This window comes from Astatotilapia calliptera, chromosome 14, assembly GCF_900246225.1.
Source record: "Astatotilapia calliptera chromosome 14, fAstCal1.2, whole genome shotgun sequence".
Classification (NCBI taxonomy): Eukaryota; Metazoa; Chordata; class Actinopteri; order Cichliformes; family Cichlidae; genus Astatotilapia; species Astatotilapia calliptera.
The window spans coordinates 19,810,185-19,954,363 of record NC_039315.1 but is presented as its reverse complement, the minus strand read 5'-3'; the positions used below and the strand labels follow the sequence as shown (position 1 = coordinate 19,954,363).

The following is a 144,179-nucleotide window of genomic DNA, read 5'->3' as shown; positions in this document are numbered from 1 at the left end:
GAAAACATAAAGAAACTACTGAAAAGTCTATCGCTCTCCCTCTCACTGTCACACACAATAACTTAGTTTTTTACATTTTTTGTGACTTTCTCCAGTCCAATCTGTTGCATAAGATATAAAACTACAGTATCATGACATTTTGAAATGTACCACACTGTATATCCATGAATTTACTCCTTCTTTCATTCATTGCAAAGCTAATCCAAATAACTTTCTACAGCATGAATTATGTGTCTTATGAGTTACAACATAAGGCCTTTAAACACCAGACATATTGTATAAAATCCATGTGAATATTTAGCGTGTTAAAAATATTTTCCAGACTCACCAACTAATTTTAATTTTGCCAGACAAATTTCAATAGTTTTTTTTTTCAAACCAAATTCAATTTTTCGCATAGAAATAAATGGATCTGACCAAACAAACCTCTGCATTTGGCAACAAGCATGCTTATAACTCTACATGCGGACTAGTTCTGGCTATATAATGATATGGAAAGGAAAAAAAAAAGTTTTACTTCAGACACACAGCTAGACACTGCTCGGGGTCAATCGGCTCTCTGAAATTGTTTCTCTGCCTCCTCAGAAATGGTTCCAACTCTGGCAAAAAGAGCTCAAACTACCCCACTGACATCCTGAAATATGTACGAAAGCAGTCATCATACATCTTCAACTCTTGGCTTAAGCTATGAAATTCTCCCTGCTTCTGCCTTCTTGCAATAACTGAACGAACCCAGAATCTCCATTTCTTCCTTTTCTTGTTTAAAAACATCAGGACCAGCTCACCATCGCTTAATGTTGACATCATTCATTTTTGAGGATGGATGATTCGTACACATTCACAGCATGTTCAGATCAGAAAAAATTGGAATTTTCACAACAAACTATCTATGTAGAAAGATCAAGGAAACTTACCTCTCACACAGATGTACTGTCAATACTAAAAAACAAACATTTTAACCCACTATATATTCATGGTAGAGCTGAAAAGGTCTGAGTTAATGTGCGCTACAACCTATTGTGGGTACAAAATGTGCCGTAACATAACGTATTTTTCAGTAATAGTTATATTTCATATATACAACATGTCACTAAATTCAGTACTCAAAATGTAGTTACAATTATGTTGTTTCTTGTGTTACAAATGTTTTTCAGCTGTCAGCATAATAGATAATGACAGGTAGATTACTATAACCAGCTAAAATTAGGTTGCAGGCAGGAAGGAGGAAAATCGTGGAGGGATCTTCAATCCATCTACTAAATTATGGAAAAATGGACATTATATTTATTTGTATTGCATAAAAAGACAAGAGCATGATGGTTAAGTGCAAACTGCACTCAGGACAGAAACAATTTTATTATACCGCTAACGCAACATCAGTTCTTTGCAAGCATCTGCACAGACAGCATGCTGACACAAATCTAGCAAAGAACCCAGTATGATGTTAAAGGTGAGTGTATGCTCACCCTAACCCAGCAGCTGGAGCCTGATCTTAAACAGATAACAAAAGCAGTGATGATCAGTCATGCTTGCAGCATTGAAGCATTTACATTAGACATGTAGTGTTGATCACTATGAAATCTCTTTCATAGGTTTACAAGGTCTTTTTTGCATCGTCAACTTTATTTTCAAACTTAAACACTAAATCAAAAATCTTATGGCTCATTAGATTTTCTGAGTAACAACCCCAACACTGGCAACAAATCATTATTAACAGGTTCACTAAAACCTGGGATTAAACAAGGTGGTTGTTAAATATAGACTTCAATATCATCACATCTTTACAGCCACTCTTATGAAATAACGTTTACAGCATCATGTTGTATGTTTGGCACCCCTGCATTATGACATGATTTTGTTTTCAAATTACCTTTTTATTTATTTTACTCAGCTCATCTTCACGCTCTAAAGATTTGCGCTCCTCTTCAGTGTAGAAGCTTTTGTCATGCAAGCTGTTTCACCAGTATACATCACCTCAACCTTTCAGCAGACACACGATCAATCTATCAAATATGGAGTACTGCCATGGGTTCAGGAATAGAGCTAGCATCATATCATTTAATTGTTCCCTCGAAGAGCCTATCCGGCCATGAAATACCTTCTACTTTTTTTTTACATATCTGATTAAGGCTCAGATTATTTTTTCCACCTTTCCAACAACCACTTTCTCTCACTTCTAATCGTCCCAGCTACCAGAGCTCTACACTATGCACTGACAGGGGCAGATGTCATGGTTCAATAACTGGGATGTGCCAAGCAAGAAAGCAAGTCTCAAAAAAGCAATGCTATTATGGAGTGGCTGCTTTGGTGCATGTCAGAGGGCACCAGTGTATTTTGGGTGAATACTGGTGGTTTTTAAATTTTATACATTTTGTGTGTTTTAGTTTTTTATTTAATCTTATACATGCATAGTTAACTAAACTCATAAATGTAGATAACATAACAGAAAAATGACAACAACATGCTTCCCTCCACCTTCTATTGAATCCTAAGCCTTATTATAGAGCTGCTCTTCAGTCCTGTTGGGCAGCATCCATTTTCTCTTGTGTTCCAGGTGTAACTAATTTCCTTACTTGATTATTTGACTGAAAAAAAGTGCTTAGTCTCCTTCAGAACCAGAGTTCAGAACCCCTGAAAGAGACCTTCACAGAGTATGCTACAAACTCACCAGAGGTACACAGCAGCCCTCTTAGCTGTGATATGGTGTCTTAAAATTGGTTTATTGCCTTGTGACAAAATGCTGAAAATACTCGATTTTTATAGGACCTACTCCTGAGACCTTTCCAAGAATAACACAACTAGTTGTTTGTTTGAACTGCAGGCTGGATATCTGATTTTTCTTGCAAAAATAAAAGAAATGCAGAGAAAGGCTGCAGGTCTATAATGCCTGGTCCTTCGCTTTCAAGCTTTTAGTGACCTGGACCCTACCAGTAGATGCTACAGTCTAGGGCAGTGTAATTTTTTTTCAATCTCCTCTTAAGATAGAGTTTGACATTAATACTGTTAGCTTTTTATTTAAAGTTAACTGAAATATGAGATAAAGGCAAAATAAATATGTAGTTTTTCCACCTTTTTCAGTTGCACTATTACCATGCACCCAGTAATATATAGTAGATTTTACTGAAACACTACAGAAGAGGACAGTAACAACTAGGCTAAGGCTAGCATGCTGACATTTAATAATGATCAGTTAATCAACTGATTTGATTAGCAGCACCTGGATGCTACTGGATCCAGGTCCTTAATTCCTATGGAAGCAATTATGGTGTACTTAGTTTTTCACGAGGCTATGAAAGCTTCTGTTTTCATAATTGTAAGCCTTGTGGACATTGCTGGATTTGTCAGCAACACAAAATGTTAAAGTTCTCAATATGAGCATTACCACAGCACAAACACAATATATTCATCCCAAACTGTACATTGAGAAACAAGGATAAGTAAGAACAAAGCCCAACACTTAAAATCCAGGAGTGCAGAGAGTTTTAAACCTCCCACTGGTAATATCCAGCTTCACAGTGTTTTGCCCTTTCCAGGATTAGGCTTTTTTGCTGGAGGTTCTTTGTTGAACATACTGTCCATACACTTGTTAATATTCTCTGCACCATAGAGATTAAATGACCCTTCACTAATGGTTGCCTATTTCATATTTAACACGTCCTCTTTCTCCTCTCTATGCTCCTGGTAATGTGATATGTAAATATAGCATGGATACTGCAATTTGAAAGGCTTTGGGGTCTTTTTCACATGCTTCATCTACTTGTAAATGCAAGACTGTAGTAATGGAAAGTTGCATGCACTCTGACTCAGAAAGGTGGATTTTTGATTTTCTTAGCAACTATTCAAATGACAGGGAAGTCCTAGCATCATTAATGTCATACCTGATGGAACAAACTGTTGTAAATATTGTTTTTTGTTTTATTATTATTATTATTATTATTATTGGTAGTATTGTCTGTAAAAGATTAATCACTGTAGCTGTTTCTTAGCTTAGCACAGATAAGGTATAAAGCATTGGCTACACTGAACTTATTTTGCACTCATCATTTCTAGCTTTGATACCTGCCCCCACCAGTAGAAGCAGTTTAACATTTGAGCCAATTAAATTACATTCGTTATCTCACACCTGTCTTTATCTTACATGATTTGGAGGGACAAGTCAAGACCTTGTGAGAAACCGGTCCATCGTTGTGTTTTAATGTTGTCTTATGAGAACATTTTGCCAAATTCAACACATCCACTTTAAATTTATACCAAGGAAAAAAAGCGCTTCCCTCCAAGGCAATGCTCTCCTATTGACATTAAAGAGAGCTATTAGTAGGGATTTGGTTGAGGGGATCATTTTAGCACAGTAACCTGGGTATGTGCAGATAAACGGTTTAGCAGTGACTGTCATTAATGAAGACAAGCTCATTTCATCTCCAATTATCAACGCTTCTCAAACCATGAAAGCGGCGTTCTTTCTGTGTGTTTGAGTGTTCTAATGCCATATGTTCCTAACAAGGATGGATTGAAGAGGAAATTCCTCAAATGTCAGGAAATGTTGGTATTAAGTATGTTTAGCAAGGGTTAAGGCATACATTGAGAGATCAGAGGTATGCGTTTCAAAGCAAGAGTTGTCAAGGGTAACTTCAGGGGTAACGCTGAGTTTGTAGTATTACAAAGGTGATTCACTCCATTGCTATGGCAGGTCTACTGTAACCTGCTCTAGAGCAGTTTCTGTTTTGATAAGTAATCAGCACGTACAAAACTACCATCTACTGACCAATCAGTTCTCTGGAAATAGTGTTATATTTCCTGGAAGAACCCTTGGATATATAGGCAAAAATAGTTCAAGAGCATGAAGGTTTAACTTTTTTTTCACAGATAATCATCAGTAAAGGTTTAGAGATTTTTATCTGCAACTTTAATCCTTGACTCTTTTCCTGCTGACTGCAAACCATTTTAAAGCAATTGTATTGTTCTATAAGAATTCATACATTTTTCTGTAGCAGGGAAACAGTGCTGTGAAAACTTTTTTTTCTTGCATATTTGTCGCACTTAAATGTTTCACATAATCAGACAGATTTTAATAACAGACAAAGAGAAATTGAGTAAATACAAATTGTAGTTTTTAAATGATGATTTTATTCATTATGGAAGGGGAAAGGGCCAGACAAACCTTATGTGAAAGAGTAATAACAAACCAGAACTGGCCAAATACCTTCTTACACCAATGAACATTTACTTACTTTAAGTATATCAGATTTGCAAAAAAGACAGCATGTTTGAATTGTGTTTTTATATTTATTTAATAATTTTTTTCTTTTATATTTTCTTTTTTCTGACCAGTTAAAACCACTGAGACTGCAGCTGTAGGAATAAAAACTGATACTGGTTCACATCTATCTAAATATGAATTAAACTAACAGTTTAGAATAACAGTTGTAATCTGTCAGATCCTCCTGACTTGTAATGATAGTATTGTGATACCAACACATACACAGTGCTTGAAGTCCAAAAACATTACTGCACCCCTTTTTTTCTCACACACCTTCACAGTCTGATGCTTTGTCTGCAGTAGCTGTATTTCTTTTAGTCTCTATTGTGTTTCCTTCTCCATATCTTTCTATTAATACATCTTTACATTTCTTTTAAAATCAGTCTTTCTGCTGCCAGTAGACCTGTCCATTTTTCTGATTGGTCATATATCGCCAGTCCAACCCCATTAAAGCAAAACTGCTAACAGTTCGGTTAGGAAACCATAGGTTGTCAAGTTGATGACCACCCTTGTGTGGCACCTTAGCTTGACTGGGGGAATGATTATTCTCAAACACTATTTTGTGTTTGAGAAATCCCTACACCATAGGGATTTATTTGACCATATATAAAGACTAGCAGTTTAATACATATAGAATCTATATAATAAAAATAGTGTTAATTTAAGGGGAAAAAGAGCTGTTTACATTATAACAAACTAATTACTTTACAGCCTTTAATTGTGAAAACAAACCTTTAATTTAACACGATTTATAATTTGGGCCTCTGGTGACTGATAGGTCTCAGTCTTCCATCAGCCGGATAAGAAGGATCAGAAAAATAAAAGTTTCTTCTTTGAAAATTGCAATCAGGGCTCCACAATGTGACCGTTTTTACATCACTGTCCTAAACAAAAGTCCCCCAGTACTCTCTGACTTTTAGGGATTTATCTAAACTTTCACCAGGGCTGCAGTCGTTTTGCTTTGTAAGGGTTCTTGCTGTACATCCATCATATTCACTACTCAATTCTGATGCATGATAGGCACTTCCTTGAGGTTGGCAGCATAAGTAATTCACAATGCATTTAAATGGACTCTCCTGCAGGCACAAATCCGTGAAAAAGTATGAATATAAAATCAAACCTGAAGGAAGCTGCTGACAATTGCTGAACAGAAGACAATAAATATATTGATTTCGATCTGTAATTTGCTTGGGTTTAGACGGCCAAAGTCGTACAGTACAGCACACTGTGCAGGTTCGGTAAATCCAGCTTCGTCTGCTACAGCACCTGACGAGGGTCACATGACTGTATGAAGATTGTTGGTGTATTCACACTCCACAGAGTGAATAGGGTTTTTTAATTTAACTCTATTTTATTGTACACTGAAATGCACTACATATATATATATATATATATATATATATATATAAAAACACCCAGCACGCCCCTGCGGGCGGTTTATCCTTCAAGCTCGGGTCCTCTACCAGAGGCCTGGGAGCTTGAGGGTCCTGCGCAGTATCTTAGCTGTTCCCAGGACTGCGCTCTTCTGGACAGAGATCTCCGATGTTGTTCCCGGGATCTGCTGGAGCCACTCGTCTAACTTGGGAGTCACCGCACCTAGTGCTCCGATTACCACGGGGACCACCGTTACCTTCACCCTCCACATCCTCTCGAGCTCTTCTCTGAGCCCTTGGTATTTCTCCAGCTTCTCGTGTTCCTTCTTCCTGATATTGCTGTCATTCGGAACCGCTACATCGATCACTACGGCCGTCTTCTTCTGTTTGTCTACCAACATATAGACAATATATAGACAAACATATATATATATATATATATATATATATATATATAGTGAGATTATAATATTATTTTATGCCATCTTATACCCCTAATTAAAGATTGTGAATTATTATGTAGTTTTAGTTTGCATTATTCTCCTGAATTAGAAGAAGGTGATATCTATTGCATTTGTTAAACTGATTTGCATTACATTAGACTGCTGATTTATTGTGAATGAATGATATTGTTTTATGATGCATTATACTGCTGAGTTATAAGAAATACTGTTCGCAGAAAGTCATCGCCTTAATTGTCTGATTAAAAGAGAACAGAATATACTGGAGTTTTCTGCCCCATCTCAGCAGGAGCAGATAAACAGGGAGCCAAGGTCATAGCTTAGGCGCTGGGTGAGAGAAAGCATGTGAATGTTTAGGCTTTTATGATTAGAGGCTATAAGAGTTTGATCAATGCTCCACCATTTTGAGAGCTGATGCTGTCTGCGTACGGTGTCCATCTCCCATGCGTGTGATCATTAAAATCATCGTTTGACTCAACCCGGCCAGACCAGTGTTGCTATTGTGGTTTTTCCTCTTGTATCCATCCCCAATATTTGAATCCGTAACAATATATATATATATATATATATATATATATATATATATATATATATATATATATATCTTTACTTAAACTTCATATGCACTTCATACTCCAGACTGGGATTTAACCTCAACCCATAGTTCTAAATAGGTAATGTTGCCACTACACTATCCACCTGCTATAGGAACAGTAGGGGGAGCTATCATGGAAGACAAAGCCCCTCCAATGGAATGATTCATCAACAGACACAGGAAGAGTCTGAAAAGAAATGCCAAAAGTGGCTACAACAAGACAGTTTAAAGAACAGCACAGAGACTGTGATTATGGCAGCACAAGGACCAGCTCTAAGCACGAGATTCATAGTGCATGAATCTACCACAGTTGAGAGCACACTAAGGCTACGTTCACACTGCAGGCAAAAGCACATCAAATCCAACTTTTTTAACCCTGTGCGACCCATATCCGATCATGGTATGACAGTGTGAACAGCACAAATCCGATATTTTCAAATCCGATCTGGGTCACTTTCGTATGTGGTGCTGAATCCGATACATATCTGATGTTTTAGAAAGTGTCCCGATTTGTGATTGGGGTGTGAGACAAACGACTACTGGTCCAAGTGCGTCAAAACAATGATTTTATTAAACACGTGTGTGGAAAGATACAGCTCTATATTGTCAATACCAATCTCCCGTCAAAACATACTTTTAGCATGGTTTTATTATGTCAGGGTTAATGCCCCTTCTCGCGTCAGACAAAACATCACATGCATAGGTTATAATTAATGACAGTTCAACAAGTTTCTGTGTTCAACAGCATTTTTCACTATACGGTTGTCTGGCCCCTCCAGATGTTTCCTGTAGACCCCGGATCACTAGTTGCCAAGCAGAGATAAAGCAAGATGTCTTTCACCTTTACCCTAGAAATTATACTTCATGTCTATGTATATGTAAGCATGTTAGGCATTCATTCACAGCATACAAGTCATTTCATCAATATATCAGTTCAGACATAACGCTGAAAAATGCTTTTAACCTTCATTAGACTGTATGCGACTGCTGTTTGGATGTACACGTCGCATTAAATCCGTCTTCTACATCACTGACACAAGACAGACGCCAATTATCAGCACTGGAGAAGTGCCCAAGAAGACATCGTGAACGCTTCCTGGCTGTCCAGTGTAGATATTAGTGAAACTGTTGGGAAGACAACGTTGGAGAAACGTTATGTTTGTACTGTATAATCTGCAGATTCTGACATAAATCTGCAACGATCCTTTGAAGCACCGCTCAACTCTAAAACAGCAATAAGGATAATTATTAGGCCATATGTAAATAACAAAATAACTTTATAACTTATAGCAAAATTGGGAAACGTCCGAAACAAGTCTTTATATTAAGGGCCATCAGTCAAACAATACTGTTTGGTCTGGGTCTAAGCAGAGTGCTTTCTGTGTGATGTCTTCTTTTGTGCATGCGGGCCACTTTGAGGGTTCACACTAGAGCTCGTTTGCCGTCACATTTTATCTGTAGTGTGAACAAGTAGACAAAAAAATTGGATTTGATCAAAAAATCAGAATTGAGCATTAAGACCTGCAGTGTGAACGTAGCCATAGTTGCAGACTATGTGAAGGTGCCCCAAAGACTATCCAGCATATACCAGCAAGACATACATAAGAAAAGCTGCCAACTTGAACAGTGTACACTGAGGGGCAAAACCGAGTCACTGGGATAGTATACTGGAACATCTGTGCTGCATATGGATTAGAAGCCCCCAAGTCCCAATGGGAGACACCACCAAAGGTTGTTGAGAATGACAGGGCTAAGGTCCTGTGGGACTGAGTTCCAGACAGACAAGCAGCTGCTGGCCAACCAACCAGACATAGTGGTGGTTGACAAGAAACAGAAGGCCGCAGTTGTGGTAGATGTGCCCATCCCAGCGGACAGCGGCATCAGAAAGAAGGAACACAAGAAAATAGAAAAGTACCAGGGTCTGAGGGAACAAATGGTGCATGTGTGGAAGGTAAAGTCCAAAGTGGCCCCAGTGGTAATAGGAACATTAAGAACTATAACCCCAAAACTAGAATAGTGGGTCCAGAAGGTGCCAGGCAACATCAGAGGTCTCCATCCAGAAGAGTGCCTAAGATACAAAACTCTCAAACCGCAAGTCACCCCCCGGGGGGTGTGGAGGGTTGTTCCTGTGCATAAATTTTATTCTGTACACTGATGTTTTTAGACAGAAATCAGTGAAAGGATACAGTAACGTTCAACCACTAAAACAATTTTTTTTCTTTTTAGCAATTCAAGTAAATAATCACTAATTGTCATTGATTTAGAGAGAGAGAGATGGGGGCACAAAACAAGTCTAAGCATATTCCAACAACCTGGTGTATAGTAGACTATTAAACATGCCATTACTGTGTGCTTAAAGCTTTGACAAGCCTAAAGCAGTTAACTGGCTGTCCAAGCACATTTTTAAGATAAGAAAAAGCATATTGAGGGTTCTTTCAGATGATTTTCAACCTAATTTTTTGGCTAATTTAAGTCAAATTCATTGCAGCTAAATAAGGTCAAATCTTTTCATATGCTTCTAATACCGAAGGGAACTTGGAAGAGCTGGAATGGTAGCAACAGGAATCTTAAACTGTAATGTATTTCTGTGTCTGTCTTTTCAGCAGCAAGGCTTCCTGAAATATTGAAACATACAGCTGTATCAGTATAATAATTTAGAAACACATCTGTGGCACAGTCCTTATGCATCATTCAAGAAAAAAAAAGTACTTTTCTGAGGAGGAATGGCTGACAGTGGCTAAATATTTCCTTGGGATTATATGGAAATGCCGGTGCATTATGGATGTGCCACACAGTAGGTTTTCCCTATGGGAATGAATGCTGTTTGCATGCACATCTATTTCAAGCTTACATCGGGGGGGCTCATCTATTTTGGCCCTTTTGTCACTGCTAAGGCCTGATGCTATGGGAGTGGGTCTTTTTGGCAATTCTTCTACTGTACTGTGCACATCACAAGACTACTGGCAGATTTAAAACCTGGAAGTAACAAGGACATCTAATCTCTTAATCTGTCTACCAACTGCTTGGCTCCAGTGGATAACAACAGGCTATCCAAGCAGCTGTCTGCAAAAACTCCCCTCAACGACAACTTAAAAGTCAAATCATGCTTCCTGGTCCACGATGTGATGCTGAAGGGCACTGATAGCAAACCAAGGGCTGCAATTTGTGGCAACGGGTAGCATTTGCTGATGCTGGCTGCTGATTTTCAACTTGGGTTGAAATCCATACGTTTTATGGATGTAATGAAGCAGGATGTGCAGGGGGTTGATGTGACAGAAGATGAAGCAGCTGAAAGGAGAAGAAGTTGCTAGTTGGACTGGTCACTGCAATGGCATGCTGATGTAAATCAAACCTGGGCACCAATTGTATCTGTGAACATTATTTGATAATGATGATGGAAAACTGTAACCTGTAGATCCCAAAAAGTGGATTCTGTTCATCTGGATGTGGCGTCACTCATCCAAGTGTCTTCTTCAGTCTCAGCTCATCAGTGGTCATTGATCAGTGGTTGATCAGTGGTCATGACAATTTGCATATAATGAACAAGAAACTGACCTCACAGCCCATTGTTCATCGGTAGTGCTAATTACAGTCTTTGTGCTAATGTGCTGTTAATAAGCTTGGGCAAACCTGCAGTCAGCTGAGAGTGAAGAAGTCACTTGGGTGAGTAACGAAATGTTTCTCCCACTGAAAACGCTACATCCACATGAACAGAATCAACTTTTGGGGATTTCCTTAATTGGATAACTGAACATGCATCAACACATTATAACCTGCACAAAACAAATTAGAAAAAGTTTCTCTCCTGTATTTTCTTCTGCTTCTTCTGCAATCTACTGTGCCCAACTCTGATGCTCAACCTTCACATTTACAGTATGCTTAAACAGATTCACCAGCACAGAAATGATTGCTTTCTCTGCTGTTTAAGATTTAAATTTCATGGCTGTTTTCTCATGAGTATGTTATTGGCAGTGCAAGGCTACAGGTATGTACATCTAGATAATAGCCTCTGAATTTAATTAAAACAGGCAGGACAACTATTACTGTCTTCTGCATTGTGTAACACAGTTACACATTATTGCAACATAAACCATACATTTCGTGGAGCAGCATTGTTTATTAAAATGCCAGAAAAGTCAGCAGAGAGCAAGGAATTTACATTTACCCTACCATCAGCCTGAAGGCTTTTTATGAGTGCAGGTATAGGCAGCTGTGGGTGTCTTCTCTCAGTGTATCCATGTATTAGTACAAGCACAATATTGCAGAAGGGAAGAGTGCTAAAATGTTGAATAACAGCTCCTAAGTTCCCTCTCTTCATTGATCTGGGAAACCTGACTAAATAGTTAAAGAGTTGAGAGACTGTGTTGGTGGAGCAGAGTGCACTGCCTGGAGACATGTTAAAATGAGGAGATAACACAGATATAAATGAAACACATTATTAAGACAATTACAGGGAAATAAAGCGGAAAGGAGAGAAGATAAAAACATGCAAGAAGAGTGCCTTGGTTTTCCTCGGTGGGCTGCTGCCGATAGGCTCCTTTTTAAAAAGCGAATAATTTCAAATGTGCTGGGCTTGGGAGCTGAATCTGTGGCTCTGGATGACTACGCGGAGAGTGCTATCAGTATCTCTGCCAGAGAAATGAGTCTTTTGAGGAGAATTGATCATCCGGACCACTGCTTCGTTAACCAGCATTTATTAACAGCTGCTTTGTACCATATGGTAACACTGTCACCTTCCTAATTGAGAAATATCATAATAGAGGTTTAATAACAAGGTGCTTTTTTTTTCTTTATTTCTTCATTTATTTTTTAATGCTGAATCAGAATGGGACTGGAACTTGAGTGATTTGAGATTTGCCATATCACACTGACCATATTGCCATATTAGCTTATCATATATACATAATGTGCACACACACTTCATTAGGCACACCTGTGCATCTCCTTCTTAATCCAAATATCTAATAAGCCAGTGGCAGTTCTGTCAGAGGTCAGAGGGGAATGGCTAGACTTCTTTGAAAGCAATAGTTATTCAAAGAATAACTTGTTACAGCAAAGGTATGTGGGGTCAGCGTCTGGTGCAGGATAGTGTCCATATGACTGACAAACATGTAAAAATGATAAAGGCTATAAGATCAAGATTTGAATAATGGAAGAGCAGAACAACTTGACATTTGTCACTGCTTTATGTTCTGAATGCAATTTCAAGGAAGGCTGTGGTAGGATCAGAGGGTACCAGTGATCTGATTGAAAATATGATGCCTCCGTGTCTGATGACACCCACCTGTTGTGACAAGGGGATATTGCTGAATAATGCTCAGTGCCTGCGCTGATCCTAGGATGTCAAATGATGAAGGAGAAAAACCAAGAAAGGTACCATTGGGGACGCACAATATGCAAAATATTGATTTGTACAAGTTCACCTGGTACAAATCAAAGAATATTTCAAGGAACTGACTCAAAAGTCACTCTCACAGGCATAGTGCTACAATGGTAACCTTTATGAGATTCTCTTTTTTTTTCTTGTTTTTTTCTTGTTTTTAGTGTTGTCACTGACGAGAATATATATATATATATATATATATATATATATATATATATATATATATATATATATACATATATATATATACAAACACAACACCCAGCACGCCCCTGCGGGCGGTTTATCCTTCAAGCTCGGGTCCTCTACCAGAGGCCTGGGAGCTTGAGGGTCCTGCGCAGTATCTTAGCTGTTCCCAGGACTGCGCTCTTCTGGACAGAGATCTCCGATGTTGTTCCCGGGATCTGCTGGAGCCACTCACCTAACTTGGGAGTCACCGCACCTAGTGCTCCGATTACCACGGGGACCACTGTTACCTTCATCCTCCACATCCTCTCGAGCTCTTCTCTGAGCCCTTTGTATTTCTCCAGCTTCTCGTGTTCCTTCTTCCTGATATTGCTGTCATTCGGAACCGCTACATCGATCACTACAGCCGTCTTCTTCTGTTTGTCTACCAACATATAGACAATATATAGACAAACATATATATATATATATATATATATATATATATATATATATATATATATATATATATATATATATATATATATATATATATATAGTGAGATTATAATATTATTTTATGCCATCTTATACCCCTAATTCCTTCTTCCTGATATTGCTGTCATTCGGAACCGCTACATCGATCACTACGGCCGTCTTCTTCTGTTTGTCTACCACCACTATGTCCGGTTGGTTAGCCACCACCATTTTGTCCGTCTCTATCTGGAAGTCCCACACGATCTTTGCTCGGTCATTCTCCACCACCCTTGGGGGCATCTCCGATTTTGACCTCGGGACTTCCAGGTTATACTCCGCACAGATGTTCCTGTACACTATGCCGGCCACTTGGTTATGGCGTTCCATGTATGCCTTGCCTGCTAGCATCTTGCACCCTGCTGTTATGTGCTGGATTGTCTCTGGGGCATCTTTACACAGCCTGCACCTGGGGTCTTGCCTGGTGTGATAGACCCCAGCCTCTATGGATCTTGTACTCAGAGCTTGTTCTTGTGCTGCCATGATTAGTGCCTCTGTGCTGTCTTTCAGTCCAGCTTTGTCCAGCCACTGGTAGGATTTCTGGATATCAGCCACCTCCTCTATCTGCCGGTGGTACATACCGTGCAGGGGCCTGTCCTTCCATGATGGTTCCTCGTCTCCCTCCTCTTTCTTGGGTTTCTGCTGCCTGAGGTATTCACTGAGCACTCGGTCAGTTGGGCCCATCTTCCCAATGTATTCTTGGATGTTCGTTGTCTCATCCTGGACTGTGATGCTGACACTCACCAGTCCCCGGCCCCCTTCCTTCCGCTTAGCGTACAGCCTCAGGGTGCTGGACTTGGGGTGAAACCCTCCATGCATGGTAGGGAGCTTTCTTGTCTTTATGTCAGTGGCTTCTATCTCCTCCTTTGGCCAGCCTATTACCCCAGCAGGGTACCTGATCACGGGCAGGGCGTAGGTGTTGATGGCCCGGATCTTGTTCTTACCGTTCAGCTGACTCCTCAGGACTTGCCTGACCCTCTGCAGGTACTTGGTGGTTGCAGCCTTTCTAGCGGCCTCTTCATGGTTCCCATTCACCTGCGGGATCCCCAAGTACTTGTAACTGTCCTCTATGTCTGCAATGTTGCCTTCTGGTAGTTCAATCCCCTCAGTTCTGACTACCTTCCCTCTCTTTGTTACCATTCGACTACACTTCTCCAGTCCGAACGACATTCCAATGTCATTGCTGTATAGCCTGGTGGTGTGGATCAGTGAATCGATGTCTCGTTCACTCTTGGCATACAGCTTGATGTCATCCATGTACAGGAGGTGGCTGACAACTGCTCCGTTCCGTAGTCGGTATCCGTAGCCAGTCTTGTTAATGATCTCACTGAGGGGGTTCAGGCCTATGCAGAACAGCAGTGGGGACAGAGCATCTCCTTGGTAGATCCCGCACTTGATGGTGACTTGTGCTATGGGCTTGGAGTTGGCCTCTAGTGTTGTACGCCACATCCCCATTGACAGGAGCTTCCATGTAGTACTGAGGCAGGTTATTGGTTGGTAGTTGGATGGGACCGGTCCCTTCTTGGGGTCCTTGGGGATCAGGACCGTTCGACCTTCGGTTAGCCATTCCGGGTGTCTCTCGTTAACTAGCAGCTGGTTCATTTTATATATATATATATATATATATATATATATATATATATATATATATATGATAGATAATATACAAGATGCTGTCAGTCATAAAATCTAAACTGTCGTGATGACAAAAGTGTTCAAACAGGCGACTGTTGTTGTGATTTGGCGCTATATAAATAAAATTTAATTTAATTTACAGTATGTTGAGCCATTCATCCCATTTCTTAACAGCTGATGCAATTCAGGGTTGCAGCTGCCATTAGACAGTGTGTCGCACGGCAAATACAGTCAGACAAACAATCATTCACACTTATGGTTAATTTAGAATCACCAATTAACTAAACGTGCACATGTCTTGGGACTGTGGGAGGATGTACCTGAATACCTGAGTATAAACATGCTAACTCAGTGTAAAAGTGGCTCAAGCCAACTCAAGAAACCTCCTTGTAAACCACTGAACCACCGTCTCAGAAAGTTCTGTTGAGTTTGCCTGTGATAAAATCATGAAATAGTGTAACTGTTTCCATGCAGGCGGTTAGATTTTAAAGAATAGATTTATTTTTTAGTTGTTGTTTTTTTGTTTGTTTTTTGCCTTAACCACTGATTAACTGTTGATTTGACTGTCCATGCTTTCAGCTACTTCCTCTGTTGAGAACCATCTGAGGTTTGCAAAGCTGATTGTCACCTTGAGAAGTAGAAAAGCACTAAAAAGGCACATCCTCCATAAGGGCAGTGCTTTGAAATCTGGAACGTGTCTTGTAGTTAGTAATAAATTAGACACTTTTAGTGCTTGGGTTCCACCTTACAGACATAATTTGTTCCTCACTGGTTGCTCTCACAGGGTTCCACATGTGCAGAACATATGCAAAGCTAAGTAGCACTGCTAAATTTGTTATCATCTGTTCATGTTCAAATGACTCTGCTCTCTATTATGAAACACTTAAAATGCCTCTCCAAACGTGATTCCTGCAGGATTTGTCCTTGTTAACAAAAGAAATTTGCAACCATGCATGAGAGTTGGGATTAACTATCTGAGTCACAATGTTCGGGTTACTTCTCATCACAAAACACTTACTTTTATTTCTATTTTGTTTGACATTACTTCAGGGCATGCCCTCATCCGCATTAAATCAAGACTGCCTCCAAGAAGATGATGTCTAGTTGCCATAGAAAAAAAGACTTTCTGTCACAAACAGAAAATATGTTATATGTCACTGGCAACCAGCTAACTTGATGTTTAGCTATGGTGATATGGTGCTACTTTGTTTGCCTCAGAATTATTTAAACACCCAAATCTTTTTTAATCTTTTTCAAAGGTCAGTATATTGTTGTTTGCTTTTTCATTTTTATATCATTTTCAATGCCTGCTCTGGGATTAGAAAGGGGATATTCACATTAAAAGCTATTAAATACTGAGCCAGTCAACATGAGAAAAAGAAATAAGACATCTATGTGTCAGACACAGTAGAAGGCATCCTCAAATCAGAAAAAGAAACATTAAAAAAACCTGGATTATGCTGTTAAAAGTCTTCAAGCCAAAAGATTTCCTCTTGTGCTCTTGCCAAATTATCCCACTCACTACCAAATCACACACAATCTATATCAATTTGTGTGTTGTATGCAATGAACACTTTTACCCTGCAGCTACAGAATCAGTGAAGGCTGTAATATTTCATGCAAAAGTCAATGATTGCTGCAGTTAGTCCAAGAAATAAAAACAGCATTGTCCTTGGATTGTTATGCAAGGCATTGAGTTCAGGTTATGTATCAAATATAATTCTCCCACAAAACACTACGTCCAGATGAACAGAATCAACTTTTGGAGATATCAAGTATAATAAATTAAATGGTAAATGGCCTGTATTTATATAGCACTTTACTAGTCCCTAAGGACCCCAAAGCGCTTTACATATCAGTCATCCACCCATTCACACACACATTCACACACTGGTGATGGCAAGCTACATTGTAGCCACAGCCACCCTGGGGCACACTGACAGAGGCGAGGCTGCCGGACACTGGCGCCACCGGCCCCTCTGACCACCACCAGTAGGCAACGGGTGAAGTGTCTTGCCCAAGGACACAACGACCAAGACTGTCCAAGCCGGGGCTCGAACCGGCAACCTTCCGATTACAAGGCGAACTCCCAACTCTTGAGCCACGATCGCCACGAAATTAAGATTAGACTGGGGTTTTTTTTTATCTTAAGATAACCTTGTTAAGTTGTGAAACATACAAAATGGGTCAAGCAAAAGGTCATTGGGATCATTTATGCTTAATTTTCAAAATCATGTTTAAATTATATATCCTAAATTAATTGCAAGAGCAAAGACTTTAAAAACACACAACATTAGTTGTGTTTCACTTAGGCTTAGTAAGTTTATGCCATAATTCTGTCCTCTCCTCTGATTTAAAGACCTTTAATAGATGGGTCTGAACAGCAACATGGGAGAAAAGCTTGAAGTTTACTACACAACATAAACATTCAGTTGATTTAATTGAATGTGAATACATCTTTTGCTGCAGTGTTGAAATATTACTCACTGTGAGTACTGTGGACCTGTACTGTATACAATAGTAGTAGTTCTCATAGTAGGCTCTGTACCTTCCAATATAAATCAGCTTAGGGCAACTGTAGTTGTGATTTGCTATATATAAACTGAACTGAATTAAAAAGTTGTAGCAAAAACTGCAGTCTGTGCAACAGCTTTTATCACATAAAATACAACCAGCCATCTATCTATTTATCCATTTTCTCAACTCCTTATGGATTTCAGGGTCATGGGCAGTTGGAGTTTTCTGACACGTCAAGTTTTGTGCTTGACATCTGTAAACACTGTTGGGTTTATGGTGTCAGTCTCTTATTGTTGATGCTGAATAAGAAATTAAATTTTAGCCATAACATTGTATAAAAGTTTTTAGAAAATATAAAATTTGATCAAATTAGTGTATTGTCTGCTGTATAAAACTGCATGCTCAGTGGCTAATGAGTTATCAGACACAAGTCATTTGCTAATGAGCATGTGCTTTTATCACTTCCTTGTCACATACAGTTTTGCGGAAGCAAGATGGCAACAGTGCTACAAAGCCACCAAACAAACAAAATATCATGTAAGAGCCCACTGATGCTAGTGATGCAGCATGCATAGTTTGCGTAACATCACAATGCCTCGTGATGAATTTTAACTATGATTTCTTGTCTAGTTGGCTTCTGAAGATGCGTTTGCAAGACAGCATGCCAAATTGTCAGCTTTAGAGAAATGTGTTAAATAATATTGCTCGGACAGTGAAAGAAGCCTTTTGTATATGCCACAGTGGACTATGGGAGTCCAGTCTTTAGCGATGACTAGTAGAAGGTATTTAAAGATACACACATGCATCCAAGGTACCAAACTGTGCACAAAGTTTCTTTAAATCAAATTAATAATGAAATTCAAACACATTCTCATTTAAAGGATCCAAGTGAATGCAGGACTTCATGGGAATGGATTTGATGATAGACCACAGAGACTGATGGTAGGTTCAGGTCTCCTGGTAGGGCTGTCTGACAGCTAACTTAAGCTTGCTGTCAGCTTTATGATAAGTAATAGTCCTTTTTTAGCTTCCTTCTGTGTCTCTTTTTCTCTTCCCGCTTCTATGCCAGACACAATTTTCCCTCAACAGCTTTGATGTTTCTCTCTTCCACCCTTCCCTTCTGTCCTTTATTCTAATCCATTTAGTCTCCCCTTTCTGTGTCTCCCTTTTCTCCCTGGCCACCATGTCTCTCTCCAATCCTTTCCTGCCTGTAAAAATTCAGGTGAAACTTCCCAAGTTAAGAAGCCACTCATCTCTGCTCCTGTCTCCCTATCATCCTTCCCTCCCATTCTTGCTGATTAGCAGCTGCTCCTCTCCACCTTCGTCCCTCCCCACACCCCCACCCTCTTGCTGCAATCCTGTGAAAACTATCCTGACTGAGAAGGAAGCATAATATTTAAAAACAAAAAAAACAAAAGAAAAAAAAACAGTTGAGCTGAAAGAATAAGTGGGAAAGACAGAGGAAAGATTGGAGGCAAGAGTGCAGAGGAAGAAGAAGAAACTTACTGATGTATGAAGAAAACGAAAACAGTAGAGGAGACAGAAAAATCAAACTGTCAAGACAATGAGACTGAGAAAATAACCAGAATTAGCTAGGTTAATTGCAGACAAACAGGCAGATTGACAGAAAGATGGAGAGGAAGACAGCTACAGGCAGCTATAAGAACACAATAGAAATGGACAAAAAGTGAAAGGGCACAGAAACATGGACGTGGCAAAGATTCTTTTTTTTTTTTTACTTCATAAATCTGCATTTTAGACATAGCTGAGAGATACAAAATGACTGCACAATACTTTTTTCAGAGTCAAAGACAGCAGGAGAGCATGCAAATAGACAGAGAGATGAAAAGGTCAAAGAAAAGTAGGCAAACAGACAAGCAAGGTACCATACTGTATACAAATAAGCAGATTTTCAAGACAGGATATTGTGCAATGTGTGAGAAGAGAGACAAGAATGCAGAAAGGGCTTAGAAAGGTTTGGCAGACGAACACGGAGGTGTGCAAATATGCAGACTTCTGGGCGAGCAAACACGCAAGCAAACAGGCAAGCAAGCTTTAAAAGGAAAAGCCACGGCATGCAGACAAGACACATTTAGGTAGGAAGAGGAATGTAGACTGGGGGAAACAATCACTCAGCATCTCATGCTCTACTTTATGTTTCTTACTGTCATCAGACATAGTGTTATGCACACACTTGTGCTTACAGACACAGACATGCAGCCAAGCAATCCAGTGATTACCTAGGCATGCTACGTTGAGTGCCATCAGAAGCCTGGGAGAAGTATCATGTAGCTTTTGAGTGCTTACACTCACACACACACAGAAAAAGAATAAGTGAGTGAGAGCCTTCACATCTGTTACTGGCTCTACTTCAGGGAAATCCACTTGTGCTACAACAGAGTTCACATATGTTATTCCTATGTCAAATTGTTCTTCGCTATTTCTTAACAACAGCAAATACTTAAGACTTGAATAAAAAGCAATGTGAATATAATCATAGCAATTTGCTATTTTAAAAATTTGAACATGTTTGTTACTTGCTGGTCTCTGGCTATGCAAAGCAACAGAGAGTGGTCAAGTTAGGCGAGTGAGAGAGTGCAGGCAGGGTGGAGCCGAGTGTCGGGGTGATTTGTGAGAGAAGGATAAAAGCGAGAGCGAAAGGGAAGGTTTACAAGATGGTAATGAGACCTGCTGTGATGTATGATTTGGAAATGATGGCATGGAGGGGGAGCTGGAGGTTGCAGAATTGAAGATGCTAAGATTTTTATTGGCAGTGCCCAGGATGTCAAGATTAGAAGTGCATATATCAGAGGAACAGCTCAGGTTGGGCAGTTTGGAGACAAAGTTAGAGAGGCAAGGCTAAGATGGTTTGGATATGTGCAGAGGAGGGATGGTGCCTATATTGGACAAATGATGCTGAAGATTGAGCTGCCAAGAGGAGGAAAAGAGGAAGATCACAGAGGAGTTTCAGAAAGGAGAACATGCCAGAAGGTTGGTATACCAGGATACTAGGGTTAGGGTGCGATGGAGGCATATGATCCACTCTGGTGATAAAGGGAGAGACTGAAAGAAGAAGAAGAGGCTCTTTGGTCTTCGTACCTTGAAGAATGCACAAAATTCTGTGTAATAATACCTGCTGGCTGTCCATGTCAGTATGCCAATAGCACATAAATCTTGACCCAAACGGTCAAGATTGCAGAAGATAGAAATTCTGTCACAAGATAGATCAAAATGGGTTGACCGTTGCTGCTGGATCAGGCGGCACATTTAAACTTTGGACCTCTAAAGGCCTTCAGAGCTAAAATAATGTGCAGCCTGGTAATCAGTAAATTCAGGATTAATGCACAGATAAGCTGTCGTTTGACTATTAATAAATATAATTAAACACTGAACTGTCTCTTTGACTGATGATCTTAATGTATTAGAGCATAAATTAATCTAAAGAGAGGACATGAATTTCTCCTCTCTTTTTCCCATGAAAGATTTCTTATTGCATCCAGCCCTGCATTTATTTTGAGCTTTATCCTCAACATGATCCAAGTAGATGTTGTATTTCTAGTACTTCCACAGAAAGTGGTGTGTATGCTATTTTTCTGCTGCTGCAATGACCCAATTTCAATACACAGATCATTAAAGTTTCATCTTAGAATGTCGAGTTAAATTTAGGGATACTGAAATACTTTAAAAATCAGAAAGAAAGAAAAAACACCTGCTTAAGCTGCAATTGTCAGTGTGCTCCTTATGGATATTTTTTATATTATAAAAGTTGTCAAACTTACTTACTAATTTCCTGGACTATGTATTTATGTGCTTAAACCACCATTCTACTTTGCAGTGTTTTTCAGGTTCGGCTCCAGCATTGTCTGAGAAGAGATAAGGGAGGACTGCAAGATTTCCGACTTGAGTCATGCCTTCTTCTCTAATATTGCTCACTTACAGAATAAAATCTCTCCCTCTCTGGTTTCTCCTCTCCTCCTTCCCCTGTAATTTAGGTGTGAACTCCTACATTTAAAGCTGCTATGTTCTGCCTCGCCTTTTTCCTTTATGCCCGTCTCCTTCTTCTTCCTCTCCTCCTTCTTCCCCTCTGGCAGAAAAAATGATCCAACTTAAAATGAAAGTGTGACATTTAAATAAGCACAAGCAAGAGCAAACAGAAGAAGCAGGAGAGGGAGAGGGTGACGGGGGCAGGAAAAAATGGGAAAGTGACTGATTAGAGAGGGAAAGAATGTGAAGAAAGTGAAGAAAGACTAAGTGAATACTTTCATAATATGGGTTAAAAATAGGCACATAAGAAGGGGGAATATGTAAATTGCACACTTTTAGGGCAAAAAAATCCTGAACCTCTATGTGCAAGAGGTAAATTAAAGGTTACATAAAGAGGAAGTGAAGAAAAAGTATATTCTCTCTGTAGGTATGATTAACCTTCACAAAGAAATAAAAGACTCCACATTTAGATAAACTGAAAAATAGATATTTAAATCATTCTTTATGGGGCGAAACTGCCTTGGTAAGTAAATGAATGCAAAACTACACTCATCAGCCAGGCAGGTAAGTGTACATTATTACCTGTTCAACTGCTCATTAAAACAAATATCTAATCAGCCAATCACATGGCGGCAAGTTAATGCATTAATAGATCATGAAGATGGCCTGGTATCAGAATGGGAAAGAAAGGTTAAGTGACTTCGAACTTTGAGTATATTAAAAATCACTGATAAGCTGGGGCTTTCCACAGAACGATGTCAATGATTTTAAAAAATGGTCTGAAAAACAGAAAATATCCAATGAGCGATGGTTTTCTGGTTAAACATGCTTTGTTGATGCCAGAGGTCAGAAGGGAATTGCCAGACTGCTTTAAGCTGATAGGAAGGCAACAGTAAGTTAATGAACCACTGAATTAAATGGTTAATTGATTAAGAAACGTGTAGTTATTTTTAATAAACAGTTTTAAGCCAAACATGTGCAAATGATCTAATGCAATGCAGATCTAATGCAGAGTTTTGTGCTCTGCAGAGCTTCTGTGAGCGACATCATTTGAACATTTGGTTACCCTCATACAACGTCTTCTCTGCCTTTATAATGTATATTGGACCCAGTCACACAGGCATAGTGACCAGATGGTGAGTGCCTAGTAACCACTGGACGTCAAGGAAAAATATGTATTCCCCAAATAGATGCTGGAGATCACTAGGTGAAAAGTGATTGCAGAGATAAATATGGTGCTGCACCAAAAACAACCTTGCGATTGCTTTGGTTGCTAATACACTGCCGTGGTTGCCTATAGTTTGTGAGACTTGTCTGCAAATGCTTATGACCTTCTCTCCGTGGGAGTAAAACTGTGAACCATGCAATGCAAAGTACAAATGGAGACTATTCGCCTTCCAAGTAAAAACGGAGCATTTTTAAATTTTAAATATGCTGGTTTCAAGGAGATGGATGGATGGATGGATGGATGGATGGATGGATGGATGGATGGATGGATGGATGGATGGATATTCATTCTCATAAGTCCAAATGCAGGATTTTGTCAAGTCTGTAAAGACACAAAATAAAGACAAACTGCATTTTATTTAATCTACTTGAAGCACTTCTTCCAGACCAGTCCATTAAATGTCATTACAATAGAGAAGGTTATATTCACATCGGTACCAGAAGCCGCAGTTTGCAGAAACCTTAATTTTGTTATTTTTGTCTACTGTGATAGAAAAAAAGATTCTAAGCAAAAAAAAAGCCTTTGTGGTCTCTGGTCTCTGTTAAGCAAAGAGATATTGTGCGCATATTTCAGATTCAGGTTCACTGGTGTTGCACTGTTAAAATAAATGCTGTCAAACTTCAGTTTTAATCTTTTTTCACTTTCATATAAATGCTCAATTTCTCTGTATTTCATGTAGATTACCTACAGCTATGTATTCTTTAAAAAGCAACACATGCTGCTGCATAAATGCATCTCAATTTACTTATTATGAAATGAAGGATTTTTTTCTAATTCTATTGGCATATGTATTCTTTAAACCATTTTTCAGTGGCTACTATCCATTTTTGAGCTACTCAAAAACAGGAGCTTCGAAAAATTGTGTGCTTACCTAAGGCACTAAATACCACTGAATGCATTGGCTTGTTTTTTAAACAACGACACAAACACAAAAAGTATGGATCTGTGTATCCTTCTTACCTTTTTTTTATCCAGTTTTCAGGATTTAATAATAAATAAATGGATAATAAATAAATCATGGCTCTTTAGACATTCAACCTCAAAACAGGGACTGCATGACGCCTTTGATGGTTGATGTTTACTTCGAGCCCCACAGGGAATGTATCTTAGTCATTCAAGCTCTGTATGGAGAGATGTTTATAGACTTCTAAATATACAAGTGGAGCTCAGAGTGAAACTGAGAAATATAAAGCTGTCATCTAAAACCTTCTGTGAAGGGATACTTCTTGAAAGAACATGAGTCGTATTCAATTCATATGTATTCATATGGGTATGAGCTGAATAGAAACTGGCTCAGCAGAGAATTTAATAGCTGCGATCAGAATCTTCACCGACGACAAAACAAACTAAAATGTTTCATTTTCAACACAAATGCAAATAGTGGCATGTTGAGCACCCAGTTGTGTTACACAGTGACATGTCCACAATGCTCTTTTGGCATTGCTGTTGATTGGGATTACTGTTGACTGGGTGTCACCTATAGCACACCGACCAAATGAGAGAGTGATTTGGGAAAAAACATAATGTTTAGCACCATAACTGTGTCACAACGATGGATGGAAAGCAGGATTTGATGGTCCCAAGTGGAAGGAGAATGAATCAAGACCAAATTAATCACTGGATTTAGGGAAGACAGAAAACCAAAACTGTGGCACATAATCCTCCTTTAGCTTCTTTCTTGCCCTGCTACATGACCTTGGGCAGTCTTCCAAATCAATCCTGAATAGAAGTTATATAGGGACTGTGGGTGGCCTGCCAATGTAAGCCTGGAGAATAGCCAGTGGCTTCATTAGCTGTGCAATTATGGTCACCAATGGCCTTAAATGGGCGGGGTGAATTTTCAAATGTCACTTGTGATCATACATATTCCTATTACTAACAGAGCAAGTCCATTAAACCTTGTCACATTAAGAATGATACGAGTGATTGCGATTAACAGATATTGGGGTGACTGGAAATTTTTAAATTCTTACCACAGGTGCCTTTCAGCTAACCCTCTGTTCATTGCTTTTGTGACTAAATGGTTTATGTGGGGGGTTTTTCTTTAATTCTGGGCCAAAAGCAACAGTGCCTAATCAACTTTAATAGCCTTTCTGTGCTCAAGTGACCCATTTCTTTCATGTATCTCATTTAGAATGAGAGAGCAGTACATTTCTGTATGCACAGGCTGTCATTTTGTTTGCTTCCTCCTGTGCACGTCTCATCTGTGCTAATCACGCTGTACTACCCCACTGTCCTAACCGCATTCTCAAACGTGCAACTCCTATCTTTTGCTACATGTGCAGCAAGTCTTTAAAGCAGGTTTTTTATACTGTTGTGCTCCCTGCATCACATGTTTGGAAGATGGTTGAACTGTGGTGAGAAGATGTTCTATGTGTTCCTGAGGAGTCATTTTTCCTATCAGATGGCCTGTTGCGCTGGCAGGTAACTCTATGTACATTTTCCTCAAACAGTCATCAACTAAGTGGCAGTGAAACTGTGAGTGCAACCCAAAGTAGAAATGGGTAATGTTTGCCTTCAAAGTAAAAGTTGTGCCTTTGTAAATATGTTGGTATCAATGAAATGATAGTGAGCAGTCCATTAAATGTCATCACGTTAGAACAGGTAATATTCAGTGAGTATTGTGTTGTACTAAATTACCAGACAACTGTGCCAACAGTCATGAAAGATCAAGAACACACTCAGAATCAAAATTTGCAACAAAGAAGAGGACATATCCATCCATATGCTCAATGGTTTCAGGTGTAAGGCACAACTTTCTCTCAGAAGGTGAACGTTCTTTTTTTTTTTTTTAATTCAAGTTTCACTATTGTTTGGCATGTAGTTAGAGAGTGTTTGCAGGTAAGTGGGTGTTTTCCATTCTGCTAGCAACCACAAGGAGGTTGTTATTGCAGCACCCGCTCTGCAACTGATTGAACCCGGTGACTACCAGTGACCACTGAGGCTTTAGTTGACTTTGTATCATTATCTTTTGTTTTCTGTCTGTGTTTGGATTTCTTGAGACTCTGGTTATGATCATAATATAGCTGGATCAGGGTGGGTGTTACTAACCATTCAGAACATGATTCTGAATTTAGAAGAAATGTATTGCTACCTTATTCTTTCATTGGTCTTCCACAGATTATCAGAAAAGGACAGAAGCATTCTGGTTTGAGTTAAAGAAATGACTTTATTGCTCTGCATCTAGTAAAAGCATTAGATTTCTCAATGTACATTTACTACAAGTCTACAAAGCCAAGACAGATTTAATTTAATACCAACGTTTTCAACTGTGCTCTCAGTGGTTATATCTTCGGTACAGTGGCTCAGCATCTGAATTATTATGGCTGTGAAGACTAAAAGAAAAGAGAGTAGTCAGCTTTCACTACTTACATTCTCTCACCCAAATCATTGACGCAGATGAAGCGAAAGTCAAGATGTTAAAGTTGCCGTAACCCTACTGTGGACTGCTCTGTGTTTTTTATTCACTCTCTATCCCCTAATTTAGTTACTACTATTCTTCTTATATAATAAAGTCAGTGAGTTCCACACAGCAGTCTCCAGTCAGCAATTAGCAATAGGAGTAAATAAGCTGAGCAAAAGGGGATGACCAGGGCCCTATTTCAGAAAGCCGGTTTAGTTCAAACTCTGAGTAAGTATACCCTGAGTTAACGAAAACTCTGGGTTTTCGGTTTCACAAAGCGAGTTTAGATTAATTCTGAGTGAGTTACTATGACGACACACTCCGTGAAGCTAACCTGCCCCCTAGCAGGTTTACTTCAACTAACCCTGACGTTCTCCGCCTCTTTGTCGGAAACCTGACTGTAGGAAGTGTCAGACATGGCGTGCCCCTTCCTTGAAGAGCCAGTAGATGTTGAAGCCCAAATTCTCCGCAGAGCTCTTCGCCGGGAGAGAGTGATTAGAGCGCGTTTGGACATTTTATCATTTCCTGATGGTTTTCTGTGTGAACGTTACCGTTTTTCAGCACAATCTATAAGTTATTTGGATAACATCCTCAGGCCTAATATTGCTCATGTGACACATCGCGGACATTCTCTCAGTTCTGTACATATTATTTGTATTGCACTTCGGTTTTTTGCAAACGGGAGCTTTCTGTATAATATTGGTGACGCTGAGCACGTTTCCAAGGCTACCGTCTGTCGGGCAGTCAGGAATGTTACAGTTGCACTGAAACGTCTCCTGTACTCGTTTGTGGTGTTCCCCGGTCATAGACCCACAAGATTTATCAAAGAGGGATGCCACAAAATTGCAGGTATCAGGATGAACAAAACTTAATTCATGATGTGGTGATACTTGAACTACTACTTAAATTTTACATTTATTCTCACGGTTCCCAGGCGTGATTGGCTGTATAGATGGCACTCACATTCCAATCATTGCTCCTTCAGTAAATGAAGGAGACTATGTGAACAGGAAGTCTTTCCACAGCATTAATGTACAGGTACATAGTTCCCTGTAGCATTTCAAACTAACAAATTATTTCATTATAGTAATGGATGCTAATTTGTGTTCTCTGCACTGTGAAGATCATATGTGATGCTGCCAACATTATCACAAATGTGGAAGCCAACTGCTCAGCCTTTGTGAGTGGTGGTGGTGGAGGACCTCCACCTGTTTTTCGGGCCTCCCCTTTTTTTCTGTTGGCTATAACGGGTCACATTTGATCATACAGAGTAAGCAAATATGTACTTGTAATGTGCTCAGATAATTTCAATAAGTGCTTACAGAGGGGAAATTAATGTAGCCTCTAACTACAATTGATTGACATAGGACAAACAGACCAAGCACTATGGCTCATAATACAATTACACCTCACCTGTTTGGACTATATTTTTATATTTCATTTTTACTTGCTGCCAGGAACGTTTGGGGCCTGTTGGGTTGCACCTGCGCTCACATCACAAAATAAAATGTATAAAATAAAAAATAAAATAAAATATAATAAAATAACGTGTTAAATGGGTGGAAATCCCTAGATCAATGTTTAAATGAACACTCACGCATTGACTCTGTCGGCTATGTTTTGCCATGCATGTTCCCTTTCTTTTGCAGCTGAGGCTGTGTTACTTTTTTTCTGCAAAATTTGCACGTTATCGGCATATGCTGCCATCAGAATTTCGGCCTCAAGCGCTGTAAAATACATTGACCGCGCCTTCTTTCCCTCCGTCTCCATGGTGACTCGCTTAATCTGTGGTCCACTAATCAGGGCTTTATGTATCCTCGTGCTCGCGCTTAACTTGGGGTTAAAGCAACTCCGCGTTGATTGAACTAATTGTTATCAGCCTTTCTGAAACCGAATATTCCGAGTTGGACAGTTCGGGGTTACTCAACCCTGAATATCGTTTTTCACTCTGAGTTTTCTAAACCGGCTTCCTGAAATAGGGCCCAGGTCCAAAGAGATTTTGCTGTAGCACTGTTTGAGCTTTGTGCTTCTGGTTTTCTGGGTGGTTTTGATTGTTTTGCTAGCTTATACCCTCTCCTTTATCAGCTTATACGTTTTTCTGTAGTTTTGTTTTATTTTATTTTATGGTTAGGACATCTTTTAACAAAGAAAAACAATGAATAATAGGTATATAAGTAAAGAAATTGAGATTGACCAAAGACCAAAAATGTTCTTAATAAATGAATTCTAAAAAGATTTAAAATGCTTGTACATTCACGACTGCAGTTTCACATTACATTTTCATGTACAGTTGCACAGTGATGTGTGCCAACATCATCTATACCTCTGGCTGATTCCATCACAGCACTGCAACAGTTCTAATTCATCTTATGTTTACAGTAAGCCTTAATGAGCAGATGTGATCACCAAAAAAAAACAGCTGAAACTGTTGCGAACCTCAAAGCTGCAAGTGTGGCCAGCAGCTGCCATGTCTGGAGTTCCAGACTTCTCTAGCAGATTTTTCTTTTTTGCATGTTTTTCCCTATAATGTCTCTGATAACCCACATCAAAGTCATCTCCACTATTACTTAACGGTTTCCACAGAAACACTAAAAAACAGTCTTATTCAAAGCAGTGATCTCCTGTTGATTATTGACAAAAGGGAAAAATAAAGTTGCTTCAATATTCTAAGTTCAGACCACTGTTGATCTAAATATCAAAAGATAAATTTACACATTTTTTGTTAGATTGTATTTACTTTCATTGTAATCTCTATGGTAATATATACAGATATTTCCATATACTTGTCATGGGCAGGAACATCATGGTAATTTTGGGCTTTTAATTACTTTTTGAACTATTCAAGGATGGAATGATTGTACTGCATACATTTTTTTCTTTAATCGACACAGAGTCAAACAAATACAAATACATATTGTGACAAAATGGATGAGCAGTTGTAACACTGTCCATTTGTCCCAGATGTGTTGACCTTTTTTTTTGCACATTATTCCGTCTCTGTATTTATTTGCTGTGATTTGCTATTTGACAAAGTAACATTGCTGCACTAACTATCCCGGGTTTGTTTGTGTAAGCATTCTGTTGCCGGCAAATCAAACATTCTGCAAATTAAGGCAAATACTCAGTTACATGTTACTTTATATTTTATTATGTTACAGATTAAGTCATTTGTTCATACTTACTTTGTTCTTTCATTCAGTCTTCATGTAGTTCAGGCCCACCTATCATTTCCTCATTTTAAAGTGCTGATGATGTCACACATGACATCGGCAGGCTGAACCACGAGAAGGGGTTTCTTTTACCATAGAAATGCTTCCTTTTGTTTGTTTCCAGGTCAGAAGGGATTTGTTGAATCTTTTTTTTTTTGTTAATACAGCCATTTAGTTGTGTAAATGTGCTAATCAGAAGTGTATGGAGGTTTTTGTCATTTTTAGTCAACTATGTAGAGTTTTAGATCACTACTGGCTGGACTAATTGAAGGGAGATTGAAGGGAGATTGACCTATATATGGTCAGTCTCTGCCAGACTCAGATGAAAGGGAACCTGTTTGGAAGGATTTGAGGAATTTTTATTTATTTATTTATTTATTTATTTATTCATTCATTCATTCATTCATTCATTCATTCATTCATTCATTCATTCATTCATTTATTTTTTGTTTTTGTTTTTAGCGTTGTTCCAGACCATACTCCCTACCAGTTGGTGGCGGTAATGCACCTTTCAGTTGTTTGCCAACTGCCAATACAAATGTAAGAAAGAAGAAAGAAGAAGACTCAGATGAGAGAGGAGAGGTGAGCTGTGTTACCAAATCCATGTACTTTGGAGTTTTGTTAATTAAGTCAGCAGTCCCCAACCTTTTTTGCGCCACGGACCGGTTTATGCCCGACAATATTTTCACGGACTGGCCTTTAAGGTGTCGCGGATAAATACAAAAAAAAAAAACTAGTACCGGTACCGAAAAAAAATAAGATTTATTCATAACACACGTGAAAAGACCCAGGAAAACCGAGTTAACGATAAAAACGATAACAAAATAACACTGAAAACCAATAAAAACCCTGAAAACCATACATTTCACACCTGAGCCTCAACTCTCGCGGCCTGGTACCAAACGACTCACGGACCGGTACCGGTCCGAGGCCCGGGGGTTGGGGACCGCTGAATTAAGTTACTTTGGGGGTAAGTTTTATTAAGTTTCACTGTAATTTCTCTGGAAACCGGAATGTCTAATGAGTCTGCTTCCCTACTAGGGCTGCACGATATTAGGAAAACCTGCGATGTGCGATAACTGTGATCAATACTGCGATAACGATATGACTTGCGATAAAATAAATAGCAAAAAAAAAAAAACGAATATATAATTTCCGTTTTACTGCAACTGTTTTATTTATTGAAAGCTGCTATATTAGCAGTGCAACAACAAAGTGCACTTTAACATTGAAACATTACCCCCATAAAAAAATTTCTGAGGCTTGAATCCTGAAAGACATCCTTCCCGGTCTCTAGAATTAGTTTTAAATAAACATAACTTAAATTATACTGCAAATTATCTCAATGCAGTTGTTCATCGTTTTACCACTCACCAAGTAGTTATGATGTAAGTCAAAACTGTTGAGGAAACTTTACTGTAGTGCTTGCGTAGTTTTCAGCTTAGCTCAGTTCAAACATGACGGTCTTGCGGCATGTTTTGAACATTTGTGGAATGGCGACATGGGAAATGTAGTTTCGTGAGGGGATGCGGTATCTCCGGTCCACTTTATGTATCAGACTGGTGAAGCCCTCTCTGCTAAGTGTATTTATAGGCATCATGTCTTTGTCAAAAATGTGTAATGGCCTCTGTTATTTCTTTATACTGACGTTTTCTCATAAGGAGTTCCACTTGAAAACTCTGATACAGAGATGGCTGTTGGACTGCTGTGCTCTTTGTCTTAACATTAGCAACCTTTGTTTGTCTAGCCCTGTCATTCTGGAACTCTTCAAACAGTTCTCTGTGGTTGTATTGAAGATGTGTGTGTGTGAATGGGTGGATGATTGGATATGTAAAGCGCTTTGGGGTCCTTAGGGACTAGTAAAGCTCTATATAAATACAGGCCTTTTACCATGATGGTGGAGATTAGTCGAGTTTCCTCTGGTGATTGCCACACGTGTTTGGCAAGTTTTGCAGAGTACCTGTGTTTGGAGAATGTCGTCTTTATCAAATCCAAAATACCTCCAAATAAGCGAGGTACTATTTTTGTTTTTTTAGCCACGAGTTCATAGTCAGTAGCATTCTCGTCACGCGTCTCCCTCTCAGCCTTTACAACTCTGACTCGTTGCTGCAGCGTTGTTCGCTCCCCACCTGCGTAGGAGGCGGGCCTCTAATCCATTTGATTGGTTAATGCCGTGAAGGGCTCTATTCGACTGGTCAAATGTGTAAAGGGGTTTCTTTGATTGGTAAATTCTTTAAAGCACGTGTGTAAACATTTTAAGGTACCCAATTATCGCAGTTTATGTCGTCTTTTGCGATGGGCTCATCGCGCAGGATGACATTGACAATAAATTTTCGATTTATTGTGCAGGCCTATTCCCTACCACCTTCCTTGACATTCGAATCTGACTACTTCACACATATATACAAATATATACATATATACACATAGACATAAATATATGCATACACCTCCAATAATATTTGGTTAAATGTCCCTCGGCAACATGCACACACAAACACACGCACACAAAATCAATCTAGTTCAACTCGAAGGGCGCAAAAATTGCATCAGTTTAATGCTGTGTTTAAATTTGTATGACCTCGTTTTCAACACCCACTTCAAAACTATATCTGCTTTATTAATGGACTGATTCCAATTAACAAATAAGTGTAAACACTTATTCATATGAGGAAACTGGCACGGAGACTGACAAAAACTGCAAGAAATCGTCCTAACCAGAAACTGGAAACTAGGATGGAGGGAAGAAAAAGATGGAGGGGAAGGGCAACCGGTGGGGGCGATAAAGGAGAGCAGTTCAGATAGTCATGTGTTTGACATTTCAGTTTCTGGTGAATGAGAGAATATGGGAGAAAAGAAGATGAATTGACAGGGGATTAGGAGTCTGAAAAGGAAGATGGCTTCTCTTAAGATGCTTTCTTTCTTAAATACAAGTGGGAGGAAATGAGAGGAGGGCCTGTGGTCAGAAAAAAGACAGAGGAAGTAAGAAAGAAAATTATGTGTGAGGGGAGAAGAAAGTAAAAGCAAGATAACCCTCCTACACCCTAACACTATTTCCTCCAGGCTCTCAGTATTGAGTGACGCATGACTGGCTACCCAGGATTTACTTGCTGTCTCACACACATGGAAACACACACAAACAAGTTTTGTCGTCCCAGAAAACTGACTCTAGATTCAGAATTAAATACGAGATTTTAATGTTTCGTGTTCTGTTGCTTTAAATTATCATATCTGAATTTCATTACAAAATAGGATGTTTCTGTTCCTGTTTCCCAAAACAACACAGAACAGGAAATAAGCATGACATATCCACTTATCAGATCTGTGAGAAATGTTGTTTAATCTTTTCCATAATCTGGTTGTTGGAACGTGGCCATGAAGGGTTGTGTGAAAGCCAAGATATGGCACAATGAGACTGAATGAAAAGACAGGAGAATCCAGATCGTCGTGTTCCCAGAAACGGTGGCCTCCTTTGCATTCAGTGAACTAGATTTAGAATTATAAAGTGAGTGATTTTTTCTTTCCCTTAACAAGATTATCTTTCAGACATGACAAGTAAAGTAAAGTTCAAAGAGTTTTTTGTTTCCTCAAAGGGAACTTAGAACAAGCCAAACCCACATCTAAGTAAATAAGCAGAGCACATAGAGCTGTGTCTATTGCTGGAGGCTGAAAAATATTTATTATTACAATACAGTGTTTCATAATTACTATAATTACCCTTTTTAAGGGTGAGAAGCCAGTATGGGCTTCTGTTTGTATCACTGCTTTTTTTTATGCGGCTTCCTAAGAAGGGCAGTGAGATCTAGGCCACTGTATTAAATTCACATGTATTACACCCTATAAAAAGGGCAGCTCATGACTCTAATTTTCACTGATGTCAGCTTGCCATGTCCCCTTGCTTCCATGCTGAGAGCTATTTCAGTTCTCTGAAATGGGCCTGTCATGGACGGAGTAAGCTCATGGAATAAGTGAACGGTGACGTACAGTCAAGAGACATCACATCCAGTATACTGTATGCTGCTATCATTTACTCTGGACTATTCATCAGAGGGGCTCAAGTAATATATAGCGTAAGCAGGGGATATTTTTCTAATTAGCATCATGACAATATTGGATATTCTCCATGCAGTCATACTCACGCAAACAGTACCGTTTTCAGTGAAGTAGTATCACTTTTGAAACAAGTCAAGAAGTAGAATTGCGTTACATCTGTAGAAGTACATCTTTGCTTCTTTTTCGTGTCCTTGAAGTGTAACCTCAGTACCCACGTGTGGAGTGAATGTTTGTTAAAACAACCCCCTCCTGAACATTCTGACATGAGCGATGTTTCTTTCTAGCTCGGCCAACAATCTGTCAATTACAAGTGTGAATACCAATGAGAAAAAGTTCAGCTGAACCAGACGTTTCGCACTCTAAATCCAGACAGCCACTTTCTGTTAGGTCCCTCACTGCGTTTCTGCTCTACAGAATTCACAAACTTACTGCTGTCAGCTTGACAGTTTTAGGCAGGTGCAAGGAATATATCTCAAAGACCCGACACATTTTCTCTGTGCGAACGGACAACATCTACAGGATTGCACAGGTCAAAGTCAGCTGCTTGATGTGAAGTACATCCTCAGATTTGGTACAGTTTACCAAAAGTTAATGGAAAAAAATCTTACTTTTTGTCACAGTCCCTAATCAATGGAGATGCTGAATCTTAAACATGCAAAAAGGCAGATTTCGTTTTTTTACTTTTTTTAATGTTTCCTAAGAGTTGAAAAATTCTACATTAACGTGCAGAATCTCTACCTATTTTCCATGAACTTGTAGCTTAAAGATGTGAAAATGTTCCTTGAATTACTGTGGTTTAGTAACAACACAAACAGATAAATGCTCACTACACATTTGTAAGTGATTAACCTTCTTCTAAAAAGTCCACCAGGTTCACAAGAAACTGTCAGTAGATCACAATCCTCTCAACGTTATCGCCAAAGGCTAAAGAAGGAAAAGTCACCAGCATCTCCCTGGGGACAAATTTCACTGGCTGACTGGCGAGGTTGCACCTCTTAGCATGTGTGGCAATGCTGAGCAGGGGGGGGCGGGTTGTCCTCGTAGCTGAAAAAATACTGCACTGTTTATTTGCAGTTTAAGCATCAAAATTGTTCAATAAACTTCACTATAGACAACATAGTTTTGAGAGATATTTGCCAACAGTGAAGATAAGATAACAAACATTGGAAATATTGGAAAGTCTGCTTGTTCTCAGTCTGCATCTTTTGCTTTTCCCGTGCTACGTCATAAATAGTATCTTTATTTCTAGCACCTCTGCACCAGTGGATGTAAGCGTCAGCAACAATTGAGGCTATTTTATTTTATACATTTTTTTAGAGAGGAACTGTAACTGATATAATGTTTATGGGACTTCTAGCTACAGCTAGAATTTGTAAACCTTTTTCCCAGTTGCTAAAGTAAGATTTATAAAGCGGCAGGGAGAGGAAATCAGAGGAGGAGCAATCATGTCACTACAGTAGCTGTAATAAGTCTGCAGAGTCTGCAAGTGTGTGCTGTATCTGTGTATGTGCTGTGTGGGTACGCTTTCTACAGTAATAAGCTTGTTGGTGTCTCCAGTTCATTTATCTGGTTCTATTCACAGTGACCTTCAGCTGCACAGCTTGCACTCACATATTTTCCGCAGGGCACACACAGTTTCTATTTCACACGCACACAACCAACCTGGACACACACAGAGACAAGAACTCACAATCCTTAAACTGTCAGGTGTTAATCATGCCTGCCACAATTAGGGTGTTTAACAACATTTTATTTTGTTAATATTTAATCAGCACTGTCTGCTGGAAAATACAGATGATGGATGATTATTTGTCATCCTGCTTCCTTTCTTGCCTTTTCTTTCTCTTTCCTTTGCTCTTTGTAATCATGGTAATAATACATGTTATGTAAGTCTTGCAGCTTTTCCACAGATAAATGGCCTGTTTTCGTGGTGCACAAGATTAGATTTATGAGACCTGATTTATGAGCTTTGCTTGAGTTAGCAAGCAGGCTGTTCAGCAAATTTACATCATGATGTACAAGGTTTGAGCACACATGATTGACACTAATAGTCCGAATATTAGCCAACAAAAGCCTGCAAAACCTTATGATCCAATTTATGTTGAAAAATTAGTGTCTGGTGGTTAAAAACACAAAATAAAAGCACTGCATTCCTGCTCTGTCAGCACCAAAATAGTGTTAACAGATGACTCTAGTTCACTTCTGCTATTCCCCTAAAATGTATTTCCTCTATTGCTGAAGTTTTGGACTTATGGGAAAAACACTGCAGATATAAAGTTGGAAACCACACATTAACCAAATAAGAATTCAAGTTAGTTGTTTAACTTCGGTGGACAAGAAATGTGCAAACAAGGGTATAATATAGCTGATGGATAATATGTGCGCCTGGTGAGGCTTACTGACGAGAGCTGTGTTGCAATAAAAGTACAAGGAACCTACCTGAAATATTCAACACATACTCATGCTAAACAGTTACAGTGACAATTACAACAATTCCAAAGTTCTGCAACTCCATTCATAAAAAACAAATCCCTTGTCCATAATTCCATCTATTTTCACGCGTGTGTACCACTTCCACTGCTGCTGTCACTTTCAGATCGCTCCCTAGAAGGCTCACTGTGACCCACAGCATGTGCGCATCAACAATTTCACTGTGAAACAAAATATCAGCTCCCACGTCAAACTGACCAAAACCTTCCAGCTCTCTAGGCTGATGTGACAAGTCTCTGCCTACAAGTCGCAGACCACTCAGTGGTGTTCATTAGAAGGACTGCTGCTGAGTCATTGGTGTGCATCCTCAAACACACATACCCACATCAGCTTCCTGAAAATGTTTTTTTCATTTACTTAATTTACAGAAGAAAAATGTAGACAAACTTGTTAGTTACTGCAATGTCTATAGTGATCATGTCTACGGATTTATTTGAGTCTTTTAAGTATTTTTCTTCTTCTTCTTGCTAACTTTGGATGAAATCTACTGAAAGACATAAAGTGTACGGCAAATGTCTCGGAGTAAAAGCTTTTGCAAAAACGAAATAAATAAAAATTGAACTGAAACTAAACTGACAGCAGAAATTTGCCAACCGTTGGAAGTTCTAACTACAGCTTTAACTTCAAAATCACACAAAATAATTCATCATTACAATGAAACATCTCAGCTGAACTACTGAGCTACAGCATAAAATTACTACATTATATATTTCTCTGTATTCAATATATGTAGGATCATTTCAAACAGTTTGGAAAGGAACAGCTGTCACATATTTATGAAAACTGACTTCTGACTCCTGAAACATTATTCACACTTTCTGCTGGGTTTATGTAAATTTACATATTGATGGGGGAAAACAAGTCTTTTTGACTGTGAACTATTTTGCCTTCTATTTCTAGTTTGGAATAAATATTTGATCTTTGTACCCTCCAAATAACTGAAAAGAACAAATAGGTTTAATATGATCACAGCAGATCAGATCATTTGACAGCCTATAACACAAATGTGAGTGTCAGAGTTTCAACAATGTGTGTAAAATAATCAATTTTCTAAACCGATTTAAACTCATCTTTATATTATTGTTTCCTCTTTCCTTATTTTTCTACCTCATTCACCTCTGTATCTCATTTTTCCTCCACCCTCTGAGTCTTTCCCCTCACTTACCCCTCTTTTTGTCAGCATATGCTGATCTTTATTTATCCCTTTCTTTCTTTTTCATTCCCAAGAGAAACCCTGTGTTGATCTCCAGGCCTGATTTTATGACATTATTGTTTTATTGTCTGTTGTCTTGAATTGTCTCTATATAAATCAACTGTGCCTCAAGGGAAATGACATGACTGACAGCCAGGGAGGTAGACAGCAGGAGGTGAAGGAGACAGCTGACAGCAGAAGAGGATAGAGAAATCCACATTAACTGCAAGGAAGACGTGGGGAAAGCAGGGGCAAGGAAAAGGAAGAACAATGAAAAATGGCAGAAGATAGGGATGGAGACGAGGACGAGACAGTGCGGTTTCTGCAACTCAAATTTGTTTTTATATTTATTCAAAATGCAGTTTTAACACATACAATCAACCATAACAGATATTCACATATTCGTTTTATTTTTTTAAGTATGTTTGTAAAGTCTGAATAATGCATGTTAATAACTGATTAATCTGAATGTCACCTCTACCCTCATGTAATCACTTTTCCCAGTAGGAAACTGTCATTGTAAACCTGGTCATGCTGATCAGGGAGCTGAAAATACCCAAAAGATTTTTTTTTTCTTGTAATAACAACACCCCATCAAAGCCATTTACAAAAACATTTTTTTTAAAATGGACAAACGGTCAAATGTAATACTGATTATGTTTTTTAAACACTTTTTTTTCTGTTTTTCAAACTCCATTCATCCAGTTCATGAAGCAGACTTTCTGAAAAATTTGATCTGGTTTTAAGCCCATTCTGAGATGGTGTCATATTAAAAAATGAAATCAGAAAGATGGCTTTTATATGGCTACATATAATATGACTATTATTATACAGTACAGTGGAAAAGTATTTGCACCATTCTCCATTACTTATTTTCTTGCACAAGTGTTTGAGATCATCGAATTTTAATATTGGACAAAAATAACCTGAGTAAACACAAAATGCAATGATTTCATTTATCGAGGTAAAAAAGCTACCCAAATCTAACTGTAATGTAACTACTAAATTTAGTACAGTAATATGTTGCTGACAAATGTCATGTGATCACAGTAACGCGTTACTATAAAATGTCATACCCAACAATATTATATGTTATATAATATTATGTTTTTAACTGGTTGGGTGTGCTTGGGGAAAGAAAGACTTAATCCTGATATAACAGGGGGTTAAATGACAAATTGCATGAAATAGTGATTGACACATCTTGTAGACATATGCTCTGCCACTTTTTCCGTACATCTGACACGACAAGGAAAACACAGAGGGGACAGTAGCCAGCACACTACTGGGGTACTTGACACAAACACCATCCTCACCAGCCTTCATTCATAAAGTGCTCTACAAACCCAAGCATCATGCCCAACGGGTGGATTCACCTGCTTCAGTGGACTAAGAGACAAAGAGTGAAAGTGGACAGTCTTTTCATAAGTCTTTTTCATTTTAATTTCCTTGTTTTCAATATTATTTAGTTATTGGTTCTATCAGTAGTTAGCTAACATTGAATGTAGCACTACCGAACTAGTGACTTCATGTTCTTCACTTGGACAAGATGCCATTAAACATGCTCTAAAAACTGTAACTTAAAACGCTTATATTTTAAATCGAGTTCCACAGACAGTGTTAAATTTACAGTAAAGCGCCATGGTGTAAATTAGTTTTAATATATGTAGCGTTTCATTTCCACTGTAACATACTGTTTAAAATGGAATTATTGTCAGTTTTATAGATCTTTATGAATCACGTAATCACACTGCAGTTCAAAGTAGAACTCTGCTGCCTGTAAGAACACTGCATTAATCCTGCACTGAGATCTTCTTAGGCCTCATTTGTGCAGTACCTTGATATTACCGAATTGCTTTGCAGAATCTTTAAACACAGGTTCACATTCACATTTAACAATAACAGTAGGTGGTAACTGCAGAGCTCCAATAGCCAACCTGGCAAAAAAGGGAGACAAGCTTGTGATTATTGTTGGAACTGGTCAATGATGAAATTTCAAGCATTTCTTAGAGAATGTAAATTAAGATAATCGTGCATTTAAAAAAACACGTATTTTAATAAAGAGAGGTCAACCGTAAGTCTAACAATGTTTACTGTGGACTCATAATTATGATTAAACTTGTTTAAAATCTATGCCCTTAAAATCTGGAGTTGAATGGACTGTGCAACCTTTGATGGAAACATACCTTCTTTTGTGACTCTCCCGTGGGATAATACAGAGACCTTATCATGGTGGTGATCAGTGATGAGGTAGGTTATGTAGCACTCAACCTGAAAGACAGAATGACAGATTCAGCAATGGCATTTAAAGTTCAGTATTCACTAGTCGATCCATCAGTTTTATTTATTTATTTTAAGTTGATTCGCTAGATATGGGCATCTGGAAGTGGTGTGTATGGGACTTTGTACTTACAATAGGTGGGCATAGCAAGGCAGGAATTCAAGTAACACTATATTAAATCTATGACAAAAAAATCTCGAATTTATATAGTCCTCATTTGATGAAATGTGTTAATTTGTGTCCATATCCTTTTGATTGATCTTTACTTTATCATAGAAACATGTAAAAAAAAAGAGAGAAAAAAAATCAGCAAGTTTAAGAAACACAATCATTTTTGCCACTTACGTCTCATTGTCAAAACTTTTTGACCATAAATTCACACAGAAAGAAACATTTTAATAAGGTAGTTTCTGAGAGGTCAGTCCAAAGTGACTAATGAAGGACCTCTAAAACCTAACTTCACCTGACTTCATCATCATCTACAGTCAGTTCCTGCTGGGCTATTATTTCTGATAACTACACCTGTACCACTTTTTTCGTCTAAAGCTGAGGAGACTTAAACATTCTATTTCTTTTCAACATCCGCAAGAAGCAAATGCCTTTGCACTCTGTAAAAAAAAAAAAGTAAAGCATACTTACCTAGTTTAAAATGGTATAGCAATAAGTACAAAATATGTAGATAGTTTTCCAGTGGCTGCGCTGCACTGAGCTGAATGTTTCAAGGAAAGGTAAACCCTTTCACACTGACTGTAGGCACCACACTGGGTGGCAAATATGCATGCTTACAGCTGAGGGTGAATAAAAGAATGATCAAATCATATCTCTATAACATTCTATCCTTTTTCCTTTCAGCTGTCTTGAAGATGACTGAATCCAGGTTGAGTCATTCTTCTTTTGGTGCTTTCTGTAGCTGTTTCTGCAGAATGGCAATTCAAAGGTCAACTTCTTTCAACTGTGGGTTGTTATTAGTGATAAATTGAGTATATGTTATATTTCATAGGCCAAAAAATGTTGTTTTCCAAGAAATCTGAAAATAATTTGATCTGTAATACATTAGTAATGTGATTGTTATTTAACCTTCTTTTCTTCTTTTCTTTTAAAGCTGCTTTTTAAAAAATTGGAAAATGGTTTAGTTTTATGTACAGCATTGCACTAAAGTCTTGAAGGACATTTTCAAAGCTCCTTTCTAGATTTTTGGTTCTGTATGCTGTCAACATCATCACACACTGCTTCAATAATGTTGAGGTCTGGCCTTTGAGGAGACCAATCCATAACTTATAGAGCTCTTTTGTGTTTTTATCCAGGTATGCTTTACTGAATTGGCAGTGTATTTGGACTTGTCATGCTGAAAAGTGACGCTCTTACCAATCAGACACTTTCCAGATGGTATTGCACGGTGGATCAAATGGTACTTTTCTGTATTCAAAATTACATCTTTTTTGACAAGTTCTAAGCAATGACAGAGCCTCCATCTGTTTTATAGATGACTGTAGACACACACTTTTCTACCACTTACCGGAACTCCTCCTTACAAATTGATGACAAATTGAACCTAAACTTTCCCATTACACCTGTTGACACAGGCACGCACACACTTTTTCCCTTTCTTTCTTGACAGACGCACTTCCACTTAGACCACTTCTACTGTTCTCCATTTATCCAGTTTGCTCTGAACTTTTAAGGACACTCCGTGCACCATGCCTGCATATGCCAGGTTTTCAGCTAACAGCCTTTTGAGAATCACCTTGTTGGTGCAAAAATGTCATTTTTTTCCCTGTCAAACTGTGTTATTTTTGCCATTTTTGTAGATTCAAGCCAGGAAATGGGAGCAAATTGTGTTTTTGCAAGTAACAAAATTACTAGATACAATTTAAAACTTCTTCTTCAGTTCTTAGCTAAGTTGTCTGTTACATGTACGGACAACATCCCTTGAGTTAGGTACTTGAATGCTTGAATGATTCATAGGTCAGTGTTAAGTGGCTTAACAGTGGCTTAGAATTTAGCAGAGAACTGTCAGTCTGCCTGTGCTCGTTCTATAGATAGATTTCATCAGCTGTGTAAGATACAGCTGCAGAACTTTACATGGATGTCGAGATCAAATTAGAGATTGAGTCAGAAGATGGGTGTTGTGTTAGTAAAAGGGCCAAAGTGTCTGTGTCCCGTCGCTCAGTCTTTTATTTATTATTTTTAATTAAAAAATGCTTAGTAATAATTGAAATTCTCTGTCTTTAATTGCATATTCCTGAACATATTAATGTTTTAAAGTTATGAAAACTTTCATCTAATTGTTTCTCCATAACAACTACATCTCTTGTTCTGCAGTCTTTCAGTGGATGGTGTGGGCTTCCTTTGTGCTGGAGATCCTCTGAAAGCTGGGCAGCAGCTGTGAGACTGCTATTCTTAGCTCATTCTTCAATGCTGAGCTTTGACCACCATTTTTGTCTTGATTGAGGCAACAAAAAAAATCTATTTCACACAGTTAGGATGTGGCAAGACGTTGACATTGCAGTGGGTACACCTTTTCAATGTTTCAATCAAAAATGCAGCCAAGGTCTTTGACTAAAACTGCAGCCTCATCGACAAATCAGATGCCGGATCAATAAACACTTCCTGTAGTGATGAAGTCAGCAGTTGGTGTTACACCAAAGCAGTCTTGGATTTAGCCACATTTTGCAGTATACTGTACTGCAGGGCAGAAACATGAGCTTTTATGCACTGACTGTGCTCTACAGTTTGCTGATCTAAATGAATGATTTGAGGCTCTCAAATAAGTCTGTATTGCCTTCTTTCACTCACAGGTTGCTCATCTCTAGGTTAGAGTGGTGTGATTTTATCTACAAACTTTTAAAGTGTGTGTATGCAGGTGTGTGTCAATGAGACATGGAAGTTTTATGAGAAAAATGATAAACAAAAAAGTTCATTACCTTTTATCTCCAACAAGATTCTAATCTCAAAAGTGAGGTAGAGAAGTTCCAATTATACCATATAGTTGGGCCCTAGTGATAATGCTAATGTGATATTGATAGAAACAATTATTATCAGGTTAGGTTAGAGTTGCCAGGAGGGGAGTTTCCCTAATAAGTGGAATATTTTGTGATTAACATAGACATCCTGTTTTTGTGCAATTTCACCAAGACAGTCCCATTTAAGCTTTTCAAACGCATCAATTCAAAGGTGACAATATAATGAATTGTATAATGAATTGTAACGCTGAGACTTTCTGGGGGAAAAGCACTTGTGATTAATATGGGGAGCAGCGAGAACACCTCTGTGGTGTAGACTGTGTGATCAGCCACATAATTTACTCTGTGGAGATTTAATGTAATTAAGTAAATGGACTGCAAATCCTTCCTACCTATAAACCGTCCAGGTTCTCACCTGTGAGCTTAAAAGCATGTGTTTATCAAAAGCACCTGTCTGTATTTGTTTTAGTTAAATAAGGTGAAAGAGTCAAATTAATTCCAGAAGGACAAAGGTCCCTTTCAGCCACTTTTGGTTGTCAGTTATTAAATCAATAAATCTCTGCATGCTAGACCAGTGAGACACTCGGCAGTTCAGTTAAGTAAGCTGCTTCTACATTGTTACCTCACATGTGTAAAAGACAAGTGACAATTACTCCATGCAGACACATCTTGTTGGCAAATTAAAACACAAACATTTAGCTTATAAGTTGAATGATTTCTGCTTACAATGGTGGAGCAAAGATTCTCCCAGCAAGGTGTAAGCACCTCAGATTAGCCTCCATGTCTGAAGCTTGATGGGTGGCGGTGTAACGCTGGAGCTACAGTATGCATATCTAGACCATTAACTCCTTGTCCCCCACCAACTAAGAATGGGTTCCCCTGAACCCAATTTGTATGCAGCGTAATGATTAGGTGTTACAGGAAAAAATATACCGCGTGATTGTGTTTTTCCATGCACTCTCATAATAGAAGAATAGCAGCTATCAAAGTTGGTTTGCTGCCATTTCTCCCCATGGGCGGAGCCTGTGTGTTTCTCATTCGCTAGCTGGCACACCTGTTCTCCATCAGTCATTTATTTGCAGTATATACGGACCAGCTTGCATTTCCATTCCATGCCAGATTGCCCTTGCTTGTGTGCTGCAATCAGGCTGTCTCTAGTTTTGGTGCTCCTGTGTAACAGGTGTTACTGACTTTTGTTTTCTCTCTGCCTTCTAGTGCAACCACTCATTGGCTCAAATATCCCACGCAAGATGAAATGTGCTTGTTATCCTAACTAACGATAACTTTCCCAACACTTCAGAGCTGGACAAACCTGCAAAAAGGATTTAACAGATTTTCCGCTTACCTGCACTTACCTGTCTGCCCACTCTCCGCTGCTTTGCTTACTGGAAATGTCTGTGTTGCTCACCCCTTTTGCCACCTGCCAATCACAGACAAGCTCATAAACCTCCTATGAGGGTGTCAGTTTAGCTCACAAGTTGAGCAGGTGCTCATGTGCATGCGGCTGAAATGCAGCTGCCTGGGTTTGAGTCTGAACTCTAGCCCTTTGCTGCATGCCCTCCCCTGCTCTCTCTCCCTGTATGCTCTACACTGCACAATTATCAAAAAAAGGCAAAAAAAACCCAAAAATAAATAGTAAACGCCTTCCATTAAATTCAACCTCAAATTCTATGTCCTTTCACTAGCTAAACACAAGCCTGCTTTCTCCTCTGGCAGAAGTCCTGTCCTGCTACTGAAAAAAGCTACTCACCTGCTATCACTTACTCGCTTCAAGCTTGTATTTTTTACATATGTACTGTAAATCGTGTTATTTGAACAGTACAGCAGGACACACCGTTGCAGTGGCTGCTGTGTGAGCTGGGATAGTTCAAGCCTAGTTAGAATTCTGCTACCCTGCAGACAGAAGCAACAACAAAACACTATAGGGATTATACACCCCTCTAAAACTCTTCCTCTCTGCGTCTTTGTGCATCTCTCAGACTTGTTTTCTGTCTTTTTTTAGTGTTTTTTTTCCTGCCTTGATATCTTTTTTCCCCCCTTTTGCACAGTCTTTCTTCCTCTGTTGCTATTTCTCCCTGTCTCTCTCCGATTAATAAAAGTGGCAGAATAAAGGATTTATACTCAAAAGGGATTCATTCAGGGTGCCAGGAAACTAGAAATGGCCTGTGTTAATCACTGCATGCACATTTGCAACCACACACACGCATGCGCAGTTTCCAAAGCACCCACACAGAGATGCATACTCCATATATCATTATCACAGGGTTCCAGCCTGCAGATAATCCAGTAACAGTTGACATTTAGCAGCCTGTTGTTCGCACAAACACATTCAGTGGAAGCTCTGATTAACACTGGCATTAACATGTTTTATGAAGGCAAGATTAACACCAACTAACAGGAAATACATGCCCTCAAATGCTGCAACAAGAGATCACGACAGAACAAAACAATTTCTTTCTTTCTTTGCTTTTACGTAATGTTGAAGGATTTCTGGCTCTGTGCAACTGAGATAGAGAGCTGTTAGGGCGGAAGATGTGGTCAGAAAGAGGAAAAGGCTAATAAAGTGGTGATGACTCACAAATCGATGGTTGCACTCAAAGAGATGAAGTCAGTACTCGCAAGTAAGCATGATGAGTGCATGTTTGGGCTTGCAAATGGGTCAAGAGAAATTTTAATTCACGTGATCAAGACACATCACTGACGGGGCTTTGTTCATGAAGGTCAGGCTATAAAATTTTTTAAAAAGAAAGTGCTGAGGATTTAAATGGCACACCACAAAATATCAATTGATATACAGGATAACAGAGAATAAACGGAGCATCAAATGAAAAGCAGTTCTTCTGGTTATAAAAGACTCAGTATGTATTATTAATGCTATCAAGAATGCTTTTACGGAGCAGCCTGGTGACCAGGAGTTGAGGTAGTGACCGTTAAATGTACTTTCATTTCAAAAAAATTTTGTTACTTATCAACTGTTGCTATGAAGGTTTGTCTCTTGTATCGTCTGGTAACAAAACCAACACGCAAAACAGCTTCAAACGATATCCTGGCTGTCTATACATGTGATCAGTAGGGATGGGTATCGTTTAGGTTTTATCCAATACCAGTACCAAACCGGTACTTTTTGAAACGGTGCCGGTGCTTAAAGAATGAAGAACACAAACTTTGTACAAAAACCTCTCATGTTTAGCTGTTTTTTTGTAAAAAGATAACAATGTTGCCATTGCCATCATCATCCGTCATCATTTCTGCTACACTGGCAGGGCTAGGGGCCAGGACTCTACTCTTCGGGTTTTTGGGGGATGTTGCAAACTCCGGGTCTGATAACAGGCAACCCACCCGCAGTAGATGTGCTCGGTGTGAGGTCTCGCAGCAAACTATCAAATACGGTGCATTTCTCGGCTTTTAAAAAAACGCTATGCGTCACCAGGTGTTTCATCAGATTCACGGTGTTACCTCCTTTGCACAGTATCAGCTTAAAGCACTTGTTGCAGGCTGCTGAGTTTGCATCTTTTGCTGTGAAGTACAGCCAGACTTTTGACCACTTCGCCTTGGGCATTTTTAATCTGTAGCCCTGCTCTAAAAGAACGTACGTACCTGGGCTTTCCAAGCCTACTACGCTTGGAAAGGTAAAATGATTGACTGGAATCCAAAGTGTATGACATCTCAGGAAAAAAAAAAAGCATCGAAATAAAGCACCAAAATGTGCGTTGCTTTTCGGTCTGGTCACTACCGTTTATGTCAGAACCGGTGCTATCATGGCACCGAATACCGATACCCATCCCTAGTGATCAGTGTAAGAGTTATTATTATAATTCATCTATAGATGGAGTACAACTCTTCACCTAATGCAAAAAAGAAAAAAAATGATAATGAGCAGACAATCACCACATGTGTGAAAGTGCTGGGCCACCTACACACTCTGCCTGTAGAAGCTGCAGCCGTGTAAACCAATACCATGAAGCTCCCAGCGCACAGATTTTGTGCTGATGTTCATACCAGAGGAGATCTGGAAATGACTGAATCAGCAAAGTGTTGATGGCTTTTACAAACTATGATCATTAGCACTCTGCAACCCTGTAACTCTCTAACTTTACGCTCTCTGACACTTCGAGGGAAAAAATTTACCAGACTGACTTATTGCAATGATGATATCCTATTACAGCACACTGCATAGATAGGTGTTTGATGTTATACAACTCTGTTAATGAGACTAAAAGACCTGAATTCAGTGTTTAAAATGTAAGTATAAGCTTGTAAAGATTGTATTTTAACCTGAACAATAAACTTTTTATTTGCCCTAACCAGGTCAGTTTCATGTCCAATGAACGGCAACTGAAAGTGAAACTAAAAATCAAATGATGCAAGATTTAAACCCAGTGAAGTCTCATGTGATCACAGCAGATGTTTTCTTAATTTCTTTAGTCATTGCATGTAGTTATTTTATGATTTTGTGGCTCTGCTGAATAAAACATGTTGAAGTTATGTAACTAATTATTGATAACTAACATATAAAGAATGTCAGGTGCTGACAGAATAAAATGCTTTAGTTAAGCAGATGCTTCTTTAATGTAGATGACATATGAAAAACAGTAAACTCTCAGGTATTAATTATTATTTTTATCATTTTCATTTGAAAATCAAGTAATAGCAGAAGTAGCCAAGGATCGAAATTGAACAGTTCCTTAACATTTCAAACTCACTACTTTATCTCATTTGGCATTAATTTCAGTAATTTTTTATTTTTTATTTATTTATTTATTTTTTGCTTCCAAGATCCCAGAAATCCTGCCCAGTTGGGTGTGTTTTTCCTGCATTTCCATATGCTGGTGTTCCAGTGCAACAGCTTGAGGGCAGATTTATCTGGCAACGAAAATAGATGAGTTCAGTGAACTAATTACACAGCTGTAATGTACTCATCAATATTTAGGGGCAATCATAGTCTAAACAGGTAGTGATTATACCAGCGAAGAGAAGGGAACAGAAGAGAAAGCTCCAATATTTCAAACAAACCTTTATAGATACTCAAAGAGGAATTATTATACATTGTAAAGTATCACAATGCCCCTGGAGGGAGCACATTGAGTGGGATGTTAAAGTGATCCCTGAGGACTCTTAAAATAAGAAGTAATTGTTTATGAAGCGTAACCAAAGTTTAAATTATGTTTGAATAGTAAAAATGCCTCTCGATGCAAGTAATCCGGGCACTAACTGAAGAATCCATCTCATGATTTCATTGTGAATGGTTTGATTTTTGAAAAGACTGTAGATATACTCAAGCACGATGTACAAATTACATCAAAAAAGGAAAATGAGCGTATTTTATTTCTCTGTTTTGTCTTAATCTCCTTCCTTGATTACTTTTTTAGTTTCCTTTGTTTATTGCCTCACATATGGTGTATTGTCTCAGAATGTCTTCCATATCATCTCCTTATTTTTTACATTATCCGCCTTGACGCCATGAAAAGAACACTGGCACAAAGCCTCACTTTTTACTCAAAAATATCCCCGGAGAGCAAAGCAGGGGAAAGCAGGAATATTTTAGAAAAAGTTGAAAGAAAACCAGAAAGACAGCATGAAAGAGGGCAACATAATCATGCATGTAATTACCCTGTTGATTTCTCTGACAGACATTGAAATCAAGATTTAAAGAGGAAGAAAGAGAGAGATGGAGATAGAAAAAGACATTACTGTACCGTCCTGTGTTCTGCTACTATTATTGCCAGTACAGGATCCTCCATGCTCTGATTAGTCCTACACATCCTGGCACAAAAAGGTGCACAGACACACACACATGCACATGCTCCTGGGAACACACAACCCATATTCAATCATACACGTACCCCTTCAGGGTCATTTTCACCCACACCTGAATGGATGCACCCAAACCCTCCCACACACTCTAATTCTCTGGCTTGTCATAGCACTTTTGAGCTCAATAATATATAGCAGAGAAAAGGCAATTAGGGTGGAGGACAGTCAAAATGAGGGGAAATTAAACACAAAAGAGAGAAATGCAAATTTGCTATCAAAAACAGACGGCTGGAGAGAGATTGGAGAGAAACAAAATCCTAAAAGGATTTATTTTAATCAAATAGAAATTGTTTTTTCTCATGTACAGAAGGAGCATTCGCTATCCTGAATGTGATATAGCCTACGTTTCCTTCTTAATTCTGGTGCTCTGTCTCATTTTGCACCATGCGTTATTAAAGGAAATGGATTTCAGTCCTGCTTAACTGCTTCACCAGACTGTGGAAGGACCATCTCTCACAATTTAAACAGCATATTCTGAGTGGCATGTCTTCCCCAGTGATTTAGATCACTGTGCAATCTGTTTCCTGACTTGTCCCTCATGTAAATTTTAATGCAACATTATTAAATTCACACTTTTGTTTTGTTTTGTTTAGGCTGTTTCCCAGTTTAATGAAATTCTGAATAGTTGCTGGTTGTTTTTGCATTGTTTGAAAAGTTTTACAGCTTTTCCTGTTGATTGATTTTCATTCATACTGCTTCAAAGTAATTAAATAACATAACATTACAGAACATTGTAGCAATGGACCTTTTTCTATATTTTTACCAGTTTATCATGCTGTTTTACTGGTTCGGCACACTTCAAATTAAACTGGGCTACATATGTCCCAGCTATACATCCTTGGTCAAAAGTATCTTGTTTTTTTTTATAAGATCATTTTTCTAAATGTATAAAAGGAGATATTATGGTGGACCACCAGGTGGCTCCACTCACACCCAGTGTGAGGTAAAGCGAGAGGGTTAGGTTTTTGGCGCCTTGAGTTGGGTGTGCAGCCAAGATTAAAGTTGGAGTAAAATATTGGGATTTCTCGTGTAATCCTTACAATACTTCCACAATATAATGTTAACTGGGTAAACTGCAAAGCTGGATTTTTACTATACTGACCATGTCAGTTTCACTCTTTATCATTAAAGGCAATGAGTGAAATTCACACAAAAAAAATGTAGTAGAATGTAGTAGAAAGGTAGTTGTTTTGTTTTTTTTAATGCTTTTTAATGTTTGTCATTGTTTCAGGAACATTTTGATGAAATCTCATAACAGGGACACATGAGCTGCCGTGAGTCTGAATGCTATTTTAAGATGTTTCTTCTTTTTGTGTTCTCTTTTGCAAAAGTATCCAAGAGGGTGTCTGCTTGAAAGCCCTTTGAGAAAAGAGAAGTGGCATAGAACTTTGATTGTTAATGTTGCACAAACACACACAATACACAGTCCCAGTTGTAACAGGTCATAATAAACAAGGTCACTCCCCACATCTTGGGCATGCCAACCCCGAAGGCGACCATCGTAGCAAGTTTATTAAATGGACCATTAAATGGACCATCTGTCACAGATACGCACACACGCGCAGGTAAAAGATAGGCCTAATATGCATAATAATGCTTAGCCATCAGCTTGCACGCAGAATTAAACTTTACATCCAAAAAACTATTTATGCACAACATATTTTTCATGCAGTTGCATGCAGGAGAAATGCAGTTTAGTAATGTAGCAATATAGCAAATCAATGGTACTTTGTTGCAAAGCAATATCAGGTGTTTCAATTTAAAAAGGAAATGAGTGCTGGACTTGAGCACTATAGCACAAATTCAATTTCTGTGTTCACCCATCTTACGGTATAGCATTCAAAATTAGCATGCTAACCTCTTCCCAAGCCCTTCTAGGCACGGTGCTAACTGGATTCAAAATCTCAAGACGATATCATTTGCTTAGAAAGCATTGCATTTTGAACAACCTAATTTAACTCTGTCAGCAAAAAGTTCATCAATAAAACATGCAGTTTAGTTTATGAGTAATTAAATCATTTGTATCATAGAAACTAAATCCCCTGCACCCCATAGTCATAGTACAAGTAAATGAATGCAATCATTTTGAATTTACCTTCCACTGCGACAATTACAAACACTAAATAAATCCGCGTGGCTAAATTCATTACATTATATTCATTATATTTCATCAGATTCAAGCCAAGTGAACTTCTACATCTGTCATCAAAGTTAAAATAAGGGAAGAAAACACAATTATTGCAGTGCTTGCTACATCTTCATATCAAATTTAACCTTGACATTTACATCTGAATGTTATTTTTAAACTGCTAGAGGGGAGGCTGGAACCAAATGCCTCTATTATGCTTAGTGTCACACAGAGCAGGCGAGTACCGTGCAATGAGATTTGAAGATGTCATTTAAAGACAGAGTTATTTTCACCTATGGGAGACAATGAAGTAATTTTAACCTTAGCCTTGAGCAAGATACATGTAATTGCTGTTATCAAATAGAATTTTTATTACCTCCTTTATCATTTGTCAAATTTTATTTCACGTTAGCGGGGACACACCACCTCGGACATACCGTGGTTTGATACTATTTGCTTTAAAATTATACTCAGATAAGTGGTAGAGACCAAGAGGGAAAGAAAAGTGCTCATATGGCAAGATCTGCATGTTCAGTTGATCAGTTTTCAAGCTTGATCAGAAAGCTGTCTGGCTGCAGCTTGAAGACTGACTGGATTGCCAAGTATGTAGCGCTGCCAGCCTTGGATGTCTGCCTTTTGAGTTTTTCCTCCTCTGCAGCAGCTCTTCGTCTACAACAGTACTGGGTGTGGATTGTTTGGTGTTTGATGTTTTTTGTTTTTTTCTTGTCTCTCATCTGTTATTATTTATGCATGATGACGATCTTGGCCGGACAAACTGTTTAGATACTAATATGTGGAAATTTTCTTGTTTGACTGTCATCAGCAGGTCTATGAATACAATTGCAGAGTGTCCACTGTGCATGACTCTTTATCAGGTTTGTGCAAATGGCATGCTGCTGATACCTCATGAGGTTTTTCATAAAAGCAAGTGATTATACAGGCCAAGAATTTTTTTGTTTTGTTGCTCTTTTTTTTTTTTTTAGAAACTAATGGAACTCTGACGCATAGTGTTTGACGTCTTGAAGAAGAAGCATAGTGAGAGTCATGCCAGAGTTAAACCACGTGTTTCATAGTTCAATACAACTTTTATTGTAGTGTCAAGTTTGACCTGGTGGCAACGAAGCACAGAAAGCTTGAGTGGTTTGACCAATTCAAAAACCAAATGCAGCCTCAGGTTCATAACTTTCCATCTACTGTTATTGGTGTTTTAGACTTACTGTTTCTTCTGTTGTCCTCTGTTTGTTCAATTTCTTTAAGATTTTTTAAGGACACACTGCACACTGCCAGTATTAGCCATTTCTATCGGTATCATAATTTAAAACAAGAAATGAATGAAAAGTTCAAATGTATAGGAGAGACCTGGACATTTTCAGTGCTGATGTTGCATAGTTTGTGTACCAGAGGGCAGTCTGCAACTTTCCTGTTGACAACACACATTTGGAACACCACAAACACAACAACTAGCAGAGTCATGTAGAGTGTATACAAATAAATAAATAACTACACATAAACATGTGACGGAAATCTGTTTATCTTTTGTGAGGCGAAAAGAAATAAGCATTGACCAACATAACGAAACGTTCGATTTTTAAATTAGCAACTGTCTGTATGATTATCAGTCTTTAAAAAATCTTACATTGGTCAGCTCTAGTTTTGCCCTTTGAAAATAAAAACAAAAATACATTAAAAACTACTGCATTTTAGAAATTTCTTCAATTTTTTGTGAGGCCAGAAATTATACAGATTTTAGTGGCAAAATGTCAAATGTTAGGGGCACACTGACCACACATACTGCATTTAGAAAAATGTGTATGTACCTCAGGCACACTAGGGTGAAATTAGATTTTATCAGGCACAAATGCTGACTTGATCTCAAGGATGAACTGATTATAAGGTGGTTGTCAAAGGTCATAGGATAAAATGATTTGGGACTAGCCGTTTCCTCTTGCAAATCCCAAAGACTTGCCCGCTGTCAAATAGTCAGATACTGGTGTTATCTATAATTAGACAGGCTGCTGGGTTTATAATTCAGATTTTTATCTTAATTATACAATGCTTTAATATATCAATAATGTTGATTCAGTGCAGAATTCAATGTAGAACCAGCAGTGCAAAATGTCTTGTATTGAACTTGGAAGTAACTTTAGCTCTGCTAGAATCACTGACAGTTCTTTCCTTTTCTTCCAAGAGTTAAATCCCTGGACCACACTCCAATCCCTGCCTGTTGTATCCACTTTGTAAGGCTTTAGTCCAGTTCCAGAAGCAAATTATGGCTGAAGTAGCTTGTTTTGGAAGAAAGAAGCACACCACAGCTTACTTAGGACTGACACATCAGAAACAGCTTCATTGACCAGAATTGAACTTTGTACATGTTTACATAACAGAATAAATAACAGACAATAGCACCATGACAAAGACAATAACAGCACATGATGATGTGATGGTGCAGAGATGTTGGAATAAATAAGAAATTGATGCTAGTTACCTCTGTTCTCACTGCCCCTGTCTCAAGTCACCAAAAATTCACAAGCTTTGCAGATTTTGTTGAATACAACTGGAACTACAACGAAAAAGGTTTTGCATTTTTTGCTTCCTAGTTTCTCACAGTGCACCAACATGGTGTGAAGTGACACAATATATGTGTTATAAATGGATAAAAATTTACGTTGTCAGATATGGTTCAAAACAGGTGTGCCAATCATCCAAACTAAAACTCAAAATCTAATACCAGACAGAAGAGCAGTTGAAATAAGAGTGAACTTAAAGAGAATATGGAAGTATACAAAGGCATGAGAACATGAAAATAAACGTAAGCTTCGTTTCATCCTTATTCTATAACAAGAGAGAAAATATACTATATTCGGACCACATTAATAAAGCAACATGAACAATGTATTGTGTTTTTTATTTTTAAGTTAGGTATGAACATTTCAGACTACCTCTCAGCTTTTTTGATGTTTGCTTCTTTGTCCCATACAAATTTATTGGTTTCTGGGCACACATGCTTGCCCCTTGTTTATATTCCGCACCTTCTGTTAATGCTGTGATTAAAGATTCAAGCAGGATTTAAAGAAAGCTCTGTCAAGAGAAAGTCTTCATCATAACCAACTGCATGATTTCCCTTCTTCTTATATGGACTTTTGTTGCTCTTTACGCTACTTTATTATTACTAACCTGTCTGATCTCGTCTTAAAAACAGACCTGCGATTGGCTGTAACCATGCACCTTGGATCAGCTCTTACCCTTCTGATCCCCTGAACCATAATATGATGAAAAGTTCGAATGGGTTTTGTTTTTCTAGCGATGCCAAAAACATGTTCCCTACCCTGTCTTTAACTTGTTTATTTTTAACAAGTTTGAATCGACGATTTTCATAAACGCTATAAACCTTGACCTCTGCATGAACCTGAAAGACGTCATGTCCATCTCCACAAATAAGTCCAAGACCTTGTGATGACTTTATCCTGACATGAACTAATCTCATCTGCCTCCTCTGCCTCTCCAGAGACTCGGGAATGCGTTGACTTGCTAGACCACTTGTTTTTGCTTGACCTGAATCCCTATTCACTCGAATGCTTCCCAGCTAAGGCCTGGCAGGGGAAAAAATAGCTGTTAGTGACAAGAGTCCAGCATATTCAGCCCAGGCATTAGGAGTTTATGGTTCTCCACTGGCTATCAAAAACCGTCTAGCTAATTAAGTGCCATCATGATTGTGGTTATCTATTCACTCTGTCTACCCAGCTTTTTCCAATCTCACACTGAATGTGTTTAAAGTGGTGACAGAAAGTAACTAAGGACGTTTACTCAACCACTCAGACTGACGTGGTTTCATTTTCTTCTGCTTTATATTTTTTTACTCTGATAATCTTGTTGGCCTGTGGCCCCGAATAAAAAAGCACAGGCTGCCTTATTAAATGCTTCAGTTCTCAGCATTTCCACCAAAGACATTTGTCATCTAAATTCGTCAAATGGTTTCAGTTCATTTCATTTAAGAAGCAAAGATGAGGAAAATACATTGAGGTCCATACATTTTACACTTTTTTTCAGTTTTATCTTTGTAAGAAACTGACTGCATTAACTGTTTATTACAGCCATTTTTATGCACATTTCCCTCATTTTCAGAGGCTCAAAAGTAATTGCACTATTAACTGACAAACATTTTCACAGCCAGATGAGGCTTGATATATTAAAAATTAAGGAGACACAAGATGTGAATTGATTCCAAGTGTTGAGCAGGTTGCACTCAAAGAACAAGAAGGCCAGATCAGACATCTCAAAGAGCCTGTGCAGTTTTGAGAAAAAAAATTATTTAGACAGATGTCAAGATGAACTTGTACCAGAATAATGGGAAGAGAAAATATGGAGAAGGAGAGAAACAGCTCATGATCTGAAGCATGTCACATTATCTGTCAGATGTGGTGGAGGCAAAACATCACATGGACAGGTATGGCCTCCGGCAGAACAGGGGTCACAAGTGTTTACTGATGATGTGCCTGCTGGTAGAAGGAGCAGGGTGGATTGTGAAGCGTAGGGCGATACTCTCTGCTCAGATTCAGCCAAATGCTGCAGATCTGATAGGACAGTGCTTCACAGCTCTGCTTAGGCCAGCAGCCTAAGCAGAGAAGCCCAGATCTCCCTTTTCCCAGCCAAGGCGTTCCCCCGGCAGGCCAGCCGAGAGATATAATCTCTCCAGCGTGTCCTGGGTCTGCCCCGGGGCCTCCTCCCGGTGGAACACCTCACCCAGAAGGCGCCCAGGAGGCATCCTTGTCAGATGCCCGAACCACCTCAGCTGGCTCCTTTCGATGTGGAGGAGCAGCGGCTCTACTCTGAGCCCCTCCCGGTTGGAAGAACTTCTCACCCTGTCTCTAAGGGAGAGGCCACCCTTCGGAGGAAGCTCATTTCTGCCGCTTGTATCCGCGATCTCGTTCTTTCGGTCACTACCCACAGCTCGTGGCCATAGGTGAGGGTAGGGACGTAGATTGACCGGTAAATTGAGAGCTTCGCTTTTACACTCAGTTCTCTCTTCATCACGACGGACTGGTGCAGTGTCCGGATCACTGCGGCCGCAGCACCAACCCGTCTGTCAATCTCCAGCTCCCTTCTCACATCACTCGCAAACAAGACCCCGAGATACTTGAACTCCTCCACTTGGGGCAGGAAATCATCCCTGACCCGGAGTGGGCACTCCACCCTTCAGTCCACTCACATCTTGATTGTTTCATTTTAAATCCTGTGTGATTGAAGCAAAACTACAAAAAAAAGAATATTATGGACCAAACTGTATATGAATATTTTATTTTTTAAAAAGTGTCACATAAAAAAAATTACAAATGATCAAATAACTTGTGACCAAACTTTACTTTCAGATGTTTCGACCATAAAAATCATCCTGAAACTGCCTCAGTCCATTTATAGGAAACCCAGTCTCGACACTGGGGAGAACTGATTTCAAAAACCGAACAGGATAAAAATTTACAATTCTGTTTCCAAGAAATTTGGGATGCTGTGTGCAAAGTTAATAAACAGAATGAAATAGCATTAGCATTTGATGTGCTATCTTTGTACTGTCCTTTGAAAAATATATGCTCATTTTGAATTTAATTCCCTCCCACCGTCCAAAGACATGCAGCTTGAGGGGATAGGTTAATTGGAAAATCCAAATTGCCATTGTGTGAATGTGCGAGTGAATGTGAGTGCGAATGGTTGTCTGTCCCTGTGTGTTGGCCCTGCGACAGACTGGCGACCTGTCCAGGGTGTACCCCGCCTCTCGCCCTATGACAGCTGGGATAGGCTCCAGCACCCCCCGCGACCCTGAAAAGGATAAGCGGAAGCGAATGGATGGATGGATGGATGGATGGAATTTAATTCCAACAGTCTGAACATGGACATGTTTACCACTGTCTTGCATCATCTGTTCTGCAAACAACACTCCGTAAGTGTTTGTGAACTGAGGAAACAAAGTGTTGTAGTCCTGGAAGCACAATGCAGCTCCAAGATTTCCCCCCCAAAAGCAGCATTTTGCTTCCAGACCTACAGCAGGTCCGTTGTTCTTGAACGAACTCATAGTCCAAGAACACGGCAACATTTCTGGATTTAATTTTGCTTCCTTTTTCATTTGCATGTTAGGGTTTTAACTGTGGCATTCATAACAGTTGCTACGAAATGCAGATACATACTCAGAAACTGGAGCACATGAGGCATGTATACATGTGCACGTGTGTTTGTGTATTGCTTCTCATGACAGCAGGAGGCACTGCTGCTCCTTAAATGACAAGGTGTGTTATAAATATGTTAGTCTAGTGGAGTGGGTCAGTTTTTATATATATATATATATATAGCAGGTAATTTTGGTAAGCTTATAAAACTGTGCTTACAATAAGGAGCAGGCACCTTGTCCAGGGAATCATTTACAGGTCGGAGCAGATGGTGATATATTAAAATTAGAGCAGAGCTATGAGGAGATTTAAAGACTTGTTGAAGGCAGACACTCGGTGTGGGAAGAGCTCGTAAGGCTGTGTAAAATTTAATTAGAATAGTCTGGGAAGGGATTTTCATCACATCATCTCACACAAGGCTTTAAGGAGTGGGAGTAAATAGAAAGTGCATATTTTCCAAGCACACTGTATTTAATTGATTATTATATTTACATTTAATAGTTTTGAAACTACACATGACCTCTCATGCAGTCAGGAGAAAAGATGGGACCTTATGATGCTTCTCATGAGTTCCTGTTGTTGTGCACAAAATCTAGGATATTCTTGTAATCTGCCAAATAACAATGTTCCGAATATCTACAATGATTTCTTGATTAATTTAATTCACCAGCATCGTGTTTCATATCAAGGTATTGCAACACTCATGTAACTTGAGATATGAGATTATATAACCTACCAGTAATTGTATTGTTTTGGCAGTTCATCGTGGACTTTCATTATTCCTCATTTTAAGTTATTTGTGGGCCACTACAATTTTGTCCTACCCACAAGTTCGAAAATAATCCATGCAGAAAAACACTAAAACACTTGTTGTGTTAATTACACCTGTCATGTCTCCTATAATTGTTAGATGATATTTTTTTAACATCAATAGATTTTTAAAAATAGTAATTATATACTGCAAGTTGTCCCACAGCACATATGCAACATTGTAACCAAAACCTACTTAGCTTGCAAAAGGAAGAGATAAAACAATAAGTGGCATAACAAAGGTGCACAGTCAAGCCCTGTGCTAACACCACAGAACAAAGGTCAATCCTCTTTGACATATTTTCTATCCTTTAACTTTTTTCAAACTAGATTGAATAGATTGAACACTGTCATCTGTATTATCAAAAGAAGACAAATTAAGTTTCCTACCTTACTTTATAGTCTTTATTATACTTGACTTTTTTCTAAGAAAACACTAATACTGATTTGCAGCCCTGTTTCCATACATAAAACAACATGACCAAACATAAAACATGCACAACATTATTAAATAACATTTCTGTGGTCCTGAGTATTTACTTTTACTTTACATTTATATCATAATCTAAAAATAATTCAATTCAGTTTTTCTTTATGTACTGCCAAATCACGATTTGCTAAACAGTCACCCCAAGACACTTTATAGTGTAAGGTAGAGACCCTACAATAATACCCCCACCCTCCCAAAATTTGTAAATTCCGACAGTCCTGGAATGCAGCATTTCCTCTTCCGTCACCGGTATCCCAGAAGCCTCCTGTCCAGGAAGTGTTATGCCGAAGAGATCTTTGCTTTGTATTTGTTTTGACAATGATGGAGGAAGAAGAATTTGAATTTGCTGAAGATCTAGAGGCTATTTTGCATCTAACCCCAGAGGTGCAGCTAGCCATTGAACAGGTAACCGCTTCACCTCGGTACTGAAGGATTTCTTTGTAACCTGTTGTTGTTGGTCTTTGCTAATGTGCTGACAGCTTTCAGCAGGTAGGCTAACCATCTTGCGGGCTTACTGTAGGGTAAAAAGCTGGACTAAGAATACTAGCTATTAAACACCAAGCTGACCGTAATATTAACAGTGTTGGGCTTGCAATAGGCATGTCAAGTAATTAAAATATGATCGCTTTAACGTTACGACGTTAGCCTTAGCTTTTATCTCTTGTTGTTGTTAAATTTAGTATATCATATAATGAATAATTAGCATCACATCACAACTCATTTAACAACATGTTTATACAAAGTATCTGTCGGTCAGCACGTGAGTTTCCGACCAAACGTTGTTTGTTTTTTTGTGTGCAAGGTATTCCCCAGCCAAGACCCGCTGGATAGAGCCGACTTCAATGCGGTGGAATACATCAACACACTTTTCCCCACCGAGCAGGTACACTGAAGTGCTACACAACTGATTGCAGCCAGGTTTTCACTTACACATATATACAGATGTGGTGTGGTCCAGACACAGACTGACACAATTGATAATCAAGTGATAATCTTTAAGTTAGAAGTCATGTTCTCATTTGCCACAGTGGGAAACGTCCCGGTGTTACTTATAATGTAGTATTAACAATGAATGATCCCATTCTACTCTGGAGCTTTAAACTAGCAGGCAGAGTAACAGGACCCATTTGGAAGTAGGTTCCTGCATTTAGGCTTTACATATTCAGGCCAATCAGACAGCCAGGAATGTTTGTCGTAGTATTGTGAATATAGTCATCTGGAACCTATCCCAGCTACCATAGGGGCAGGACATGTGACACCCGACGCAGGGCTAACACAGAGAGACAGGAAACCATTCACACTCACATTCACACCTATGGGCAAATTAGATTCAACAATTTTCTATGCAATTTGAAGTCTATCATTCTACAAAATAAATAAAAAATTAATACATTCAAGACAGCTGCCAGGCTTCCCAGAACTGGATGTTTGAGCAAATTCACCCCTGAGGTCGAACCGTGCAATGTTTACAAAAAAAGAAAGTCCAGACATCAACTTGACTGAATTCTGGGGCAAACTTTACTAGAGCTGAGCATAAACAAATGCTTGAAAACATCGATGAACCGAAAGAAGGTTGTAAAGAAGAGTGGCCTCAAAGTCTTCCACCAAAATGTGAGAGACCAAGAAAACACTTGGTTTCACAAGCTACTGAATAGGGTGTACTGAAAATGTGACACTGTCCTTCTGCGTTGTTTTTTTGTTTTTTTTTAACTAAACAGTGAACACAATGATATGGTGTAAAAAGCCATGTTTTTGTTGTCCATCTCAGGTTGTATTTAGACCTGGTGAGGACTCAATCTTTTTTTTTTTTATCATGTCCAATATGATGTCCTGCTGATGGTTTGGTCTGTACTAAGGGTCCCAAAGTGACGACCTAATGCAACTGAAGTGTGTCAGTGTCCTGCTGAAATTGCTAAATATGATTAAATGTAAGAAGAAGGTCATGAGAGAAGAACTGTACAGTTATGGCTTGTTTGTGAAGGGAATGGAACAATTGTTGACTACCTCTGCTTCAGTGAGGGCCTGGATTGTGAGTAATGCCACTTGGCTCCATATGATTGCTTCAAACCTGACTGTGAGACATAGAGGGAATACAAAAAAGAAAAGATTGAAATTTATTGTTGCTTTTCTTGCAGCTTTGGTTGATAGATTAGGCAAAGTATCCTTTTTCATATTAATTTGTTTTATTCCTCTTGCAACAGTTAAATCTAAACCATCTATATCATAACATGTGTATACTCTAGTTCCATAAGGGGTCACTGTAACCCTATAGTTTGTGTTTAGACTGCAGAGGTGAGCACAGTTGTGGAGGCATTTTCGTCCTATTGTGTTATATGCATAATAGTTAGGTTAGGAGTTACACTAGCCCTGTGTAGATCTACTGAACTGACTGTATCATCTGAGACAAAGCTATCTGCTTGTTGAAGCACAAATCTGTGAAAAGCAGCTGCATATGGGTTTATGCTCAGTGTTGTTTTGTGTTAAATGTAACACATGAAATGATACATAGTTAGGAAAATGGAAGAACTTAAAAAACAGTAGTCAACTTGCATTAAAACGCAGATTTTTAAAATGTGTTGGGAAAATTCACTGTATACTTCCCTGATTTCCTGTCTTTGTATTTCCATCAGTCCTTGGCTAATATCGACGATGTGGTAAACAAAATTCGATTGAAGATACGGTGAGTTAGATTTCAGTCAATTTGTTTTTTGTCAATTTTTCTCCTTGTTTGTATCTTACCCTCAGTGTGAATAAATTGCTCTTTCACATTTGGCAGGCGTCTGGATGACAACATCAGGACAGTTGTGAGGGGCCAAACCAATGTAGGCCAAGATGGCAGACAGGTAAGCTGTCCTTGAAATATACTTTGTTTTGGAAATATTGATATAATTGTCCCCCGAGGCATGTATAGCAGGTGTGTTTTATTATGCACCGCTGTTTCTCACAAATCGATGCTAAAACACACACTGAAGACCTTGTAATCCCCAGTGGGGGAGACGAAGGAAAGTAATTATGCCCATACATAACATGTCTGTTCATTAGTTGTGGTGTTCAGGCTTACATCCTTCTCCTGAAGTTAAAAGGGTGCCAGTGGCTGTAACAAACTCAGAAGACGCTGCCCCTCCCCCTCTCCTTCTCTTTCGTCTCTCCATATTGCTTCCATGGAAAAGGACAATATGACTCAGATCCATTCCCGCAGCTCACACTGCCCCTTCTTTACGGAAAACACGTCTGTGAAATAGATTCCCGTATGTAAATACTTAGATTTCTTTACAACCCAGGGTTTGGAATCTTTGCCTTTTCTTTAGAGATCATGGCTGGGAAAAAAACAAACAATAAAATCAAAACAAAACGAAAAAACGGCGCCTCCTGATTTAATCCAGGTCCTTGCAAAGTCAGAGTTGTTAACGTGAATGTGACACCTGGTGGGTGAGCCCTGCGTGTTCTGACCAGTTCATGCGATTAGGTGTGCATTGTCGTCAGGTAGTCTGGCCCGGTGGCCGCGTCTTTCCCAGTTAGCTACTGTTTGGTAGCGGAAACACTTTAAATCCCCTCCAGACCAATAACATTAAACAGTCTCACACAATAATTTTACTTTGTTTTTCCAACCCCACAGAGCCATTCCAACTTTTCCAGGGGGAAAATCCTTTCTGCAGATGGAAAGATGGAGGAGTGTGCATTTCAAGAGGGCAACTGAAACGTGCAGACAGCTATAGAGTAAAAACAACAAGATCAGCAATTTTCTTATTTCTGCTATTGACCGAACTTGTTCACTGAGCTCGGCGCATTCCTCCAGTTGAAACCCAAGATAGTTATATTTACAATGAAGGATGGGGTGAGCACATTAGGAAGAGAGAGAAAGTTGAGGCAGTCTGGGTATGACTTCAACTGAGGTTTTTTTGAGTTTCTATAGAGTTAGACTGTCACATGTGCTGACTGAATATGGATATGTGACTGCCTTAGTGGTCAGAGTCCGGTGAAATACAGATGGGTGAATAAATTGGGTGATAATTGAAGATTGTGTTTTTAGGACTTTAAAAGCTTTTAAAAGTGCACAACCCTGTAGATGTTCTCACCCTCATCACACTAACTTTAGGCTTAACCTTTAAACTGAAAATGTTGGTTTAGTGTCTGGATTGTAACCAAAGACTGTGCTCTCATAAGCAGCGACGATTGTTGACGAAGTATTCGGTTCATTTGAAACACAACTTAATGTTCTCTCTCTGCACATGTTTGAGGACCAGGGTGAAATTACAGAGAGCACTGTGCGAGTGGATGTAGCATGAATGTCCAGGAGAGATCTGTTATCTCTCCTCTCTCTTTTCTTTTTAATGAGTGGGTTTATTATTATTATTTTTAATAATCACAAAGCGTTTAGCTTTTTTAACAAAATATCTGCAGGTGCTCAAAGACCCATTTTCTGCAACCACCAGCGTCATCTGTGCTCCAACGGCTGTTTGCTACGTGAAAAGACTAACTGATCACTAGAAAACTCTTTCTCTAATTAGTTCCAAATGCCCAGAAAAAGGGCTAATCTGAAACTTGTCAGGGTTTGCTCAGTGTAAAAAAGTGAAATTTATTCCTTGCAGGACACTGCAAAAAGTGAACCTTTCATACATGTGCACCACTCCTTCCAAAACAGTGCAAACTGGCTCTAACAGGAATAGAGAGAGAGTGAGTAAGAGGACAAGAGCATCAGAGTTTCTGGTTTGACACCTCGCAGATCCTCAGCTGGCAACCTTGTGAAATTGCACCTATAAGATTAAGAATCTGCATCTTTGTGAAGAAAATGAAACGCTTGTTTTAATTTACTTGCCTTTATGTTTTTTAAACAATAACACTGGATCTTGCACAAGACACTCAATCAGCCAAATGCTTTTCTCTTTTTTATCAGCACAAACTTGGTTTATAATAGGATGGTTGCTCCCATTAGCTAAAGAAATGGCAGCAGTGCTCATATGTAGTTTACATGCATGACTTAGTATTACAGATGCTATTATTTAACATGCTAATGATAAAGTTTAATTTTGATGTTTTTGCTAATCTGGCTATATTTTAAATTTACCAGCTTTTGTTTACCAGCCTGCAAGTTTCCCACCACATACAGCTTGGTCTTTGCATCCTCTCGCCTGCTCGTTGTCATGGCAACGAGGGGTTTTGTTTTTTTGGGGGCGCACACCTGCTCCACAGTCATCTGATTATAACGCCATAGCACTAATGAAGAGGTTATTTTGTGTTTTTCTATAATGAAAATTAAGGACGTTAAATAATTTTGTTTTGAATGGGTTCGAACTGCAGATCAAATATTTGGTATCATTTTCTGCCTACCATTCACAATCCTGTTAACTGGTTGCTGTTTAGGTTTATGGCAGATTGGCACCAGCCACCATCCAAATAATGACAAAGAAAAAAGTGGCTGGAAGAGGTAAAGAACCAAATAATGATTTGCTGTTGAGTGGCTAGTGCACTGAAACAATAATCTGTTGGTGGCGGCTGTCGTTGTTGAGTCTTTGGATGTTGTGCGTGCTTAAATGATGATTGTATAAACCCCATAAAGGGTGGAGGAAGGCTTTCCTTGGGTTGCTTAGACCACGTCATGCTTTCCTGGCAGCAGTTATGCACAATAACTGCAAATTTCAACTTGTTTATATTAGTAATCAAAGGAAAACTCTTGTTTTTAGAAATTCTGGTGTCTTTTGATTTGGATCACCGTAATAAGTCTCCCTGCACGGTGTTAGGCGCATATTATATCTATGTTACTTTTGGGTTATCTTCCTATTGAGTTGCCTTAGATTGTTAGTTAATGTTCATTTTAAATTGGCTGTTGGGCTTTTATTGTAGTTTCCATGCTTTCATCTTTAGTCTTCTGCAGTCCTCAAGCTATCTCACCATGTGTGTTTTACAGTTTTGTGCAGATGAAGTTCTGAAGAAAAACAGTAGAAGCAGCATAGTAGCTGGCCACTCTTAAATACACAAGAGTGCGTTTGAAAAATGCTGCCTTTGATATTATTTTCTGTTACATTTGGCTATAGCAACCCTTTTTTAACATGAGTGGCGATTTCCTGAGCTTTTCTCCTTTGTCTAAATTGTCTCAGTGAAATGTACACGAAAGCTGCTCAGGCAGCGTTTCAGCTGTTGATCAGATTTATTGTGTTTGGCGCAGAACTCAAAAGTAACATTAAATATGCCCTTTACTTTTAAACGCTGAGAGTCTGCCAGAGGGAGAGGTAAAATGCATCCCAACTGCGTTCAAACAATGAATCGAAGCTCTCCGCTTCTTGTCTGCTCTCCATAATACAGTCTGTGTGCGCCATGGAACATGTGCAGCTTATTGCATGTTAGGGACACACTGGTTTGGATGTGCGTGTTTTTGTGAGTGCAGATAACATCTCTGGCATAGAGGCGCCTGCTGGGCAGTGGTCTCTCTCAGCTTTCCTCAAGGCTAAATACAGGAAATGAGCGCTAGGAAGCGAGCCAGATTGACTCAGCTGAGTCTGCATGAGCGACAAATTTCAGCTTGGGAAGTTTAAGCCTCTTGTGCGCGCACTTTGTTTGTTTAAGATGTGCTCCAGGGATCCTCTTTAAAGATTCAGTGGCACTTCTTTCTCCCAAACATCAGATCAAAGAGGGATCACTTAACCTCTAATTTTTTCCAATTAATTACTCAGCTTGCATAAAAAGCGAAGAAAAGGATACACGAGAGGCTGGATAGATAGCTAGATGCCGTTTTAATAGAAGAACTTTCATGTTAAAACACCCTCTGCAGGATTAAAGGCCAAATCAGTGTTTCGTGACTACTTGAACTGGTCATAGTGTGTCATCTTTACTTTGCTGAATGCCTCCCTAGGAGGCTGTCAGTAATCACAGCTCTTTGACACCAAACAGGAAGGAAAATTAATCCCCTGCTGTCAGTGCAAGCTGTATTTATATGTCTGTGCGGTGGTTGTTGGTGGTACAGCCACAGTTTTGTGTGCATTTGTTAACTCGATGTCCACTTGTTTCTCAGAGGTGCTTTTAAAAGTGGTAAATTCCTTGCACAGCTGGTGCCGGCTGTTAGCATTCCTTCTGTGCAAAAGAGTCCGAGGCCAGTCGAAGCTGCGTCTGCAGAGCTGCCACAGCATCGGGCCAAATGAAGCCCGTTACCTTGGCATCAGATGTCAGAGCAAAATGGACCATCAAAGAACAGCTGCCATGTCAGATGATGGGGAAATATTAGAATGGCACCTCAGCTATCTGACAATTTCCACTGTATAATGTTATCTAATCTGCCCTGGCTTAATAGGCTGTTAAAGCTGCTAATGATGTCTTTAGCCTTTATAGTGACAGCATTTATGCAGTGCTTAGCCTTATGGCATATGTGTCAACTTAGGATCTATCAGTGTCAGATATTGAGTTAGCGTGTCAGTTAAACACACAATTAGTATGTTTGACATTGCTTCATTCCAGAGCTGGGAATAGGCATTAGCGTGATCGTTTGTCACCTGGGCCAAAGCCAGTGTTGTGACCAGATTAATTAATTTAAAAACAAATTCCATGAAAGTTTGACCCACAACTGCAAATGACAGACAAATATTGCAGCCAACACCTGCTTCTCACAACAAAACATCATTAGAAGTGAATCTCACTTTTGGATTTTGGATTTTTTTTATAGAAAGTTGATGTTTTTATTTGAAGTGACATATTTTAATTAAAAGTTTGCTAAAAGAATAAATCAAATTTGACCATCTGCTCCTAACAGACTTTCCGTCTTCTCTGCTAATGAATTTGAGTTGTTTGTATGTTGTTGTTTTTTTGTGGGGGGGCGTCTGTGTGTTGTTCACACATAGCATGATGGTGGAGACAACATTGTACTTCATGAAGAAGCACATAAACATTTGTTGGCCTTTTCCCCCTCTTGTTATGTATTCTGCTCTAATGGTTGACCAGGAAGCAAGCAGAAAACTCTCTGTCCACTTGGTCAAACCTTGGCATGCAAATACTGTGTGAGATTAATTGTTTTAGTGGTTCTTGCGCAGTAGAAGTCTTCTTATCATGTTGCTCTGTTTATTTTGTGCAGGCTTTGGAGGAGGCCCAGATAGCTATCCAGCAGCTCTTTGGAAAAATCAAAGACATCAAGGACAAAGCTGAGAAGTCTGAACAAATGGTACACACAACAACACACACGTATACAAACACACAAAGGTTTCTGAAGCTCACTGGGGATTTGACCCTAGCAGATGGGAGCTACCATTTGTGTCCTCCTTGTTACAAGAGAGACAGTGCGGCAAGTTATTTAAAGTCCAGGTAATGTGCCGTCCGTGTGTCTTTGTGTTACAAGAGTCCAGGGAAGGCCAGTAGAATGAGTGTTTACAGAGAAGATGGGATGGGATTGTGAGGGGGAGGAGTGGCAGGCTGACTCTCCCTTAGGAGGCAAAAATAGTTTCTCAAAGCAGTGGGTGTGCCGTTAATCCTGCTCTGTCTTTTTGGCATATTGCATCACAAGGCGCACTCACCTTTTTGTGCTTCTTCCTTTCCCTTTTGTGTGCTTTGACCTCCTCCTTCATTCCATGTTGTTTTCCCCACCCTTTCTCCTTGTGGGTTATTTGCCTTTCCTGTCTGACTTGTTCCCGCACAGGTCAAGGAGATAACGAGGGACATAAAGCAGTTGGACCATGCCAAGCGCCACCTCACTACTTCCATCACCACCCTGAACCACCTGCACATGCTGGTGGGGGGTGTCGACTCTTTAGAGTGGGTATACTTAAATCTAGGAACAGAAATACTCAGAAAGTTCCCCATCGTGATAACGAGTGATTTAGTGTATGATCTGCACCGATGCGATGGTACAGTTGGGTTTACTACAGTGTTATAAGTGGTGCAGAAAATTTTTTTTTAACCTTCTACTGCATACTGCAGCACGTGAAACTGAAACAAGAACATTTCATATAGACAGAAGCAATAACTGCATGATATACAGTGAGTAGCATGCTGCTAGAATTCTGCTGGACTGATTTGGATGCACATTATATAGAGAAATTTGGCCCAACTACTTTACACCTGCAGTTACAGAGTACAGGTTTTGATAGTTTTTAAAAATGTTATACTTGCACACATTTTATGTTCCAGAGCCATGACCAGGAAGAGGCAGTATGGGGAGGTGGCCAACTTGCTGCAGGGAGTGGTCAACGTGCTCGAACATTTCCACAAGTATATGGGCATACCCCAGATCAGACAGCTTTCAGAGAGGTAACTTATACGAATGAACACACGCACACCAGCCACTTTATAAGGTATATGTGTTCGAGTTTGAGTTCAAGCTCACATGGGCAATCTCTGGTGAGAATCTCATTTTTAGTAGCCACAGGGTGATTTCTTCTTACAGCTGAAAAACGGTTGAAAACTGGTTACACTAGTAGATGAAGTATGTTGCTTATTGCATCCTGTTTATGCAGATATTGCACACATACAGGGAAACACGGGAAGGAAACTCACTGAATAGGGTTGCATTATGCCAGAATTTCTTCCATTGTGAGAGAGAAGGGACACACTATTTCTGAGGCTGTTTTTATCTCCATGTACTCCTTTTGCATATGTGTGTGGAAAAAGCATTTTTTCACACCATGTTCTTGAGATTAATTGTTCTTGCGGTGTCTCTCATCAGTCTCGTACCTCTAACGCAATTCTTCATTTGAGGATGTTTGTTCAGTCTTGAGTCAGTCATTCCAATATCTGAAGATTGCCTCACACAGAGATTTACACACACACACACACACACACACACACACACACACACACACACACACAAAGACGTGCAGGCACAGTTCTTAGCTGTGCTGTTGTTGTTTCTTAAAGCTCTTCCCAAATTTCCATTTTTACTAATATTTTCCAAGAACACCAGAATCAGTATGGGACATATTAAGCTGGTTAATATTCAGGTTCAAAGCAAAAGCTGATCCCTAAAAACAAAAAAACATAATAAGATGACCTTCTCTTCTGTTATGATTGAGGTGTGGTAGACAGTGTTCATACCAAATAACAGCTGCATGGAAGAAGTGACTCTGCTGGAGAGAAGGATGAGAGGAAAGACATGGGGAAGATATGAAGGCAGGGCTGACAGCTGGATGCTGGACAGTCAATAGAAAGTATCAAGACCTCTCCTAGAGAAACACGGCCTACACAGACTGTAGCCTCTGGGGAATACACATTTGCAACCGCACAGCCACAGATGGCAGACGCAGACAAGAGAATGCTGCACAGATAAAACATGAACAAGAATGGGTATATGAGAAGGGATTAGGGATCCCATGCGAAGTACAAAGGTGGCATGAGTGACAAAAAACACTGGAATTTCAATGTGGTGATAATTTCAGATGTCAAGGTTTCTTCAGGCAGTGCGGTTTAACGAAGTTAAATGAAAAAACATGTACACTGCTTCAAATCTAAAAAAAAAAAAACCCAGATATTTCGGTTCAATTTTTTTTTTCATTAAGTCATGTTCTAAAAATGTCAACTTAACTGGCTAATATGCACGTTATAGCTATGTGACAGGCTCTCTTTGACATTCCTCTATTTAATTCACTGAGAAATTAACCTTTTTTGTTCAGACAGTACTTTGAACCATGACTAAATGGAGCCAGTGTAGCTGTCACCTTTGAGCAAGTTTAACTTTGATTATTTTTTAATAAGCCTTTCTCACTTTATCGCTTAATGCTTTTTTTTTTCTTCTTCTTTTTCTTTTTTTTCTTCCCCCATCTGAGTCATACTGCTCAACCGTGGTAAGATAGATGCCACAGAAATCACTGTGAGCTGTGGAGTCCCCGTATAATTAGAGTCTTATGTTCTGCAGCCAATCAGGACAGCCGTAGATGTTCAGACAACAACATCCAAATGCGATGTTGCATCTCCACCCTCTCCTGTTTATTTGAAATGACCGTCGTGCCATTGGATGCTGTGGATGTCTGCAGGCGGATACAAACATCTTCAAGGAACAGCCAAACTGGCCTTTTTATTTATTTATTTAATATTTTTTGAAAGTATTTTACCCTGTTGAGTCTTTGTTTTTTGTAGCAGTTCAAAAACACAGTTGGTCATTATGTGTAAGTGAAAGGCTGACGGCTGTAAAAAGTTTTCCCGTTTGACTTTTTGACAAGAACTTAAATAAGGGATCTGCTAACTGGCTGTTAGTCATGAAAGGTCTCAGTCACAGTAGCTAGTGAACCGAAATATGTCTGCCTCTGTTCTCTGTTGTTCAGTATTTTTGGAGGCTAACATTAAAATGCTGTAATTTCAGCAAAATGGACTGAGATAACAGTTAATTGCTCAATGACCATTTTGACCTGTCTAGAGTAAAGGCGGCACAGAGTGAGCTGGGGACTCAGATCTTGGCAGATTTTGAAGAAGCCTTCCCCTCACAGGGCTCGAAGGTAAATATCTCCACCCAAACTCTCCATTTTCATGTGCCTACTTTCCTTATCTACCTCTATTTTAGAACAAACACATCTTTCATGTCCCGAACTATTCTTATAGAGACCAGGTGGGCCCAGTAACGTGCTGAGGGATGCCTGTCTGGTGGCAAATGTACTCGACCCACGCATCAAGCAAGAGATCATCAAGAAGTTTATTAGGCAGCACCTCTCAGAGTATCTGGTCCTCTTCCAGGAAAATCAAGACGTAAGAACTGGGGAGGAAAAAATGGGTTTTTATTTACTGTATGGTTCCATAATAGAGAGGGGGAACCAGGTCAAATCTCATTCTAAAAGAAATGGCTGTCCCTGTTTATCAGGTTGCTTGGCTCGACAAGATCGATCGCCGCTATGCCTGGATCAAGCGCCAGCTGCTGGACTATGAAGAAAAATATGGACGCATGTTTCCTGAAGAGTGGTGCATGACGGAGCGTATCGCCGTGGAGTTCTGCCACATCACCAGGTATAGACGTACAGTAAAACCTGGGATTTAAAACCCATCTGGGGGCATGTGTTGACACAAAAATTAGGTTATGAGTTACACTGTGCATAACTGGTCTAATTTATGCCGATTAGCAAACACTGTGTGTCTGTCCAGCCGAGAAGAATTTGAATGAAATTATCCAGGCAAAAATCGAGAAATTGCTTGTTAGGACTTTTTGGCTTTATGAAAAGAACCCCGCTGTTATGGTGTGCCAGGCCTGACTCCGGGATCCGGTACAACTTTCTGCGCAGTTGACGTAGGTGGCCTACATGAGCAGTGACCTAGTGGGAAACACTTCTCGGTCTCTTTTTTTTCCCCCCCTCAACTACATGAGAAGACGTCGAAGTAAGCGGGCACCATGTGTTGCTACTGGGAATGAAAAACATCTGGCCAAAATTGCAGCAGTGTCAAACATTTTGGGATGTCAAATTATAGAAATTAGAGGTAACGCGCTCAAATTGACACTATGTCCGTGTTTTGTGTGTGTTTTCGGTTTCTCCCAGGGCTGAGCTAGCCAAAGTGATGCGAACACGGGCTAAGGAGATTGAGGTGAAACTGCTTCTGTTTGCCATTCAGAGGACCACAAACTTTGAGGGCTTGCTGGCCAAACGCTTCACGGGATGCACTTTGACGGACGTACCTGGAGTAAGAAAAACACACAGAGACGAACAATACCCACCTAACAATACACGTTTTAAGGCTAAAAATATCCACATGCAAATACAGTTTAGATGCAGCAAATTTGATCATAATTGCAACATTAAAAGCACTCTTCAGTCACACCTTCCTTGTTATATAAAAAGCCGTCTAAATACTCTGACAGGGGAAACTGATGCAAAACATGTGCTCTCCAGTTGGGAACTTAACACTCACTGAAATACTTCCAGTTGGCTTTGTTGTAGTTTAAGCCAACTGGAAGGCTACAGATTAATCCCAGTCAGTCAAAACATATCTTCATTTTTTTTTCTATTTCTTGTTTATATACATAAAACTGTTGATTTGTAGCTAATTTTGCTCACACGCACACTGAGTGCTTTTTGGTGTGTCACAGCCTAAAGAAACCTTTTAATCCAGGTCATTCTGCCATGTGGAGGTGGAAGTGATACACACAGAAATGGATGGATTATGAGGGGTGTGATTAGTTTTGCCATGGCCAAGTAGGCCAGGCTTGTTCAGGACTGATAATGTTTAGGCTAGACAGAGTCCCTCTTGTCTTCAGTTCAATTAACACCCTTGCTGGTTTGGTTATTCAATCGGGGATTTGGTTGAGTGGAATTTAATTATTGGAGGTGCAGATTTATGAAAGCCTGGTCTGTGCTGACAAAAAGGTGATAAATCCTGAATTTAATATTAAACAGCTTTGTTATATTTAATATAATAATATGTAATAGATATGCCACAAATTCTTTAGTGAGAATCAAGCTATTACATGCTCTATTATTCTATTTTTACAGCAGAAGAGGCCAGACAGCCCACTAGACCCAACTAACCCCTTTCTGGAGGATGAGCCAGGAGAGGAGGCCGGCACAGAAAAGGATGAAGATCTGACTAAGGTAAGTTAACCTGGATTGACCTTATTGACATTCTTCGCAAAGTAATTGCGCTCTCAGATATTTCCTCCTTTTGATGAATAACTTTCTTGGGGCTAAATAAAAATGTCCTGTCACCTTTATTCTCTGATTCTTTTAGCCAAAGAAGCCCAAAGCTCCAGACAACCCTTTCCATGGCATTGTCTCCAAATGCTTTGAACCTCATCTATACGTCTACATAGAGTCCCAAGACAAGTGAGCAACACACACTCATAGAAGCAGGAAAGATCTAATTGGATCAGGGTACACAAACCCAGAATTGGGAGCAGGTTGTGTGTAAAGCTGGCACATGCATACTTTTTCCATTGCCCACTCATCAATCAGACCCCCCTTCCCCTCCTTCCTATTCTACTTCACTCCCTTTTTTTCTGTCTTTCCATCCGTTGTTCCTCTATCCACTGTGGCATAAATGTTTCCCATTAGCTCCACAACCACAGACAGTGAGCGAAAGAGAGAGGGAGGTTGAGTAAGTGCTGCCGCAGCAGATCTGCCTATTTTCTTTCCCACCTCTTTATGTTTTTTTTCTTTTTTGGTAGCCTTTCTTCAGGCCCCCTTTATGTAATACATGTTTCAGTTTTGTTTCTCTTGATCCATATTATATTTTTTTATAACCCTCTTTCTCCAAGTCTGATTTTCCTTCTCTTTATTCCTCCTGCCTGTTTTCTTTTCTTTTCACCTCCCCTTTCACTTTTTTACCACCACCCTTACGTCCTCAGTCAGTCACTCCCCTCCCCCAGTGTTGGTGATGGCTCCTGTAACAGTTCTGGAACTGTGGTGCTTGCATGCAGCCCCTGGTTCTTGGCTCTTTGGAGCGTTAAATAGTGTTTGTCTGTCCAAGGGGATGGGATTGACCTATTCTGCAGCTACAGCCTTACAGGCAACGGCCAGATCAGCTTGTCCCCAGTGGGACATAGCAGAAGAGAACAGTGGCCTGCTTGTTTTGTCCTTGGCTTTAGTTCCTTGATTCAGCAGGAGTGGGCCACACCAACTGGCTGTGGACCTGTTGACTGCAGCGCTGATTATTTTGATGCTTAAACTAGTTTCTCCTATTTATCCGTCTCACTCGGTCTGCTTGATAGTTCGTCCATGAATCGATATATGGGGAAAAAACACAATCCTGTTTTAATTAAATAGATTTAATTAATTTCACAAGACCCTACTTCATGCATGGGTGCTTGCTTTCTTTTCTGTTTCTGCAGGAATCTGGGTGAGCTGATTGACCGGTTTGTGGCTGATTTCCGGGCACAAGGCCCTCCCAAGGCTGGCACGGAGGAGGGTGGAGCAGTACTGCCCAGCTGTGCTGACCTGTTTGTCTATTACAAAAAGTGTATGGTGCAGTGCTCCCAACTAAGCACTGGAGAACCGATGATAGCCCTCACAACCATCTTCCAGAAATTCCTCAGAGAGTATGCCTGGAAGATCCTCTCTGGCAACCTGCCTAAGTAAGACCGTTTCAGGTTTTCAGTCTAAATTAAAAACGATATGTCTAAAATGTAATTGGTAAAAGTTATATTATCAACATGACCGTTTCAGTGGTTCTCTGCAACACTTTACACGTAAGTAAAAAAAGAACTAGCATGACATTGTTGAAGATGCTGAATCCACACAAAAACAAAAATCAGACTTTGAAATATATGAGTAATTTTCAACAATTTCCATCAATGACACATATTTATTTGGGATTACCATTTCCTAAACAAGAGTGTCACACCCATAAACTGTTGCTGGGACCGTTTAGCAGTTCAGTCTGAAACTAACATCCTCAGTCCTCGCTCTGTTTGATGAATGAGAATAGCGTGTTGTAAGCAATCTGGAGTTGGTTAAGCTGTGGCAAAACCCAAAATGCTACCAGCAAAAACATCTCTGCTTCACTGGCCACTTAAGAACTCATCACTAGCTTTGGTGTGTACACACACACACACAAGCGTATGCTTTGCACTGTAATTACACACTTGAGCATGGCGACTAATGCATACCATGTTCTGACTTGTATACATACACTGTCATAGATGCACTCAGACTCTTTGCAAGTGTGTTTACTTAAAGACACCCGTCCAGTGTGGTGTGCTGTGAATTGGTTTTGGAAGAGCCCCTAGAATGGAGGTTGAGCTGTGTTGTGGTTTTAAACACATATTTTGTTTTGACATTTATTAATGACTGGGTCGTCTGTGAAGTCTCACTGGCCCAGTGGCCCACATTTGTGTCTCAGTTACAAATAATAATGGATTCTTTACCAGTGTTTTATTTTATTCTTTAAAGGAGTTCTCTTTAAAGCTCAGTAGAAAAGAGGACCCACATCAGCTAGATTCATGAAGAAGAATAAAAAAACATCCCGAGGTCAATATTGCATAACTTAATGGCATAGAGTAATTCTTTGTCTCAAATTGTAAACAATGTGAAGTCCCACCACAAACATTTCAATTACAATACAATGCAAGCACAAACAATATACCACAGTCTTCGTTTTTTATTTACCGTTTGTTTTTTTTGTTTTTGTTTTTTGTATATTCATAGTTTTTGTCAAATGGAGTGTTTGTGTGTGCTTTAATAAAGTACATTTTAATCCATGACCAGGACTTATTACAAAACTGCAAGGCAGAACGTACCTGCTCGGTGCCCTCTTATAAGTATAATAAATCAGCTCTTGCCTTGGAAGATATCCAACCACAGCACTTCAGCATTCTTATTCCTTTTTTCTCACACCGTCCTTCTCTCACGCATATTTGAGTTTCTTGGCCTAACTGGTACAGCACTCTCAGGGCTGTATAAGTACCTTCTTAAATGAACACATTTTGTCATCACAGGAGGCTCCTGGTCTATCTCTTCCCCAGTTAACCACGGTGTGCCTCAAGGCAGAGCTAATGGTTATCGCCCTCAAGGCTCTACTCCGGAAGATAGGAGTTGTACCCATTGTTATTGACAGTTGCACCATCTAACAGTTCCCTGAAGTTTGCAATCTGGGTATCATTCTAGACTCCACAGTTTCATTCCATGCTCATATCAAATCTGTCACCAGATTATTTTTTTTCCACCTAATGAACATCTCTTGACTTTGGTCATCACTCAATGACTATGTAGTAGAAACCCTCATCCATGCCTTTGGATATCTGACAACGCCCTGGACAGACTCCAGTATGTCCAGAATACAACTGCCAGGCTTCTAACATGCACCAAGCTCTGACAACAAATCGCCCCCACCCCCATAAATCTCCTCTGGCTCGCGGTTAAGTCACGCATCATTTACAAGATCCTTCTTCTCACTTATAAATCCCTTAATGTCCTGCCCCCTCAGTACCTGTTCGATCTCCTTCACCCACACACATAGTCTCAAATCCTGCGATACTCAGCCATGGATCTGATTTCTGTTCCTTGCACAAACCTCCATATTTATGGGGATACAGTCTTCACCCACCCAGTGTTTCTTCCATCTGAGCTCTGCAGTGTCCTGTTAGTAGACTATTATTATCATTATTATTATTATTATTTTAGCCAGTCAAAGAAAAAAATATAAATTAACAGAAATATCCACTGCGGTAATGTGGAAAACTGTTTTGTTGTCTGACAAATCAAAATGTAAAAAAAAATCTTTCTTCTTGTCACAAACCAACATCCATTATAGTGTTCAATGCTTTAGTGTATGTAACATGACAGCACATTAATCCTGACCAAGCTATTTAGCCGTTTTGTAGCAACATACTCGCTGATTTCAGGGAGATGATGCCTCACTATGTTCTGCATTTATTTCAACAGAGACCAGGTGCTAAATTGACCTGCCTGCAGGCCTGACCTTTCACCCACTGAAAACCTTTGATAAATTACACACATGAAAAAATAAAAATACCACAACACTGAAATTCTGTACCAAGGAAGAATGGGAAAATGTTATTTGTCTCCTCAGTTCCCAAGTGCTGACAGTGTTGTTAAAAGAAGAGGTGACGTGATATCATCATAAATATAATATAATGTTAATTGATCTACATTTTACAGAGCACTTTTTTTTCTTAATAGGGTTGTAAAGTATGTTATAAAGCCTTAAAGCTTGTTTTTTCTCCTTTTGTATTTTGCTCGGACCAGCCATGACCCCTCTGTCTCTTTCTGTTTTATCTCTTTCCACTGCTGATTTTCTCCCTCTCATTTTGTCAATCTCTGTCCAGATCCAGCACTAACAGCGGGGGTCTTACCATCAGCAGCCTGTTGAAAGAAAAAGAAGTCTCTGAAGCAGCAAAGTTCACTGTAGACGAGCTCTGCCTGATCTGTAGCATTCTGAGCACTGCGGAGTACTGTCTGGCTACAACACAGCAGGCATGTACACATATGGTGCATCATGTAACTTAGATCTTCATCAGCAAAAGAAATACCTTTGGGAGCGTGCAACGTGTCCATCATGTTAACAGTTAACAGAATGACACGTTTGATCAGGAAAACATTCATGATTAAAGCCTTAAAGGTTTCATCCATTCTGTCCTTTCACACAGACAATTTAAAAAAGACATTTGATGTTTTCTTAGTAAAGACCATTTATTTGTCTGTTTATGTGCACATTCATGTTTTTGTCTGTTTGTGTTCCAGTTGGAAGAGAAGCTGAAGGAGAAGGTAGATAAAGTCTTGGTAGAGAGAATCAATTTGACGGGGGAGATGGACACATTCAGCACGTACGTGACAACTGCAAACCGGCTTTTATTTCTTCTAAAAAAAAAAAGCCTAGCTGCTATTATGTGAAGAGTGTGACGATTTCCCTTTTCATGTGTTCACAGTGTGATCTCAAATAGTATCCAGCTGCTTGTTCAGGATCTTGATGCTGCTTGTGATCCTGCACTAACTGCTATGAGCAAGGTTGAGCACAATCATGCACTCACACATTCAGCTCGTATTGTAAATACGCTACGTTGCCAAAAGTATTCACTCACCCACTCAGATCTTTGAATTCAGTCGTTCCAATCAGTTTCATGGCCACAGCTTATAAAATCAAGTACCTAGGCATGCAGACAGCTTCTACAAGTACAGTGGAACCCCGGCTTACGAAGACCCCGTTTAACGAAAAATTCAAGTTACGAAGGCACTTAACGGCAATATTTTTGCCCGTGGTACGACAAAATGCCCGTGTAACGAAATCCGTTTGCGAAATGCGTTTCACTGTTCCACGTGAAAGATGTATTGTTGTTGCAGTGCGCTATTTCGTGTGCTTTTCGTTTGCAATCAGCCTATTTTTCATTCATAATGGGGCCGGCATAAAGCATAAATATGAGCGAGTTTAAAAAAAATGTTTAAAAAATATCATTGCACAGTTTACGTACGTAAATTAATTAACGTAAATGTAAGTTTTCGTTTTAAAGTTTAGAATTAAATTCCATAATGTAATGTACATGTACACGTACGTATGTATGCATGCATACGTATGCTGTCTTCAGCCAGCATCGCCTCACTTAAAAGGCAATGGAAAAAGGAGCTTCGACTTACGATAATTTTGACTTATGAAAGACCCTCTGGAACAAATTAATTTCATAAGTCGGGGTTCCACTGTATTTGTGAAAGAATGGGTCGCTCTCAGGAGCTCAGTGAGTTCCAGCAGGCGATCGTGATAAGATGTCACCTGTGCAAGAAGTCCAGTTGTGAATTTTCCTCGCTACTAAATATTTCAGAGTCAATTGTTAGTGGTGTTATAACAAATGGAAGTGACTGGAAAAGTGGTGGGCCACATAAAATCACAGAGCAGGGTCACATAGGCACATAGTGCACAGAGGTTACCGACTTTCTGCAGGGTGTTTGGGGATGGCCCCTTCTTCTTCCAACATTACTACACACCAGTTTAAAAAGCAAGGTTCATAATGGCATGGATTAGTGAGTTTGGTGGGGAACAACTTGACTGGCCTGCACAGAGTCCTGACCTCAAACTGATAGAACCCTTTTGGCATGAATTAAAACAGAGCCAGGCCTTTTGGTCCAACATCAGTGTGTGGCTCAAAAATTCCCACAAACGCACTCCTAAACCTTGTGGAATAGCTTCCCTGAAGAGCTGACGTCATATTAAACCCTATGGATTAAGAATGGGACGTCACTGAAGATCATATGTGTGAAGACAGACAAGCGAGTACTTTTGGTATTATAGTGTATTTTTAGAAATCCCCAAAAGATCGTTGTTTTGGGAATGTCTGTTTGTCAAAAATCTTCATTAAGAAAAACAGTAGAGTTCTCTTTATTTCAGTGCATTTAAAGGATTTATTGTATTAACCAGATGGTAAATATGCTAAACTTCTAATTCTCCGCCTCTAGATGCCGTGGCAGAGTGTGGAGCATGTTGGTGACCAGAGTCCTTATGTGACATCCATTATAATGCACATTAAACAAAATGTGCCAATCATCAGAGACAATCTCGCCTCCACACGCAAATATTTCACGCAATTCTGCATCAAGTTCACAAAGTACAGTGCATAAGCACACATTTACACTTCTTTATTTAAGCCCTGTGTGAAAGCTCCTGTTTGTTGATATATTTGTCATTTCTTTCTATCCTTAGTTCTTTCATTCCCAAATTCATCAACCACTTGTTTAGATGTAAGCCTATCAGCATGGTGGGAGCTGAACAAGTAAGTTTCATTTATTGCAATCTGTATTAAGATGCATTACTGTTGTGATGCATATACAATGAGGGCCTTACAGTGTTTTTATAGCTTTGCCTCTTTACACCACCACAAGGGATTTAAAACCAAACAATTAAAATGTGACTTTCCTTTTTACTTTAAAGGGTTTAACAAAAGTATTACATTACGGTAACTATGTAGGACTTAGAGTCATTTTTATGTGTCATCCTCCCCAGTCAGAGGGCCTGTTCCTTTGTTATTTCATTACAAAGCATACACAAGATCTGGAGTTAAGTGGGGTGTTTTCTTTTCTGAAACTCAATGTGAGGTCCAAAAAGTTGATGATGCAGGTGAAGGCGGTCACCATTAGGCTGGAAAAACAAAATCGACCTATTAGAAACTTAAGAGTGGCCAAATCAGCAGTCTGGTACATTCATTCAAGTATTGTATAAATGCACTGGCCAGGACAATGACTGTCAACGGCCTGGAAGGCCGCTGAAGACAACTAAAATGGCTTATCGCAACATTTTTCCTTGTTTAATAAAACCCTCTTGACAACATCCTCATTTTCTTGACTTGGAAAACTTGAGAAAATGATACACCTACCTTCTCAAGACAACTGTCAAAGAGGTAGACATATCATTAACAAAGACTACAATCAAGAGACTCCTGTATGAACATAAATACAAAGTGTTGCAAATGAATGGTTATACTCAGGATTAGAGTTTGCCAGAAAACATCTATTGTATGACCTGATATCAGACTGATAGGAAAATAAAGTGATGGAGAAGGAGAAAAATAGCTTTGATCTAAGTCAAATCACATCATCTATCAAACATGGTGGAGGCATCGTTATGAGCGGGGCATGTTGGATTTCTAAAACAGTTAATGCAATACCATTTAAAGCCCTTAAATTAAAGCTGAAAGTCTGCACTTTAGTCACATCACGATAGGTTGATTTAAAATCCACTGTTGTGGTGAACAGAAAACCCCTACTGTAATTGTCTGAAAAGTTATGGCTCTTGGATACATTTACTTGCGATTGATTGTATAAGGCTGAGTTTAAGTCTTGTGCAAACTATCCCACCAGCTTCTCCTCGACACTCACTCCTTGAAGACGGTCCTGTTGGATCTGCCCTCCATAGGCTCCCAGGTGCTCCGCAAGGCACCTGCCAGCTACACCAAGATAGTGGTTAAAGGCATGACTCGTGCAGAGATGATACTTAAGGTAAGGAGTGGGAGGGGTGGCATTAATGTGAGCTTGACTTCGGTGCAGCTGTTTGATTCAGGCACGTATTTCCTGGCAGCTTTCAAGTGAATGTTTGTGCAAGTATGAAAACAATCCCAGTTAACCGTCCTTAAATGTATGCTGGAAAACCACTTAACCTTGCTTCTTAGGCCGCTGGTTTACACTTCTTGCATAAACCAAGAATCTTAAACCAATGGATTTAAATGAGAGCTTTAAATACCATATAGTTAAACTTAAACACAGTATCAATGATAGTCATTTTTTATGGGTCACTTAAGATTTTATTATATCTAACTTAGGTGGCTAAATTCCTGCTGGCCTTTTTTTTTTTTTTTAACAACTGAAGCTCCTTTTTCTGACCTTTAAAGGCTTCGCCTGTAAGATAGAGCCTTTTACGTAGGTGCAGTGTAAAGGGTTTTTGGGGTTTTCCTTTATCCTTTATTTGCCGTTTTACAGATTTGATGTCGAAACTTGACAGATCCAGTTAAACACGAGCTTTTGTGCTGACACTAACATTTAACCAAGAACAATCTGGCACGACCTACAGCTAACTGCTTTTCCACCGATCTCAACAATAGACTGAACAAACATTTCTCCTGCGAGTGTTTGTGGTTGGACGGGCGAGCCAACTTTTAAATGTTTGTCTTGAGTCACTTGAGCAGATTATCTACTTGGAGTTTATTTTGGGCAGAACAGTCCTTTAATTGTGTCCTTAACCCCACTTACACTAACACTTTATAAGCATGTTTCCACAAAATAAAGAAAGAATAGGAACAAATCTAATGCACTGCTGTTTTAATGAATGCTAAACAGGCCAACGTAATACTCACGCTCATACTCTTAACTCAGTATGTGGTTGACTTTGAGCCAGTGGAAAGGTATGAGTGAGTAAATAAATAAATGCTTATAACCTTGTGTCTACTCGCGGAAAAATACACAGCCACACGTGCAGAATGGCATGCTGTATGCAGGACGTTGTTTTCAGCTGTGGAGTGCAGTCACTGGGATCAGCCCTTATGAGGCTCCTGAGGACACTGGTATGCGGATGCCATAGATTAATCTCGCCCTAATTAACTGTCCCACGAGGGTAGAAAACACCCGCCTGTCCCTGATTTTCCTCTTGGGCTCCCAGGAGGCCGTGTTTCCTCTAAAAGATGGACAGTCTTGATGTGTGATTAAGTGTGACCTGCTCTGATCATGCTATGTTGGCCAAGCTTTCCCAGTAAGGGAGTGGATTTCTGTGAGACTGTATAAGAAATAGTTTAGATTGATGGCGCTTTTACACCCTAGCTTAGATTCTGGCCCTCGGGCGCACTAACATTTTGCTGTCTTTGCAAACCCTCCTAACCATTTCATATTCGATCGTCTGTTCAGCCCATTGTCTGCAGGGATACGCTCTGTTCCACGGGGCCTCTGTAGAACCTGTCTTTGTCTGCCTGATAAATGCCCTGAATGTGCGTACGTACATTTCCACTCATCTGCCACACATTAAGAAGGCTTTCACATTATAGAATTATGTTAATTCATTCACATCAACCCACAACTGTCTGCTTCTTTTTATTCTTTTTTTTCCTGAATTCGACTGCCAGTGGGCCCCTTTAGCTGGAATGTGATCTGCATGGCTTGTGGAAAGCTCTCACAGACATAGCTGCTAACTTTGATTGATTTATATGCATTACTGTGACAACTGGAGACAGAATCATCATTCCGAAGGCTAGAAATCTGATACAGCAGACATGTCAAAAAACCAAAAACTTGATACCAAACAAACTGCTGAGGAAAATTCACTGTAAATTGTAAATACATTAACAGGGAGTATTTCTAATGATATGATAGACTGAATGATAATATAGACTATATGTAAAGAAGATATATTACTGTAACTATTTGTAGACGGTAAAGAGAAGCTTTTTGTACTATCCAACATTTTACGCATTGACTTTGTGTAACATCAAGGTTCCTTGTAGGTAATTGCTTCCACCTTGAGCTTAGAGTGAAGCCTCTGAAAGACAATCCCAATGAAAGGAGGTCAATACGAGAATTCCTCTGCCTAACCTCAACGATAGTTTTAAATTACACTCTGTGATGCTGTGGCTTGAAATTAAAATCCGTCTTCCTGAGAAACTGCAATTCAGTGGGAGCGTTAAAGGAGCAATTTTAAGTATTTAAAGCTCTGAGATTAAAGCAGATTCCTTGTACGTGTCAATTAATTAAGTGCAGTCTAAGTTCTTTGAACGGAAACAGCTTTGTTTTGCAAGTTTTCATTTATACCCTGGAGAACTTGAAGTCCATGGGGGTAAATTAGAGTTTAAAATAGTTAGTATTTAAATCAGCTGATCTTAGAATTATAAGAATAACAGCATTTGTGAACCAAATGAAGATCAAAACCATGGTGTTTTGTTGCAAGTAGATGTTACTGTGACTTAAAGCAGCAGACGTTGATTATGCTTGCTTCCTGAGTAGCATAACAAGCTGCGTGTGTGAGGTAGAGTTATGGTTAATAGATTATCAAACACTTCACTGACAGCACAAGTGGAACAACATAATGATTTATTGGAGTTGTTTTTCTGACACGGTGATGTGATTCATACACATCCAGCACTCGCTCTGCTTTTTTGCTCAGTTTTATCTCAGACTCTGCCTCTTTAGCCTATAAAGGTAGGTAGTCCACATTGAGTGTGCCACCACCAAAATATTAAGTTTTGTGTCATGAAGCAAAACAATCACCTGAAAACTGCTAGAATGCTCCATAAAACAGAGGATAAATGCAGTCTTTCATGTTTTTGTGTTTAACCTTTTAAAATTACCAAAATTTCAGTTGGAACTCTAATCGAATTTTAGATAAAACTGATAACACACAGGCATGTTTTTTTTAGTTTACCTCTTTATTGTCACTGCACACTCATAATTTGTACAATAGTACAACAAAATTGCGGTACTGTTGCACATTGGCGCTAAAAGAAGGCCAAGAAGTAATCACAATAAATAAATAACATCTATACAAAATAAAATATATACATAATGTGCCAAAAATAAATGAAACCTACTGAGAAATCACTCCATCTGCTCCCTGGTATACTTGAATTTGGTAACCTAGGGAACCTCAGTTATCAAGTGCAACCTCCATGAGATGTTTATTGTAGCAGCTTTTTAGGTCACCAGCCTGCCTAGCTCAGAATATTAATTTGTTTTTAACAGTTCCAAAACACAAAACAGTTCTAAACAACAATGATCCCTCCACCATGCTTTATAGATAGGACAATTTTCTGTGTGTGTTATTATTTAGTGCCTTTTCTGATCACATTTGCGACCTGTTGACGACAAAGTCATAGCATGTGTTATTTTCTTACTCGTCAACCCATTTTGTGATTCCCTGTGTGTGGATGGGAGTATTGTCATCCTGGAAAAGATGAAATGGATGTGTTTCGTTTTTCCTTATGGTTTTTTCCTTTAATTTGTCACCTGTCTTTATTTGGGCTGTCTGTTTTGCGAGCCAGTGCTTAGTTATGTTCAAAGTGCATAGGAATTTTTTGGTCCGTCTGAGACGGCCTCTCCTGGCCGGTACAAAGCCTCTGAGACGTGGCTGTTTTCCACACCCAGCCCAGCCTGCCATGGCTCCGGCTCTCTTTCCCACTTTTGAAGTTCTCTTCTCTTTTAGAGAGTATTTTAAAGGTAGCTCTCATCCCTACCCTTCTCACTGTGCTAAATCTCCCCACCCCACTTACTCGGTTTCTCTCTCCCTTTTAATGCCCATTTTACTTCTAAACTGCATCTCCATCTCTCTTTGTTTCTTTTTTTTTTTCTTTTTTTTTTTTACAAGGGTCCCTACAGGCCTTGCTCTTGGCCTGGCTCCAGGACAGTTGCTTAGTAAATCACTCAGTCAGCAGAGCTTGTAAGAAAGCAGAGAATTCCACACGATCCTGAGCCTTTGATGCTTGCTCTTCACTCGCTCCGTCTTTTGCTTCTGATTCCTCCATTCGCTCACTCCCTCCGCAGCTCGTCTTCTCATTTATTTTACCTCGAGTGAAGATGGAACCAAAGCTTGAAAGACTTTAGACTCTGTTAAGTGACAGATAGGAGAAACATTTTGTGAGCTGGTCCCTTCTGTGGACGCGTATGCATGAGATGGGAATAGGGGTGGTCTGTCAGCCATGTGTTGGTCTTCCTTCTTTGTAGCGGCTTCAAGAAATGCTAACTGATCTGCGTTTTCCACCCAGTCTCTGTTGTAGGGAAAAAACAAAAAACAACAACAAAAAAAACAACCAAGAGGATTAAATCCAGAAAAGTTGCGCCCCATTAAACTTTTTTTTTTTTTTTGCCTGCTCTTCCGTAAAGCTGATTTTCACCCAGACTCATTATACCTCCAAAATAATTATGGGTGATCCACTGGTGCTTGAGGTAATTGGTGTGTAAAAGGAGAAGTGCCTAAATATAGAAGTATAATCTAAACTTTGTTTGCAGCTAGAACTGCATGGCTCCATCAGCTGGAGCCCCTCCTTTTCCTCCCATTTGGCCCATAGCTGCCCCCATATGGGATCACTTAAAGATCTCTCGGGTCATCGTGTGATGGCTCACAGGAAGGTGGTTGGTGCTGGTGGTTGTGGTGGGAGGGTAAGGCGACATCAACAATCCTAAACTCTACTTTTCTGCAGGTGGTGATGGCCCCACATGAACCTCCGGTGGTGTTTGTTGATAACTACATCAAGCTCCTGGCTGATGGCAATCCCGAGACCTTCCAGAAGATTCTGGATATGAAGGTCAGTTAGCTTGTCTCTGCCAGTGTGGATTTTCTCATCTAGCTTTCAACGATATCTCCCATAAGGCTGTGCTGCATAGGTTCATTTACCTGTCGTTGTTATCCTGCGTCCTTTATTATTATTTTTTTAAATATATATTTGTGTGTGCTTTATTTTTATTTTGTGTGCGTAGGGCCTGAAGCGCAGCGAGCAGAGCAGCATGCTGGAGCTCTTCAGGCAAAGGCTACCCACTCCGCCCTCGGGGGCAGACGGTGGGCCCTCTCTGTCCTTCAGTACCCCCACCCCTGAGCAGGAATCCTCACGTATCCGCAAACTAGAGAAGCTCATTAAGAAGAGGCTGTGAAATCGCATCTTGAAAAGCGTAGGCTGGCATGGCCTTCAACTTTGTTGCGGTTATTCATCGCAAAGACTCCATCATTGTGCTGCGTTCTGTATTCGTGGAGAAGGAGGAAGAAGTTGACTGAGTTTTCTGACTGATGCCTACCCAAGCTGAGGGTGGATTATGAGGAAACTTCCTTAACTGTTTGATGTTGTTACACATGTCATGTACCTCTGTGGTTTTATTACACTAAAGCCCGAGTTTTGTAACATTACTTAATTGTTGCACAGTTTTTTGTTGTTTTGCAGAATGTGGAGTTGTTGACTAAACTCTAATCAGAGAGCTTCTGGCTGCTTCTCTCTCGACATATCTATTCCAGGAGGCCTGATCTTAATTAAAGCTGAAAATACTATACTTCAAGGATAACCGTGGGTTTTCTTTTTTTGCTCATCTGTTTTAATTCAGTGTGGGGTTGAAATCTGTGTGCCATTCATTAAAAGGGGGCGTGATCATAGGTGTTCTGATTGTTTTTGCTGTGTTTGTCCCGTGACCCAAACTGAACTCGTAGCTTCTTTAAGCAAACGGGATCTTTGGATTCCCTTCGGTTTTTAACACTTAGGCTGTCTTTGACCTTAATCGCACAAGTGTGCAGTCATATTCTGTAAAGGTTACTCCTCTGTTAAAAATCATCTTTAGTGATAGAAGGTAAAGGTTTTCTTTTAGTGAATGTGTGTCCATAAAAGTGCACAAATAGGTTTGTTTTTTGATCTCAAGGTCAAATATATTCCAAATTTGGCTTGCAGACACCAAAACCTTATCCGATGCCTTTTCCCTGGCTGTGTTTATGCATTTTGACATCGGTGTCTCCCAACTCCATAAGTCCTCATTGGCAAACTAGATGGCTGCATTTAGTGTGCACTTTATTTTACATCTTGGGCCACATGCAGCCCTCTGTTATGCTACATTGGCCAGAGCAGTAAAACAACATAAACGTGTAAAACTGGAGAAAAAGTTTTTTAAAAATGTGGACTTAATTTAAAAAAGAAAAAAAAACATTTTCTGTAAGTTAACTGATTTTATTTTATTTTTTTGTATCCATTACTTTTATTACTTTGGTGTAGTATGAATGCCAGTGGGGCGGTGGTCTTTATCAATAGGAAACGCTAGTCCTATGAAAATACAGTTTTAAAAAAATCAAAATCTATATGCACTCCTTCACATTTTGGAAAATTGTGTTAGGAAAAAGTCTTTGCCATTCCTGTGCCCAGGCCTTATGTTTGATACTCCTGCATTAGTTCCTTCAGGTGCAAAATGCCACTGCTTTGGCAACAGTGCAAAAACAGTGCAAAGCATAAAGTTTTTCCTTATGCTTCATAACATGGGCGTACACTACTTCTTTTCTCACTTGCGCGTTTCGAACAATACCAGGAAAACGCATCAACCTGATTTCGCCAGGTTGCAAGTGAATGAGGATCTGGAAAAGTTCCCATGCCTGGCCCGGTCTCTTGTTGCTAATTATCTTCTGACCAATCAGCAGCCACTCAAGTGATTCGAAAGGCGTTTCCTTTCCTGTGTTCGTGGATCTGAAAGCCCCCTTTGAAGGGGGAAGAAGTTTGAAGAGGACCCGCGGGCAGCAGGACAAGCTCAGTGTTTCTCAGAGACAAACCTGCTCAAGTCTCTCTGAATGTCTTCACCGTGGAGGTGGCACAAAGTGCTCGGCGTTTTTGAGATGTTAAGATAAAGAAGTTCGAAAGCTCGAGTTTCTGGCTTTGGCGTTGTGGAGGGAAGGAAACTGATTTACCGCCTGGTTGATGACTTTTCCAGCGTGCAGCCGTGAATGCTGTCCGGGAAGAGGTTAGCAGCTACACCGCGGGACACTGTGACGGAATAATTAAGAAGAAGAAGAAGAAGAATACGGCGGACTGCACGCTGGAAGGAATCCTCTTTCGTAACCTGCCTCTTACTCGCTGGGATTTTGCAACTTTTACCTAGAAATGGTTGGCAGTTTGAACTTGCCAAATTTATGTGAAGGAGATCCTCTGGATATGAGTTGCAGGGCTGAGAGAGGACTTGATAGCCCGGACTCTGGCTTACCCCCTAGTCCGAGCCCCAGTGCCTGGCTGCTGCCTGTGTCCGCAGATAAAGCCGGTGGAGTGAGCTCTGTGTCCGAAGACGAAGGAAGGGGTTCCCTGGTACGTACCACCAGTGTGTCTCACTACATCCTGTGATCTAACCCATCAGTTTCCTGTCGGAGCAAAACAAATGGTCGTGAACTGCACCTGAAATCTGACTTCTTGCTCTTAAAAATGACTGTTTTACTTTTGAATGCATGTTGCTATTGATTTGAGACATAAAGTAGAGGTTATTGAAGTTACTAGGCAACAGCCCTCTTTTAAGTAAAGAAGTAGGGCACTTCAGCACTGAACATACATTTTTTTTTTTTTAAAGTTATTTGTTTATATGCGTAAAAAACCAAAACGTCTTGTTTAAAGCGCCTGTGGCTCTGAACTGGGCCAAAGGTCCCATGTATCCACTGAGGGTCTGTTTCATGTTTTGCAGGTTCCAGCTTTACCTGCTGGATCTTTCCCACAGCTACACCCGCTGTCCTTCGGGGAAGGCATAGCACTTGATCCATTACCACCAAAGGAAATGAGGTGTGTTGTCTTTGATGTGACAGCCCAAAAAGCACGTACAAGAGAAAAGTGGCACTGTTGGCTCACGAGTTAGCTTTACTGTATTTTGTTTGACTAAAATCGCTGCATTCTCTCTTATCCATAGATACACCTCCTCAGTGCACTATGACTCAGACCGCCACTTCATCCAGAATGTCAGCCTGGAGCCGTGGGGCCAAAGCCTCGAACACTGCAGGCAGACCATTATGGCTGTGTCCAACAGCACCTGGCGCCACTACGTGACACAGCTAGAGTTCCAGCCTCGCCATCGTCCCAAGCAGTTCAAGAGCACCACCATCATCTACCCCAAGAAAGCCAGCACCATCTATACCACAGAGCTGAGCTACAACTGTCACCGGCTGTCCAGGCGTTTCCTCTCCAGCGTAGAGCTGGATGCTGTGGCCAACAGAAAGTTACCTCAGTGAGAGTGGACTCGCGGGGGGAGATGGCCGGGGACATGCTGTCATTCCCTCGGCCCCTAAATTGGTGCTCCCTTAAGGCTAGTTGCCACTGACCTGCTGTCTTGTCTTTTTTTGTTTTTTTTTAACACTTGTGTAGCCTGCTATCATTTTATGAAGTGTGTTTATATAACATGTTACAGAGAACAAAGGAGGTAAGACATGGTTTGAGTAGATTAAATATTCAGACCATGTCAGGACATGTTTATATCCCTGCCAATGAATGAAGCTCTCCACTAGCATGGGTGTTACTTTTGAATGCTTCAGGTTGTAGTTGGTTGAAAGGTTTCCAGAGGTGTAATGATGTGTTGTTTTTATTAGCTGTAGAAACAATATGGACCAAAATTAGGACAATGCATATTTGCTCTCAGCGAATTGTGTTGCATTAAGCTGGTCAAGCATGAGTGGCTTCTTTAAAATTATCTTTAAAGCGATGAGGCTGTAGCTAAAGAGAGGAGCACCTTTTAACACTGCTGAGGATGTTCAACGAGCAGAAGAGCAGTAAACACTTTTTTTTTTTTTTAAATATATATGCTAAAAAAATATATCACTAACTTATCCACACTGTACAAAACATCTGGTTTTGTTTTTTGTTTTTTTTGTGCACAGCCAACAACTTAAGCTCTTTGCAAGCCTTGCCTCTAGCTACTGTTAAAGGCCGCACTTAATATTGTATGATGTAAATATTGATGGATTAAGGAAACTTCTCTATTCATAATCGTGTGTAAGCTTAAACTGAACAAGCAGGTAGTTTAGATGAATCATGAGTGTGGAGTTTACTGAAGTGGATACTATGTTGGTATACTTTACTAGCTTACTAGTCAAAGTAACAAGCTGCATTCCCCTGCTACAACTTTCCCTGTGACCTGTTTGGAGTTAGTATTTATCTTGTTGATATTTTAGATCTGACTTTTTTTTATTATCAGATGGTTAAATGAGTCTCTACACAAGTGTGGTGTGCTGAGGAGTATTTTTGTAATTTCTTTTTAAAATCTTAATTGGTGTATTGGTTGACTCTTCTTCTTTTCCCCCCACATCAGTCACATATTCAGTGCCAGTTTAAAATAAAGAGATTTGTTAAAAGAACAAGATGTATGTTTTATATGGAGTGAGAAAAAGGGAATGACTGACCTCTAATTTACATTTGTAAACTGTTTTGAACTATTTCATGGTTACAGATCAAATGCTAGTTAGTGTCTAACCTATTGTCCAGACAATGCCTTGTTAAATCTGAAGATCTAACTAAAGTCATCAGGATTTTTTGTTTTTGTTTTTTTTAAGTCGGCAGCATTAAAATATATTTTGATGTGGGGTGAATTGACCCTTTTAAGTCAGACTTTTTTTTTGGTTTTGTTTTTTTGTAGAATTGTGTTACTTTAATGCCCTCTTGTGGCCACAGAGGCAAAGTGCAGTAATTTGGCTTTCATCAAAATTCTTCATGTTTAAAGTTTGTGCTCTGTTTATTAGCATTGTAAGCATTAGTTCAATATGTCTAAAGCATTGCTGCCCAAGGTGAGTTTCTTCAGAAAGTACTTTCACCTTTGGCAAGTCTTCCCTGATTAGAGTATGAATGTTGCAGAAGCCTCCTGCACCATAATTGGACTTTTCATTATTCATAAACCATGTGACCCAGAGACAGACTGGCGACCAGTACAGGGTGTACCCGCCTCTTGCCCTTTGTTAGACGGGATTTACGACCCTGATGAGGATAAATGGAAGAGAATGGATCTGACTTAATCAGAAAAGGAACCATGAACTCCTGCTTAGAACTTCTTCCATATATTTTGCATGTAAGGAACCAGACTGTTGTATTTTTTATTATTATTATTCTTGAGAATTAGTTCTTCGGGCAGTCCTAAAACACAAACAAACTAGCAGATGAAAATAATGTTCTTAGGAAAAAAAAAAAAATATATATATATATATATATATATACACACACACACACACACAGTGGGGCAAAAAAGTATTTAGTCAGCCACCGATTGTGCAAGTTCCCCCACTTAAAATGATGACAGAAGTCAGTAATTTGCACCAGAGGTACACTTCAACTGTGAGAGACAGAATGTGAAAAAAAATCCATGAATTCACATGGTAGGATTTGTAAAGAATTTATTCGTAAAGTAGGGTGGAAAATAAGTATTTGGTCACCTCAAACAAGGAAAATCTCTGGCTCTCACAGACCTGTAACGTCTTCTGTAAGAAGCTTTTCTGTCCCCCACTCGTTACCTGTATGAATGGCACCTGTTTGAACTCATCATCTGTATAAAAGACACCTGTCCACAGCCTCAAACAGTCAGACTCCAAACTCCGCCATGGCCAAGACCAAAGAGCTTTCGAAGGACACCAGGAAAAGTATTGTAGACCTGCACCAGACTGGGAAGAGTGAATCTACAATAGGCAAGCAGCTTGGTGTGAAAAAATCAACTGTGGGAGCAATCATCAGAAAATGGAAGACATACAAGACCACTGATAATCTCCCTCGATCTGGGGCTCCACGCAAGATCTCATCCCGTGGGGTCAAAATGATCATGAGAACGGTGAGCAAAGATCCCAGAACCACACGGGGGGACCTGGTGAATGACCTGCAGAGAGCTGGGACCAAAGTAACAAAGGTCACCATCAGTAACACACTACAACGGCAGGGAATCAAATCCCGCAGTGCCAGACGTGTTCCGCTGCTGAAGCCAGTGCATGTCCAGGCCCGTCTGAAGTTTGCCAGAGAGCACATGGATGATACAGCAGAGGATTGGGAGAATGTCATGTGGTCAGATGAAACCAAAGTAGAACTTTTTGGTATAAACTCAACTCGTCATGTTTGGAGGAAGAAGAATACTGAGTTGCATCCCAAGAACACCATACCTACTGTGAAGCATGGGGGTGGAAACATCATGCTATGGGGCTGTTTTTCTGCCAAGGTGACAGGACGACTGATCCGTGTTAAGGACAGAATGAATGGGGCCATGTATCGTGAGATTTTGAGCCAAAACCTCCTTCCATCAGTGAGAACTTTGAAGATGAAACGAGGCTGGGTCTTCCAACATGACAATGATCCAAAACACACCGCCCGGGCAACAAAGGAGTGGCTCCGTAAGAAGCATTTGAAAGTCCTGGAGTGGCCTAGCCAGTCTCCAGACCTCAACCCCATAGAAAATCTGTGGCGGGAGTTGAAAGTCCGTGTTGCTCGGCGACAGCCCCAAAACATCACTGCTCTCGAGAAGATCTGCATGGAGGAATGGGCCAAAATACCAGCTACTGTGTGTGCAAACCTGGTAAAGACCTATAGTAAACGTTTGACCTCTGTTATTGCCAACAAAGGTTATGTTACAAAGTATTGAGTTGTATTTTTGTTATTGACCAAATACTTATTTTCCACCCTGATTTACGAATAAATTCTTTACAAATCCTACCATGTGGATTCATGGATTTTTTTTTTTTCACATTCTGTCTCTCACAGTTGAAGTGTACCTCTGGTGCAAATTACTGACCTCTGTCATCATTTTAAGTGGGGGAACTTGCACAATCGGTGGCTGACTAAATACTTTTTTGCCCCACTGTATACACACACACACACACACACACACACACACACACACACACACACACACACACACACACACACACACAACAAAGACCTGAAACAGGACCTGAGAGTTGCATCTACCCATACAGTTTATCCATCTGCTGTTTGAGTCAATTGAGAGAGGACTGTCAAGAAGGAACTACATTTCCGTCACTTGTGTTTGGGATCTTGTCAGAACTGATGGAATTATGAACATGTAAAAATACCATAATATATTCATCCACTATGCAGTACCTTCTGGAAAGCATCTTAATGGCAACAGCTTTATTTTTCAGCATGTTAGTGATGCTAAACACTCTTCTGGTGCAATAAATGCATACCTACAAAAGAATTGACTTTCAAGCTCTTTAGTACAATACAAATTCTGCTTTTGCCTTATTATACTGTAATTCCACGCACGTACATTTTTCAATAAATCTATTTGCACTTATTTTCAATTTTCCTAACATAATGAAAAAGGTGTTTACTAAGCATTTGGGTGGAACTTTATTTTTAAAACATAAATCTTCACAGACTGTGTTTTTTGTTATTTCTTTAGCGTAAATATCTTCATCTTTTCAAATCTCACCTATCAATCAGCAAGCTTCTATTCCAGCATTGCTCTTCAGTCTCGCGCTTTAGTCTTTTGAAGGCTGAAAAGCTAACTTCCCCCGCAGAACCTGAAGGTCGCATTGCGTGACGTAAAGGTGTGGTCGGGGCGTCGAACAACATTTTCTTTATTTTTCATGATTATTTATTTGAAAAAATACACATTACACTGCGAAATAGCTATAGCGTATGTTTGGAGGTCATAATAAAAAAACAAATAAATTAAAAAAGATTAAATACATAAACATACATCTTGTTGCATGACGTAACAGTTCATAAGTCCCAAACACACGCCCGTATTTTTTCCTCCCCTGTACCACTGAGTGGGCACATTTCCGTGAGTGTCGTCTTGAGGTCCATGTAGTCATACCTGCGTATCTCTGTTTAGCAGAATGGCGTTTTACACTGTGAGGTGGGGTCTTCTTTTAGCCTTGAAGTAATACGTCGGACAATAGTACATTTAAACCGCGAAAGGCTTCACGTGCATATTGAGATAGTTAGCTTGTTACGCTACGTGGCTAACGTTTGGCCGCTTATGTGAAGAATGAAGACCGCTAACGGCAACACGAGTGTCATGGACATGTTTGAAAAGGGACAAGTACTGAAAATTTGTGCCCCAATGGTTCGATACTCAAAGTAAGTGAAAGCTGTCATTTCTTTAACTAATTTACAAATTTCTTTGCTTATGGATGAATTTTGGTGAAACACGTGTACAGTTAATGATGCTCACTGTGCTAATATTTATTTCCTTCAGGCTTGCTTTCAGGTCCTTGGTTAGGAAGTACAACTGCGATATCTGCTTCACTCCAATGATCGTTGCAGCCGACTTCTTGCGCTCAATCAAAGCCAGAGACAGTGAATTCACTACTAATGAACGTGAGTAACATTGTAATATGAGCTGGAATGAGCTACTAGGTTGATTTCTTGCACTTCATACCTAGTTTCTTCAAACAGAGAGATTTTCCCTGCGACATAATGTAAAATTTACTAATGCCAGTATTGTCTGTATTGCTATTGCTGATATGATGATAGTTTACAGCTCTTTGTTTATCTGCTCAGGTGACCGACCACTGATAGTGCAGTTTGCTGCCCATGATGCTCAGAGTCTGGCTGATGCAGCCTGTGCAGTGGCACCTTTCTCAGATGGAGTTGACCTCAACTGCGGCTGCCCCCAGAGGTGCAGCTACTGATAGTTTAAACTAATGCTGTCACTTTTCATTATTTAAACAATGTGATTGTACAGAGTAGCTTTTTCTTTGTTGATTCTTAATATTTACATTTTATTCCAGAAAGTAACTAAGAGTTACTGGGACCAGTAGTTAGGTACAAATCTAGTAAACTCAGTGTACTCAGAACGCTTCAGTATCTTTTTTGTGTGTTGTTTTCAGGTGGGCTATGTCAGCTGGGTATGGTGCATGCCTCATTAACAAGCCAGAACTTGTTAAAGACATGGTGAGACACGTCAGAAATCAAGTGGACAATCCAAACTACACAGCATCAATTAAAATAAGGTAAAAAAAAAAAAAAAGCCACACATACTAAACTTTGTTTCTTTTTGAAGAATTATGACCCCTTTATAATATATAACTTTATAACTGTACCTGTCAGTGATGTTTGTGAACGACACTGTTTAGGTACAGTATGGAGTAAATGGAAGAGCGGCTGGAGAGGTGGAGGTACGCACTGGACAGAAGAGGAATTAAAGTGAATAAAAGTGAGGCAGAATAGATGTTTGTGAATGAGAAGGAGACAGGTGGAATGGTGAACATTCAAGATGTAGAGGGTGTGAAGGTAGATGAATTTAAATACCTGGGGTCAATCATCTAGAGCAATGGACAGTGCATAAGAGAGGTGAAGAAAAGAGTGCAGGCAGGGTGGAGATGAATGTCAGGGGGTGATTTGTGGAAGGATAGCAGCAAGAGGGAAAGGGAAGATTTGCAAGATGGTAGTGAGACCTGCTATGGTTTGGAGAGTGTGGCACTAACAAAAAGGCAGTAACCGGAGCTGAAGTTGGTTGAGCTAAAGATGTTCAGATTTTCATTGGGAGTGACCAGGGTGGACAGGAATAAAAACAAGTACCTCAGAGGGCCAGCTCTGATTGAGCAGTTTGGAGGAAAAGTTAGAGGGGCAGAGTTGAGATGGTTTGGACATGAGCAGAGAAGGGCTGGTGGAAGGATGTTGAATATGAAGCTGCCAGTTAGGGGGAAAAGAGGAAGAGCACCATGAATGTGGTGAAGGAGGATATGCAGAGGGTTGGTGTGACAGAAGCGGATGCTAGAAACTGAGTGAGATGGAGAAAGATGGTCTTCCCTGGTAACCCTAAAGGGAGCAACCGAAGGAAGATTATTTAAAACAATACTAGTTATGATTATGATCCTACTTATTATTGGTATATTAATACCGTTACTGTTATCTTTCACAGAATTCACAAGGACCTAAGGCAGACAGTGGATCTATGTCAAAAGGCTGAATCAGCCGGTGTGTCATGGATAACAGTCCATGGTCGTACAACAGAAGAACGCCACCAACCAGTCCATTACGATGCTATAAAGACAATTAAAGACAGTGTTTCTGTCCCTGTCATTGCCAACGGCGACATAAAGTATCTCCGGGATGTGGAGTCAATCCACGAGCTCACAGGTGTTGATGGTATGTTCGTTTTCAGCAACATTGTAACAAATATACTTCTAACTCTGGCAGTTTTCTTTCTATTTGGCTCATGGTTTTTTCTTATCTTTTTTATTAGGTGTCATGGCTGCACGTGGGTTACTTGCTAACCCTGCTATGTTTGCTGGCTATGAGGACACTCCTTTGCAGTGTATATGGGACTGGGTGGACATATCTGTTGAACAGGGCACTCCATTCACATGCTTCCACCATCATCTTATCTACATGCTGGAGAGGGTTAGCTCGCAGCCGGAGAGAAAAGTGTTCAATTCTCTGTCCAGTACTTCAGCTGTAATAGATTACCTCCAGAATACATATGGATCAGTACATGATCTCAAGACATGACCACATTGAAAATTAACGGCGTGACTTTAGTTTTTATTGTTATTGTTTTTATGCTCAATAAAAATTTTTAATCTATAGCTGTGCAATTTCTGTCTCTATTGCTTTCCTTTTTCCGCAAGTGTGCGATAGTAGGTTATTAAACAGAATATAGAATAATCGTGGGAAGAGTGCATCTCTGTACATGCGTAGTTTGTTTTTGTTTGTCATGTTTATGTAAAGCATTACTGAGATGCAATATTTCTATTGGCTTCAGGGGTTTAAAAGAAAAAGATATTTCAGTGTTCTGAGAGTGGATAATCAATATGAAGTGTAAGAAATTTATTTCGTTATTTCCTTGTCATGAAGGAAAAAACGGCTTCAAGTAATTAATTATTTGCCTTCAACGTAAATGTCACAATCTTCCCTATAACGAAAATCTTCAATATCATGAAATGAAAGGGGTGTTCAAACAGCACTACAGTTTAAAAATGAATAGCAATAACTGTGGAAAATAATTGTACATAGGACGGACCGCATTTATATTGTTAGATTAAAAATTGTAATAGCGCCGCGGCTTTTATTTTGAAAAACTGCAACGGAAGCTATTCTTTCGGAAGAGGCGGTAGGAGGACTCGCTGGTGCAGGAAGACAAACTTACTTTGCCCTGTTTGATTTCAGAAGCTAACTAGTAAGTATCTCAGTTGCTGCTTTTACGGTATTTTGGAAGTTTCATATATGTCTACTTGGAATCTAGCATAACGTGTTATAGCAGGCCTTATAATAGTCTTAAATAGTTAAAAAAAAAATGTATGTTTCTATATCACCTGCGTTAGTTGCATGTTAGCGTTAGCTCATGTGTTAATGCAAGCTTGATACTGAACGCTGGCTAAAGATGGAAGAGTGAAATCGTTGAAAGTAGCTAGCCGTTAAACATATAAACGAGCACTCTATTTGCACGTATTTGTTGCGGTGATGCTGTGAAACCAGGTTATAGTAACAGCGGTTTGACAGTTCACTCTAAGCCTCTGCGAGCTTCCGTTAAGGTAAATAGACTGGGTTCGAGATTATTGCAGTCTTTTTCAACGGTAGTGTTATTACTGAGAAATGGCCACGTACGATAGGTAGCTTACCTTCTCTGTACCTGATAGTTTGTTGAGGGAGGCTGGTGAGACCAATTCCTTTCCCATTTCTTGTTTTCTGTTAGGTTTCCGGTCTTTTGGTTGGTTTATCTTCAGAAGCCATCAGCAAAGATGACGTTGCAGTGGACAGCTGTCGCTCTCTTTCTCTATGTGGAAATTGGCGTCATTGTCATCCTCTGTTTACCCTTTATCTCTGCCAGGAGGTAAGTATAACTGTCACTCTGTTCTCAAGTTGAATATGGTTTTGCACTCAGGTCTCTGTTGACAAAGGAGATCCTTTCTTCTTCTTTTGGTAGCTCAGTTTCGGGGTACCCACAGTGGATCCATATCATTCTATCTCTTCTGTCAAACCAACCCTCTGCATGTCCTCCTTCACTACATTCACGGATCTCTTCTGTGGTCTTCCTCTTTTCCTTCTCCTGTTGAGTAGCTCAACATCTTTTGTCCAGTATATCCACTATCCCTGTGCACATGCCCAAACCATCTCAACCTAAGATGTCCCCCTGATCTATGCATTTCTAAGCTTGTCTGTTCTGATAACTCTCAAATTAAAATCTGCCAACATCTTGAACTCACACATCATAGCAGGTCTCTCTGAACATTTCCTTACACTTTTGCTGCCATCCTTCTGTTACAAATTACCCCAGAAACTCATTTACACCCACTCCACCCTGCCTGAACTCATTTCTTCATCTGTATTGTGCACTTTGTGGTACTTTGGATTGCTGAAAAAGGTACTAACTAAACACTAAAGAATGAATAATGACGACATTGTGCATATGTGTCAGGTTTGTCTCACCACTGGCAGCAAAGTGTGGTGTTTGATTCTGCGTCAAATATACTGTCAGCTGTAGTAATCCTGTAAGAAATGTTATGTTGTGCACCATAGTGATGTGACTTCAAATGTTTGTGCAGATGGCAGAGCATTTTCCATCTGAGGATCTGGAGTTGGATGTCAAGATTCTGGAATAAAGTGTTTCTCACCATGATCATAATACTCATTGTTCTCTTCCTCGGTAAGCAAACAATCATCCCTGTCTGTATTTTTAAGGCTACTTTTGGACTTATGGGGGATTTCTTTTTCTTTGGTTTTTAAAGATGCTGTCCGTGAAGTGAGAAAGTATTCATCTAAAGAGCACGGCGCCGATGCCAAGCTGCAACCAAATATGTTCGACCACTTGCACATGAAGCTTTTTAGAGCCCAGAGGAATCTGTACATCTCTGGTTTTGCCGTCTTCCTGTGGCTGTGAGTCTGTGCTCTAATACAACACCTGGACTTTGAACCTGGCTTTCCTCTAACCTTTGTGTGTTTTTGCAGCGTTATGAAGCGGCTGATCACTCTGATTAATCAGCTGGCGTCAGCGTCTGGGACTACGGCTGCTCTTCAAGCACAGGCTGAAAATGCTAACCAGACTGCTGAGAAATACATGAAGGACAATGAACTGTTGAAACAGGTAATTGCACAAAGATCTGTTATTTGTAATCAATAACCCACTTTGAACTGCATGTGGGGAAACTCATATAGGTCAGGGAATAAGTTACACAGTTATTGAATGATAAAACAGAATTTCAAAGTCCAGATTTTAATAGCACATATTAGCTTGTTGCTTACATAATCTAAAGCTATATTAACAGAGTACCCAGTTGATTGTAATCATATAAAGATGAATTGAAATGGAAGCTACCCAACTCAGCTTTAACCTTTAATCCACATCCAGAGCATATTTAATGTTTATAGGCTGCTCAATGGTTTGACTGTTCAGTTTGTATGCCTGGAATATGCTTTGTGTTTTCCACTGGAGGTACTGGGATAACTATATTTGACTGAAGATTTGAATATATGTATTTTTATGTTATCAGACTCTGATGGAAGGGCGGGGTGATAGGGCTACTGCTGAGGGCATGGACCTGCTAAGGAAGGAAGTGGAGAAACTGAAAGAAGAACTGAAGACTTCTGGAGATGGTTAATATCTGTGTATATTTCAGTCCTCTACACCTTCCCTGGAAACAAATGTAGCTTTTATAACTTGTCAGTTTCTGTAAACAAAGACATGGGGGGTGGGGATTCCTTGTTCTCATGTGTCATTGTTTTCCTCTCCAGGTCTGAAGAAGTCCCAGTCAGAGGCAGATGTAATGAAGAAACAGATGGAGGGCCTCGCCAGGGAGTATGACAGGCTGTTGAAAGAACACCAGGAGCTCCAGGTAATGCTGAGCTCTGAACACAGCAGGGTGATGATTTGCTGGATCGTTCACTAGCTAGATGTAACAATTCAAAGTGACATTCAAGACAATTAACATCAGGCAGGCAGCCTCAGATCAGCAGTGTGGTTCCTCCATATTTCGTGATCAAAGAAGCCATCAATTTATCGTTTAAGCTTAGGCCTCGAGTATGTTTTGTTGAAACATTTAAAGCACAAATCACTAGTGAAAGACTGCAAATTCTGTTCACTTTCAGGTTTTCATCCATTTCTTTAACAACTAACAGACACTTTGAACCTTTATGGAGTGTGGAATTGTATAATACAGTATAATATTTTAACTGATATTTTCATTTTCTCTCCTTTCAGAATCTGCGAGACAGTGGAAATAAAAAGGAAGATTAGATGAAAAGTTAAAGGTTAAAGTGTTTACTTAGCTCAGTCACAGACAATTGCACCACATGCTTGACCATCTGTAACACCGTGTGTCATACTATTTAATTACAAATTAAAGACTGGCTCATCTGAGGAACATGCTTTCGGCTGGTAGCAGCAATGGTTTCAAAAGTCTTAAACCTTTATTAGAGCACGAGACTGGCTTAAATGGAATGAGTAATATCTGTTTCTGCCTGGTGCAGCCTGACTAAGAGGATTTTCTTTTTCAAGGGTGCGCTATCGGGCAGATTAATTGTGCAAAGCAATTGGAGTTCAGTTAGTAAGTGACTCAGGACTGATCACAGAGCACCTAATATATCAAATATCAAACAAAATGAGTGTTTTCTGTCTCATTTGTTTTTGCCACTTTGCACAAGATATGGGGAAAGTTGAGTCGATCTATAAATGTGGTAAATGGTTACAAAAGTATTTTTATGCTAAAGGTTTTCTCTTGTTTTTGTGCAGCCACTTGCAGCTTAACTTTAGTATGCAAATACAGACTGCATGTACAGTTGCACTGAGATAAATGAGCTTCACTTTTGTTTTGCGGTGTTTCAGCCGATGTGCCAGATGTTTTTACCTGTACAGCTGTAATGGATAACAGTAGGTAGAGGTTTTAGCCAGTATCTGTTTGTTTTTTGTTTTTGTGTCTGTGTTTAGTTTTTTATTTCCTTTTATTTGAAGTTGTAAAAAGATCTGGCACATAAAGTAAAACTTTTTTTTTTTTTTAAGTCCTAGTTAGGTTTTTGCCTGGATGTTCTTCACATGGTCAGTTTTGTGTTAAGGTGCACAGTTTGCTGGGATTCATATTTTATGTCACAAAAAAAGATTGTCTTTGTTTTGTTATATATATATTTTTGTGTATCTTTTAATTATCCAAACAAAACAAATCCATGTCACTGTGAAACAGGACCTGCGATTGTCATCACCACATATTTAAATGTTTGCTTTTTATTAGTGATTTACCATTGTTCATTTTCCCGGTAATATAAATACATGTTCATGTTGCGCTCTGCTGTTTGGACGTAAAAATCAGATTTAAGTGCCTTTCCAGTGGATGTAGAAAGTAGAATTTTCTTTAATAAAGGTTATTTTTTCCTGCGCTTTGTTTTGACTTCTTAACACAAACTCTGTTAATCATTTATCTGAATTTCAGGAGCAGGACCACACTTCCCTTCTGGTCCGTGTGCCTCCTGCACTACAACCATTTTTTTTTTTTTCCATTTTCCCAGCTAATGAAACAAATCACAAAAAACCCATAATGTGATTGGGTATTAAAATTCTTTATTTTAATATTTCATTTAAGATATTCCTTGAAATTTTACAAAAATAATCCAAGAAAATTATTTACATTCTGATTTCTTTAATGCAAGCAAAGACCTTACATTATTGAGATAATGACTTTCTTTCTCTACACCGTTCTGAGTTTGTCAGCCTGAAACTGAACCTGAAGATGACACAGTCACCTCATGCTGCAACTTACCCAAATAGTACGTGTGTTGTGGGTCCACGGCTCCTTTGAAAAACGTGAATTCATGACCTTGAAATAAAACTGGTGACTGCAAAATTATATTGAATGCCTTTTTTGAGTCACACTGAACATTCTGTTACTGGAACAATATCACTTCACCCTGATATCTAAAAATAAAAAAATGGGACTGACTAAATCTGATTTGGCACTTGAGTGGAAAGTTGCAGGAAACTTCAGAATATTCCTAACAGCAGTGCAATGCAAGAAATCCTCCTTCAATCCACACGCTGTTTTTAAAGGACGCAGTTTAACATGTTTTTAAAACCCAATTTTGCCTAATTTCATCCATCCACAAATCAAGCAAATACTTTCAGTTAAGGTCCCCTAAGCTACCAAACCAGAAGCCATATTTAGATTACAGGTTCTCATCAGCGATGAGATGCTGATAGCCCACAGCAGAACAGCAATACAAAAGCTACATGGTAAATAGTGTTCATTTTCAATAGAGTTTATGCTACTATAAATATTATCTATAAATATTATAAACTATGAAACCAGCATATTACTTAAAACACACAGCTCCCGTTGAAAGTGACAAATACCACAACATGTGATGTTGAGGCAAGTTTTTGTCACTTGTAATAACAGGTCAGATGATGCTTTTTGTCATGAAAATATACAATCATGTAGGGACATATGTGTATAAATATATATTTGTATTTATGTATTTTATTTGTGTGTGTGTGTGTTGGGGGGCAGGGGGAGGGGTTTGCATTATCAATACTTCTGAATACACTTTAGTGTCAGTGGTAGGATGCACCCTAAGCTTTATCATTTGCTGAAAGTAGAGAACTACAGACTCGAAAATAATCTCACATCAAACAGTCTCTATGGGCTTGAACTGAAACTGTCTGATCCACTTACTGCTGTTGCAACTGTCCGAAGAAAATAACACTCCGGGAAAGTGTGTCTGTATTAAAAAGTCTGTCAAATCCTTTACCACGTTTTGAATTTTAAACTGGGCTAATTTAGTCTTTCTGCTGATGTACATATTAAGGGCGTCTGGTATTACACAAATGGGTGGTCGAAGGAAACTGTTTTCTGAATCATAGAGATTGGCAGCAGTGTACACTCGTACACTGCTGCACTAAAGAAAAGTGTTGCGATGAGTCTCAATAATCGGTACTCGACTTTCAACCATATCAATACTTTGGGCATGAATTTGAATGCATTCCAGAGATCACGACTTCATCAGTCATTGCAAAACATCACATCAGAGCAGCTAGTGTACCCTCAGATAATTTCATCAGATCCCTGAACAGAGCTCTAGTTTAAGCAGTCAGATATCTGATCATTTGCTCTCAATGAAAGAAAATGCTAAAAAAAAAAAAAAAATGTCCAGGATTTCAGTGACAGACTGGGATAAAAAGAGTTCTTTAAAAAAAAAGTTGTATAAAATTTAAAAAATGCTACATACTCGATTCATACAACTGAGAAATCACTGTCAGATTTTACAAAAATGGGGTTAATGTTTAAGAGAAGAAAGGGGAGATAAAATTGTGACATTGGCATAAAGACACACATAAAGAATACAAAGGTAGAAACACCAACCAGTGAAACGCATGACGATGGAAACAGAACTTTTACATATCAGCAACAACAATCACACACAGTGTTTTCTTCTTCTTCTCCTTTTTTTTTTTTACAGTAAGTACTTTATCAGTGTTGCAACAATACAATCTCTGCCTTATCCAAGGCACGACAACGGTTATTTAATACCAGAGCCTGGGGAGCCCAACTGAGAAGTGTAAGATGCAAATTTGATCTGATACCAGCTATTAACAGCTTTAGTCAGTTGTGTGTGTGAAACTAAAACATTTGCACCACTCAGAGGTAAGTGTCATGGCTCTAGAATTTGACAAAAGCAGAGCTGTTTGCTGAAGCAGATTTCACTAAAATACAATTCCCATTTCTAGTGATTATGAATATCAACGGACCCAAAGTTCATATCCAGAAAGCACAAAAACAACAAACTGCTATACACTCACAACTTTGGGCTTTTAAGTAAAAAGCAAAAATCAATTGTTTTTTCCTAAACGAGTAAAGAGCCGATGATCTGAAATTTAAAAGTAAAATGAAATTGTTTTTTAAAGATCTCTGAAACACACATTAAGAGGTAACAGTTGAGTGAATGAGGCACATACCGAAACATCATATCAATATCCTCCAAGTGTTACTGAAACGAGCAATTCTACAACTCACTTAAAGGAGAAAAAAATATCTCAGGTCTCTAAAGGCCAGATTTTTCTTTTTAGGACATATCAGTTTGCTGTTGTGCCTCTGGTTTATAAGGCCACTTTACCTCTTCAGTTCTGTAACACTACTGTCAGCTGGAATAACTTTGAAAGAAAGATCTTAAAGAGGCAGCTTTTGAAATGCTGGTGTTTAAAATAGTACTGTTTTGCAGTAGTCTGTACAAGTCACATTTCCTAACTGATATTTTCTTCAACTCAAAAATATCGTGTTTGTATTTTTTTTTTCTTAAAAGGAAAAACAGCATGTACATTCAAGAAATATTTCAGTCATATCAAATTTCTGTCAGATTTACAAAGCCTTTACACATCCAGCAGTACAAATATAGAATTTCTGTTTTACATGAGATGACTGGACAACAAGTGATTCCCTGCAAATCTTGTTTTCATGTGAGCGAGCGTGCATGTGAGCGAGCGTGCATGTGTGCAGCGGCGCTCTGGACATACTGTGGGTATATATGCGGCCGTCAGCTCTGCTGGCTCTGTCAAAGTCGTGTCTGCCTATCTGTGCTGTTCTCTGATGGGTGGTGTGGCTGGTCAGAATTAGAAATAACCAACTCTTCCTTCCTGAGCACCTCCAGTTCGGTTCCACCGTTCCTCAGAGCTCCGTGGATGGCGCTTCGTTCCTCCTCCTTCAGCTGTCGACTGAGCAGGATGAAGCCCGGGATGCAAATAATAAAGGAGATAGTCCGTAGGCTCAGAGTCAGGCCCAGGTATGCTATTCTGAGAGGCACGAAAAAGATTGATTTGATGAAAATTAGCAAAATTTGGCAAGACATCAGACAAGAGTTGGTTATTAATGCTGCAATAGATTCCCTATGTTGAGTTGTACCAGAAAATTGAGCTAGGGTAATGGGATAATATTTATTAATTTTTAATAATCATAATTTGGAAGCTATAAACAGGAATTATAATGTCTCACGTAGAGCTTCCAGGGGTTACAGAAAAACTAGAAAAAAAGAAGTAGGGTAGGCAAGAGGTTACTGCTAATTCAGTTCAAACTCAATGAAAGTATTTCCAGTAAAGCATCAGCAAATAAATGAGATTAAGTCTGGTCTACAGAAGGTCACACTTAAGGCTGCATTATGTTGAATGTTTGGACTAATTAAAAAAAGGGATTCACAAACGACTGAATAGTACATGTGTAAGTACAACCTGTAGGCGGTGGTGTTGTAGATTCGACAGGCTCCTATGCCCCCACACCTTTTCTGACCCCATTTTAGACATGTGGTGTCAATGATGGCTCCAAAGTAAATGGGTGCTGGGATCCCTGCTGTAAGACAAAGGAAACAAAGTCTTTTCACAGTCACGTCTCCTAAAAATGAAACAACAGGTAACAGCGAACACTATTTTGAAAAATCTGAACAAACATTTTATGACTAAACTTGGACAAACAAAGCAAAGGTTTTCAGGAAGAGTTAAACCAAGATCAAATCCCAGAACATTCCCGACTACCGAACAGGTCTTACCAAGGGTCCGTGTTGCCAGTGCGTGGAAACCCAGGGCCAAAGATTTCAGCTGTGGCTTGATGCACCTGCATAAATAAAATAAAATAAATAAATAGAACATGGTTACTATCATTTAAATCAGTTTCTATTGTTACTGGACAAAAAAAAAAAAGCCTATTAGGTAACACCAGAAGTAATGCCACTGTTACTCAAGCGAGTGTAAATGTAAATACAAAATGTAAACCATAGCTGTTCCACTTAAACAACAAAATATATGACATTTGATAAACCTGTTAAGAAGAACTTTTACCATTCCTATGGAAACTAAACCGTCTTTCTGATCTCTGAAAATGAACAGAGGAATAATAAGATGACTATTCACGCACAGCGCAAAGTCACTACATTCCTGCCAGGCCACTGGAATCCAACAGGATCAGCTGACATGGCTTTAAGAGGTCCTACGTTTGTGTGTTAAGTGTGTGCTTATGTGCTCGCATATAGGAGGGTGTAATTCCCTTAGCATAAATCTCTTTACTTGAAAAACACACCCGAGTTGGATTTATAGGGAGAACAAAGCAGAAAATAAATGATTAGCACATGCATGTGTCACAGCATGTCACTGTAAAGTCCACAGTTAACCACCAGAGGCCGCTGTGTGGCAGAAAATTTGAAGCCTGGTTGATGACACATGATTTTGGGTTTGTATACCACCTTTACCTCTGGTAAAATCCTGAAGATGTGTGAGATGTTTCTGTACAACATTGATGCTGTTTTTGTGTACACAAATAAGACTGGTTGTGTGTCAGTGTATTGGATCCAGGAGTGGAAATGCTTCTATGATAAGACTTAGAAGATTACTTGTATCATCAAGCGGGCTCTCCGAGTGAACGGCCCTACAGCTATCCCACAGGCATGTGAACAACTTTCAGGAAAGACTGAACACAGAACAGCCCAAAATGCATTTTTGGCTTCAGATGGCAGGATTAACTATATAACAGGTACAAGGGAGCTGCTATAAAGCGTAGTCTTGGATTATTACATTTATTTTACTGTTACATGTCTACTTGACACTCAAGAGTTATTGTCATAAATCAAATAAATCAGTTTATTATCAGCAGGTCAAAATGTTCACCTGTCACTTTCTAAGTAATGTGATTGTGGAAACTGATGTCTACTGACACTGGTAATTACCAGTGTGCTAAGGAGCATATCATAGTTTTCAATGATACGTGTACTTCCACACATTGAGATCAGACATGTCAACAAGGTAACAGTATCTGTTTTAGACTTTCCAGTGTCACTGAAATCATTTGTGACTAGCAGAGCAAAGATTTGCCCTCACCGTCATTCTCAACTAACCACTAGAACAAATGTTGGGTTTTTTTAAAATATTAATTTGACAAAGTCCCTTTTTTATAAGTTTGGCAGACAAACAAATCCACAAACAAGTATGCAGCCACTGCTAATAACAGGAAGTTTATACAAGGCTTTATGAAAACAAGCTCCAAAGTTTTCAGTAGTGAAACAAGCAGGTATAAAATTGTGTAAGAGTCAATGGTAACTACAACAAATGACATTAAGCATTTAGGACTGACTCAACTACTACAGGAGTAGTAGTACAGTACAGGGCTTGTTCTAAAGAGTCCAAATTATATGATATGCCCTTCATATGCAAAACATGCACATGCAACAGGTACAGCATTAGGTCTTTTCAGATGGACTGTGTGGGCATCTCTGTGTAGCTTATTGTATCAAGCCTCATCAAGGCGGCCTGGCAAAGACTCGAATCCAGTCCATCGGATAGATTTGGAAAATGTGCATGATGACATAGATTTTGGACTTTTTCTATCAGTCCAAACACTCCCACATGGATGTTCACAATATAAAGTAATTCAATACTAGCTTTCTGTAATTTAGGCTTTGTTTTTGCAGAAGCGTGTCATTGTCACTATGTGATTTGCTCACGAATGTGCTTTGTCAACATATTCTTTTTATTATCTCATATCTCATATGAGAAAACAAAAACTGTAATAATGACCTATATTAATTATTAGAGATCACCAAAATCTACAGATTTTTCTTTATCAATTAGAAAACAGATTTTTTAAATATTGATTTATATATTTATTAGGGGTGCAACGATACACAAAATTCACGGTTCGGTTCGATACTTTGGTGTCACGGTTCGATATTTTTTCGATACAAAAAATGTTCATGCATTTTTAATTTGTCATTTATTAAAATTATAAATATATATTTTAACTCAAAAGTACAGTTTTTGAATTTAACCCTAACCCTTGTGCGTGTTTTTTATTTTGACAGCGAATGCGCACCTGCGGACCACTTATGTGCAGCCCTGGTTATTTAGCTTGTCATATTGCAGCCACAGAAATTCTTTTGTCCATGAAACCATAAAGCTGCACTTTCTTTTTGCCTTATAGTCTGATTTGTCGTAACTTTTCCGTTTTGTGGTAAGCTTTTCTTTGGCTGTCACTTCTTCACCCTGACCTGTCTTATTTGGCTCAGCAGAACTGAAATGCTTTTACACACTCACTCACATAAGCTCAGCGATTCTCTGCGCGATCAACCTCTCACATGTTTAAGCTGCGGGAGATTTCACTTGTCATGTTTGCATAGTAAGCTAACGATTAATAAGACGATGTCAGAGGAATTGGTGCACAAATTATCATCACTCACAGATCAGTACTGTCGCTCTCTATACACAGTTCACACGATTGCAAAGTGAAAGCAAAAAAACAAGCGCAAATTCAAACGCGATTTCAATATGTCACATATTGACAGTGGCTCACCGATGCCAATGACATAATTACCCAGCTACATTTCCGAAAGAATGCAGAAGCATTGACATATATTTTTCCTAGCTCCAGGACGTCGGGCTAGCGATATTGCAAGCCCTGTATCTGATTGAGGAATCACTCATCTTTGGAAAAGAGAGTTTATTACAGAGAAATGTCTCTTTCCAAAATAAAAGCTATACTATCCGCTTCTTCTGGGCTATATTCTCAGCAGCATAAGGAGAATCATGTGCTAACAGCTGTCTAAATGACTCGGCTAAAGTTAGTAGCATGCTTGTTGTTTTTGTCTTTGCACTAGGATGATGTCAGCGTAAATGTGCAGTCATATTCGTTGTGTTCCCACTAGTGCTTTCAGGTTAATCTCGTTGAAATGACCTTAACGCCACAACACGGCAAATCTCCGTTAACACCGCGGATCACTCCGTGCATGGGGCTAGACGGCCAACACGTTAACGAGCTAACTGCGCTAACACACTAGTTCACACCAATGTAATTGAGCATTGCATGGCACATTCAACATACTGTTTTACTTTAGTCCATGACTCGCTTACCTTCAGGGTCATACATCACATGAAAACCAAAATAATTCCAAACGCCAGATCTGAATGACGTTCAATTTGCCTGTTGCAAGGAGAGCTTAACTTCTGTCTCGCTAGCTTGCCCTGCGCTCTTCCTTCTGACTATGCTGTCTGTGTTGAGCTCTCAGTGGATCTGCGCTTGACAGTGCAGCCTAGGCGGAGTAGTCGAACACAGATTCACTGAGCGCTCAACACAGACAGCATCGTCAGAAGGAAAATTGATAAAATAAATTACAAATGTTGTATTGTTCGATACATATGCGTACCGAACCGAAAGCACTGTATGAACGGTTCAATATCGATACGAATATCGTTGCACCCCTAATATTTATTTATATTGGCTACAGACTCATGCTGCAGAGATGGCTGCAGGAAGTCTGTGCTCAAAGTCACAAGGCACAACTCCGTGTACATGCTGATTAATTAGTATAACAACATTTTATTAAATCTGAATTGGTTCAAGATGTTAGTATTTCCGTGTTTCTGTGTGCGGCAATGGAAAAATGTTCATCATGACCAAAGTTTTTTTGTCTTTGCTGTTTCGACCGCTGTTTGTCTGCATGCCAGGCCGGGCACAGCCTCAACAAGCCACACTTTCGAGCAAAATACTGGCAAGGAAATGTTGGCTGTCCTTTGAGTGAACCTCCCAATTGTCCACTGTTATCCCAAACCCAGGTGTGTGGGGATTTCAAGGTAAGGAAAATACTAAACAGTACAAGAAATGCTTCTTGTACCACCTTAAATAGACAGTTCTAAAAGTTTGAAATTGAGGCTTGATATAAATGCTAATACGAATACAGGGATAATGTAGTTATTTCAAGATCCTTTCTCATTATATGCCTTAAATTTAATCTGACCTGATAAGAAGCATGTATCCTGGTGTCCCCCCAAGAGAGATGATAAAGGAAGTGATGACAGAGAGAGCCAGGAAGTACGGGAACATCCTGTCACAGTCGTCCTTTTGAGGGCAGTGACCTGTACTGGCCGTATAGTTACCAGCCACACCGACACAGGAACAGTTAGAGAAGACCTGGAGAGACACGCATATTCCACACATATGACCATATAGCTAGACACAGACAACTACAGACAAATTAATGGAAAAACCAGTGTGCGTGTGTGTGTCAAAGCATTGTTGCCCAACACCTTACTGAGATAGAGGGAGTTCAGAGAGGGTTTTCCTTTATTTTGTCACTAGCCTGTATGCATAGAATTGCAAACTACATTTATATACAAATCAAAAGATGATAGTAGTCTTTCATGTCTTTTTTATAGGAAAAGTGCAGAAAGATTTTGCAAAACACGAGGTGCAAAAACAATGTCGCTGTATAAAAATACAATAAATAGTGAGAATTACCATTCAGACATACTGGCACAGGTCATGTTTAATGGAAAAAGTGATACACGGCATGTTATTTCTCAAATACAACCCCTGGGACAATAACAGTGCTATGTGCATAAAAGTGGACACTGTTCAAGTCAATATTCAGTTATTGATTTGGGATGCTGCACAACTCTGTCCATGTTTTTTAGATGCTGACTTTTGGCTTCCTTATGCTGACTTCCAGTAGAACAGATTTTAACATTTTATTACTTGTTTTTAAGTCACTAAATGGACTTTAGCATCCTCTTACCTTTCTGGACTTTGAACTATTCCTATTTTAACTATTCCTAATAGATCTTTAAACACAGAGCAGGCCAGGCCTTTGCTGTAGTCAAACCTAAACTTTGCAACAGTTAGCCTCTTCAAATTAGCACCTCTGCAACCCTTGAGATGTTTAAAACTCACTTAAAGACACGCCTTTACTCACTAGTGTTTAATTTTGACTGAGTTTTGACACGTTTCTTTTCTTTTTGGTTCTTGCTTTTCTTGTTATTTCTCTATTTCCCTGCTGTTTTATTCTATTTAGCTGTAAAGCACTTTGGCCAACCTGTGTTGTTTTAAAATGTGCTAATAAATAAATTAACTTGACTTAACTAACTTGTCGCAACATTTTTACACCATAAGACAGTTTTAAGCAGTTTAGTAAATCTAGCATTAAACTCCCTCATTTTGAATTTAGCTGGTTTAAATAAAACTCCCTTACTGATTAACAGAAAACTTCAAACCAGTACAAAAAAGCACAAGCCTTTAGTCAATCAAACTTTCTTTAAATAAAGACAATCATATACAGGCAAATAATACCCAGGAAGTAAGCAACCAAATTAATGTAAAAGATTGTGTACAGCGATTTAGAGAGGCTGCCTCCACTGTGTAAGGAACTCTCTGGCCTAAACTAAGTGGACTATTTCCTGCTGTGTGCTACATGTTAGAAAAAGGAACAGTGGAAAATATCCAAATCTAATTCTCATGAAACTCTCCAAGGTTCATGTGTGAACCTTGGAGAGCCCACACAGCCAGTGCTTGAAAGCACTGGCTGTGTGGGCTTCCCTTAAAGGCCCTCAGTCACATGCTTGCTCCCTAAAACAGCACTTAGTCATCAAAACTGTGAATACCCTTTCTTGATATCTGTACTAATCAATAAATAACAATTAAAGTAGACTTATCATAATTAATATAGTTTCACAAGGGCGGAGGATCATTTAAACACTGCCAAAGGTCTGCGCATGTGCAAGTCATCACCAAAAGCCGAAAGCATGACGTCAAAGAGAGGGGATTTCCTTAATATGGTCAGAGTGGCCTTAAGGGGAGAGGAGCTAAAATTGCCTATTTCAGACAGAAACATCCATGAATGTGAATCATGTAAAGTTAATTTAATAAAGTGCAAGAATTAGCATAAAAAGTCGCCTTTTAAAAACCAGCCATGAGCCGTAAAGACCGACATAGCCTGGTTCCAGATCACTGATCTGCTGCCCACGTTTGAGATTTTACCAGCAATTCAATTTGATGCAATGAAATTAGTGTCTTATTCTTATTTTTTATCTTATATTGGTTAAGTATACAGGAATAGAAGATTGTACAACTCATTTTGTTATTTTCTCATATTAAAGCATGTATCTTTCTCTTTAAACCAGCTGTGGGCAAGTTTTACGATGTTTTCTCATGAAAACTGTATTCATTCTCACAATGGAGAATAAATGAATGCACAGTCATGAATGAGTGACAGAAGATCTCTTCTCAGTAACATTTAGTTTAAAAAAAAGAGAGAGAATTATGCCTTGAAGTTCACGCCAAAGGACTTTTATGGCAAAACAGTGTGTAATCCAAATGAAACGTAGAAACCCACTTCCGAGAAAAATGCATGTTTTTCTGAGCCAGCCAAGGTTACGCAGTTGGGATATAAGACTACTCCAAGTTTTAAAACAGACGAGACACTAACAAAGTTTTTTGCCTCATAATTTCCAACCGATTCTGGTTGTACAGTATTTACTTTCTGAGCCGCTTGTAAACTTACTGTGTTTTTTCCTGAGCCAGCAGAGGTGGTGCAGCCAGCCAGACACGGAGAAACATATGTGATGCCGTTCTCACCGCAGACTGGGTCCCAGTCGCTCGATGAACAAACGCACTTTGAGTTGCAGTCTGTGAAGAGCGGGTGCTTATCATACGATATCTTTTCGATGCTGGAAGATAGATGATAAGAAAGAAGTACAACTCAGAAACAAATACACTTATTTACAATTTTGTATATATTTGATATGGATTTTGAGTTTCTAGGGATACATTAGACATACGTTATCAAGGTGATATGGCAAATTTGTTAGCAAAGTGCAGCATATTCAGTCACTCTTCCTGGCCTACAGACAAATGTAGGTCAGTTTTTTTGGTGGATTTTTTGGTCCATCATCTCCTGAGAGGAATATCCTGCTGTTTATTTCCTAAATCGTCACCACCTAGTTTACACAGTAAGATTCAGACTATATCTTGAGCTCAGACTGTTAAGTAAGCTGCAGATTTAATTCCCACAGTTCTCTCTAGATTCATCACTACAAGCAACCCCCTTTTTATACGGTGACAATGTAATCTGTAATAAGATGAAATATTACTGCTTCAAATAAACACAGTCAAACGTGCATATTTCCAATCATCAGTGTCTTCAAAAATGACTGGCACCAGAGCAATCCTCATTCATTTATGAAACTAAATAAGCAAGTTGCTGAGCATTAGGAAATTCCATATTTTATTTACCGCATGCAGTGTTTGGTTTTTAAATTGGTTTTCGAGCTTCGGCACATTCGCTGCATGGACTAATTAGCACGCTGCACCCCTCTGGCTACTTTTAACTTTTCATCTCAGCAGTGTCACTTCAGCTGTGTCTGAATACTGACATGCATTATTAGGCAAACCCAGAGGATGATTTTGTGTTGGTTTCAGCTTGTAATCACCTACTGGTTCCCAAATATGCTTAACAAAAGGGTACCTCGTGCTCCTTTATATGCAGCTCCATGGAAATGTTGCCAGTTCTGCTTAAATATGAGTCGACATCCTCATGATTAAATGGACTTTTATCATACATTTTCTTTTTTGAGAAATCCTCTTTTTTGAGAAATGCCAAAAAACATAGCAATCAACTCTGATGCATGATATGAAACATTTAAATAATGTGTTGCTTTCAGCCACCATAGTGAGGAATCATTCAAATATTAGATGGCTAACTCTGCTGCGTTTAATAGTTTGGAGGAAAAATAAATTTTCCAAACAAGTAGCCATTAACCTCGACACATCATATAATCGCCTCTGACTCACTTGTCATATGAAAGTGTCACCCCGGCCACCTTGGCATTCTCACAACTCATTGCGAAGAAGAACAGTGACAGGATGTAACCTATAAGGGATGTGCCAAAGGCGAACTTGGCTGCTCCCATGATGTTCAGCTTCAGCCTCTTCATCAGCAGACCTCCAGAAAACATCCCCAGTGCCACAGCTGGGATATTTATCACACCTGAGATTAAAGGAAACAGCAAAGCACATGATTAATTAGATGCTGTTTAAAAGGCTAGATGAGGATTCGAACAATGAATGACGGTAACATTTTAAATTTTTCATCAAAGCTTCACTATTGTTTTTCAGACACCTGCTTATCCTACCTTGCAAGTGAGGCAGCTCCGGAGGTAAAATAACCCTACACTAGTTCCAAGTTACCATGATCATAAAAGAACCCTGCTTTTTATCTTTTTATAGCTTTATTTAACATCAATGTGGAGACATGGTCTTTTATCTATATCCATGTCATTAGCTCTGGTCACTAATATTACATTCTCTTTCATATGCAGCCAGTCTGGTCAGCACAGGCATCTCCCTTGATGAGACCACATGAACCTAGATATTTTCATTTTACGCTATGAACTTCATTAGATATTTTATTTCATGTGCAAAGTAGTTCTCATATTCACAAAGCTCCAGTCTCTGCAGCTGTGGCTGTTAGTGGATTGAATTAGAATATAGCTAACCCAGCTCTCCTTTCTCTAACAAGATCCACTCCCTGAAGTTCTATTTCTGCTTCATCCAACAAATGTAAAAGAGAAGAAGGAGGAGGGTAACGCTGAATGGACAGAAAGCCCATAAATCTGTAATAATTACCATGTTAAACACATGATTCCTGCATTATAACGCCGTTTCCATACTTGACGCTAGAATTCATTTGATCAAACAAGGGACGTCCGAGTCCTTTTTCTCCCATACAATATGAAACAAGCTGGAAAGCTTTCCCTAGTCGTCTGTGATCATTTTCAAGTGTAACACACTAATAATTTATATAACGGCACAATGTTCATGAAACATGTACCATACCCATCAGAAAGTTGGCCTTTGAAGCTGATTGTCTGAAGTGCTGCTCAATGTACTTGGGCTTGTAAGTGACCATGCCGATGAGAGAGTTCAGCTGAATGATTGTCACGCACAGGTAGACCAGATAGACTGGGTGTGCCAGCAGCGTTCGCAGGGTTGGAATGAAGTCTGTGGAGTCAAAAATACAGATGAGTTAAAATTCATTTTAATTCAATTTTATTTATATTTATTTATAAGGAGGTCCTACTTCTCTGACATCATCACTAAAAACAGCCATAATGCTCGGGTCTTATTTTCTACAGTTGACAGGCTAACAAACCCTCCTGTGTCAGTGGCAGCTGAACTTCATTCGACCATGGCCTGCAATGACTTTGCCAAATTCTTCACTGAAAAAATCCAAAAAATTAGACAAGCAATTGGTACATCAACAGCAGATCCAGGATATGTACTGTGTCCACCAAAAAACTGTTTAAACACCATGAAACAGTTTCAACCTATTAACAGCAAAGACCTGGAGGACATCTTAGGTAAACTGAACTCCTCCTCCTGCTGTTTAGATGTCCTGCCAACAAGTTTTTTCAAAAAGGTCTCAAAGACTTTAGAGTCAGACCTGTTACAGATCGTCAACTTTTCTTTATTATCAGGTGTGTTTCCAGAATCACTAAAAACTGCTGTAATCAAACCTATACTGAAAAAGGACAATCTTGACAAGACACAAATGAACAACTACAGGCCGATCTCAAATCTCCCGTTTTTAAGTAAGATCATTGAAAAAGCAGTTTCTCAACAGCTCAGTTACTTCTTAAAACAGAATAATTGCTACGATGCCTTCCAGTCAGGTTTTAGACAGAACCACAGCACTGAAACCGCTCTGACCAAAGTGTTTAATGACATATGTCTGAATACAGACAGTGGAAAAATGTCAGTCCTAGTTTTACTGGATCTCAGTGCAGCATTTGATACAGTTGACCACAACATATTACTCAAACGACTGGAGAACTGGACAGGTCTTTCAGGAACTGTACTAAACTGGTTCAAAACATACGTAGAAAACAGGAAATACTTTGTATCAATAGGTAACTTCACATCTGAGCAGACAAGTATCACATGTGGAGTTCCCCAAGGTTCCATCTTGGGACCCCTTCTGTTTAACATCTACATGCTCCCACTGGCACAGATTATAAACAACAACAAAATAAACTATCACAGCTATGCAGATGACACACAAATATATATCACAATGTCACCAGGAGACCGAGGCCCTGTACAGGCTCTTGGTAAATGCATTGAGGAAATCAATGACTGGTTGTGCCACAATTTTCTCCAGCTAAACAAAAACAAAACTGAGGTAATAGTCTTTGGCGCCAAAGAAAAACGATTACGGGTCACCAGAGAACTTCAATCTATACATCTAAAAACCACAAACCAGGCGAGAAATTTGGGTGTAGTGATGGATGCAGACCTAAACTTAGAAAAACACATTAAGACAATAACAAAGTCAGCTTACTATCACCTCAAGAATATATCAAGGATAAAAGATCTGATGTCTCAACAGGACCTGGAAAAACTAGTCCATGCATTCATCTTTAGTAGGCTTGATTACTGTAACAGCATCTTTACAGGTCTACCTAAAAAATCAGTCAGACAACTACAGCTCATTCAGAACTCTGCTGCTCGAGTCCTCACTAAGACCAAAAAAGTGGACCACATCAGTCCAGCTCTGAGGTCCTTACACTGGCTGCCTGTCCGTCAGAGGATAGACTTTAAAGTTCTGATGCTGGCCTATAAAGCTCTGAATGGTTTAGGACCAAAATACATCAATGACCTCCTGACCCAGTATGAACCATCCAGATCCCTCAGGTCATCTGGATCCGGTCTTTTATCAGTTCCCAGAGTCAGAACCAGACACGGAGAAGCTGCATTCAGCTTTTATGCTCCTTATATCTGGAACAAACTCCCAGAAAGCCTCAGATCAGCTGAAACACTCAGTTTATTTAAATCCAGGTTGAAGACTCACCTGTTCTCAGCTGCATTTGAATAAAGCACCAAATCCACACTTTAAGCTTAAATTTCAAAACTTACATTTAACTACTGATTTTATCTACTGTTCTGATTTTATCTGTTTTGATTTTATATACTGTTTTGTTTGTTTGTTTGTTTGTTTGTTTGTTAATTAGTTAGTTAGTTTATTTGCTTGTTTTAATCAATTTTAAATCATGCTTTTTATTTGTTCTTGTTTCTAATGTCTCTGTAAAGCACTTTGAATCACCTTGTTGTTGAATTGTGCTATACAAATAAACTTGCCTTGCCTTGCCTTGCCTATATAACACCAAATCACAACAATAGCCACCTCAAGGTGCTTTATTGTAAGGCAGGCACCCTTCAATAATACAGAGAAACCCTCAGCAATCACATGACCCCCTATGAGCAAGCAGTTGGTGACAGCAGGAAGGAAAAACTCCCTTTAAGCAGGAAGAAAGATCCTGCAGAACCAGGTTTAGGGAGGGGGGCAGTCATCTGCTGCGACTGTTTGGAGGTGAAGGTAGGAAGACAAAAATATGCAATACATACAGTATATGGCTAAAAGTATTTGGGTCGCACCTCTTTGAATTCAGGTGTTTTCTGTCCCATTACCACAGGTGTTTAAAATCAAATTCCTAGCTGCGCAGGATGCATTTAGAGCCTTTTTTGAAAGAACCAGTCTTTTTAAAGAGCTCGCTGGATTCAAACGTGGTACTGTTAATATCTCCAAACCTTCTCTGCCATTAACATCAGCACAAAATAAGCAATAACTCTCTAAGTCGTGACATAAAGCTGATTCAGTGTCTTGATGACGTAGTGGTGAGCTGCACTGTATAAATTCATTTAGTTTTCAAAGGGATAATAAAGCTGTGCAAGTGAAGTTTTGATAAGAGCCTCCACTTTTTTTATATTGTACAGAGTGTACATTGTCGGCATATTGATGTAATATGCCAAAAAACATAGCAATATGCAAAGGCAGTGATGCATCAGGTACACTATATCGCCTCAACTATTTTCTCATCTACCTTCATACACATATGAACTTAAGTGATTATTGTGTTTTGTGTGTGTGTGTGTGTGTGTGTGTGTGTGTTTCTGTGTGTGTGTGTGTGTGTGTGTTATGCTATGTGGTTATTATGATACTGGCCCACCCTTTGCAGTTATAACAGCTTCAACTCTTCTGGGAAGGCTGTCCACAAGGTAAGGTAGTGTTTATGGGAACTTTTGACCAATTTTCGCTGATATTGGACGAGAAGGCTTGGCTCGCAGTCTCCGCTCTAATTCATCCCAATGGCGTTCTGTCAAGTTGAGGTCAGGACTCTGTGCAGGCATATCTTTATGCACATGTGGAAGGGGCGATCCCCATACTGTGTCCACAAAGTTGGGAGCATGAAACTGTCCAAAATGTCTTGGTATTCTGAAGCATTAAGAGCTCCTTTCACTGGAACTAAAGGGGTAAGCCAAACTCCTGAAAAACACCATAATCCTCCTCCAACAAACTTTACACTTGCCACAATGCAGCCGGACAAATACTGTTCTCCTGGCAACCACCAAACCCAGACTTGTCCATTGTAAGGTGGAGAAGCATGATTTGTGCTTCCAGAGAACGTGTCTCCACTGCTCTACAGTCCAGTGGCAGCAAGCTCTAGACCACTGAATCCAACAACTTGCATTGCGCTTAGTTATGTAACCATGGCCATGCAAACCGATTACATGAAGCTCTCTATGCACTGTTCTTGATCTAAGCTGAAGGCCACATGAAGTTTGGAGGTCTGTAAAGATTCACTCTGACCTGAAATTCGGTGACCTCTGCGCAGTACATGCATCAGCATCCACTGACCCTATTCTGTGATTTTATATGGCGTGCCACTAAGTGGCTGAGTTGCTGTCATTCCCTGGTGGCATCTTATCACGGCAGCACACTGGAATTCACTGAGCTCCTGAGAGCGACCCATGCTTTCACAAATACTTGTAGAAGCTGTTTGCATGTCAAGGTTGGTTTTATACACTTGTGGCCATGGAAATAACTGGAACACCTGAATTCAGTGATTTGGACAGGTGAGTGAATACTTTTGGCAATATGATGTATAAGCAATTCTTCATCTAAAATGCGGCTTGTACTCACTTTAACACAAAGAAAATGTGTTATTACTGCAAGTTTGTGAAGTGTTAATCCCAAATACAATGTGCTCTGAGAAACATTGTTTTCCACATATGACATATATAAAAACATCACACCCAATAACCTATAGACTTCCTTACCTTTGGCCATCTCTATAAAGCTAGTGTGTTCATCTGCTGAGTACTTGTGCTTCAGAAGGGGAGAGCCTTTGATGAAACTCGTCTGCTCTGGTGTGCACTTCTCTGGGACCTCTGGCCTGGACACGGGTAGTGAGCGGGGCAGAAACCAGAATGGGATAGCAGAAAGAAGGGTGATAACCCCAGCTATGAGGTAACCCAGCCACCAGGCCCCCACCCAGCGGGAATCTGATGGGGTAATGGTGATGGTCTCTATGTTTTGGAAGAAGATGAAAGTTAAGTAATGCTTTCTGAAAACAAGGTACATGTATTATTCATTCTACTAGTTTTCTGATTTTCATCTATTCTAAGCACTCAGATTGTGTGTCCAGTCTGAAAATGACGTACTTTATGGTACTGATTGATATTTTTACTCAAGCTATTTTTTGTTGGGTTTTTTTTTGTTACTTTGTTATGAACATGTATTATGCAGCATAGGAAAACTATAGAAACTAATGTTATTTTTTTAGATTAAGAATAATAATAACAAAATCCAGTGCCGACGAACACGTGTTTACTCCTTTGTGTGTTTTTAATTGATCTGAAACTCTATATTTTTCTTCTCCTTTTTTTGTTAAAGGCTACTTTCCTTTTAGCTTTTTCCTGCTGTCCCCTTTTCTTTGTTCTGTTCTGTTCTGTCTCTTTCTCTCAGTCTTTCTTGCCGACCAGAGGGCTTTGTCCCTCTTCTTCCTCAGCTGGCCTCATTACCTAAGTGATGCTAATCCTGTACACCTGCTCTGTTTAGAATTGTGCACGCAACGAATGTGAGCCATTTTTTCCCGATAACATCAGGCCTCAGTTTTATGAATGAAAAACTCTTTTTCACAGCAGATATTTGAGCTCCAAAGGAAGTCAGGCAACAGGTGTTACAAATAACATTAACAATGGCCCTGTTGTATTTAAGTCTCAGTCTCTGTGCACAGTATCAGAGTTTAAGCGTATAAACAATGCATGTGCACAAAAAAGTGGTAATGCAATTTTAGACACTGCTGCTTTAGACATTGCTGCTTTTTCGAAAAATGGTACAGTAACAATGTGGATACTTTAGATCAGGTAAAAATAGAGTTTTATAGAGTGAGCTGCATGCAGGTGAAATGTAAAAAAAAGATTCAGTATAAACCAAGAAATGTAATCCCATGGCTTTTTTAAATTGGCAACTTTTCAGCAATCAGACTTCATTTATAATGCTAATGAGTAATGAGCTTTATAATTATTTAAATTAAGATTTCAGCACAAAATTCAAATTTAACCTTAGCTTTTTTTTCCCCACAGTCCTAAAATTAGCCTAATGTTTCTTTCAGTCTTGCAATTTGAGACCGATTATCTTTTTGACATTTAAAATCGAGCAATAATGCTGATTAGCCATCAGTCTCACAATGTAAGAAACCAACCAAGAGTCTGCTGACTCAGCCTCTGGGGGTGACTGGCAATATTTCTAGGGCCAGAAACTATCAAAAGATTTGCTGACATTTGCTGCTCGTTGTTTACAAACCCTTTTTTATCACTTGTTTGTTTTGAGGTATTAACATGTTAAATTACCTATTTTACACAGTGGGCTTTTTATTTGCATTGTTTGCCTGGATACAACCAAAGCAGCCAAAGTTTGCTCAAACATGTATTGGTCCATAGAACTGAAAGCTTCCAGTGCAGGAAATGTCATCCCTCTGCTACAGATTCTGCTCACTCATATGTAGATATATGTGTAGAAATATTATCACGTTCATCATTTAAAAATAAACATTATAAATCAGTAAAATAAATAGCCACAACCCCAATTGTCTGCAAAGCCAACTGTTCTGCAGTTGCACAAGTCAGTTTCAGTTGCAGATGTTTATCTGGGGGCATTTGTATATTCATTTAACTGTGGAAAAGCATATCAGGCTATGTATGATTACAATGTATTAAAACAGAAAACATTCTGTCTTTTTGTGTACACACAACCATGTCAGCATAGTTTTGTGGATCTGGCCTTAGGACCCTAAACCACAGTCAAATATGATTTATTTTAATGGGTACAAAACATTTTATCCACCTCTAGCTTTTTCCTAACGGTGATGGTGCTTATTATTATGATTTTATTTTAACATCTGACTGTTAGCTGGGGCTCACCCTTTAATGTTTATCAACTCTTATCAGCTATTGTGGCACCGTTGTTTTTTTTATGATATCAGCAACAATAATTAAACCAAAAGATGAATCGAGGGACTTTTAATATTCCACAGTCACTCAGATAATAATCAGAGTCATGGTGTTAATGGCAGCGATTTGTGTAGACAGTCTAGCCTCATAATAACAATTTAAAAAATGTGTTAGTATGAAACTCACCCATTTTTACAAATCCAATGTCCACATAGATTTTGGCACAAAGGGAGCCCAATAGGTAACCAAACACAGGGCCAACCACTGAAATGGTCTGCACACAACCTAGGATGTGACAGTCATGCCAAAAGAGACACATGACATATAAAACAGTCAGATATCAGTAGATGAGTACATTGTGGTCATAAAAGGATAGACATAGTGTGCCAAGAAAATATCCCCCTCATCATTACACCACCACCCTGCTTTCATGTTGTTTACACCACATTCTGACTCTAACCTCTGCATGTTGCACTGGAAATCGAGACTCATTAGACCAGGCAGCTTTTTTCCAATCTTTTGTTGTCCAATTTTGGTAAGCCTGGGCAAACTGTAGCCTCAGTTTCCTGTTCTCAGCAAACAGAAGTGATAACCAGTGTGGTCCATCTCATTCAAGGTTTGACGCACTGTGCATTCAGAGGTGCTCATATGCAAAATTGCCCAGTGACATTGCATACCTTGACTGTAATGGGTGGTTATCAGAGTTACTGTTCCTTTCCTGAAAACAGTTTGGTCATTCTCTTCTGAACTCTTCTGCACATGGTTGTGCAGGAAAATCTCAGCAGACCAGCAGTTCAAAGTCACTTAAATCACCTTTTTTCTCCTTTAGAGAAAATCAGAACTTTCTGCTACCCTCACATTGTTCTGAGCTAATAATGTGTTCAAACAAAGGCTGTGTTAACTATTACATCTGAACTGTAGCTGAGCATTTATTGGCTAAATGATAGGAGCTGCCTCGTTTGTGTGTCTGTCTCTCTGTCCTCGAGCAAGTTTATGCAAAAACTACCAAGTTGAAACTTGTGGAAAGGTGAAGCACGGGCAAAAGAAGATCCTACCTAATTTCGGTGCAGAGGAGTATCATTTTCTGTAAATGTAGAAATAGAACACTGGCTTTGGCATTAGCCCTGGTAGCACATCCAATGCACATAACTTACCTTTGATGCAGTGCAGGTTTACAGTCTAGAACAAGTTTCATGTTCTCTACCTGCACAGACTGTTGCCCATGCCAAAAAGTTGGCACCAGAATTGAACCACAACATGTCTGAGCACATAGTTGCTACCTCTGACTTAGGAACTATGATAAAATGCTGCAGGAAAGTCATCAGTGATTTGCAGATAAAGCCCATAGATTATCTCCCCCATGACTTTCTTCCCACAGAAATAACCAAAACATCTGCTACATATCGTTCAGTTTTCAAATCTATCGCAATGTGGGATTCTCTCTGGTTGTGCATCTGCAGTATGTCAGTCAAAATAGGTAAGAGCAAATGTATCTCTACCACTAGGTGATGTTTTTCTTACCAACATAAAGTGCAGCATTCTCCTCAGTGGCAAAATCATCTATATACGAGATTCCCAGAGGCTGAACAGGTGTCTCTCCAATCCCGCGCAAAACATTTCCAAGGAGCACATAGATCCACATGGACAGGTTGGACTCGCCTTCACAACCTTGAGCAAAAGACAAGTACAATTAGACATATTTCTTATTTACACAAGTGTGTGTTTGTGTGTGTGTGTGTCAGCACAAACCTGAGGCTGGCACTTGAGGTAGTGTACCGTCTTCTGTCAGGTTTGCTAGTGAGTCTGGCCGACACGGAGAGGGGTTAAGAGTTGAGTTCACTACCCACCGCACTGATGTCTCAAACTCATAGCTGTTCACAAAATTCAAACAGTTCAGATCAGCGACAGAGACAAAAATACTCATTCAAACTAGTTATAGCTTCAACTTGTGCTGGGAGGGACGTTTGTACAGTTACATGTGACTATGTGCATTTGTGAAAGAAGAAAGGAAAGTGCTTAATGAAAAGGCAACATGCTGGTATAGGCTGACCCATGATGCTCTAAATAACAGATTAAGTACTAGTAATACAGGGAGTGCAGAATTATTAGGCAAATTAGTATTTTGTCCACATCATCCTCTTCATGCATGTTGTCTTACTCCAAGCTGTATAGGCTCGAAAGCCTACTACCAATTAAGCATATTAGGTGATGTGCATCTCTGTAATGAGAAGGGGTGTGGTCTAATGACATCAACACCCTATATCAGGTGTGCATAATTATTAGGCAACGTCCTTTCCTTTGGCAAAATGGGAAAAGTCAAAAATAGTGAGATATCTTGCAGAGGGATGCAGCAGTCTCAAAATTGCAAAGCTTCTGAAGCGTGATCATCGAACAATCAAGCGTTTCATTCAAAATAGTCAACAGGGTCGCAAGAAGCGTGTGGAAAAACCAAGGCGCAAAATAACTGCCCATGAACTGAGAAAAGTCATGGCCACCTCGTTCACCTGATCTGAACCCCATTGAGAATCTGTGGTCCATCATCAAATGTGAGATTTACAAGGAGGGAAAACAGTACACCTCTCTGAACAGTGTCTGGGAGGCTGTGGTTGCTGCTGCACGCAATGTTGATGGTGAACAGATCAAAACACTGACAGAATCCATGGATGGCAGGCTTTTGAGTGTCCTTGCAAAGAAAGGTGGCTATATTGGTCGCTGATTTGTTTTTGTTTTGTTTTTGAATGTCAGAAATGTATATTTGTGAACGTGGAGATGTTATATTGGTTTCAATGGTAAAAATAAATAATTGAAATGGGTATATATTTGTTTTTTGTTAAGTTGCCTAATAATTATGCACAGTAATAGTCACCTGCACACACAGATATCCCCCTAAAATAGCTAAAACTAAAAACAAACTAAAAACTACTTCCAAAAACATTCAGCTTTGATATTAATGAGTTTTTTGGGTTCATTGAGAACATGGTTGTTGTTCAATAATAAAATTATTCCTCAAAAATACAACTTGCCTAATAATTCTGCACTCCCTATATAGCAAGCGCATACGCAGCTGTCCTCTGGATTTTCCACACACTCATCATGGGCATGGATGTGATGGGGTCTTTAATTATTTTTGAACTGTTCTTTTTCCACGGTGGAAATATTTGCAGCATATTTAATGATTTTAAAAAACAAGAACTTTATTTTGGATTTTCTCTAATCCACACAGAGTAAAAGTATACATATATGCTCAAATATATTCATACACTCCAATAATATTTGGTTAAATATCATTTGCACCTCATCCAGATATTTGTGGCAGCCGTCAACAAGCTCCTGGGATAATTCTAGCTGGATATTTGAGCACTCTTCTTGACTAGCAAGTTTATACTTGCTGGTTTTCTGGCATTTACCTGGTTTTTAAGCACAGTCCACACATTTTTAATAGGGTTGTGGTTTGTATCAACACCACTAGCAGCAAAACAGTCCCAGAGAATGATGTGACCACCACCATGCGTGAGAGCCAGTACAGTGTTCTTAGGTTTGAAAGCCTCATGTTTACTCTTCCAAGCATGCCTTGTGTCATAGTGGTCAAAAAGCTCAATCTTTGTCTCTTCAGCTCGTAACATTTTTCTCCAGAAGTCATTTGGCTTGTACATGTGAGCAGCTACAAATTCCAGTCAAACTTGGAGGTGTCAAACTTGGAGGTGTCAATTTTGAAGCGAGGCTTCTTCGTGGTCAGCACTCTCTCAGTCCACAGAGACGTAAAAAGCTTTTTCGCTGTGCACAGTGATGCTGTTCCATCAGTTTCCAGTTCATGGAAGGTTTGAGTCTTGGTGGTCACTGGGTTGTTCCTAAACATCATAAGCAATTTCCTCTTATTTAAGGGTGACAGTTTGGGTCTTCTTGTAGGCCTTGGTAAAGTGGTAATACACTGAATTACTTGTACTTGCATACAATTGTTTGACCTGATGATCTGGAATATGCAATTATTTTAGAAATGTCTCAAAGAGACCTTCCCAACTTGTATAAATCGAAAGTTCTCCCTCTTGGATCTTCACTGAGTTCCTTTGACATTCCCATTGTTTTGAGTTTTAGTCAGTCCAATGACTGTTGTCAAGAAAATCCTTTTTCTATGCTGGGAAAAAACAAACTGCCAGTCACAGTACACCATCATCACTAACGAGAAGTCAACAGGTGTTGCCCTCATCAAGTTAAAAAACACTGCAGAACCTTCAGTATCCCTTATTAAAATATTTAAATTACCGTATTTATAATTTTGAGCCTGTGTGGATTAGACAAACTGCAAAATAAATTCAAACATGTACACTCATTTCTTATTAGAAATAAAAAACAGTTACAAAAATCATTAAAATTCCAAAATAACCATGACATTTATTTCCACAGTTACTAAAACTATCCCAAGTCATCACCTGACAAAAATGAATAACATTAATTGATTATTTGAGTCTTTCATACAATAATTAATATCTGCTATTAGGGTTATGGTTAAAGTCAAAGAGCAAACAGACCTGTTAGTTGGGATTACTCACCGACCAATGATGAAATGAGGCAGAGCTATGATGAAGGTGCCGATGGACATCAATACACAGCCCACTGCAATGATCTTTGGCCTGTGGAGTTTGGCTCCAAAGTAACTGACAAAAGCTATCACCAGTAAGTTGCCTGGAAAGTTTGAGCAAGAAATATCATTGATTTAGAGCAGAAAGCACAGACATGGGGGAAAAACCACATCATTGCCTCCATGCACTAGCTTGGGATTGTTTTTTTATGGGGTTTTTGATAGTGTTTGGTTCATATGTGGCTCTGCGTGCTGAGAATAAAATTAGCAAGGTCTTTTTTTTAACTTGCTTTCTGTACCTGTACAGATACAAATCATAAAGGAAAAGGCCGAGGCGATTATTTTCCATGCAGTAAAAGTAAAATATTTATCCTATACTATAGAGTCAGTAGATGTTATAATAGCATGCGTGACATTTAAATGAGTCAGAGTAAGGTGATGCATTAATTTTTCATGCGGAAATCCTAGTTGCTCAAGTGGCGTGAGATCTTACTTTGAGAGAAGAATTTACAGCACGCAGTAGCAAACATGACAGAAAAATTAAACAAGGCTCCCTGCTGCCACCTTTTTTTAGCGCATTCTGCCCACGATCAGTGACATGGAAACTCCATTTTAAATGGGGTGGTGTAGTGGTGAAGAAATCTCATCTTACATAGTATCCTACAATACTTATCACTTTTTGCAGTAGTGCCTTCTAAAGAAAATAACCACATGCCTCTCATAGCGCAGTCCTTATTATACTCGTAGATTCATCAATGGATTATGGGTATCTAAGTTTTATCTAGTAACAGATTTGTTTTCCCAAAACCTGTTAAAAGTGAGAGACAGAGGGATACAGAGGTGAGCTTGAAGCTAAACAAGTTTATAGAGGAATATATCAGCGCTGCCGGCTGCTCAACGCATGAAGATGACAAACTAAGAATGGTTCATGTAGCGTAGTATGTGTATGTACGTATAGTCAGTCACCTGAGCTCATCTTGCAGGCATGATCTCTCTGAAGATCAGCATCTATTACTATCACTCTCTGCTTCCCTTTTTTATTAGTCTTTATTTCCTCCCCGACCCCCTCACACACCCCCTCTGTTGTCCTCTCTTGTTCCTTGCACTGTCCTTTTTCCCTTTTCTTTCCTCTTCACAGTGCCCTGCTCTGCCTCTATGTTACCCTGGCAACAGTCCTATAGAAAAAGCCTGTTGCCTAGGCCACATGAGACCAGCAGCTTTCACAGGAGATGGAGAGAATCAGGATACTCCGTATCGACTCCACCCAAGGTGCCATCACCATCTTCTCCTCCGGCAGACTACCAGGGTTCACACACATGTGCGACCCGCAATGCTGCAGATCATAGATGCTAATTATTCTTCATTACTATTGTCTCCCACTGTAACACAATGACTTTTATCTTCTGTAGCCTGTTTCTATAGCATGTTTCTTTGGGACTGAGTCTGCACTGCAAGCCATGTATAATTTATAACCTACAAGAGGCTTCAGATGAATGGATTAGACTTATATAACTGCCCCAGAAATTGGTAAGTGGACCATTGGAGAACAACCTGATAACAGTATATACAGTGGTCATTGTATGCATGCTGTAACACTACTCGGACTGAATTTTGACTGAAAAATTTATTACAGATGATCCTATTATTACCATATGATTAAAATACAAAGAACTCATTTTTTTCTAACATCATATTTTCACATCCACACATTTCTTGCTCTTGAGGCTTGAAAGGGTGTTTACAACTTCTCAATAAATGTATTATGACCTCTTCAGCACACATTCTGATTTGTAAAATTCATTGAGTTTCTCTTTAAAAAGAGCGCCGTAAATGATCACTTCTGTTTTGGGAGTTCCTAAATGATGAGCCTGTGTGCTGATATACTGTTTCAAAGTACATCTGTGACTTTTCCTAGTAGTAACTCTGAGCTTGTAAAACAAGTCAAGCTGAAATTCAAATGGAAGAAATGTGATTTAAGTGACTGAACTTTGTCTTCCTCTCACCCCTGACTAGTCATGTTAGATAGCTACCCCTCCCTGAGCCTTCCAGAAGTTTCTTCCAGTAAAAAGGGAGGGAGCCCCCAGCAGCATAAGCCTATTACAGTGTAACTAAGGAAAGATTCAGGGTCCAGCCCTATCTATATCCTTTAACAAAAAGGAAAGTTTTGATCCTACTCTGGGAGAAATATGAGCTATCTTTCTAGTCCCTGCCAGTACTCTGATGTGACCTGACTCTCATGTCTTGTTAAATAGCATTTAGGAAATCAATTGAATGCATATGATTTATGTTGGAGTTCCATCCCAGCTGATTTTATATTGTGTGAAGGGTCAGTGTTTTTGTAGCCCATTAACAAGTGCACTAAACAAATATTGCATAACAACATCTTTCAAATTTTAGAATGTGGCTTTCCATAGCTTAAAAACAGCTAGGACCTCAGCTTATGTCCTTGCTCAACATTATGACTCATCATCTACGCACACAGACACACAAACACGCAAACACACCCCTCTGTCCTCTTCTGGGAACTCTGATGAATCTTTTATCTGAAGCTTGAATATCTTGATGACCCATTCATATTTTCGCCCCAAAGACAGAACGGGAGAAGCGAGGGGAGCCCATGACACAGAGGCTACAAATAGAACAACAAAATAACAGCAGTCACAGGCAGGCCTACTCACCTATCTCGAAGCTCCCGTCAATGACACCTATTAGGTAACTAGGGATGTCAAAGCGCCTCTCGAGCTGGGTTATTGTGCTCTTCATGTAGCTCCCCGACAGAGCCTTTGCGAAGTAGGCAAAGGACAATGCCACCAGAAACATCTAAAAAACAGAAACACACACACAAACGCATTGATATGCATGAAACTCCAACAGGAGAAAACACACTGTTTTAACATAATCATCCTCCATAATATACTTGATTATGTAATGCTTCTGTTTGTGTCTACCCACAAAAGACGGAAATGAAATGCTTATGTCACCACTGTGGCTTCTACAATGCACGGACGCGCCACATTCAACTTCGTCAACTCATCCAAAAATCACTAATAATTAACATTTGCCAGCGTCACAAGAATAACAAGGATTTTGATGAGGGAAGGGGATAGAGCGCGAAGCAATGAAGTGCAAATAAGATTCTATGAACTGTGAACAACAGCGAGATGAAACAAACCTTTGAGTGTTGACAGATGAATGGACAACTTTGTTATACAGTACGTGACATGTTTCACTTGCTGTTATAAAAATACTAAATTCAATTAAATTCAACATATTTTTTAATTTAGTTTGTATAGTAGCAGTTTACAAGGTAAAGACTGTGCAACACTAAAGGGAGAACATGACCTGTAACTTACTGTAAATCCCTTATAAGAAAGCCCTGTGCAATCGTGGGGAGAAAAAACTCCCTTTTAACAGGAAGAACCAGGCGCAGGGAGTCACCACTGAGGTCAGCACTTGTTATAGACTTATCTCTAGTGCTGCAGCAAGCACTTCCAAAAACAAGTCCAGAGTAGTTATGTGCTAAGTAGAGCCAGCTCCAATCTCCAAGAAAAAAAAAAGGGGGGGGGGGGCCCATGACGTCTATGAAAAAATTGAATCATTTAGGCATCATTGAATTAAGTCGAAACCAACACTTTAACAGGCTGCTCTGTAGCATTCTGGAGTGGTAGATTGCACTCAGACAAAGAGACACAGTCAGTAAAGTTTGTAAAAACATCCCTGTGTCATGGCCCTAGGGTTTTGTGTTGTTTTGGAGTGCCTGATTCCTAGTTAAACTGTTTGTAGCTCCGTTTCTCTTTTATTGTTCTTCTAGTGTTTGGAGTTTTGATTTTCTGCCTGTTGATGTTTTTTTTTATTTCTGTTTTAGTTTCTTTATTATTCTACTATTGAGCTTTGTTTCTTGTGATGTTATTGAGTCTGATTCTCTACTTTATTGTTATCTGACCAGTTAACCTTTGTGGTTTTATGTTTGGATTGCTGTTAAATTTTATTGTTGTTCAATGTTACTTTAGGGGTTTGCATTTGTGTCTGTGTGTGAGTGAGTGTTTTTTTTTGGTCTTTATTAATAGACTCCTCTGTTTCCTTGTTTTCCTTTCCCTCCATTATGTCAGTGCCTGTCTTTTCTCCCCCCTGAATGAGTTAATTCACGTTTACCACTTGATTTCTCATTTTTCAGCATCTCCATGTCGCTTATTTTACATTTTCTGTTTTTTTGATAGTCACTTTTCTCTCTTGCTTTAGTTTTTGGTTCGGTTTGCACCTTTAGCTCCTTCGCTAACCTGTCTCTAATCTCTAGTCAGCCCTCTGCCTGTCTATCCCATACTTGTCCCAATTCAGGGGATGCATCCTTCGATAACTGTGAAGGCTGGAAGTCACATTGTGAAATTAGCTGGTCTAGCCTATAGGACGCACTCCTTGGTGTAATTAGGCACTATAAAAATAATTTAATTAATATATCAATCAATCAATAAATTAATTAATTTGGTGCTATATAAATAAAACTATATAACTAAAAATGAATTGGCTTGTGCAGTTTGTTGAGTTACACCGTAGTCACACCATCAAATGAATCCCAGCTGTAACGTTATAACAGTGCCTCACTATCACTGAAATTTGCATGCATTCACACAAACACCTTATGAGAACCCATCGATTTGTTAGAAGATGTAATTACAGTAATCGGTGTACATTTATAACAATACCCTTAGAACCTTAAAGCTCAAAAAACGACTGACTATACCTTTAAAGTGTTAAAGAAATAAGAGAAGAGAAAATCACCACATCAACCCCACATCAATTTCACTTAAAGACCAAATCTTAAATTCTGCAGTACTAAAACTGTTGCACTGTGGCTGCAGGTGTAATGAAGGAAATCAGAATCTCAAACTTATTTCTTTCATCCTAAAATGTGATTTGAATTGATTCTTTCACCATGACGTCAACAAATACAAAATGACCCTTAAAAGAAAGATTGAGGAAATCGAAGGAGTGTTGTGTTTGAGCAGCAGGGAAATCCCCTCTTCAATACCTGGCCAAAATTCTACAACAAAAGCCAGGAGGGGAGCATCTGCAACATACAGCTTTAGATTGGTGACAATTCATGAAGGATGGGAAACTATAAGTTCAATACAATATCTGCTCAATATTAATGGTAATAATGTTCATACAAAGGAGGAACACTGTGGTAATGTGTGAGCCGGTAAACCACAGCGCAGGAAAATGTTAATACATTTTGGCTTTCTATAAGTGGAGGTAAATAATTCATTAAACAGATGAACAAATCAGAGATTCTGAATATATTAACTGATAAGTGGTGCTGGTAGAGCTGCTATATGAAGAACCTTCAACCTGAGATTGTACTGTTTCTGAATATCAGCAAGGTGTCAGTTGCTGTGTCGCTTCCTGAAGATCATCATAACTGCCCGTGTATTATACTGCTCACACTTGACACATGATATTTTCTTGTGATCCTCTAAAGACCTCAAGCGATTTCAATTAAAAAAGAAAAACATTCAAAATCAAACTGCACGTCCTCTGCCTTATGCATTATAATAGCTGGATGTTTCAGGATATATAGTGGAATATTTGAACTCTGGGATTTAGTGTTTTATGGGCTGATTACATAATTAACCATCATTATAAAAAAAAACATTTGTTAAGAGAACACAAAATAAACTTCATACTTGAAATGTCTTTTACTCTTTTTCTAGTGACTTTGTGATGTAGTCTCCTGTACATTTAATGAAGGAATGGATAACGTAGAGCTGTTCCAGTCACTAGATGTGTTTTAAAAGATTCACATGAAATGGATGATGGAGTTTAATCTATAGGTAAATGTTTCTCCCTGCACATCCATGGGAGCAAATCCCCCTATGGTATTTATTCTCTGTCTCCTGTAATCTCATTTCTAATTAAGCGCAAAGAGATGTAATGTGCACTGTGCACACGACTTATTTCCCTCCTCTCTACAGTGTTTGCACTCGATGTACTGTAAACAAAGCTACTAATTATCCTGCCTGTGAGGTTCCCGATTTTAATGATTTATTATTGTCTTTTGAGGCAGTAGGTATAATATTGTGTCTAAAAGAAACATAATTATCTGTCATAAAACAATGGCAAAAAGAGCTCAAATCATTTTTGCTTTAATTCTCCTTGATCGTTTCTTTCACAGAAACCGGCACACAAACCTTGTGTTTACAACCTTCATTTTGTGCTTTATGAGCCATTTCACTAGCTGGGCCCACGTCCTCATTTTAGGTTTGACAGCGTTTTAGTAAGTAAAGGTGAATGCTTGGACATGAATTGAGCTGCGGTTTGAGGAAGGCCTCAGAGGGGACTGGTGACGGCTCCCGGGCCGGGCAGATCCCCATGTACTAAATAGAAATAAAGAAGTTAAAGAATTGAGAATAAGGTGGGAGGGAGGGTGGGGCACGTAAACTAGAATGATCAGCTTGCAGTACTGTGGGAACCTGACAACCGGAAGGAGCGTGTGGTCCCGCTCCTGAAATTCCAATACATAATCTCCAATTAAGGTGGACCTGCTGTCCTGTTCCATAACCCAAGTGTGCCTGAGCATCAGGGCCCAAACTCCAGCAATTACAGGTCCTGACACAGCAAAGCAGCCCCAGACCATCACAGAACCACAATGTTTGACTTTTGGTATGATGTTCTTTTTTGGAATGTTGTGTAAGTTTTATGCCAGATGTTAAGGGATGTAACACTCCCAAATAATTCTCATGTCAGTGCACGTTATATTTTTCCAAAAGTCCTGGGTATCATCAAGATGTTTGTCTTTTTTTGGCGAATGTGATACGAGCCTTTGTGTTCCTTTTAGTCAGCAGCGGTTTTCTCCTTGAACTCTCCCATAGATGCCATTTTTGCCCAGTCTCTTTCTTATTGTTGGATCGGGAACTTTAACCGAGGTAAGTGTGGCCTGTAGTTTTTTTTTTAGGTTGGGGTCTTTTGTGATCTCCTGTATGAATTGTCATTTTACTCTTGGAGTAATTTTAGTAGGCTCGCTACTCCTGAGAAGTTTTCTCCATTTGTGGATAATGGCTGTCACTGTGCTTCACTTGAGTCCCAAAACAGTTCTCTGGGCAAACTTGTCTTGTTAATGCCAGAGGTCAGGAGAGAATGACCGGACTCCTTTGAGCAGAAATAGAGGCAACGCTAATTCAAATAACCATTTCTTACAACCAAGTTATACATAAGAGCATCTCTGACCACACAGCAGCAGAAGATAACACCAGTTGCCACTCCTATTCAATAAGAGCAGAAAACTAAGCCTACAATTCACACAGAGTCACTAAAACTGAACGGCAAGAGATTGGAAAATCTTTGCTTGAGTCTGATGAGTCTCCATTTCTACTGTGACATTCAATTGATAGGGTCATAATTTGGTGCAAACAACAAGAAAGAATGGATCCATTCTGCCTCGTATCAATAGCTGACACTGTAGTGATGGATTAATGGGGTTGGGGACATTTTCTTGACACACTTCTGGCCTGGTAGTGTCAACTAAGCATTGTTTAAATGCCACAGCCTACCTGACTATTGCTCCTGACCATTTCCATCCCTTCATGGCTCCAGTGTATCACAGTGCAGGATAGCGCACCCAGTCACAAGCTCAAATCATCTGGTTTCTTAAATGTGACAATGAGTGCTCTGTGCTCAAATGGCCTCCACAGTCACCAGATCACAGAGCACCTTTGGCATGTGGCAGAATCTGCATCATGGATGTGCAGCTGACAAACCAACTGTGTGATGTTATTATGTTAAAGTGGGCTAAAATCTCAGAGGAGAATCAAGGTTTTTAGTTTCTTGGTGAATCTATGCCACAAAGAATTAAAGCTGTTCTGAAGGCAAAAGCGGGTCCAATCAAGTACTAGCAATTTACACAATCAAGTGGCCAGTGAGTATAAATATGTAAATCTAAAATTACATCTGAAGAAATGTTTGTTGATATGTTTATTTATGCACCACAGTACTCTGACGACTCACGGAGACACACAGGGGACGCCTTAACAATCCTGGCATAACATCATAAGGTTAAGGGCTAATCCTAGTTATTTAATTGTGTTAATCAGTGCCGGTTTCTAATGCCCTTAATAAGCTAGCAGAGTTAAGAAACTGCAGCTAGACGTCAGTAATGCTAATAGAGAACAATTATGCTATGATGCCTTAATGTTTTTAAGTTAATATTGTATAATCAACTTTGTCATGATTTAATGAGGACTAGAAGAAGCCTTTGCATGCCACAGATGCCGCAGAGAATTGAAACGGGACAAACAAAATGCAAATATCTGTCACAAGAGTACTACCTAAAGTTGCTTGTGCACATAAAGAAAGTACGTTCTTGAAGTTGTTTAGCAGAAAAGTCCCACTTTACCAAATGAAAGTTTGGAACTTGCTGCCACATCTTAGTTCCTGTATGGACTTTTTGTCTGTTTAGAGGCCTAACTCGATCATGTGTGAAAAGACTTGTAATTGACTTTGTGATTGCTAGATGATTTAAATCCTGCAAACAGAGCTCGCAGACTCACTCTGAAAGCACCTAAATTATAATTTGATGAAGGGCTATTATGGATTTATTGCTTAGAGACAACACATTCATTTAATATCCTATATGTCCTTTTCTTGTGTACTTTGCTATTACTTGATGTTTTATAACAAATCTGATTTGAGGTCACAGATTGGCCTTTTTGACCATTTAGTAGTCGCTTTATTGGAAACAGTTGTTGTAAAACTACATCAACAAATTAGACAGATGGAAGTAACTCTGAGTATATTTAACATGATATGTTAAGATAATAATGAGTTTAAGACTGTGACTAATAATATGTCTTATGTCAGCACCTATCCTTAGAAGCAGGATAGACTGAGGGACCCCATCAATGTGAGGTGAGATCATGCCGGCCAGTGCTAGCTGTAGAACATTAACACCAGTAGGTCATGACATGACATTTAATGGTGGGGATGAAGCAAGCATGCATACACATTTTTTTCCCACCAAGTGAAGGCTCCTTGCCACCAATCAGCAGTGACACTTAGAGGGAATTAAGCCTCTGTGTCACACATGACTGTTTCTCATCTAAGTCGCATTTAAATCAGTTGGAGTCAGTGCACTGTGTCTATGTTAGTTCAAGCTCACACCAAATATCACTTTTATTGAGACACAAGTTGACTTTACTGCAGTCATAAAGTTCTTCATTTATGTTCAGTAACAGCAAAAATCAAAGTGTTTGTATTTTGGTGAGTGGCAAAATCTCCTGGAGATGTATTTATAAAAAGTAGTCTCTATGCACCTCTGCATTTTTCCAGGTAACTCATGGGTTTACCCATTCTCTTTAATGTGGTACCAGCGTAGAGCTCATTGAAGTTGAGCCAGATGTCTGATGCATGTCAACTCTTAGCATAATTCATATTTTTTTGAATTATTTGGTACAGTTATTCAGCATGCTTTTCAGAATTAAAGTAGGATTGTAAAAGAAATGTTCTTAAATGAAATTGATCAGCAAGTTAAACTGCATTGTTACACAACCAGTAAATTATGTAATGTGTGAAAACACCCAATGACACAACATCTCTCTAAAAGAAGTAGCCAAAGAACCGTAATACACCTCATTCTGTTACAGATAATACTGACAATGAAGGTAATTGCTTGTATAATAAAAAGTACAATAGGCACTCAAAAGACCTAGTCATCAGGAACTGATTATTCCTTCGTGAGTAAGACATCCTAACAATTTAACAAAAGTATAAACGTGGTAACGGACTACTTTTCTTTCTGAATAACATCCTGCTTGCTTTGGGATTTTTCAACAATGGCAAGCATTGTGACCTCCAAACCAGTGTTCCACCAAGTGGCAAATAAGCAGTGGCCTCGACATGATTAGAAATCACTAAAAAGACACATTAAGTCTGTGTGAAAGTTGAAGCAAAAGCTTCCTCGTGACCTGTGACCTGCTTTTGTTCTTGGCTCATTTGATATCATCCACCTAATACGCTTAAACTAACAAAGGCGTCTGACACACACACAGAAAGAGGTTTTAGGATTTTTTTGTTCTAATCTAACAGTGAGATCCAAAAGAATAAAATAGTTAACTATACACGATTAGAAAGTAAGAATGATTTAGAAGTAACAAAAAACTGAGGCGTTATGACACCAAAGTTTGAGACTCCGGTGGATTTAACAAAAAGCAGAGAATAACACTGAGCACCTGATCGGAGTTGAAACGGGCTGTGCCATGTCCCACCCTGCCGGTCAGGGAACCAAACAATTCTGAGAAGAAGTAAGTCTGTCCTGCCACTGCAGTCTGTATTATGATAAGCTGCTTGAACACCATTGTCTCACATCACTTTCAAGTGGGGAAAAAGAAACAACGCTGTCTGATCTAATTTAAGGTTTTATAACTTTCATGTTGTTGGCAGAGACATGCTTTGAGCAAATTGGAAGTTTTTCTTATGTTATATAAACGCTTAAGTCAGGAGAAGGGAAAGACTGAGATGGAAAGCCTGAGGTGGTCATTATGCGACAATATGAGATTTGCATCTTGCTCTGTGCTATTTTTGTTAATTTCACCTCAACAAAATTTGAATAACCATTATTACATTTTTACTGTAGCAACAACAAGACACGGGAGGGAGATTACTGTAAAAACAAAAAATCATTTAAAAAATCACTACCCTGAGAATGCTTGATTTGAGCGTCTTTATCCTTGGATGACTTTTACTGCTCAACAACAACAAAAAATCAGGAGTGTTTAGTGTTTGTAGACAATATTGTTAAGATGAATAATTGCTATTAGGTGGCTGATTTTACATGTTTTGTGAGGAAAAGAAAGAAGAAAGCACTGCAAAGATTGGAAAATTGTTTTGTGGTTACAAGGTGTTGTTCTGTGCTTTGAGATGATGAAACTCCTCAACAAGTGAAATCCAAGAGACGAAAAGTTTCAAACTAATACAGACAGAGATTATGGCCATGAACAGATCAACGGTGAAACTGCAGGGACAGCATATTCAGTAGAAGACAGAGATGATTCATTCATTCCCTCTGACAATTGGTTGTGCTCTTTTATTAAGAAAGAAAGGTCAAAATTTATTAAATACAGTATTCGTCATGCACACATGGAGTACGGTGTATAAGTCTTGAGCCCCAGTTCCTTTTCTTACATTTTGCTTCCAAGGACCCAGAGTTTTAGTATTCTTAAAGCTCTTGAGCATTAATCCTCCAGGCTTCCTGAAGGTCTTTCAAAGTTTTTCTTTGGACATTGTTGCTTTGTTTTACTCATTTTCAGTCCAGTCCTTGTACCTGACCATTTTCAGAGGAATGTTTTTTCTCTTTTGTTCATTAAGCCACTTAACACTGACCCGTGAATCATTCAAGTATAAAAAAGGAACCTAATGCAAAACATGAACCCGTGTTGTGTTTCTATTACATAGCTTAGCAAAGAGCTAATTTTGAATCTAGTAGAAGGCAATGGCAAAAACACATAATTTGTTCTTCTTTCGTTAGCTGAAGGTATACAAAGCTAAGTTTTGCTTTTTTTTTTTTTTGCATTAACAAGGTGATTCCCAAAGGGCAGTTAGCTGAAAATGTATTCATGTGTCTGCCTGGTGCGCAGTGTGTCATTAAGAAAACTGCACAAGTGGCAGGCCTAAAACTCAAAGACTTGACACAGAACCTGAAAAGTTTCATTGAAGTTTCATCAGAAATGCTGAGATGAGGTTACACAAGAACAGGAACCAGGTTTTCTGGAGTAATAAATCCAAATTTGAAACTTTTGGTTCAAATTATTGTCAGAATACGCAGATGAGATCAGGGGAGAGAAAGGCTAGCTATAAAACACGGTGGAAGCTCTGTCATGGTTGCAACTGCATTTCAGTCAGTAGTGCTGGGGATCTTGTCAAAATTATGAACGCATAAAAGTACCATCAGATTTGGATCCACCATAAAATAACATCTGGAAAGTGTCTGATTTACCAAGGCTTTGTTTTTAAGCATGCCAAGGACCCCAAACACACTGCCAGTGCAATAAAAGCACACCTGGAGAGAAAAGCACTCAGTGGAACACTATCAGTCATGGATTGGTCTCCCAAGAACCCAGACCTTAATATTATTGAATCAGTGTGTGATCATCTCGACAGAGAATGGAATAAAAGGCAGGCAACATCCAAAGAAGAGCTTTGAATGGCCTTTTGTCTCATATACTCTGTTTCCATATTTAAAAAATGAAAGGGTACGTGCTGTACTGCACATCATTCTTGCAGGAAGAGGCTTGCTGGATTATTGGACTGCTCTAATTTAGTTATTTAGTTATTTCTGGTCTCCACACACAGACATGTCTGAAAGCGTACACAGAGAGAGCATGTGACTCCACAGCAGACACACTTACACACTCACTACATCTACAAAGAGGACATGGCAGTTTGTGTGTACCCTCAGACTGGTGCAGGGAGAGGTGCGAGGCTGTCTGGCTGCACAATCACTGCCTCCGTTCTCCTGTGTGTGTCCTTCCTCAGTTCTCTCCTCCATCCTCCACAAATGTATTTCTTCTTAGCAGAGGTCTCCCACGTATTGCAATTTCTTGGCACTGAGGCATGCAACCCTGCAAATGGATAATTCAAGCATGTGACCCACTTCTTATCCTCAGCACACAAAAAAACAGAAACATGTCTTTGGCGGCTGGCAGAGAGGAAACTAACTCATAATCCTAGAAACATAACAAAACATTAAAGACAAACAGGTTTCTGAATTTTGCTTTAGTAAGCTTAAAACTGAAATACCAAATAAAAGGTGATGACTTCTGGATTCTCAGAAGAAAAAAATACAGTTAGCTATATTAAACCACAATATGTTTTTATCTTTAAACGAAACATTCAAACATATCAAACTACACACCCTGCTGTATTATATGGGTAGTAACAGACCACAAGACAGAATACAATGAAGCATAAACTCAGCTATGAGGCATGTTAAGACTGTAATCTTATGTCTAAGAACTTCAGTGCACTGAAATGATATCATATCAGAGGTAATTTGATTTCCTAGAAGATAAACAGTTGCTTCTGGGGGCCAAAAATGCATTCTGTCGGTGTGGGAAGGTTTTCTATAAACTTGGAGAAAATGCGTCTGAAATAAGCTGAAAGAACAATGATGACTAATGATAGATGATGATAACCGCCACGTGCCCGCCACTAAACTGCTGATCTAGGTTTACTCCGGCTTGCCTCTACTGTCAGTAACCTGCCCATCAAGTGGCCACACTGTGGCCTGAGGAAAGTAAGTATTTGCCTTAATTTATCCACTGAGACTTTAAAGTACTTATACTAGATGATAGATGATATTAGAGCTTGACCAATGTTGGATTTATAAAACTGATGCTGATATTTGGTTTAAAAAATCCAATATTCTCTGTATTTACTCACTTACGTGTTGCCTAACTGCATTCGCATCTGCTGAAGGTATGTATTTAAACAGGGAAATTGCAGAGTTCTGTAGAGGACACACTATGCTGTGTCAACACAAGTAACACGGTTGAAGGGCGTTTGCCTCGTCCATTCTTCACTTTAAAAATTTCATTTCTAAACACCAATACAAATAGCCAATACTGGTGAATAAAGTGGTCAGGCTCTAACTGTTATTTATTAAAGTAGTTAGTTGTTATTTTGTATTTAATGCCACATAATCCAAAAGTTCAGAACTTAAAAGAAAAAAATAAAACGTCCCTGAGATCTCCTTTTAGATACATCAGAGCAGAGTCAACATGCTGCTGTTGAATACTTCACAGTACAATCCACACACTTAACCTCATCATTTTTAACAAGCATAGTAAAATACACACAGTACATGTACCGTTATCGCCAGTCTTGTTAGGGATTTTCCATAACAAACCTATCCAGGCACTGCTGGAGCGCCAGGTCATTGCGTGTAGTGTCGCGCAGAATAGAACTACACTGATATGAGCATCATCTGTGTGAGTAAAACCAAAAAACAGAATCGGTTTCCCATAATATACTCATGCTTGTGCTAACCATTCGGGTGTTTTATAGCTCTATGCAAAGATTTTTATGTCCCAGTTTTTACAATAAATCTAAAGACAGAGCCCTCTTTGTCTAAATCTGTTTTTTTCTTTTTATTTGTCTCATTTGTCTCACTGACGACAAATCAACACTTTGTGAAAACAGCTGATTCACTGTAAAAGCCCCACAGTGGTGGTGTTTTTTTCTTAATAAGTCTATAACTTTTGACAGCAGCATTTTATAATGTTGTTCATTCTTGTACATTTTTATATGAAGCTGTGAGTGTAAATCAGGAATGAAAGGTGTTTTTAGATTCTGGTGAATCAAAAAAGAGTTTTTTAAAAAGCTGTCGTCTGCAGGCAATGCCTTGCATGGCAAACTAGAATACTATGGTTGTTCTTCGTGAGTATACTGAAAACAAAAAGGCAATTCTAAAGGTGGAGAAATAAAATAACGGATGCTGTGTTTATCCTTTCCTTTTAAATCTCTTTCACTGGTCCCTCTCTGACCCTTTTCTCTGCCCGTGTATGAATTCTTTATCTCTAGCTCCTCGCATTTGTCTTGCTTATTTCACGTTTTGCCTTCTCCTCCCTCCTCAGTCCATTTCAGCAGTCATGTGAAACAGTGAATGTAATTGCTCCAGGGAAGCGAGCTGACGATCGCTTTGCAGAAAATAACACAAACTCATTGCTCTTAGCATTTATGTCAGTGACACTGCTGTTATTACTATTACATGTAACACATTTACATTTCTCTCTGATTGGCTCTTTTATTTAGAACAGACTAAAATGAGCTGGCTTATTGCAACAGGTCTGACCTACTTTCAAGGAATTTGACCAACAGTAGATGACTGAGTTCATAAAACAGCGTCCCAAAAAAGATATACGTTAGTCAGCTGTAAGTACTCAGCTAAATAGCATTTAATCTGGCTTTATTGTGCCATATTTCATTAAATTACCTAAACAGAATCACTGCTGAAGGAGGATGACTTCAGCTTCTGAATCTCTGGGTTAATAGGCTGGCTTGTAAGTCAGCATTGAAAGAAATGTTCAAATCACATACAAATATAATTCTGATACAAACAAACTGAGCTTCTAGTGAGCTTCCACTATCCACTAGACCACTGAGAGGACTTTTGCACTTCGCATACCTGTATCATTCCCGAATATACACCTGTCTACACAAACGTTTCTTTCTTTTTAAATAAAACAATATACCATGTACCATATACACCCGAAACAAGCTGTGACTGACTGAATGTGCTGCCCTCTCGCTCATCAAGCCTCATTCTTTATCTGTTCCTTATTAGCATGATAGACATATGTGTCCTCATCTTGTATTCTGCATGCAAAATCTCAGCGCAGAGCAGAAATCTAAACAGAAACGAACAACTCCTTCCAGTAATCAAAGGTGCAGCTTGAAGGCAGGCAACATCGTGGGAAATTAACAATAACAAATCTGATCATGCCTTTATGATGTCCATGTCACCAGCTGGATGAGAATTGCAGTAAAGTGCATAGATGAATCACCACACTTACGGCATTTTGCTGCCTATGTAAAAATAACACTTTGTACAGGTTAAACCGTGTACAGCTTAAGATTTCAGGTAATGAAAATATTAAATGTCTGGATTATTTGGATTTAGATGTTGTGTTGGTGTTAGGAAAAGTTTGGAAATGATGGTTAAATTTGGATTATATCTCCATCATATTTGCTATAGTTTGAACACAAATTAAAGCACCCACCAGTTACCCTGCACATCTGTTTCAACAATATCCTTATAACTGCTTAGGCAGTAAATCAGGAGGATCTACTCAAATTGAAAGCTTCTAGTACCTACAGGAGGGCTTAATGTCCCCAAGCGCTATTCCTGCAATTTACGAACGTCCTTTTTGAGACATTAGTTAAGGTGGCATTTTAAAGCATTTCATAACGCAAGCAGGTCAAACTTCATCAAAGGAACATCTTTTAGTGCATGAAAAACCTCTGGCAAGTTAAAACTCAGGATCCTGCTGTAAGGCTCCTTTGTCAGGATGCCATGCAGGTACTGCAGGTGCTTTGTGAGACACACACACACACACACACACACACATACACAATTCCCTGCACGTCTTATAGGTCACTACTGTTAACTAGTCCCGATCACTACAGGTTACATAAACTTCAATTTCTTTGATGAAACTCTAGGTTGATGTGTTTTAAAATGAATTGCTGGCATTTAGCGTGAGAATTTAATCGAATGCAGACATGTTAAAAGTCTGACTTGACTTAGCCCACAACAGCCTACAAAACAACAGCAACTGTTAAAAAACCCCAACTCACCTCAGTGTCCTGTGGAGCAGTGGTCGAGTTCCGACCGCGAGCTGCAGCCTGCAAAGTGAACAGCCTATCGGAAGCACTGGTAGACTCCCTTCAACCTGCTCCTGTCAAACTTCTCATGTGGACTGGTGATGAGCAGAAGCGCCGATTCTTACGGTGAATGCGCCGACACGAAGCCCACCTTCAGAGTTCATTTCCACCCACGGCAACTCTCGGGCACAGTGTTCCAAGTTACACAGGCGTTTTAGTCCCGTGACACAAGTCTTCACTGCGTGATGTGGGCTGTGTGTTAGTGAGATGCAGGGCGTAAGATGCGCTCAGAGAGGTCGCCCTACAACGGGTTTCCCCCCTTCCTCTTTTTCTTCGTCTTCGACTGACTGCAGACAGAGAGGCGTTGGTACGATGAGTCTACTCGGTGTCTTTCATAATATACTGCTCTCTCTCCTTCGCTTTCTCCTTTCTTTCATTCTGTCTCCTTTCCCCCTCTCTCCTCAGACAGTCTGTCCCCTCCTCCCTAATTTCTGCACAGTTCGGCGGAGCTTTATTGGAATCATGTAACCTACAGTGTCGTGCGTTTGTCAACAAGCTGTGAGCTGGTCATTCACCGGGTTCGTGTGAGAACATCACGCTTCTTCAATTTAAATATATGTTTTTCAAAGAATATTTGTCCTGAGCTTTGATTTGGTTTACAAAATTTGATAGTTGAGCCTCCGCTGTGTACATCCCCGCTCTTGGTCTCTGTGTAAGCCTTTTATAATGAACTGTATGTTTGTGTGCGCTCCTTTCATTAAAGTGACAGTATGTTTTTGCCGATTTGATCCTGTTACTCTGCAGCTGTGCACAAAGAACAAATGTACCCATTGTCACGCCAGTGCAGATTCATAAAAGTCCCGTTTGGTTCTTCTCAACTGCTGAAATCTCGACTCTGTTCAAATTTAGAACAGGCTAGTGAAAGGAGATATATATATATATATATATATATATATATATATATATATATATATATATATATATATATATATATATATATATATATATATATATATATATATATATATATACATATATGAAGAAGCTACTGTTAAGCAAATTCTAATCAACCCAATACATCCACCTAGACACAAATATGAAATGCTGTCATCAAACTTTACTTTTTTCTTCTATTAGCAGAATAGTGTCCACATCATGTTGAGCCCAACAACGTGCCACTGCTGTCCCTGTGTGAAGTGTTTAGATCTTTATGCATGACAGCAGCATACACCTTAACCCCCTCGTCCTGGAGGACAGCTCAGTTTTACGTGGGTAAGTAGGAACAGGAGGTGACGGGTAGCAGATTTCCGTAGTGTTCGTGTAGCACCTGTCCTGCCAAGTTGTATCTGATTGCACTGGCGGTCACAACTGTCAGATGGTGCACATTACAAAAAGCATACAGACACGCTGGAGTGTCCTTGAATTTTCTCATTCAGTGTCTCATTCAATCTCTGTCTTCAGAACCTGCAGCTGTCTCATTAAAGTAGGTTAATGTACTGCAGACGAGGGCTCAACCTGTTGCATTAATACAATTGACTTGCAGGGTTTTGTGTGGCATCCTCATTCTCATTTAATCACTGATGCATAAAAATGAAGCCCTCACAGGTTAAAGAGTCACACTTGTATATTTTGATTGTTTAACACGACTTCTAAAAATGTTGGGATGCTGTGTAAAATGTAAATAACAACAGAATACAGAGATTTGCAGATTTCATAAACTCAACATATTATTTGTTTAAAGTGAGAAATGTTATGATTTTAACAAAAATACTTTGAATTTGATGACAGTAGCACTTCCCATAAAAGCTGGGACAGGGTTACTGAGTACTAACAACGGTCCGTAAACGTTTGGGAACTGAGGAGACCAGTTGGTTGAATTTTTGTGAGAGGATTGTTGTCCCAGTCTTCTCTACTTAATATTCCCGGATCTACTTTTTGGTCTTTTTCATTTCATGATGCAGGAAATGTTTTCAGTTGGGGAAAGGTCTCGACTGCAGGCAGATCAGCTCACATTCTTGATATAAGAGCAGTATCAACTTATGAAGTTTAAACATTTGCATTAAAATTAACTGATTAAAAAAGTTGCTGTTATCTAATGTACAGTAAGTAATCTATGGGCTTTACATATGCAGACACATGTTGCTAAGTTAGCTACGTAGAGCCTAAGAAATGTGTAATCAGCAGGTAACAAAAGTGTAGGAGTGTAAGTGTGTGCATGAGAGATGGAAATGGCTGTGACTGAAGTTAATTGCTTCAATTTCTGAGCAACACAGAAAAAAAGCATCCCTAAGCATGACTCAGAAACCACTGCAGTTTTGCTGCAGATTGTTATGAAGCATAATAAGAAATATCTGTAATCACTGAACTGCTTTCCTTCCTGGGTGTTAGGCTGCTTTTCTGTGCTGTTCCCTCTAGATCCGGGGGCGGGTCCTGTCCTAAATCTACATGAGTTTGCAATTTTAGCTGATCAGCTGATCAGGAATTTTATTCTAAAATGATACTGCTTCATTTTTTTGAGAAAACAGCCCCCAGTTGGCCTAAAGGGGTCTAAAGTACTTTGTGAAATAGTCAGAGATTTTCTTTTACACATCAGGTCATACACCCAAAACATGCTTAAATATCAGCAATCCCATTTTAACCACATAAAAATTGGGCTAATAGTGCAGAGATTTTAAAATCAAAAAAAATATATACATACCCATTATGTGGAATGAAACTTTTCAGAATCATAACAATTATATTTTTGGATCACATTTTTTAAGTTTGATTTTTTTGATGCAATTTATTGTATATATATTTTTGTATGTATATATTTGTATATATTTAATGCTTTTTTATTTATTCCTATCTTGATCTATGACAATGCAATTTATCCTTCACAATCCAACTTTCAAATGAATGTTAATGTAGAATGTACAATAAAAATCATTCCTTCTGGTTCTGTCCATGCTCTCATTTAATGGTGCTGTGATTGTAAGATAATACTCTAGTCCAGTGAGCACTGGCGCTACCTCATGCCCTCCTTCTGAAGATGCTATTCATAACCTGATTATTTCTGGTAATATTATCCCTCTCTTTCCTTTCAGGCCGTTTCTGATTACTTTAAAATGGAAGTTGTCCTTAGAAGGGTGCTCAATCCTTAATAATTCTGGCCAGTCTTAAAATTGTTCTTTCCAAGGTCCTAGACAAGCTATAGCAGAACAGTTGAAATAAAAGGTAAAAGAGAAATTTCAGTTGGGTATAAGGTTTGGGTCGGTTAATCGTTGGGCTTGCAAAGCATCTTGTTGGGAGATTTTTTATTCCTGTTTGCTTGTCGGCAGCCTTTGACATCACTGATCACAGTGACTAAAGTCAAAATCTTAAACTGTGGGCATTTACGATTTGTTTTAGTTTTTCTATCTTCAATGCTTCAATCAATCTGTTTGGACATTTTGAGTTATAAATCAACACAAACACATCTACAAAATGGATCTGGAGTTGCATTCTTAGGCATTTTCTTTTTATCCAGTGCTTAACAGATGTCTAAAATTAAGAGTGTTGGAAATGATCAAAATCATGTTTTATGTTTCTGTAATAATCCACCAATATGCACAAGCCTCTTAATCAAATTAATATTTTTACTGTTGAAACATAATACTTTTTGTTATAACAGATAAGGCAAAACTTAAGCTCTTTATTTAAAGAACTTTATGTTTTGATATTTTGTCTAAAGGACTTTTAAGAACTTAAGGGCTCATTTAAAAAAAATAAAAAAATGGCATCACTAGTAAGATTAAGGCCAGTTTCACGTGTTGTGTCCAGTAGGGTCCCCACGTTACTTAATTG

At 39.3% G+C, this 144,179-nt stretch overlaps 5 protein-coding genes across 6 annotated transcripts; 4 read left to right on the top strand and 1 right to left on the bottom strand.

Moving 5' to 3' along the window:
• The first annotated feature begins 58,346 nt into the window (after positions 1-58,346).
• Positions 58,347-85,051, top strand: vps53 (VPS53 subunit of GARP complex). Of its 2 annotated transcripts, none has more exons than XM_026192111.1 (22): positions 58,347-58,525; positions 58,923-59,003; positions 60,751-60,800; positions 60,897-60,963; positions 66,177-66,263; positions 66,735-66,850; positions 67,226-67,345; positions 69,444-69,522; positions 69,626-69,769; positions 69,882-70,024; positions 70,549-70,690; positions 71,500-71,598; positions 71,735-71,829; positions 72,834-73,076; positions 75,789-75,936; positions 76,204-76,286; positions 76,389-76,467; positions 77,905-78,053; positions 78,149-78,218; positions 79,303-79,440; positions 84,114-84,218; positions 84,391-85,051. In XM_026192111.1, the coding sequence occupies exons 1-22, from the start codon at positions 58,439-58,441 to the stop codon at positions 84,559-84,561; spliced, it is 2,496 nt and encodes an 831-aa protein (XP_026047896.1). In that variant the 5' UTR covers positions 58,347-58,438; the 3' UTR covers positions 84,562-85,051. The 2 variants fall into 2 exon arrangements, with proteins under 2 accessions (XP_026047896.1, XP_026047895.1); XM_026192110.1 differs by having other exon boundaries at positions 58,382-58,525; positions 71,503-71,598.
• A 1,058-nt stretch (positions 85,052-86,109) lies between these two features.
• rflnb (refilin B) lies at positions 86,110-88,756 on the top strand. The gene is made up of 3 exons (XM_026193640.1): positions 86,110-86,729; positions 87,097-87,191; positions 87,316-88,756. Exons 1-3 carry the CDS (start codon positions 86,532-86,534, stop codon positions 87,632-87,634), a joined length of 612 nt encoding a protein of 203 aa, XP_026049425.1. The 5' UTR covers positions 86,110-86,531; the 3' UTR covers positions 87,635-88,756.
• A 3,375-nt stretch (positions 88,757-92,131) lies between these two features.
• On the top strand, positions 92,132-94,936 carry dus4l (dihydrouridine synthase 4-like (S. cerevisiae)). Its single transcript, XM_026191907.1, has 6 exons — positions 92,132-92,474; positions 92,593-92,714; positions 92,898-93,015; positions 93,227-93,349; positions 94,261-94,487; positions 94,585-94,936. The coding sequence occupies exons 1-6, from the start codon at positions 92,383-92,385 to the stop codon at positions 94,848-94,850; spliced, it is 948 nt and encodes a 315-aa protein (XP_026047692.1). The 5' UTR covers positions 92,132-92,382; the 3' UTR covers positions 94,851-94,936.
• Positions 94,937-95,436: 500 nt separating this feature from the next.
• bcap29 (B cell receptor associated protein 29) lies at positions 95,437-99,703 on the top strand. Its single transcript, XM_026191908.1, has 8 exons — positions 95,437-95,517; positions 96,034-96,171; positions 96,884-96,984; positions 97,067-97,214; positions 97,287-97,422; positions 97,829-97,931; positions 98,070-98,170; positions 98,536-99,703. Exons 2-8 carry the CDS (start codon positions 96,080-96,082, stop codon positions 98,569-98,571), a joined length of 717 nt encoding a protein of 238 aa, XP_026047693.1. The 5' UTR covers positions 95,437-95,517; positions 96,034-96,079; the 3' UTR covers positions 98,572-99,703.
• On the bottom strand, positions 99,308-141,225 carry LOC113035975 (solute carrier organic anion transporter family member 1C1-like). Its single transcript, XM_026191906.1, has 15 exons — positions 140,328-141,225; positions 136,423-136,591; positions 126,665-126,806; positions 123,958-124,090; positions 121,160-121,281; positions 120,932-121,078; positions 119,597-119,695; positions 117,236-117,484; positions 112,955-113,119; positions 111,911-112,106; positions 110,622-110,787; positions 108,084-108,256; positions 103,854-103,918; positions 103,540-103,657; positions 99,308-103,107 (listed from the first exon to the last, which is right to left on the bottom strand). The coding sequence occupies exons 2-15, from the start codon at positions 136,516-136,518 to the stop codon at positions 102,870-102,872; spliced, it is 2,109 nt and encodes a 702-aa protein (XP_026047691.1). The 5' UTR covers positions 136,519-136,591; positions 140,328-141,225; the 3' UTR covers positions 99,308-102,869.
• Positions 141,226-144,179: the final 2,954 nt, after the last annotated feature.

Coding starts and splice junctions, on each gene's coding strand:
- bcap29 (XM_026191908.1), top strand. CDS start 96,080: ATGACGTTGCAGTGGACAGCTGTCGCTCTCTTTCTCTATGTGGAAATT. Junction 96,985..97,066: donor ACTCATTGTTCTCTTCCTCG/GTAAGCAAACAA, acceptor TGGTTTTTAAAG/ATGCTGTCCGTGAAGTGAGA. Junction 97,423..97,828: donor ACAATGAACTGTTGAAACAG/GTAATTGCACAA, acceptor TTATGTTATCAG/ACTCTGATGGAAGGGCGGGG.
- LOC113035975 (XM_026191906.1), bottom strand. CDS start 136,518: ATGGAGGAGAGAACTGAGGAAGGACACACACAGGAGAACGGAGGCAGT. Junction 121,079..121,159: donor ACCTCAAGTGCCAGCCTCAG/GTTTGTGCTGAC, acceptor CTTTTGCTCAAG/GTTGTGAAGGCGAGTCCAAC. Junction 103,658..103,853: donor ACTGGCAACACGGACCCTTG/GTAAGACCTGTT, acceptor TTTGTCTTACAG/CAGGGATCCCAGCACCCATT.
- rflnb (XM_026193640.1), top strand. CDS start 86,532: ATGGTTGGCAGTTTGAACTTGCCAAATTTATGTGAAGGAGATCCTCTG. Junction 86,730..87,096: donor ACGAAGGAAGGGGTTCCCTG/GTACGTACCACC, acceptor CATGTTTTGCAG/GTTCCAGCTTTACCTGCTGG. Junction 87,192..87,315: donor TTACCACCAAAGGAAATGAG/GTGTGTTGTCTT, acceptor TCTTATCCATAG/ATACACCTCCTCAGTGCACT.
- dus4l (XM_026191907.1), top strand. CDS start 92,383: ATGAAGACCGCTAACGGCAACACGAGTGTCATGGACATGTTTGAAAAG. Junction 93,016..93,226: donor AACTGCGGCTGCCCCCAGAG/GTGCAGCTACTG, acceptor TGTTGTTTTCAG/GTGGGCTATGTCAGCTGGGT. Junction 93,350..94,260: donor ACAGCATCAATTAAAATAAG/GTAAAAAAAAAA, acceptor TATCTTTCACAG/AATTCACAAGGACCTAAGGC.
- vps53 (XM_026192111.1), top strand. CDS start 58,439: ATGATGGAGGAAGAAGAATTTGAATTTGCTGAAGATCTAGAGGCTATT. Junction 71,830..72,833: donor TACATAGAGTCCCAAGACAA/GTGAGCAACACA, acceptor CTGTTTCTGCAG/GAATCTGGGTGAGCTGATTG. Junction 79,441..84,113: donor GTGCAGAGATGATACTTAAG/GTAAGGAGTGGG, acceptor ACTTTTCTGCAG/GTGGTGATGGCCCCACATGA.